General features: G+C 41.8%; 1 protein-coding gene across 1 annotated transcript; it reads left to right on the top strand.

The window, feature by feature from the left end:
- The first annotated feature begins 37,808 nt into the window (after positions 1-37,808).
- Positions 37,809-113,834, top strand: LOC124621792 (transmembrane protein 184C). The gene is made up of 8 exons (XM_047147225.1): positions 37,809-38,182; positions 43,875-43,911; positions 55,124-55,326; positions 69,956-70,030; positions 76,082-76,288; positions 80,337-80,439; positions 99,519-99,693; positions 110,782-113,834. The coding sequence occupies exons 1-8, from the start codon at positions 37,920-37,922 to the stop codon at positions 111,069-111,071; spliced, it is 1,353 nt and encodes a 450-aa protein (XP_047003181.1). The 5' UTR covers positions 37,809-37,919; the 3' UTR covers positions 111,072-113,834.
- Positions 113,835-144,179: the final 30,345 nt, after the last annotated feature.

Genomic DNA, 144,179 nt, shown 5'->3' with positions numbered 1-144,179 from the left:
ACGCACTATTCCCTTTATCCTGTCATCGTATATCCCTTTGATAAACACTGCTTGGCTTAATTTCCAATTGTGAGCAAGGCTGCATTCTAGCTTCGATTCTCACACAGTAGCTCTGATTGCTTCCCTGAAATGGCCCTACGTGGTATCCAACCTCTAGCCCCACTGAGCTATAATTCGCCCGCGTTCTTGCTGACTTGCCAACATCTGACAAGCATAGAAGTCAAGTGTCCTTTTACTAGGACAGTTTTCTACTAATATGGCATACACATCTCGCGAAGTTGCGGTTAGATCTCTGACTAATACGAGGGTTATCCCAAAAGTAAGGTCTCCTATTTTTTTATACGTACAGAACTCTGTTTGTGTGGCAGTTGGTCACACTGTTAAGAGGAGTGCTTCACGCGCTGTGTGTGCGCACGCCGCGCGGAGGCGCTCAGTCTTGGCTTGGCAGCCGTTGAGAATGGAGCTGCCTTTGGATGTTACCGCCAAGTGCTGATTGCGCGCATTTATTCGGTTTTTGAACGCAAAGGGCCCTGCGCCGCCAATTGACGGAGGTGTATGGTGACTCGTGCATGGATGTTAAAAATGTTCGTAAGTGGTGTAGAGAGTTTGCAGCTGGTCGGACCGAAATTCACGACCAACGAAGGAACAGGAGACCGTCAATTTCTGAGGGGACAGTGTTGAAGGTTGAGCAAAGCATGCGTGAAGATCGGCATATCACCCTGGATGATCTCTACACGTTGGTTCCTGAGGTTTCCTGAAGCACCGCTCACAGAATTTTAACGGAAAATTGAACTACCGGAAGGTGTGCGCAAGATGGGTGCCACGCATGCTGACTGAGGACCACATGCGGCATCGAGTTGATGTTTCCCGCGCATTTCTTCACCGCCTTGCAGCAGAACAGGACAACTTTCTGAACTCAACTGTCACGGGTGACGAAACCTGGGCATACCACTTTACACCTGAGACCAAGCTACAATCACGCCAGTTCATAAGTTTCCGAACAGCATGGCGGCGAGCTGGTATGACATGGGCATTCAAAAACTGCCACATCGTCTACAAAAATGCATCGACAGAAATGGTGACTATGTCGAAAAACAGCTAAATGTTCAAGCTGTAAACTGATGTAAACCATTGTAGAAATAAACAGGTCTGTGCATTTATAAAAAAAATAGGAGACTGTAATGGTACTTGAATTACGTAACCATTACGGCAGCTCACCTGAACCTCTCGATACCAGCAATATTCTAATGTGTTTCTGTAATCTATTACATTTCATTTCTTTAATGTTATACCACAAGGATCAATAATCTCTATGTACTGTTTCAAAGATACTATTAGTTTATATAATGATTACTGTAACTTACTACCTTATTATCTTGCTGTTTGGGACACCCAATCCCATGCAGCTCGTGCATGGAATTGTGTGTGTGTGTGTGTGTGTGTGTGTGAGGGGGGTTGTAATGGTACTTGAATTACGTAACCATTACGGCAGCTCACCTGAACCTCTCGATACCAGCAATATTCTAATGTGTTTCTGTAAAGTAGTTGACATATTTTTGAGACAACATTCAGATTTGATTTCATTAATGTAGAAGTACTTTGATTCATCGATCTGTTTATATTGCAGTGATATTGTTCTTATGTGTATTCTTTCTTTTGTCACTATGATCTTTGACGTACTTGTAACTATGATTTTTGGGCGCGTAAGCGATTATTAGTTAGTTAGAGGGTCGGACCTTGAGAAAGTCAAGTCTTGGACGTTATGTTGGAAAGACGCATATTGTAGTCAGCTTATAAAATGTGAACTTTAACAGTGAGGAAGATGTTTTCAAGTATGTTTTGTATTGTGAAGTGATGTTTGTGTGTTACGCGATATTGCAACAAAAGCAATAAAAAGGAAGTGTAACTTAAATTCGGAGTGCTGATTTTTTACATCACCATTGTGCTAACTTTCAAAGGTTTAATCTTCAAGAATGGTTTGTGAAACACATCTATAAAACTTTTGAATATAGCAGAGAAAAACCTAGGCCTCTCTGCATCCGAGCTTGGAATCATCACCGCCTAGATTTTCGACGATTGAGCCATGATTTTACAACGAGGCCATCGTGGGAAACACGAAAAGATGAGTGCCTAGTTTATTCATTACTACATGAAATGACTTTATTAACTGTGCTCTAATGACACCAGCCACATAATAACTTTGTTGTTGCCCGAAAATGCAGTATTTAGCAGCGTGAGCAACACCGCAATCATTATTAAATTTTGACCTTTGTTGTGGTTGGGTTGTTAGAAGACCTTACTTTTGGTATTACCCTCGCAACTTGCTGCATGCTGAGCCCACTATTTTAGTTTTAATAAATTTGAAATGTGTATCACGTTGCTCTTGGTCTTTAAGTTCAAACGCAAGATCACAATTGTCACGGAACTCATTTAGCGTGGCTTAGTGTTATCAGACGGTTGCAGTAGTCATTTTAGCATATCTGACAAGTAAGGAACTGCCTACTTTGTGACAGGCGCTCCAGAAACTGCGACGGACACACTACCTCAGTTTCGTGACATGCCTCCTAGTCTTTTAACTCACCGTTGGACTTCATACTGCTGCCACTGCTTTCGTGCACCGTCTGCTGTGAAGCGTTGCCGTCCATCGGCACCGCTGTCGCTGCTGCTGATGTCTGCCTCCCATTGTCTCACGCGCCGTCTGCAACCTTTGGGACGTGTGTGTGCTGCGGCCGCTGGTGGCTGCCCGCAGGCCGCGTGTCACCAACACCGACTCAAAGGAAGGCCTCGGCGCTTGTTGGTGACGTCACGTCAGCTAGGCACGGCGAACGCCAGGTCTGTTGCAGGCACACTCATAATGGTGGTGTCTCCCTCCCTGACACAGGAAAATGTGAAACTATTGGCGGTAGTTGACCAACACACATTGTTCTGAGAGATTTCTGCAATCAATTAATTATGCAGTTCATTACACTTCTTAACAAGTAGTGTACTCCTGAACTTAAATTTCCATCTGTTGTAAGGATTGACGTACAAAAACAACTTCATGGTCCAGCAGCAACAGAATTCGCGCTTCTTTACCTTATTTGTACTGGGTTACTTTTACAAGAAACTGTGAACATATTGGTGCTCTTCTTTAGGTATCTTGGTTGACTGTGGGGTGAGGAGCACGTAATGTTAATGAAATATCTTGCGATTCTACACGTTGGGGGAGGGGGTGGGGGACGGAAGAAGAGGCAAAAGAGAGATATTTGTTTTATCAAATAAATTTTTTTTTATCTTATAAAGCTTCTCCTTTCAGTTGAAAGAGGAGAATATTTATCTTTTCTAAGTGCGTGTTTAAAAAAGTTTGAGCTCAGCAGTATTTTCGATGTATGAAGCTATTTTGTTTCCTGTTTAGAATTCCTTCTGTTGCAAACGACTGTAATCTAATGACTGGCAACAGTTGGACATTTACACATGTAAATTAGTACACATTTCCAGTGACGATAACAAACGAAAATAAATAAATTAATTAAAGAAACGAGTTCATTGTAAGGAGGTTGGGGTAAGTTTCGATAACAAAATGGATCAAGTAAATATAGTTACTCGAATGTAAAATTTCCGAAGCTTGCAATGGGGCAAAGCATCTTCTCATATTCATCTACGTATGTTTCGACAGGATTCAGTAATACAGAACTATGATCTTCATTTGTAGCTTTACGATAGTAAGAAAATCTTTCATCCAAATAAAACTGCATAATTCCAAAACAATACCAAACATTTTGTCCAAAAATAAGAGATTTATAGTGATAAGCACGCCCAGGCGTTTCTGTCTGCAACAGCCCTGGCGTTCGCCGTGCTTAGCTGACGTGACGTCACCAGCAAGCGCCGAGGCCTTCCTTTTAGTCGGTATTGGTGTCACCCGCGCCACTGTCTGTCGCCGCTGGTGCTGCTGCAACGCCTCTGTGCCCTCTGCAACCCCCCCACTCCCCCCCCCCCCCCCCCCCCCCCCCCGCTTTGTACCACGGCCGCCGTCTGCGGCGTCGGCCGCCCCTGGCTGCTTGCCTCCTCGACTCTGGGTGTCGTCCGTCCGCTGCTTCTAAGGCCGCCCCGCCCCTGGCGCCTCCGGTACGACCACTCCATCCCCATGCACCACCTGCCTGCTGGGCTCGTACCTGGTTCTTCTTCAGCCTTCTCCAGGCACTGTCCATTCCTCGGCACTGGATAGGGACCGCCTTCTTCTTCTTCTCCTCGGGAGCTCTTTTACCCTCCTGGCTCTGTTGCTGATCTGCGTATGGGTTATTCGAGTAATGAAAAAGGAGTTCTCAAAGCCGCTCCGTCGGTTTGCTTGACGGCGGGCTGAGCAGGTTCGATATTCCAAATGGAGGTGATCTATTCCTATAACTTGTGCGTGATAACTGCACGCTAATCCGTGACCAACCCCACACCTGGCACCAGAAAGTAGTCCCTACATTGCGTCCACTGAGCGGGTTAGACGCTCATTGACAATGGAGCCTGGCGAAGGACGTATAGTCAGCTAACGCGGATTTGGCTAATTGGAAGTTAGAAAACGTTGAATCCTGCCTAGTTGTCGAATATGAGATTCCTAGAAACCTGCTTTCTACGGTCACTAGACAACAATTCAAGCAAATCGTATTAATGAGTTTTCTTTTGGAAAGTAAATGACAATATTTAACTTTGAGATTTATATACACTATTGGCCATAAAATTGCTACACCACGAAGATGACGTGCTACAGGCGCGAAATTTAAACGACAGGAAGAAGATGCTGTGATATCCAAATGATTAGCTTTTCAGAGCATTCACACAAGGTTGGCGCCGGTGGCGACACCTACAACGTGCTGACATGAGGAAAGTTTCCAATCGATTTCTCATACACAAACAGCAGTTGACCAGCGTTGCCTAGTGAAACATTGTTGTGATGCCTCGTGTAAAGAGGAAAAATGCGTACCATCACGTTTCCGACTTCGATAAAGGTCGGATCGTAGCCTATCGCGTTTGCGGTTTATCGTATCGCGACATTGCTGCTCGCGTTGGTCGAGACCCAATGACTGTTAACAGAATATGGAATCGGTGAGTTGAGCAGGGTAATACGGAACGCCGTGCTGGATCCCAACGGCCTCCTATCACTAGCAGTCGAGATGAAAGGCATCTTACCCGCATGGCTCTAACGGATCGTGCAGCCACGTCTCGATCCCTGAGTCAACAGATGGGGACGTTTGCAAGACAACAACCATCTGCACCAACAGTTCGACGACGTTTGCAGCAGCATGGACTATCAGCTCGGAGACCACGGCTGCGGTTACCCTTGACGCTGCATCACAGACAGGAGCGCATGCAATGGTGTACTCAACGACGAACCTGGGTGCACGAATGGCAAAACGTCATTTTTTCGAATGAATCCAGGTTCTGTTTACAGCATCATGATGCCCGCATCCGTGTTTGGCGACATCACGGTGAACGCACATTGGAAGCGTGTATTCGTCATCGCCATACTGGCGTATCACCCGGCGTGATGATATGGGGTGCCACTGGTTACACGTCTCGTTCACTTCTTGTTCGCACTGACGGCACTTTGAACAGTGGACTTTACATTTCAGATGTGTTACGACCCGTGGCCCTACCCTTCATTCGGTCCCTGCGAAACCCTACATTTCAGCAGGATAATGCACGACCGTATGTTGCAGGTCCTGTACGGGCCTTTCTGGATACAGAAAATGTTCGACAGCTGCCCTGGCCAGCACATTCTCCAGACCTCTCACCAACTGAAAACGCTTGGTCAATGGTAGCCGAGCAACTGGCTCGCCACAATACGCCAGTGACTAACTACTCTTGATGAACTGTGGTATCGTGTTGCATGGGCAGCTGTACCTGTACACGCCGTCCAAGCTCTGTTTGACTCAATGCCCAGGCGTATCAAGGCCGTTATTACGGCCAGATGTGGTTGTTCTGGGTACTGATTTCTCAGGATCTATGCACCCAAACTGCGTGAAAATGTAATCACATGTCAGTTCTAGTATAACATATTTGTCCAATGAATACCCGTTTATCATCTGCATTCCTTCTTGCTGTAGCAATTTTAATGGCCAGTAGTGTAATTATGCTATGAAATGTACATCAATTCATTGTGAAGTTGACTAAATGTCTCATATTTTAAAATAAATTGTATCTCATTCCTGGTTTTAGAATATACAATGATATTGCGTATGAAATGTAAAACAGTATAAATGTTTCTATTACAGGATAAAATTGACTTATATGAATTTTTGTCATTGACAGTTGTAAAGCAAATGTGTATGTTTTCCAATTAATGGAATAAAAATTGTGAAAAACCTTGTATAAAAATTTGCAGTCGCTGGGAACATCATCAATTTCAACATTTTTCCCTAAGGAGGGCGGGGGAGGGGGGGGGGGGGGGGCGAGTCGCAAATTTAAAAAATGCAACGTCTGGAAGGCAACAGATCAGAAACAGAGTCCAAAGGAGATATCACAGGAAATGTGTTGGTTAGGGCGTTGGAAATGTTGCGTAGACTCGCGTTGTATCACGCGAGCTCACGCGTCGAGCCGCGGGGGCGGCAGCGGCAGTGCGTTGGCGTCTGCTCAAACACGAGACCCCCGTAGAGCGGTGTCTGGAAGCGCCAACGTGGGAGGGGCGGCGTGACCTGCCGCACAGTACAAAGGCGGAGTGAGCGCAGCCCGTGGGAGGGTCCAGCACAGACAGCGGTCCAAAGGGGGCGTCTGTTTACGTCAGGCTCTGCTCATGCTCATACTTAGCGGCGTACCTCCCTCCATGGGATTCTGCAATCAGGAGTAGTATACTTCCCGTCAAGTCATTATCCAATTCTGGCTCACAGAAGCAATTAAAGACTGCAGTTATTCAAGTCTCGGCTTCGTTCGATTATTCCCCGACTGAGTTTAATAACTCTTTCAAACTTCCAACTAGCCGTCTCCACATTGCCTGACTGGACAGACCCTGCACTGAGCGTCTGGACCGCTCGCTGGCCCCTACAACACAACAGATTACGTGTTTCATCGTTACCTGAATTGAAACTTCTTGGCAGATTAAAAATGTGTGCCGGACCGAGACTCGAACTCGGGACCTTTGCCTTTCGCGGGCAAGGGCTCTACTGTCTGAGCTACCAAAGCAGGACTCGTGCCCCTTCCTCACAGCTTCACTTCTGCCAGTACCTCGTCTCCTGCCTTCCAGACTTTACAGAAGCTCTCCTGCGAACCTTGCAGAGCTAGCACTCCTGCAAGAAAGGATATTACAGAGACATGGCTTAGCCACAGCCTGGGACTTGTTTCCAGAATGATGTTTTCACTCCTCAGCGGAGTGAGCGCTGATATGAAACTTCCTGGCAGATTAAAACTGTGTGCCAGACCGAGACTCGAACTCGGGACTTTTGCCTTTCGCGGGCTGAGCTACCCAAGCACGACTCACGCCCCAAGGTTCGCAGGAGAGCTTCTGTAAAGTTTGGAAGGTAGGAGACGAGGTACTGGCAGAAGGAGGAGATAGAGAAGATCCAAAGAAGAGCGGCGCGTTTCGTCACAGGGTTATTTGGTAACCGTGATAGCGTTACGGAGATGTTTAATAAACTCAAGTGGCAGACTCTGCAAGAGAGGCGCTCTGCATCACGGTGTAGATTGCTCGCCAGGTTTCGAGAGGGTGCGTTTCTGGATGAGGTATCGAATATATTGCTTCCCCCTACTTATACCTCCCGAGGAGATCACGAATGTAAAATTAGAGAGATTAGAGGGCGCACGGAGGCTTTCAGACAGTCGTTCTTCCCGCGAACCATACGCGACTGGAACAGGAAAGGGAGGTAATGACAATGGCACGTAAAGTGCCCTCCGCCACACACCGTTGGGTGGCTTGCGGAGTATAAATGTAGATGTAGAAGTGAAGCTGTGAGGAGGCGGCGTGAGTCGTGCTTGGGTAGCGCAGATGATAGAGCCCTTGCCCGCGAAAGGCAAAGGTCCCGAGTTCGAGTCTCGGTCCGACACACAGTTTTAATCTGCCAGGAAGTTTCATATCAGCGCACACTCCGCTGCAGAGTGAGAACATCATTTTGGTTACCTGAGTTCTTATACGCTGTCTGTTAAGCTTCCGTGCTTTACAAATGCTGCGCTGCCTGCGGTCACACAGAAAGTGCATGGATACTCCCGACATGCGTGGACGAGCATTATCTTGATGAAAACTGGCATCACGATTCTGTTGCATGAGGGGTAACACATAAGAACGCACCGTTGTGGAGTCGTAGTTCGCTCAACCAGTTCCAACCCTAACCTGAAGTAATATCCTATGGCCCCCCCAATACATGACGCCGGGAGTAACAGTGCTATGCGTCTCCAAAAAACGAGAAGTCAGCGTCATATTCACCTAGTAGATAGTGTCGGAAGTCCCATGCGGCTTTTCGCGGATGATGCTGTAGTATACAGAGAAGTTGCAGAATTAGAAAATTGTAGCGAAATGCAGGAAGATCTGCAGCGGATAGGCACTTGGTGGAGGGAGTGGCAACTGACCCTTAACATAGACAAATGTAATGTATTGCGAATACATAGAAAGAAGGATCCTCTATTGTATGATTATATGATAGCGGAACAAACACTGGTAGCAGTTACTTCTGTAAAATATCTGGGAGTATGCGTGCGGAACGATTTGAAGTGGAATGATCGTATAAAATTAATTGTTGGTAAGGCGGGTACCAGGTTGAGATTCATTGGGAGACTCCTTAGAAAATGTAGTCCATCAACAAAGGAGGTGGCTTACAAAACACTCGTTCGACCTATACTTGAGTATTGCTCATCAGTGTGGGATCCGTACCAGATCGGGTTGACGGAGGAGATAGAGAAGATCCAAAGAAGAGCGGCGCGTTTCGTCACAGGGTTATTTGGTAACCTTGATAGCGTTACGGAGATGTTTAACAAACTCAAGTGGCAGACTCTGCAAGAGAGGCGCTCTGCATCACGGTGTAGCTTGCTCGCCAGGTTTCGAGAGGGTGCGTTTCTGGATGAGGTATCGAATATATTGCTTCCCCTTACTTATACCTCCCGAGGAGATCACGAATGTAAAATTAGAGAGATTAGAGCGCGCACGGAGGCTTTCAGACAGTCGTTCTTCCCGCGAACCATACGCGACTGGAACAGGAAAGGGAGGTAATGACAGTGGCACGTAAAGTGCCCTCCGCCACACGCCGTTGGGTGGCTTTGCGGAGTATAAATGTAGATGTAGATGTAGAAGGATGGTCATTTGGGATAGCGTAGGACTGCAATTCGCCGCTGAACACAACGTGATGCAATTCATCAGCAGTCCGTGCTCCCTGGTCATGGAAGCACTCCGAACACAGCCTCCTGTGTTGTGGTGTTCACTACAGCCTACACTTGGAATGGTAATTCCTTGGCCTGGCTACTGACAGTCTTCGATCGGTGTCACGGGATAGCACGGTACGTTCCAGGGAAGTCCATTACTTGTTCTCGGACAGCAGGCACAGGTGTGAAGAGTTTATGACGTGCTTGTTATCCGTTATAGTGATTCTCCCTCGAGGTGGTCACGCGTGGCCGACCAGATCCTTCAGGACGAGTACGCCCGCCGTCACGTTCCCATGTTGACCAACATGGGGCGGCTGTCACATCCGAGTGCCCCCATTATTTGGATCTTACACGATTCGGCCAGATGGCCAAATGGAGACCCACAATGAGGCCTCTTTCAAACTCTCTCAAGCGGAAATAACGCTGTCTCACACGAGTACGCAGCCTCTCCGTATCCTTCACAGTTAGCACTCGACATCTGACACTGTTCACATCACCTGCACACCCTATCAGGCCTGGTGACAAGAATAAACACTACCAGTATTACTGCAGTCTGGTGGACAGACTATCTGTCAAATGGCTCTGAGCACTATGGGACTCAACATCTTAGGTCATAAGTCCCCTAGAACTTAGAACTACTTAAACCTAACTAACCTAAGGACATCACACACACCCATGCCCGAGGCAGGATTCGAACCTGCGAGCGTAGCAGTCCCGCGGTTCCGGACTGCAGCGCCAGAACCGCACGGCCACCGCGGCCGGCAGACTATCTGTCACACAGAATTGTATCTCTAATCATTTACATAACCACTGATAGTGTGTGCAAAGCTACAGTGACATCTGACCATGTTTTCTTGCTGCTGCATTTTTTATCTGTTAGTGTTGTAAGTAGGCTGTTTATGTTTTCTCTATGTAAGTAGGCTGTTTATGTTTTCTCTATGTAAGTAGGCTGTTTAGGTTTTTTATTGGTAACGCCACCTCTGTATGACAATCACTGGCTGTGCTGTGGGCAGTCTGTGTCTGCTTTGCATTGTTGTAATACTCGCCATTGTAGTGTTAGGCAGCTGGCTGTGAACAGCGCGTAGCGTTGCGCAGTTGGAGGTGAGCCGCCAGCAGTGGTGGATGTGGGGAGAGAGATGGCGGAGGTTTCTAATTTGTCATGAACTGCTATATATATTATGACTTGTGATGATATTAAGGTAAATACATTGTTTGCTCTCTATTAATATCTTTCATTTGCTAACTATCCCTATCAGTAGTTAGTGCCTTCAGTAGTTTGAATCTTCTATTTAGCTGGCAGTAGTGGCGCTCGCTGTACTGCAGTAGCTTGAGCAGCGAAGATTTTTGTGAGGTAAGTGATTTGTGAAGGGTATAGTTTAATGTTTGTCAGGGCCATTCTTTAGTAGGGAATTGTGAAAGTCAGATTGCGTTGCGCTAAAAATATTGTGTGTCAGGTTAAGCACAGTCGTGTATAAATTGTTCTAAGGGGACGTTTCATATGTCGACCCTTAGCCTAGGATACCTCACTGGAATCTTCTGATTTTTCTTGTAGTTTGTGTAATTAGTGTAGCTATTGTTTATTGCTAGCGCGTACTTATAGAGAGAATTTCCTTTGTAGTTGTAGTTTTCATTGTTGTACAGTAAAACAGTTGTGGCATGCATGTAGATTTGCACCAAGTATTTCGCAGCTGCGCTGGCAATTAAGTAGACATTATTTCCATTGCTATGTTATTTTATTTTTGCTCTTCAAATTGTGCTTTTCTGTGTTGTCGTGTGAAATATTGTGACAATAATGGCGTGTGAAAAACGTAATACTAGGCTCCAAAGTAAACTGAGAAATGACAGTGAAGACGAAAGCAGTGTGTTAGCGCCGCAGAGTAATGAATTAACAGACATTCAAAGTAGTAATTTGGTAACTGTGCATAGGGAAATGGAGCGGGCTGCAAACAATGGTGTAGACAGTGAAACAGGTAGTGAACAGGGAAGCATTATCGATCGATCGGTCGGCAACAGCTCGCCTCAGGAATCCGAAATGACAGGACACAATTTCGCAAATACTGTAGATTCAGGTTTTGGGTCATCACCGTTTTCTCAAATAAGTCAAGACGCATTTTCTGCTTGTCAAAATGTGAATGTTGCCGGTGCAAATGCACTGCCGAAAAGCGTAGAGAAACAGATTCCAGACACTAATACATTATTATTGCAATTAATGCAACAAATGGAACAAAATCAGAGACAAACACAGCAAAAGCTTGAAAAGTTAGACACAATGGAACAACACCAGAGACAAACACAGCAACAGTTAGACACAATGGAACAAAATCAGAGACAAACACAGCAACAGCTTCAAAAGTTAGACTCATTGGAGCAAACTCTTGAACAAACACGTGAGGATTTAACTACCGAGTTACATCACATTGAATCGAAATGTCAAAAAGTCTGTAATGACGTAAAAACACAAATTTGTGAGCATTTCCAACCTATTTTTTCGCGTCATGAAAATGCACTACAGAATCACGAAGCAGCCATAAAAGAACTGCAAACTATTGTTCATGAAAATCATGAGACCTTGCAAGCAAAATTTGACTCAGTTGCATCTACCGATACGGTTATGCAACTTGCAAAAACTCAGGAAAACTTAAAGGACACAGTAGATACGATTTCAACACAAATGGACACTCTGAAACTTGGTTCAGAAAAACACACTGAGGAAATGTGTTCACTATCGGAGAAAGTAGCCGAACTTTCGGATCAGGTCACTAACTTATCTACAAAGGTAGATGATGATCTGAATGACACAAGACCTGTAGCCTTCACTGACACTGAAGAGTGCGAACAAATTAGGAAATTCAAACAAAATCAAAATCAAATCAATACACAGTACAAAAGAGAAATCCGGGAAGTGCAAGATCAGTTGGCCCAAGTAGTACAAGAATTACGTATTTCAGAGGACACTCGCGCTCCAGTATGGGAAGAGGGACATAGAAATACGGAACAGACACAAAATAACAACACAGGGCACTTCGGAAATTGTGAAAGAAGTTGGCAAGGTACGCCGAATTTTGAGATGGAACCGCCGAAACGACGTAACAATGACCGACATGCGACTTGCCGACATGATGATTTTGACTATAAGCTGTTCATTACTACACGTAAATTCAAAACATTTAAGAATTCTGGCAACGACATTCATCCACAAGCATGGCTCCATCAATTCTCTCATTGTTTTCCTCCCAACTGGTCATTAGAGCACAGATTAGAATTTATGTGTGGCTACTTAGAGAATGAACCAGCTGTAAGAATGCGGTCGGTCATTCACGATTGCCACAGTGAAGGAGAGTTTTACCATGCCTTCCTCTCAGCATATTGGTCTCAGGCCACACAAGACCGAGTAAAACAAAGCATCATAATGATGAAACGTTTCGAACAATCTGAATTTTCCAGTCTTATGAAATATTTTGAAGACATGTTGCACAAGAATCAGTACCTGTCAAACCCATATAGCCCCTCAGAACTTATCCGCATTTGCTTAATCAAATTGCCTGAACATTTACGATACATTATTTTGGCAGGACGTTGCAAAGACGACATTGAAGCTTTTCAGGGACTGTTACAAGAATTGGAAATTGACACTGACAATCGCGGAATGCGGAAACAGGAACACAACAATTACAGGTCACATCCGTCACAATTCCTCGATAATAACTGGACGCGACAAGGCTATTCTCACAACACAAATCGTGACCAAAACAGACACCACCCGTATGACAACCGTTGGCAGAGTAGTAATAATTACAGGGAAAGATCACCTCTCCGCGGTAATGACTATCACAGAGACAATCAGAGAAACAGACAATATGGGAACCAAAACAATTATTATTACGGGAGACAGAATAACTTGAGACGCAATGGTCCAGCGCGCAGTTACGATTCAGGGAGAAATTCTCCACCACTTAACCGACAAGAAAGAAACTACAGGAACTACCGACATGACGACAGACGATGTGATCGTAACGACAGACCTGAATTGCATCAGAACTGGCGGGATTCAAACAGAGCAGGGCCCTCTCGAGGAGGTGAATTTGTAGAAGTTAGGTCTCCAAACCCCAATAACGACGCGCGCCAACAAAGAGACAATAGGCAATGACTCACACCGCTGGCAGCCACAAAACATACTTATGAAACTGACGACGCAGCTGCCGTAGCTAGTAATTACGTAAAAATGGAAGACATTAGGGACATCTTACTCCAGGAACACGACATAAAACATAACAACATTGCATATCCTGTGATTCACATTACAGTAAATGACATAAAATTCACGGCAGTACTTGACTCTGGCAGTCCCACTTCAGTAATCAGTGAAACAGCCTTTAGCAAATGCAACAAATCGAACGATTGCCCCACACTTCCGTTACGTAAGATTAAATTACAAGGTGCAATCTTTGGAAAAAGTGTAGATGTACGCCAACAAACCAACTTAGAATTCTTTTGTCAAAGCCACAGCTTCTCTACGAACTTCCTTATTGTTCCATTATTGTCGACGGAAATTATACTGGGAGTAGACTTTTTGAATGAATTCAAAGCAATCTTAAACTTTCATGATGCTGAAATAAGTTTAGAGAAAGAAGGTAAGTCAATAGCTTTGAAATTTGAAGACTGGCTCTCAAACCATGACGAAGAAATTAATCGGCTTTACCTCCTGTTAGACAACAGTTCGGAATTTTCGACGGAACTTGACACTAACAATCACTCTGCAAGTACTGACAGGGGTGATATCGACGGCGCATTTGATACTAATGAGTTAATTCAGAATAAAATTCAAACAATTGAGAATTGTAATGACAACGATAGGCAAGACCTTTTTGAGATTTTACAAGCACATTCCACAGTTTTTACTCACAAAACAGGAACAATCAAGGGATTTCAATACCAATTTCGTGTTCGTGAGCATACTAAATTTTGTGTTAGACCATACGTAATTCCAGCACATTATAGGGACCGTGTTAGAACAGAAATACAATCTATGCTTGACGAGGGCATTATTGAGCCTGCAGTAAGCTCATACAACAATCCGTTACATGTTGTTGAGAAGAAAAATGGATCGATCAGGCTTGTCTTAGAATCGAGACAAATCAATACTATCATTATTCCTGAAACAGACAGGCCGCAAACGTTGGAAGAACTTCTTCAAAATTTTAATGGTGTAAAAGTGTTGTCTTCCATTGATCTCAGATCCAGCTTTTATCAGATCGAACTTCATCCAGAATGTAGAAAATACACAGCTTTCCTTTGTTTCGGCGTTTGTTATCAGTTTCGGAAACTTCCCTTTGGTTTGAACATTTCTTCAGCAGCATTTATTCGCGGGCTAAATTCCATATTACCTGAATTCTTAAAACGTCACATCACCTTATATGTGGACGATATTCTAATAGCAGAAGCTTCATGGGAACTACATAATCGCATCCTCAACAGTTTGTTACGTATTTTTGTAGAATCTGGAATTACAGTTAACTTGGAAAAGTCTGAATTCGGTAGGACAAAGGTGAAGTTTTTGGGACATATTATTTCTTCTGAAGGCATTCAGCCGGATCCTGAAAAGTTAGAAGCAATCAGAGCCATTCCAGTTCCATCTACAAAAAGACAAGTCCGCAGTTTTCTAGGTCTCGTAAATTTTTACCGTCGTTTTCTGAATATGCAAATTCTTGTTACACCAAAACTTTGTTCTCTCACTGGAAAAAATACTATTTGGAACTGGGACGAACAAGCACAGTTGGAATTCAATTCTTTGAAAGAAGCGTTACTTCACGCGCCAATCTTAGCTCATCCAGATCTGTCACAAGATTTCTGCCTTAGCACGGATTCTTCTAAAGTCGGTCTTGGTGCCCATTTATTTCAAGAAGCCATAGAAAATGACACTACCATTCAGAAAACCATTGCTTTTGCTAGCCGAGTGCTAACAAAATCTGAAAAAAATTATTCCGTTACTGAATTAGAAGCTTTAGCTATCGTTTGGGCATTTAACAAATTCCGTTTCTTTCTTTCTGGTAAGCACGTAAAAGTATACAGTGATCATCGTGCATTACAATTTCTTATGTCTTCAAAATTAAATCATGACAGGTTAAAACGTTGGGCATTGTTTCTGCAAGAATTCCGCTTCACAATAGTCTACATTCCCGGCAAGGAGAACATTGTTGCGGACGCACTGTCACGCGCACCGGCTGGGCTTGAGAAAAGTAACACAGAAGGCAACCTCGAGAAAAATTTCAGTATTCTTTACATTCAGAAAGTCGCCTTTGAAAACTTCATCACCACATCTTTAAAGGACATTGCTCATGAACAAGATAAAGATCCGATTTGGAAAGACATCAAGAGCAAATGGCATGAAAAGACACACACACAGATTCGGCATTATTATCTGGTTAGAAACAACATACTGTTCAAACGCTGCACTGTTGATGACAAGCTATGGGTACTTTGCATTCCTGACGATTTTGTTAATAAGCTCATTTGGTACATTCATTTCAGCTACGCACATTTTGGCGCACGAAAATGTTATCATATTCTTCGAACGACTTGTTATTTTAACAATATGGAAAAGCGAATTCGAAGAGTCTTGTCTATTTGTAAACTTTGTCAAAAGGCGAAACCATCCACTGTCTCACATCGTGCTCCGTTGTTTCCTATTATTCCTTCTAAATTAAAAGAATTTGCGGCTGTTGATCTCTTGGGACCGCTTGTCAGAACATCTAATGGATTTTCGTACGTTCTAGTCGCTGTTGAACTTACTTCAAAATTTGTTTCTTTCACACCGTTACGTAAAGCCACTGGACGGTCTGTATCCAACGCCTTTGTTAAAAATTTCTTACGTGAAGTTGGACACGTTAGCAAAGTCATTTCAGATAACGGACCTCAATTCAGATCTGCTGTTTGGTCACGCATGCTTCGCAACCATAACATCAAACCTGTTTTTATTTCATTGTACTCACCACATTGTAACCCGTCTGAACGGATTATGAAAGAAATCAATAAGCTTTGCAGACTTTATTGTCACAGAAAGCATCAGCATTGGGACAGATATTTACACTTATTTCAAAATGTGCTGAATGAAATGCCTCATGATTCCACTGCTTTACCACCTACTCTTGTACTAAAGAATGAAGAACCACCGAACAGAATCAGAGAGCTTGTACCTTTCCCAAATACACGTAAACTTCGACACAAAGACATAATTGATTTGGCTCTTAAAAATATAAAATCTGCAGCAGACAAAAGGAGAAAACTACACGGTAAAGCAAATGCAAAGAAGTTGTATATTGGTCAGAAAGTTCTCATTAAAGCTCATTCATTGTCACATAAGAAGAAACACTTGAGTCACAAATTCTTTCTAGTTTACAATGGACCTTACAGAATCCAACGTATACCACATGATAATTGCGTTGAAGTTGAAACTCTGCGTACTAGGAAGAATAAAGGTTTACACCACATTTCACATGTAAAACCATTTATTGACAGATAATCTGCCTTTTAACTTTGTCTTTGCCATAAAACGTTTCACTTCACGTTACTAGTATGCTTTAGAAACTGTTACCATGCAACAATGTTTGAAGTTAAATATCCAATCAAGAACCAAGAGAACTTATTTAAACAGAAATGACGAATGCATTGTTATAGTAAACAGACGTCACAGTGTTATTGTGTGTGTACATTCTTGCTTGTTTGTTGCACGATTACGTAACGACTATAAGGCTCACATACTTAGAACATTTACCAGTACTGCTAATGAGATTTTAATGCAACATTTTGGTTTATTTGAAAATATATTCTGGATTTAAAGTACTTTCAGAGAGATACCAGATGACACAGAGGTTAGTTTATGTGACAGCTACACGATTTTTATCACGACGCTACTAATGAGTGACAATTTACAATGTTGCTTTTGCGGTGTATCTGTTTTATATCTGCACAGTTTTCTGAATTCTTCTGGAAATCAAAACATGTTTTATTAGTAACTTTTGTGGTATAGCTACAAGGAGACAGCCTTTTCCATAGCACAACAATACGTTACAGCACAGTACTTTCATCATCACAACAATAAGCGTAATAACTAAGATATCTCTACGCAAAGCATTTCACTTTTGTTTATCATGAGGTAAGTACATTGGCTTCTGCAGAACTTAGCTTTCGGAGGAAAATAACTACGACACTTCCACAGAGATTATCTTACAACAAGATGCACATTTAGCGCTACAGGACACGCATTTCAGTGATCAATTTTATACTTAAAACATTTATTTTTAAAGATTTTTGAATTACAAAGAAAGTCTTCCGTGATATATTTCATTCCATTGGTGTAATCTGTAACACCTGAGGGTATAATTACATTAATCCTCAGGGGGGTACACGCCTACTTTGTGTACCATGTGTGTGGCAACCACAAGGAACCCTAGCTAATATGGTATTTGCTTATACAACTTTACACATCGGTACCATATTTCTCTAACACACAAATTACACAGCTATCTGATCATTTAACTGAGAGAGACAAACATTTATTTTACTACATCAGTGACACATGTTTACGTAATTACACAGTTGGATAACTTCACACTTATGAAATTGTATTTTGTCTGTACTTTGTGAAATGCTCATATTTTTTTGGAACCATTGTGATACTATGAGAGCTTTGAATGATGTATTTGGTATGGGATCATGATTTTTAAAGTACGTTTGAGGCAGATGACACTTTTGACATGAGCAGAGAATTTTTTTAGGTTTTGAAATTATTGCAGAAAGCTACGACGATTTTGAGATTTGACTGAGGTGTTATGATGTTATTTTTACGACGACGATGTGTATTATGCTGTTGAGGTATGTTTATGATCAATAAGCTGATGCTATATGAGGAATTTGGTTATGCTATGTATTTATTATGATGAAATATTGAAGTGCCGTCGCAAGATTGACGTGTCGACGAATATATATATGTGTAATAAGGTAAGGAGTAATGAATAGTGATTAGGGACTCTGACTTATGGAAAAGGATGTTGGAAACCAAGAATCGTACTTTAGAATTATGAAATGTGTGTACATGTGTGAATGTATCACAATGCCACTGAAAATTTTTTTGGACACTGTTATATTCATCGGATTTTGTTTCTACACATTTGCAAAGTAAATTCTCGACCTGTGAAATTTTGTATATATGACTGTCACTGTAGCGGAAACTGCTGTCGTAAATATTTCCGTACGAAAGTTAAGTGACCACCTGCACATAATGCGTCGTGGGCACCCAGGTGTGTCAGACGCCTGGAGAACATGCCATTAGTGTGAGTGCCTCGTCAGAAGCACAGGTAGAAAAAAAAAGAAAGGGAAGGCCATTGTCCGCGCTACTGACATCTCCTTGTTGAAAGCATACTGTGGAGCTCGTAATTTATGATATTTACTGAAATGCCTAATGAAACGATGAGAAACATTTCACAGCTATTGCCTTGCTAGTTAAGAAAAATGCTATATGGCTTGCTTTATGTATTTATTTACACATTTTGTTTAATATCAAGTTTCTAGCTGCACTGCAGCATTGGTTAAAATAAAATTTTATAGATGTACTAATATAAATATTTTCTGTCTACAGATCGAGTATATAATAATTTTTTTCAAAAAAATGAGGGAGCACAAAGCGACATTTACCTTCACAGGAACTGCATTCATAATTTTCTTTTCAAGTACTTGGTAATTTCTTTTGTAGAATAAATTGTGATGCATCACTCTAGTGTTAAGATGTGACATAGGTATTAGACATGGCCATTTTAGTGTAATATTTTTTCTGCTTGCGCTATGTCATGTTTAGCTATAAGTTGCTGCTGTTTGCCAGGCATAGTGTTATTGAATTTGACTTTTGCTAATTTATACTGTAGCTTGCTTTGCAATTTTCCATTTTTTTCATTGCTGTTTATAATAATTGTTTTACGTGCTGCTGCATTGCCTCGTCCCTTAGTTTAGCATCTGAGCTCAGTAGATTTAAGTTAGCTTAAGAGGGGGTAGACTATATGAGAAACTGACTATGGAGAATAGGTAAAGAATGCATTGTGAAGTTATATAAAAAGGATTTGGGCCCAAATGAGTATTGTACAATCAGAAATAATTATTTTGAAAGAAATATGAACAGAATACAGAAAGCATGCTTGGATAAGATTTTTTTTGGTGGAAGCAAAGGTTGAAATAAGACGAAAGATCTATGGAATGAAGTTTTGGGATGGACTGCAGTACCAAATGTTACACTGAAAACGAACCCTGTCCTTTCCTTTTGTGTTATCCCAGTATGTGTTTGTGTACCCTTGTGTATTTGTTTTCTTCCTGTCTCTGTGTAGTGTCATAGAATTTGTTCTTCTCTTAATATTAAGCTACATTCACTATGATGAGGAATACTGTTATCCTCAAATATAATTTGCATTAATAATATGTTATTTACCTTGTAAATATGCTTAGACATTATTTATTCTGGTTTGTTGCTCACATGTGAAGGTGATGTTTCAAAAGTTCTTGTGATCTTTATGTATTTACTTATGTCATAATTCCTGTAACACTGATGTATATGTTATTTCGATTCTTTTGTAAAGCCTGTATTAATACAAATGTTATCTGTATTGTTATGTTTTTAATGATGTATTTTGTACTTTTGTTATTGTATTCTTATGTTATAAAATTGTAATTGACACCAGTTCATGATATTACTAACTTGTTAGTTACATTTCACTGCACACGTTTCTGTTGGTCATAGTATATGGACAATATGTGAGAAGTAGGGACTGTTAGTGTTTGCACGTGTGTTAATAACTCAGCGAGGGACTGGATAACAGCATTGCTGGTTCTAAGGACAATTTCAAAAACTTTGTGAGTGCACAAGTGGTGGTTATGGACTTGCTACATTATCCGCAAGACTCTTCAATGGTGATTGTGCACCTGCACAGTCACAACAGATGGCTGCTGACCATCTCTACAAGGACTGCAGTGGGTCTGCATCTTTGATGACCCACCAGTACCATTATCTCTACAAGGACTACAGTGGGTCTACATCTTTGATGATCCATCAATACCATTATTTCTACAAGGACTGCAGTGGGTCTGCACCTCTGGTGGCCCACCAATATCGTAATCTCTACCAGGACTACGGTGGGTCTGCTCTGTGATGACCTACCTACCAATATTCTTCAAAACGTCGAATGACTCTGCTGTGGGTTTGCTATGTTGTGGCCCATTACCTGTCTGCATGTCAAGAGTCAGCACTGTCTTTCCGTTGGAAGGACAACACTACTTCTTCAAGACTGCATGGAAATCCACTACTTCTAAGTGCATTTTCTTTTGCTGCTCAGACTTTGAGAAAAACTCTGCATTTTTACTGTGATGAACAATGTGGACTGTCTTTATGGACTGTGAGAAATTTTGATCTTTTGACCAACATAATATTAATAAGTGTGTGCATTTTATATCTTTGTTACTGTAATTGTGAAAAATTTTTGTCAAATCTGTATTGGCCAGTGCCCAACACCATTTGTCAAAATTTTTGTGGGGAGCATGGGGGCTATGTAAGTAGGCTGTTTATGTTTTCTCTATGTAAGTAGGCTGTTTATGTTTTCTCTATGTAAGTAGGCTGTTTAGGTTTTTTATTGGTAACGCCACCTCTGTATGACAATCACTGGCTGTGCTGTGGGCAGTCTGTGTCTGCTTTGCATTGTTGTAATACTCGCCATTGTAGTGTTAGGCAGCTGGCTGTGAACAGCGCGTAGCGTTGCGCAGTTGGAGGTGAGCCGCCAGCAGTGGTGGATGTGGGGAGAGAGATGGCGGAGGTTTCTAATTTGTCATGAACTGCTATATATATTATGACTTGTGATGATATTAAGGTAAATACATTGTTTGCTCTCTATTAATATCTTTCATTTGCTAACTATCCCTATCAGTAGTTAGTGCCTTCAGTAGTTTGAATCTTCTATTTAGCTGGCAGTAGTGGCGCTCGCTGTACTGCAGTAGCTTGAGCAGCGAAGATTTTTGTGAGGTAAGTGATTTGTGAAGGGTATAGTTTAATGTTTGTCAGGGCCATTCTTTAGTAGGGAATTGTGAAAGTCAGATTGCGTTGCGCTAAAAATATTGTGTGTCAGGTTAAGGACAGTCTTGTAAAAATTGTTCAAAGGGGACGTTTCAGTGTAAGTTATAACTAAAGTCATCCTTGACGGTTGCAACCCACATCATAGCGTGTTAACAAATAATAAGTACATGCGTTACAAAAAGGTAGCAAATTAAGGCTATGGGACCTAGGTAAGCTGAAAGAACTGGGTGTTGCTGGAAGCTTCAGAGAGAGCATTAGGCAACAGTTGACCATAACAGGGGATATGGATACAGTAGAGAACGAATGCGTAGCTTTTAGAGACGAAATAGTGAAGGCAGCAGAGAATCAAATAGGTAAAAAGACAAGGCCTGGTAGAAATCCTTGGATAACACAAGAGATATTAAACTTAATGGATGAAAGGAGAAAATATAAAAATGAAGCAAGCGGAAGTGAATGCAAACGTTTAAAAATGACATTGACAGGAAGTGCAAAATGACTAAGCTGGAATGCCTAGAGGACAAATGTAAGGAATTATAAACATATTTCATTAGGGTAAATATAGTTCCCGCTTACAGGAAAATTAAAGGAGCCTTTGAGGGAATGAGAAACAGCTCTACGAATATCAAGAGCTTAAATAGGAAACCAGTCCTAAGCAAAGAGGGAAAAGCTGAAAAGAATATATAGACGGCCTATACAGGGGAGCCGGCCGCGGTGGCCGAGCGGTTCTAGGCGCTTCAGTCCGGAACCGCGCGACTGCTACTGTCGCAGGTTCGAATCCTGCCTCGGGCATGGATGTGTGTGATGTCCTTAGGTTAGTTAGGTTTAAGTAGTTCTAAGTTCTAGGGGACTGATGACCTCAGATGTTAAGTCCCATAGTGCTCAGAGCCATTTGAACCATTTATACAGGGGAGATAAACTTGAAGGGAATATTATAGAAACAGAAGTGGATGTAGATGAAGAGGAGACGGGAGATATGATACTGGGAGAAGAAAATGGCAGAGCCCTGAAAGACCTAAGTCGAAACGAGGCCACGGGAGTAGACGCTATTCTGTTAGAGCTACTGATAGCCTTGGGGAGCCAGACATGACAAAAATCTTCCATTTGGTATGCAAGATGTATGAGACAGGCGAAATAAACTCTCACTTCAAGAAGAATGTAATAATTACAACCCCAAAGCATCTGACCGATGTGAAAATTACCGAACAATCAGTATAATAAGTCACGGTAGCAAAATACTAACACGAATTCTTTACAGAAGAACGAACAAACTGGAGGAAGCCGACTTCGGGGAGGATCAGTTTGGGTTCCGGAGAAATGTAGGAATACAGAAGGCAATACCAACCCTACGACTTGTCTTAAAAGACAGGTTAAGGAAAGACAAACCTGTGTTTATAGCTTTTGTAAACTTACAAGGGGAAGGCCTCAGACACGGCCAACAGATTCGGCTCAAATTTGGCAGGCCACTTGTGTACAACCTAAAACGAAGAAATCTAAGATATTTTAGGTTAACGCCCCCGCGTTTTTGAGAAAATCACCCCTAAAGATTATGACGAGCAATCGACTCAAAATTGGAACGATCGATGGATAATTGTAAATAGAGCACTTTTCATCACCAGGTACTGGGTCCGGAAACGCATACTTTTCTAGAAATCGAGGTAAGAAACTTTTACAACGGCCGCTTCTGTACCCACACGGTAAAAGCTTTTCGCTGACAGCACCGATAGCGCAACGGCCAAGGTAACGCCGGCACGGTAGCTCAGCGTGTTCGGTCAATGGGGTTAGCTACCCCCCATAACAAAAAAACTGAGAGAATGAATTAACATATAATCTAAACGGGTGCCATCGGAAGTCCGCACCAAACAAATTCTACGAACAATGTGGAACAAAATGAGAAAAAAAAGGTAACTGCCTGGGAATCGGAGAACCCGGGTTCGAATCTTGAAAAAACCTATCGGATGTCCTTCTTTTCGTTTGTCTTTTTCCATATCTGAACTGATAGGATTAATAATGTAAGTAAATCAATAAAGAATGATAATAATAATTAACCCTCCTATCTCTATCAATTGAGATATGGAAAAATACAAACGAAAAGAATAACATCCACTAGGTTTCTTCGAGATTCGAACCCGGGTTTTCCGATTCCCAACCAGTTACCTTGCCCGTTGCACTATCGGCGCTGTCGACGAATAGCATTTACCATGTGGGTACAGAAGCGGCAGTTGTAAAAGTTTGTTTCCTCGATTTCTGGAAAAGTTTGCGTTTGCGGACATCATACCTGACGATGAAAAATGCTCTATTTACAATTATCTATCGATCCCGCCAAAGTTTGAGTCGATTGCTCGTCATAACCTTTAGGGGTGGTTTTCTCAAAATTGCGAATGTGTTGACCCAAAATATCTTAGAGTCCTTCGTTTTAGCCGGCCGCTGGTGGCCGAGCGGTTCTGGCGCTACAGTCTGGAACCACGCGACCGCTACGGTCGCAGGTTCGAATCCTGCCTCGGGCATGGATGTGTGTGTTGTCCTTAGGTTAGTTAGGTTTAAGTAGTTCTAAGTTCTAGGGGACTTATGACCTCAGCAGTTGAGTCCCATAGTGCTCAGAGCCATTTGAACCATTTTTCCTTCGTTTTAGGTTGTACACAAGCGACCTGCCAAATTTGAGCCTTATCTGTTGGCCGTGTCTCAGGCCTTCCCCTTGTTAGAGGAAGCTTTGGGCAATGTTAACTGCAATACCCATTTGAAACTCTGAAGGTAGCAGGGGTAAAATACAGGGAGTGAAAGACTGTCTACAAGTTCTACAGATACCATACGGAAGTAATAAGAGTCGAGGGGCGTGAAAGGGAAGCAGTGGTTGGTGAAGGGAGTGAAACGGTGTCGTAGCCTATCCCTGATGTTATTCAACCTGTGCATTGAACAAGCAGTAAAAGAAACTAAAAAAAATTTGGAGAAGTATTTAAGGTTCAGGGAGAGAAAAATAAACATTTTGAGCTTTTCTGATGACAATGTAATTCTGCAGAGAGAGCATAGAACTTGGAAGAGCAACTGAACGAATGGACTTTTATCGAAGGAATGATATAACGTGAACATCAACAAAAGCAGAACAAGTATAAGAAATGTAGTAGAATCAAATCAGGCGATTTTGAGGGAATTAAATTAGGAAATAGAATACCAAAAGTAATAAATGAGTTTTGATATTTGGGCAGTAAAATAACAAATGATGGCTGAAGTAGAGACAAAATGTAGACTGGCGGTGGAAATAACAGCGTTTCTGAAGAAGAAAAACATGTTTACATCGAATATAATTTTAAATTTTGGGAAATCTCTTCTGAAGCCATTTGTCTGTAGCCCTGTGTGGAAGTGGAACATGGACGATAAGCAGTTGAGACAAGAAAAGAACGGAAGTTTTTGAAACGTGATGTTACAGAAGAACGCTGAAGACTGGATGAGTAGATCGCGTTAACTAACGAGTAAGTACTAAATATGATTGGGGAGAAAAGAAATTTGTAATATAATTTGACTAAAAGAAGGGATCGGTTGATAGATCACATACTGAGACATGATCAAGAAACTGGGTGAGTTTAAAGCTGCCGCAATAACCACAGTCGTGGGTGCCCCAAGCCTGTGGTGTCCCGCCATGAACCCTGTCAAAATTTGTCCTCACTTAACAAACAGTTCGGTTTCCTGCTAAAAGAAGAAATTCTGAAAATTTAGAATGTTAATGGGCTGCATTCACAGTAAACTGGCTGCCAAGAGCACCTTCGTTGTTGACACTTACTTACTTACTCCTCGGCCTGAAGGACCTTGGCCTGCATCACAATATCCTGCCATTCTATCCGGTCCATGGCTTTCCGTCTTCATCCTCTGACAGCCAGCTTTTTCCTGTCTTCTTTAATTCCGTCCACCCATCTCTTTCTTGGACATCCCTTCCGTCGTCCGCCTCCAGCCTTGCCATCAGAAATCCTCGTGCATATTCTGTCTTCGCCGGCCGGTGTGGCCGTGCGGTTCTAGGCGCTTCAGTCTGGAACCGCGTGACCGCTACGGTCGCAGGTTCGAATCCTGCCTCGGGCATGGATGTGTGTGATGTCCTTAGGTTAGTTAGGTTTAAGTAGTTCTAAGTTCTCGGGGACTGATGACCACATATGTTAAGTCCCATAGTGCTCAGAGCCATTTGAACCATTTTTCTGTCTCCCTCCATTCTGAGCATGTGTCCTGTCCGCCGCAGTCTTCTTATTTTAAGGGTGGTGACAATGTCAGGTTCTTTAAAAAGTTGTTCTAGTTCTGCATTCGTACGGTTGTGCCGTCCTTCTTGATCGTCGCATATTGGGCCATATATCTTACGCACAACTTTTATCCCCCAAATGCTAAGGATCCTTTCCTCATTTGCAGTTATGGTCCGGGTCTCGGCACCATACCTAACAACCGGTCTTATAACTGAAACTTCCTGGCAGATTAAAACTGTGTGCCCGACCGAGACTCGAACTCGGGACTTTTGCCTTTCGCGGGCAAGTGCTCTACCATCTGAGCTACCGAAGCACGACTCACGTCCGGTACTCACAGCTTTACTTCTGCCAATATCTCGTCTCCTACCTTCCAAACTTTACAGAAGCTCTCCTGCGAAACTTGCAGAACTAGCACTCCTGAAAGAAAGGATATTGCGGAGACATGGCTTAGCCACAGCCTGGGGGATGTTTCCAGAATGAAATTTTCACTCTGCAGCGGAGTGTGCGCTGATATGAAACTTCCTGGCAGATTAAAACTGTGTGCCCGACCGAGACTCGAACTCGGGACCTTTGCCTTTCGCGGGCAAGTGCTCTACCATCTGAGAGCAGTTGCCCACGTAAGGCAAAGGTCCCGAGTTCGAGTCTCGGTCTGGCACACAGTTTTAATCTGCCAGGAAGTTTCAACCTCGTACCTGTCAATTAGACTCATGAACAATGTGTCCTGCTCGTTCTTAGGTCTGCCTCTATATATATCCATTTCTCTCCCAGTCGACCGCCGGCTTCTGCAGAAGAACTAAAAACGTTTGAAGTCGCCGACCGGATCGGTGGTGCTATCGGAGCCTATGATTTGTTTCATTCAAGTGTCGAGTGGGCCATAAGTATTCGTCGAGTGACATCCTAAAAGAGAGGTTGCGGGAACAAGTGTTCATTAAGTAAATTTTTCAACTGAACTGAGAGCGTTCCTGTGAATGCACAGACTGATGTGAGGGAACGTAGAGTTATTAGAGCTCCGTCAGTTGGAAATGGAAATGCCGTGTGGCTAGGGCTTCCCGGCGGGTAGACCGTTCCCCTGGTGCAAGTCTTTTGAGTTGCCGCCAAGTCGGCGACTTTCGTGTCGGTGGGGATGAAATGATGATGAGAAGGACAACAGAACACCCAGTCCCTGAGCGGAGAAAATCTCCGACCCAGCCGGAAATCGAACCCAGGCCGTTAATATGACAGTCCGTCGCGCTGATCACTCAGCTACCAGGGACGAACTTCCTCAGCTGATACTGCTGAAGAGTAGTATGTTACGTGCAAGCAAGAACTAGTAGCTGATGAAACTGTTCCACCAGCGGAAATAGTTTGCATAGTGTTACTACGAAAGGAACAAGTGCAGGTCAACATCGCCAAGAAGAAATAAACTCACATAAGAGTGGTAACGACTTTCAAGCTGTCGATGATCTTAGCTATCGGAACCTTGCCAGGTATTATAAACGATAATTTTAAGGTAAGAGCAATGAAGACATGTTCCCAACACATTAGTGAAAAAAATGTAAAATTTCATGTGGATCGCGAGACAATAAGGTGTTTCATTGTTTTTAACAGCTTTCGCATCTTTCGAATGACGAATAAGTTAAGCGAAAGTGGTTTGTGTATTCTCGACGAAAAGATGCCCTGTGTTGCTTTTACTGCAAGTTATATAATTCGAGTGCTGGCTCTTTCTAAAGAAATGGCTTAAGAGACTAGCAAAGCTTGTCAAAAATTTTCTGTAACCTTGAATTGTGCTGCAACCATATTATTGAAATGAGCAAGTGGATAGAGCTTTCGCAGAGAATTAAAAATTCAAAGTTAATATTTCTGGCAACTCAACATCAGATTGATCCGGAATAAAAGAGGTGGGAATCGGTTTCATTTACGTTATTTTCTATCGTATGTTTCCTTGCGGAAAGAACTCTTCCACTAAGAGCCGACCTGTATTGTTGGGAAAGCTAGGTAATGAAAACTTTTTGGGCAAGTAGAATTATTGGCCAAGTTCGATCCTGTGTTAAATGATTACATCATTTGTGTGGCTAAACCTGGAAGAACGCTTACGCAATTAAGTAAGGACATACAAAATGAAATGATTACCATAATTTCTGATGAGATTTTATCTATCATGAAGAATAACATACTTAAAAATAAATATTATTCAGCAATATTGGCCAGAATTAAGTCACAAGGGGCAATTAAGCGTGGTTTTAAGAGTGACAGATGTATTTTCCAAAACGGTTGCAACTGAAGAATAGCTTTAAAAAACAGTGAGACACTACTGAAAAAGGTCTCACAGAACTGTTACTTCAGACACTACCTAACTTGGCATATCGCTAGCAGATTGTCGGTGGCAATCTTAACGACAACGGAAGCAACATAAAGGGCAAGAGGGAGGACGACGGTTCAATCCCGCGTCCGGCCATCCTGATTTAGGTTTTCCGTGATTTCCCTAAATCACTCCAGGCAAATGCCGGGATGGTTCCTCTGAAAGGACACGGCTGACTTCCTTCCCCATCCTTCCCTAATCGGATGAGACCCATGACCACGCTGTCTGGTGTCCTTCCCCAAAAACAACCAACAAGGGCAAGAAGTGTTGTACTGTAGCTCGTATCATCGAAGAAACTCCAAGAGCTCATTGTATCCCTAGCTGTGATCATGGCTTGAACTTGATTGTTAGTGATGCAGTTAAATTGTCTATAATTGAGCTATTTTTTGGTGTAGTTCAAGGATTTTTCATATTATTTTCTGCCTCTGTGGAGCGTTGGCAAGCACCCAAGAGCCACGTAAACCTGACTCAGAAGCCGCTGTGTGATACAATATGGGAGGCTAGGATTGAAAGTGTTCGGGTTGTGAGATTTGAGATACAAACATAAGATTTGCATTATCAGAGTTAAAGAACACCTGCAAAAATGATGCAATGTATTTCAGTGAAGCATTAGTCTTTTTAAAGAAATGACAAAATTGCCCGCCCCTGGTAGTTGAGTGATGCCGGCACGGTAGCTCAGCGTGTTCGGTCAGAGGGCTGCTCGCCCTCTGCAATAAAAATAAATAAAAAATAAAAAACCTGAGTAAAGGAATCAACGATCAACTGGAACGGATGTCTTGTGACGTCCGTCCACACCAAACGCAACGAACAATACCGAACAAAATGAAATAAAAATTTAAAAACGTGGTCAGTGCGACGGAATGTGATGCCTAACGGCCCGGGTTCGATTCCCGGCTGGATCGGAGATTTTTCTACGCTTAGGTACTGGGTGTTGTGTTGTCCTTATCAGCATCATCATTTCATCCCCATCGACACGCAAGTCGCCGACGTGACGTCAACTCGAAAGACTTGCACCAGGCGAACGGTCTGTCCGGCGGGAGGCCCTAGCCACACGGCATTTCCATTTTCCAGTCACAAAATTTAAGTTTTCTTTGTGTTCTGTGATATGGAATAGCATCCTTTGCCATGTCAACAGAGTCAATAAAGCATTTCAGCAATAAGATTACCAATTAGACACTACAGTAAAGTTAATGAAATCAGCACTTAGTGATGTAGAAGAACATAGAGCCAACAGTTTGAAAAGGCTAAAAAAGAAGCAGGGGAATTGGTTGTAGCTTTAGAAAATGTTAGTTAACAGAATCCAGATCTCCAATTGTTAATAGGCAGTTTTGTTACGAAAGTAAGGATAAACGCATTTCAGGGAAAGAGAAAAGCTGAAGGGCAAACTTATGTGTTGTGGTAGATACCGCTATTTTGTCTCTGAAGAAAAGGTTTCATCAGCTCAGTAGCTGCTTCGACGTGTTCAGTGTTATTTGTGACGTTAAGAACTTGGAAACAAAGAAATAAGATCCCAACAGGATGCAAAAATCTTGCAGATGCTTTGAGTGACCCTCCATTTTTCAGTTGGTGTTCATTAATTCTCAGGAATGGGGACCGTTGTCCCCTGTGTTTCTCTTCCATGCTCAAAACGCAAGAAAAGTGGAGATTTAAGTGACTAATTTTTAAAATAGTGTTTGTACATTTTAGTAGACTTATCCCCGTTTTATTTATCGTTAGAACCTATTAAATATATGCCTAATTTTGCATAGTTATAGCGGTGTATGTAAAAGTTGTTACTACTTGGTAAAGCAAGCTTCGCTCGAAATCATTGTGAACTTTTACTAACGCTTGGTCAATAGTAATAAAGGATCACGAAGAGAAAATTTAAGAATGCATATAAATCGAGTTTATTCTTGTGATAGCTCTCACTTGTTGCTGGTCCTAGTTGTGAAAACAGAGAAACGTATCACATAATCAGGAAACCCAGCGCTGAACCAGCCACTTTTTGCTTCTTAAAAAATAAAAATTACAATAAAACGCTCAGACGTTACAGCCGTTGCTATATCTGTAGTAATAAGTAGTTCCCTCAATTTATATAAAATATTGTGAGTAAATTTTTTAATGCATTACAAAATTAGCGACTTAAAGAAAAACGTTATATCAGACGTTATGACTTCATTCGTACTTTTCGAGAATTATTTGCCAAGCGACTTTTCAACAATGAAGTTCTACTTCGTAACATGATGTGATACAGAGGCGACTTTTACAATTGTGGTAACTATTGTGACAGGTGTAAGGGATGCCTTTCTGACAGATTTGGAAACGTATTTAATAATTTACTATGAGAGGCACAAGTAAAACCAATTCAGAACTGCTACAGTGTTACTACATTGTTAAGAGCCCGCCTCCTTAGCTGAGTGCACAGTCCCGCTTGAGGCACGACAGCAGTCGGACCTGCCGGTCTTCCGTAAGTCTTAGTGTCACACGCCGTGTTTACATAGTTTTCCTTATGACTGTGACTGTTACTTAACCACTGTTAGTTCAAAATAGTTTTAACACAAACTTGGTTTAATTTAGGGTGACCATACGTCCCGGTTAATCGGGATTATCCCGTTTTTTGAAACTCAAAAATTTGTCCAGACTTTTTTTTTAAAACAAGAAGATTGTCCCGATTTTCAAGGATTATTTTCAGACATTTATAAAGTGGTTAAAATATTTTCTGAGTGTCGGTTTTATAAACTATCTATTGAAACTGACATTCCATACGTTGGTACCCCCTGATAATGTACAGCTTAAGCACTATAATTGTTGCGTACTCTGTTTTCTTTACTTTTGCTTGCCATTGTTTTCAGCACTCAGTATCAGTTTCGTGAGGTGCTAGCACGTCGTGGCGATGCCGAAACGAAAATCAAAGTTTTCGGAAGAGCTTCAGAGGAAGTTTCCTTGCTTCACTGCTACAGACAATGACTCTTCAGCAAAATGTAACGTATGTAACTATGCTGTATCCGTGTCTCATGGTGGTGCTGCAGATCTCAAGCATCATATGGAATCAGAGAAACACAGGGAGAATCTTCGATCGGCAGGTTCCTCGCAAAAAATGACGAGATATTTTGTAGCTTCAAATACACAGGAACAGAAAAACGTAGCTGCAGCAGAAGGAACCCTGTCATTCCATGTTGTTAAACACCACCAAAGCTATCGTTCTAATGACTGCAGTGTTCAACTAAACAAAAAAATTTTCCTGATTCTAAGATTGCAGAAAATGTTTTGTGTGGAAGAACAAAGTGTGAAGCAATTATCAACAATGTTATAGCTCCGCATTCCCAGAAACAGGTAATAGCTGCTGTAAACAGTGCAAAATACTTTTCAATATCTACTGCTGCTAGCAACCATGGGCATCAGAAAATTTTTCCTGTGATAGTTCAGTATTTTTCTGTAAGTGAGGGTGGACTGCAGACGAAACTGCTTGATCTTGATGAATTGCAGAACGAAAAGTCCGAAACAATTTCCAATTATCTTTCTCATGTTATACAGTCATTCAGTATCATCTCAAAGTGTGTTGCATTTGGTGCAGACAATAGTAACTGTAATATTCGGGAGTTAATGAAGAAAGAGGGTAATAATGTTTTCACACATCTGAAAGAAAAATTAAAAAACTCTAACACTGTTGGCATATGTTGTCCAGCACATGTTGTTCATAACACACTTCAAAGTGCTTGTGATGTTTTACCTGTTGACATTGACTGCATTGTCACGAAGTTGTATAACCATTTTCATATTTTTTCTATTCGTGTTGCAGAACTCACTGAATTCTGTGAATTTGTTGGTGTCACTTAACAAAAATTTATTTTCCCTTTCCAAAACAAGGTGGCTTTCATTGTTGCCAGCCATAGAAAGGATCTTGAAAATGTATGAACCTTTGAAATGCTACTTTTTGTCACAGTCTAGCTCAAAGTGCCCTGCAATCTTAAAGAGTTTTTTCAGTGATCCTATAAATGAATGTTATTTACTTTTTGTACATTTACAAATGAGTGTTTTCCAACAATCCATTCTGAGCATTGGGAAACAGAATAACTCCATATGTGAATTATTAGCAGTGTTAAATAAAGCTTTGACAAGTCTAAACTCAAGGAAACATGAACATTTTGTACCACTAAGTGTAAAAAAACTGCTGAATGATTGTGATGACCAGCCTGTTAAGAAATTTGACATAGCAGTATCAACGTTTTATGATGCTTCGGTAGACTATCCTCATGGTTACAGGGAATAGCTGAGTTTTCTGTATTCTCATGGATGATGCTCACAGAACCACCAGAATGGTCAGTAGTTGAAAATACTTTAACGTGGTTAAATGAAAAGGGCATTCTAATAAATGACAGCCTCTTATTTGATGAAATAGTTCATATACAGTCATTTGTAAAACAACAAGTGGAAACAGACAGTGAACAATGGAATCAGTTGACGGCACATGAAAAATGGTGTAGGTTTTTCAGATCTTGCCAGTGTAATGAACAATTCAGAGAATCGCTTAATATAGCGCAGTACTTCTTTTCACTCCCTGCCCACTATGCAAATGTTGAAAGAGTTTTCAGCTTACTATCGTCTCAGTGGACAGATGAGAGGAATAGATTTACGGTGAGGAGCGTTAAGTGTATTTTACCGAAGTGTTTAAACTTCAGTAAATACCGTTGCACTGAATTCTATTCATACCTATTAGGCAAACCTGAGTTGATGAATGAAATTTCATCTTTGAAGAAATATGATTGTAGTGTGGAATCCACAAAACCATAAATTCCTTGTGTTCACTAAGAACTTTTTTTGTAGTGATTGTTACTGTATGTCTTTCTACATTCTGTGTTATAAATGTTACATTTCTTAATAAGTAAATTTCTGAAAACTTGAAATTTACTTCTTTCCAGTCTTTCCATTCTTTGTTTGGTTTTATACACACACACACACACACACACACACACACACAAACAAATATCAGTGAAGGCTATATTTGCACGGGAAGAAGAAATGTTAGCATTAAAAGTGATATTTAACGAGAAATAAAAATTGTCCCACTTTTTGGCCAAGAAAATGTATGAAAGTCCCACTTTTGTCCGAAGAAAATATGGTCACCTTAGTTTAACTCCTAGTGGTCTCGAGTGCTTTTGTACACAGATATGGCTAGAACGGTTCCCAGCGAAAGTACCATGTGTTTTGAGCTCGAAAAGGCATCTAGAAATGTGCAACCCAGTTCCCCGTAAATTTATGAACGCGTTGATGATATCATTGCATCACGTCGGACCAGATCCACACGGCGTACTATGACATGGCCAGTACTGTTTTTGGGTAAAGTGTCTTAACCCGTAAAGTCGTGCTGAAAACGAGAGGAAAAGCAGAACTCCGGAATCAGGGTCAATCAGTGAGTACAGTGGAAATGCCGATATAGAATTTAAACGGGTTCGATTTTTCAGTTGGCCATCGGAAGTTGACAAAAAAATGGTTCAAATGGCTCTGAGCACTATGCGACTTAACTTCTGAGGTCATCAGTCGCCTAGAACTTAGAGCTAATTAAACCTAACTAACCTGATGGACATCACACACATCCATGCCCAAGGCAGGATTCGAACCTGCGACCGTAGAGGTCGCTCGGCTCCAGACTGTAGCGCCTAGAACCGCACGGCCACTTCGGCCGGCGGAAGTTGACAGTTACTTTCTAAAAGACGTCCTTGCAAAATACGGTGACATCAAGCAAATCAGAAACGAGAAATGGTAAAGCCAACACAATTACAATACTATAGCAGGGTTCGTTCATTTGACATTAACATTCCCTCGTATACTGTGATTTGTGGGTATCAGGTACACGTAATTTACAACGGACATGTAGGAACTTGCTATATTTGTAATGAGAGTGATCACCTACGTGGTGGCTGCCCCAGACGAGTTTTTGTGCTTAAAAATACAGGATGTACATAAAGTCCGGAACACTTTAAATTATTTTTTACACAAGAACCAAACATTGCATAGATATCATACATATGTCATTGTGAAGACGAACCCTGAAAGTTTTTTTTTCTTTTTGTATACCGGCACAGCGTAGTTTGGTAATTTGCCGATAGGCAGCGCTAGTTGCAAACATGGCGAGTTCAGGTGCTGAGCGAACTTTCTGTGTGTTGGAGTTAGACTAAAACAAGTGTGCTACAACTGTTCAACGGATGTTTAGAACCAAGTACGGTAAGAAGCCACCAACAAGGAAGGTCATTTACCACTGGCACAACAAATTTGTTACGACGGGTTGCTTGTGCCCGGCGAAGAGAAGCGGACGTCCCAGTGTGAGTGAGGTGATGCGGAGCGCATCCCGTGAACTCGAAATGGCTCCAAGGACAGTGTGGAAAGTCCTGCGACAGAAGCTGTCTATGAAACCATTTAAATTTGAGCTAGTGCAGAAGCTCAATGACGACGACAAAGACAAGCGTTTTGAGTTTCACTCGCAGTTGCAACAATTGAATGAGGATGGGGATGGCATTGTTGATCGCTTAATTTTTAGCGACGAAGCCACTTTTCACACTAATTGGAAAGTGAACAGGCATAATTGTCGAATATGGGGTACAAAGCATCCACACGAAAGCATTGAATTTGAGCGTGATTCCCCAAAGACTCTTTCTTTTTTTTTTTTTTTTTTTTTTTTTTTTTTTTTGCCACATCGAAAACTGTACGGGCCATTCATCTTCATCGAGAGCAGTGTCATTGAATATTCCTACTTGGACATGTTGCAGCAATGGCTGACGCCTCAAATGCAATCGGACTCTCCGTTCATCTTTCAGCAGGATGGGGCTCCACCCCATTTTCATTGTGAAGTCCGTGGGTACCTGAATACTGAGCTGCCGTATCGATGGATCGGCCGTGCTGCTGAAGGGGACAGCTGCTTCAGGAAATGCTCCCGGACTTTAGGTACACCCTGTACATTGCAACAACGTCAAAAGTTGACGTTAGGAGATGTCCTAACCCTACACCAGACAGTGGGGGAGACAGAACTGCGATACAGTACGTCAGTTACCGAAGGAAATGATCTTACCAAAGAGATTTTCCGCCATTAGCACAGAGGAACGTTGCCAAACACAATACCATCTTACTGTAACAAACGCCGCCGCACATGGGACGATAGCGGTACAAATGAAGAATTGCTAGAAAAAAATCACGCTGCTGAAACGGACACAGGAGCTTCCTTATAGGAAACAAATTCCGCACTTTTCCCATATGACATACTGAAAGCCTTGGATCAAAGCAAGCACGTTCTTGCCGCATTTCTTGATTTCCGAAAAGCATTCGACTTAGTACCACATCTAATGGAGTATCAAGTGAAATTTATGACTGGTTTGAGGGCTTTTTGGTAGGGACGACACAGCATGCATTGTTTGGATGGAGAGTCGTCGTTAGATGTAAAAGTAACTTTGAGTGTGTCTCAGTGAAGTGTGTTGGGACCATTGCTGTTCATGTTGTATATTAATCACCTTCCAAACAATATTAATAGTAAAATCAGGCTTTTTTGCAGATAATGGAGTTATCTGTAATGAAGTACTATCTGAGAGAAGCTGCATAAATATTCAGTCAGACCTTAATAAGATTTCGAAGTGGTGCAAAGATTGGCAACCAGCTCTAAAAGTTCAGAAATGTAAAACTTTGCACTTCACAAAATGAAAAAACGTAGTATGCTATGACTGTAATATCAATGAGTCACTGTTGTAATCGGCTAACTTATACAAATATTTTGGTGTAACACTTTGTAGGGACATGAAATGGAATGATCACATAGGTTCAGTGGTGGGTAAAGCAGATGGTAGACTTCGGTTTATTGGTAGAACACTGGGGAAATACAATCAGTGTACAAAAGAGATTGCTTACAAATCATTCGTGCGATCAGTTCTGGAATATTCCTCACGTGTGAGGTTGTCTCCGTACCCGTACACGTCCATCTGCTCGATACAGTTTGAAACGAGGCTCAACCGACCAGGCAACATGTTTCCAGTCATCAACAGTACAATGTCGGAGTTGATGGCCCCTGGCGAGGCGTAAAGCTTTGTGTCGGTCAGTCATCGAGGGTAGGCGGGTGGGTATTCGGCTCCGAAAGCCCATATCGATGATGTTTCGTTGAATGGTTAGCACGCTGACACTCGTTGATGGCCCAGCACTGAAATCTGCAGCAATTTGCGGAAGAGTTGCACTTCTGCCATGTTGAACGATTCTCTTCAGTCGTCGTTGGTTCCAGTCTTGGAGGAGCTTTTTCCGGCCGCAGCGATGTCGGAGATTTGATGTTTTATCGGATTCCTGATATTCACGGTACACTCGTGAAATGGTCGTACGGGAAAATCCCCACTGCATCGCTACTTCGGAGGTAGTGTGCCCCTTCGCCCGTGCGCCGACTGTAACACCACATTCAAAATCACTTAAAACTTGATAACCTGCCATTGTAACAGCAGTAACCGATCTGACAACTGCCTGTTTGCATATCTCTGTATTTGAACACGCATGCCTATACCAGTTTCTTCGGCGCTTCAGTGTAATAATACTGCGTACGGCCTAATTTAGTTACTGCTGTGTCGTGCTGTCAATTAACTCATTTTCCTGTCTTGAAGCGACAGTAAAGCAGTTTCTGAAAGACTGTAGGTACTATTTTACAAACTGGAAAACACATTTTCTTGAGATATTTAGCATTTCCTGTGCGAATGCCTCACTTTTGTCATCAGCTGTCTACGAGACAAGGCACAACATACGTGTTAGTGGGTGGACCACGTGAGGAACCTGTAACCTCCACCGGATTAATGCCACTAACTGACAAAAAGTAACTGATGATAAATTATATAATCACTATTAGAGTCTTACACAATTGTGATAATAGTAATGATCTTTTGAAAATAATTTAGTTTCACGACTGAAACAGAATCGAATCGTTTACTTCTTATCCCTCAGAAAATATAAAAAGTAAATTTTGGCCCTCAGGTGGTAATTACCCCAGGTTGAGAACCATTGATCTAGATATACACACAGAGAGTAGCTGTCTATACACACAACGACTAACAACTCCCGTAATATGATTTACTTGATATTCCTGCTTGTTCCTGAATTTTTATTTGCATATCTGATCTTTCCAAACTAAACTTGGGAACCGCAAGGGTATTATCGCTGGAGGGGCAAGTAAATTTCATATGGTCCTCGCCTCCTTTTGCTTGCTCTCTTCGCGGTCCTCGAATCTCGCTCCAATCATCACTCGGCGCAGACCTGAACAAATCGGAACCCTTCGCTCAAGTAGCACATTGGCTTCAGCATCCATTCACCGACCTTTGAGAACCTACATCATGGTTAAGTAGCAATAAGAACTCCACTGTTAAACATGAGCGAACTATGCAGGTGACAGCAGTGTGAACGAAGTGCACTGTGTTAGCAATAGACGGTAAATTCTTAAACCGTCCTTCCTCTTTTTTATTCGGTCAGTCTTCGTACCACCCGTGTTAGCAATAGACAGTTAATTCTTAGACCGTCCTTCCTCTTTTTATTTCAGCCAGTCTTCGTACCACCAATGTGCCTGCACTCTTCGCGCAGGCTCATCTCGGCGGCACCCCAGTATGGCCTGTTAAGGCCACAAAAACAGCAACAGTAAAATGAACAGTAAAGAATAATGGCTAACTTACAGCGTCCAAACCAATTCAGCATACTGCGAGAAATAGCCCATACAGAAAATCCTCCGTCTCTTTTGCGGACGACATACGTACACGTCTTGTGCGGAGTGGTTCTTAAAAAACCCGCGTAATCAATCAAATGCTAAGTACTTCGGTGTCGCCATCTGACGCTGATTCTGTAAATCGCGTGAAGCGTTGTTGAACTTCGTTTGTCGACATTGGCTATGGCGGATGGCAGTCAGCTGCGGATAATACTTTGACATTTGAAGTTGCTCGATATTTGGTTGCTACTGTGTATGTAATGATAGCGAAAAATGTGTGGGGAGTCGTGCCGCGAATTCTTTCAGAAATGGCGGATGTGGATAAGACCTGTCGTAGTGGTTATTTATGTTCTTGTAATAGTTGTAGTACTACCAGTACTTGTTGTAAATGCTATGAACAATGGTTTCACGAAGGAAGACCAAGGGACACTCGTTGGTGGAGTCTTTGCATTAATGGCCTTACCCATCTCGATATGGGAAATCATTCAGCATATGGTATTTTATACAAAACCGCATCTACAGAAGCACATTATCAGGTAAGTCTGTGTTTACAAACGTCTCCTGTCACCTAATGAATGGAAGGCAGTAACGAACTGCAAGTAAGATCTTACACGTTTGTAATGTCAAACCTAATCCGTAGTTTCAAAATGCCAGGTGAGCAACTTGGATAGTTTTTGCCATCATAAAACTGTAATAATTGAACTAGGGCTGATGATTTTTATTATTTTAAAGTAATATCTATGACCTAGACAGCTGTTACTGGATCTTTCTTGGAAGTAGGTATGTTTAGTAATGCAGCTTAATGGCCTGTACCATTCTGAAACATAGCATACTCAGTGCAGGTTTTTAAGGCCTTACAGAGTCTCCCATTTGCTTACAATTACTTGATTACAGTGTACTGGTACCCCACATAAACAAACTGTGAGTGCCATTTTCAGGTAGATTATACAAAACATAAATGACAGAATACTAGTAGCTGATATTCTCTGTGACTTATGAAGATCATTTGAATGAGCAGTCCATTGTATTTTCGTAGAGCAGCTCTAGTATTGTGGTATGTGACCACTTCCTGATTACTGGGTTTCATCCAGTCTAATAAAAATAATGCACTGTGTCACATTATGAAATCCAGGGATTGCATAACTTCCTCAGAATGGCCAATAATCACAGCTGGTGTACCCAAGGAACAGTATTCAGTCTGCTACCATAGATTCAAGAATCATAAATCATTCTCTTTGTTGGTGATGCAAGTGTTATAATCAAGCCTAATGCAAAAACTTCAGCTCCTGAATATGTGAATAAAATGCCCGTAACAATTAAGTGGTTCTCTGCACAATGTTAATAAAATATAACAGGCAGAACCCACAGCTCAGTATTGCACAAGGCCTGACCACACCATTATAAGAGAATATTTATTCAGCTTTAAACATGTTGACATGCAGTTATTGTTGCCGTGTAAAGGTGTGTAAAGGCTATATACATTTAGTTCTAACATTACACTATTCAGTTATCAGTTATGTTACAAAAAGGCATTAACTATAGTAATGCACACTGTTATACATACTGACCTTTGTTCATAAATCTAATATGGTATGCCAAATGAATCAACATGTCACATTAAGAACTTCATAAAATATTACAATTCATAATTTTATATAGGGAATGTACTCCAGAATCAAAATTCAGTCATTTATTGTACACACTTAAAATCTTTCACCTTATAACTTGCTATACCCTTCATCCATTGTATTATTGTCATCTGAAATTTATTCAGATTCACTAAGTGGATATTTTTAGGTAGTTTGTTAAAATATGTAAGACAAAGGCACATACAACTAATGTGGTACTTTGCAAACCTGACATTTGGCATATAGATTACATGTCCATTTTTTGTGTTATGTTAGTCTATTGACATCCTAAGATCAAAGTTAACCACGCTTTCTTTAGTGTATATTAGGTAACTACAGTATAAACATACATGCAAGAGACTGTCATAATACCAATTTAGTATTGGAGGGCAGAGTGGAGGGTAAAAATCATAGAGGGAGACCACGAGATGAATACACTAAGCAGATTCAGAAGGATGTAGGCTGCAGTAGGTACTGGGAGATGAAGAAGCTTGCACAAGATAGAGTACCATGGAGAGCTGCATCAAACCAGTCTCAGGACTGAAGACCACAACAACAACAATCAGTCTCTCAAGTGTAACAGACAGGTTTTGAATGTAAACTGGGAGGAGCTGTAGAGTTTTGACATTTCAGAGTAACTATAACAAGTTCTTATCAATCCCACACAGACCTCTTCAAAAAGCTGGGTATTTTGACAAGTACTACACAATACATATATTCAGTAATGTCATTCGTCAGTAGCAGTAATTGTCTTTTCACAAAAAAAGAGTGAAAACTATTAAAAGTGTAGTAGGAATAAATTATAATTCTAAATTAACCTGTGAAGATATTCTTCAATGGTATAAAAGCAGTTGCCTAATAGAAATTGGGTAATTCAGTCTTAATTTTCTCATAAATTCTCTACATGACATTTGATGTGCTGCATCGGATTGTTGTATACATCTGTACCTGTACCCATGACTGTTTTCTGTACTCTCTGTACACCTTTGTAGAGGTTGTTTTTATTCCTACTACACTTTTAATAGTTTTCACTCTTTTTTTGTGAAAAGACAATTACTGCTACTGACGAATGACATTACTGAATATATGTATTGTGTAGTACTTGTCAAAATACCCAGCTTTTTGAAGAGGTCTGTGTGGGATTGATAAGAACTTGTTATAGTTACTCTGAAATGTCAAAACTCTACAGCTCCTCCCAGTTTACATTCAAAACCTGTCTGTTACACTTGAGAGACTGATTGTTGTTGTTGTGGTCTTCAGTCCTGAGACTGGTTTGATGCAGCTCTCCATGGTACTCTATCCTGTGCAAGCTTCTTCATCTCCCAGTACCTACTGCAGCCTACATCCTTCTGAATCTGCTTAGTGTATTCATCTCGTGGTCTCCCTCTATGATTTTTACCCTCCACTCTGCCCTCCAATACTAAATTCCCTTGATGCCTCAGGACATGTCCTACCAACCGATCCCTTCTTCGAGAGACTGATATGAGGATAGAAGAAAGTAATTTTTATTTTTCATTGATAACATAATATGTTTCTGTTGCAATTTTCATAAAACAGAATTATATTTTAGTGCCACCATGCTCCATTTTAATCATTCAGTCAAATTGTTGGGTCTCATATTTTATGGATGTCTCTCATGGCTACCAGCATTTCAAAAACCTTAAAGTTAGATCACTCAAAGCATTTTTAAAGTGTATCATTGGAGGAGATGTCTAGGATGCAAACAGGTCTTGTCTACAACAATGCATCCGAGTCTTCATCAAGTACTATACAGACTAGATTTGTACCATCTAAGTTTCAGCTTGAATGTTGTATCTAAAGAGGCTGGATGTAGTAAACCATTTAGGTCTCAGGCAGTCAAAGGAGACTTATAGCTCTGTGGGGACTTAACTCCATGGGGTCACCTGGAACAATATCGCTGCCCTGAGGTAGCTCAGCTAACCTCTCTGGACCTGCAGTTAGTTCGCTCTGATCGATGTTTGTGACAACATGTTTTTTATCTTGTAAGACAACAAAATATATTTCTGTGGAATCATACAACCTGTTGGTTATTATATGTAACTACAGTCCCGAGTATCATACTTCCTACAGCCCTATTCCAAGCCTCTGCATGGAATCTAGTGAACCATCACTTTCTACCTCTTTGAAGAAATGGTGATTAGGGTTGTTGGTAATTAGGGTTGTTCTGCTGGTACTAACACGCATCATAATCAGTTTTAGTAGAAAATGCAGTGACACAGTGTAAGGTCTCCTTGCAGTCAATGATATAACTGGTGTGAATGTCAGCTATTGGTATATGGAAAAGAGAATTGCAGGAAGAGAATGAGAATGAACATAAACACTTAAACTGATTTGCTTGACCAGGTACTGGAACAAAATAAGAGCATTATAGCTCTACTTGAAGTAAGGTATTGTCATGTGTCCAGAATGAGATTTTAACTCTGCAGCGGAGTGTGCACTGATATGAAACTTCCTAGCAGATTAAAACTGTGTGCCGGACCAAGACTCGAGTTCGAGTCTCGGTCCGGCACGCAGTTTTAATCTGCCAGGAAGTTTCATATTGTCATGTGACCTGTGGCTTCATACTGCATCATAATTAACTTCAGAAGGCTGCATAAGTGTTGTTAAAGGAAAAACTGTTACGACACCCAATGATGAAACTAAGCAGCAGGTTCATAAAGAGAAAGTCCATCACCAGATACTTTGGCACCTTTTTGGACAAACGACAAATCATAGTGCACATATTGAAAAATTGTGCAAGAGAGGCAGTACAAGATGAACAGAATTATTGGTTTAGCCAGTTGTGATTATAAACTACCAAGACAAATAATAAAATGAATCATAAGGCTATCCTAACTGTGGTAATGGGATACTGTGTGAGTGCTTGGGTACCTAGTCTTCTGCTAATAACACCAGCATAGGTGGTTAATAGGGTCCAATGCGGAATACTTCTGTGGGTGATAGAAGCTTTTGATACTGTGTCAGTTGAGGTATTGTAGGTAATACTTTGGATATGCTCCCTCAATCTCCAGATACAGGAAAAAAAAAAAAAAAAAAAAAAAAAAAAAAAAACAAAAAAAAACGGTGATACATAGGCTAAAGGGGCACAAATCAATTACGAATTTCAGAATTTAATTGGCAGACGGAAAACAGGCAAACACCAAATCCAAAATAAGACCCTCCTCCTATGATGGAAACTATGGGATGATACCCAAGTTTATGGGCCTTAGGCCACCTACTGGCATGGAATGGGGCACAGTGAAACTTACGAACATACCTGTAGTGAAGAAGGTGCACCAGAAAATACTGGGGGAGGGGGGGGGGGGTTTGGGGGTTTGTCCTCTGTATGCCAATGTTGCCATGTTGCCGATACTAGTTGACAACAACTGAACTGAACCATCATGTAAGACTTGACATCAAGAACATACTGTGTTGCAAGACAAACTGGCAGATCTTTGGGCAGTACTGCCGATGCTGTTTGAGGAAAAGGCTTGGATAGCGTGTCATCTTATCACTCAACCCCTATCTGCTGCGCATTGGGTGGGTGTAAGGAAGACCTTATGGAGTCAACAGCTGCAGCAGATGAACCGCCAACAGTACTCGCACGGCAATCATAACGATAGCACTGGAGTGGAAAAACAGGTGTGGTTTGTATCTTTGCCACCCAAGGAACTAGAACCAGAGTGATGTGAGATGGTGTGTGGCTGCGCTCCTCATCAGCAACAGTGATAATCTTTCAGGAAAGGGGAGTCATCTCTTGCAACTGTGGAGCCAGCAGACAACAGAAGAGGCAGATTCTACCATAGAAAACTCCTCAGGACCAAAGGAAGCAGTAGGACATGCCTTCTGACCAAGGCATGACACAATGTGTTGTGGACAGTGGCAGACAAAAAATGGTGTCATTCTATTCCTAACAAATTTCAGTTAGTTATGGCATATGTCAGTTGCCCATATGAAGGAAACAAGTTGTAGGACAGTAATAAGTAGATATAGTTGGGTATGACATAATCATCATTAATTGTAAAAAACTTGCAAGGTTAGGAAGAAGTATAGTGTTAACTTTAATAGTCCATTTTCTGTCATTGGATGCTAATGTACAGAGAAAGGAATGTCTGTTGATTAGCAATAATTTGAGTCCAAATGAATACAGCTTATACTTAAATCATAGGCAATGTGCTACACTGTAATAAATAAATAAATAAATACGCACACCTTACTGAAGCTCCTCTAGAATGTGCCACATGTGACAACTCTGCAACAGTGTGCCATATTTTAACTGAATCTTATTTTTGTGATGACAAGAGAGCAATAAATGGTTTGGCTAGAGGTATGTCCACTGTTTTAAGTGACTACTGGGTTAATGTAAGACACATTTTCAATTTTTTTGAGGAATTAGGGCCCTAAAACCAGTTGCTTTATCATCACTAAACATTGAGAGATAGTGTGTACTTGTTCTGTTGCTTGTATTCCATCTATAATTTGCCAGTGTTGTATGTTTTGCGTAATTTTCTTTCTCTGTATCTGTCGCTGTCTGTAAATTACATTCTGGCTTTTGTGTTTCAATTTATGTAACTGACTTCTCCATTGTTTCTGTTTGCAGGATACTATGGATGGTTCCAATATATGCACTGAATGCTGTAAGTATATTTGGAATCAGTTTTAGTGACTAACTCACAAATTTCTATGTTGGGATTTGAACTAAAAAGTCCTGGAACTTTTTGTTTCTCAATAACACGATAGCCATTGCAGTGGGAAACTATTAAAAAAAAAAAAAACAGCACAAAAAATGTAATTGGATAATTCTTTGTAATTTGGCACTGGTATTTCAGTGAGGTCTTCAACCACCCTCCCTGACGAATAATAATAGTGTCTTAACCACTGCTGTACCTAATTCACAAAGTAACTTTTCATTCTTAAACAATTCAGAAGTTACTAGGAGTAACCAGATGTGTTATTTGCCTTTTGAAAAGGAGAGAGATAAGATTTTCATCATCATGTGTGTTGATTATATTGTTAATCATCACAGTGATGAGAAGTATAATTATCCTTATTGTGCTTGGAAAAAAGTTGTTGCTATGTGTAAAAGATTGTAGTAAATTAGAAACTCTGGAGTTTTAGCTCAGATTGACATGCAAGACCCCCCCCCCCCCCCCCCCCACACACACACACACACACACACACACACTCACACACAGAGAGAGAGAGCCGCAACTGTTTGTGGAAATTGGAGCACCCGGAGGCAATCATCTTTGAGTCACTTCAAAATTGGAGTATGGGCAGAACATTGGAATCATAATAAGTGATTAAGGTTGCAGAGAGATGGCATACATGTTGGCCCTGCAGTGACCTCTTTTGTGTGACCAGATACATCACTGTTGCAGCACACACAGTAGGTGCAAAAGTGTCAAACAAAGTGAAAACAGTGAGCAAGTGCTGGTATGACTACCAGTGTTAAAGGATGTAATATCAGCATGTCAGTGAGTTCAAATGTGGCAGACTGATTAGTCTCTAGGAAATGGGTTTATCTTACTGTGACACCGTGGCTCATACAAGCCACAGGCTATGACAGTGACGTGTGTGCGCGTGCATGGGTTCACATATGCTCGCGCGCGCGCGCGCGCGCGCGCGTGTGTGTGTGTGTGTGTGTGTGTGTGTGTGTGTGTGTGTGTGTGTGTGTGTGTGTGGTGGCATGCAAGACATAGTGTCAGCTTCTACTGACCAGAAACCACTAGCACCTCAGACTGCTTTGGGCATGTGAACACCATCACTGCCATTCTGAGTGGTGGAATGTAATTTTTTGTAATAGTTGTGCTTCAGTTTGTCCAACTGTGATGCTGTGTACATGTTTCGTGCTACTCTGGTGAATGCGGTGGAACAGACTGCATTGTCGAGTGGCATAATGGATGAATGCCAAATGTGAATGCCATTAGCTATAACATACATCCTTGTATCCTACGCACTGAGAGAAATCTGAACACCAGCCACTCAATAAGGAAGTTTTAGAGCCTGAGGCATTTTTCTCTCCTGCAGACAGCTGCACATGTCACATTTCAACAGGACAAAACCTGCCCACATGTGGCAAGAAATGTGCGAGCCTTCTTTGAAGAATGACCTGCATGACTGCTTTCCTGGCCAGCAGGTTCACCTATCAAAGTTGGCCAAACATGTCTGGAATATGACCCTGTGGCAATATGTTCATTCTTGTCCTTTTGTTACCACTTCTGGAGTTTTATGGCTGCATGTACAAACCATGTGGCAGTGTCTTACCCAAGAGCATATCCAGGACATCTTGGATTCCGTGCCACATCATCTAGAAGCTCTAATTGCAGCAAGTGATAGCTTCACACCATTCTTAAGCCTGGCAGTCAAAGTGCATATACAGTTCTGTAATACTAATAATTTGTATACTGTCATGTCCCTAATCTGTGGAATAAATTTTATTGTAGGATTATTTGAATACACCTGATCCTTCAGTTTGTCCCACATGTAAAAATCACAGGCGGAGAGATCAGGTGACTGAGGTAGCCATGAGACTGCACTGCCTCTGCTGATTGTCCTCTATTCACAAAACACGTCATGCACTCATAAGAAGGTTGTGAAGGAGGTGTGTGCCACTGTTCCGTCTTATTAAAAATGTTCATACAATGTAAGAGGACTCTGGGAGGCAAAATCATAAAAATATATTCCATTTCAGTATATTAGTTATTTACTTTTCTTCTATATATTTAAAATAGCTTAAGGGCCATTCCTTGTCAAGTGGTCAAGTTTCAGAAAAGGTTCCCACGTGACTGTCACGGATTTTGATGGAGCTCTGTATGAGCATATGCATATGTTCCCAATGAAAAATGGTTAACTTCTACTTTTAGTTATGTCGATATGCTCATTTGTTCTATCCCATAATGCAGCCTTTGATACTGTATGCCCCCCTCCCCCTGCTGCAGGGGGCCCACAGTTCTTTTGTGGGTACGTGGGTGGCGCTTACGGATCCCTGTGCTATTGCAGCCATTCTTATTTTCTGGACTAGTATACCTTACTGTTCCTTCTCCTTCCCTGCCCTTTTCCTTTCCCTTTGGCCCTACATTTATATGTCTTGGTGTTCTTATTTATGTCAGCCTGGCTATCCTTTTGACTTCGCTTCATCGTGTGGTTTCCTCTTCCTTTTCCACCTTTGTTTTTTGGTTGCCCTCAGAGGTTTGACATCCATCTCTAAATCTGAAATCTGTAGTGTGATCCAGATGGGGAAGAACTCTCTCCTTAGCGTCTTTGGCATGGGTTTCTCTCCCTCTCCTCCTCTCCTCCCTCTCCTACTCTCCCTCTCCTCCTCTCCCTCTCCTACTCTCCCTCTCCTCCTCTCCCTCTCCTCCTCACCCTCTCCTCCTCACCCTCTCCCTGCCATAACCCTTTTACCGTCTTGCTAGATCACCAGATCAGTAGCCAGTCCGTATGGTGGGGCTGTTATGTACCCATTTTTCTGAGCCCTCTGACACCACAGGGATTATGCTACTGGTACCTGTGCTGTGAACCCCTTGTGCACGCCTGTGGTTGCCCATCTTTTTGAGGCATCGGAACTCCTGGCAACGACCGTCCTGCCAGGCGGCCGTTGTTATGGCTGGGTGCACTCACGAAGTGAGCCCCTGTTCAGAATAGGTGATACCAGGATGGACGTTTGGCACATGAGACATGTTGAACACTCTGGCCACTCTTCTGTGGTGACATTTCTCCCTAGGAATATTTCTGTCTCAGTTCCTGTTTCTGCCTTTCCCCTCTTGGCTACCCCTGGGAGGAGGGCCAGGTTTGCTAACTTGGGGGAAACCCTTTCCATGGTTCCTCATCTGTACCAGGACTGATGGGGAGACTTTTACTACCATGAAACACCTTTTCTTTGTGGAACACATTGAGGAAATGTTCAGTGAAGTTGAGTCCTTAGGCAGGATGAGATCTGGCTAAAGACAACTTCTGCCAGTCAGTTGGCCTCCCTCCATGCTTGCAGCCATTAGGAGACATCACATTGAATACCACTCCTCACAAGTCTCTCAAAATGACACAGAGTGTAATTTTCCATAGGGGCCTTCTCCTCTAGGCTGATGATGAACTTGGGGTCAATCTGGAACGACATGGTGTTCGTTTCATCTGGTATGTCCGGAGAGGCCCTAAGGACTATCGTGTAAACACTAGCATTTGAGTGGGATACTGTGCCTGAGAAAGTCAAAATAATTGTATATAAATGCGACGTCAAACCATACATTCCACCTCCCATGCATTGCTTCTGTTGGCTCAAGTTTGACCACATGTCCTCGTGATGATGTGATGCCACTCCCATCTGTGGTGACCGTGCTACCCTCTTCTTGTGGGGAGCCCTTGCACCCCACCACCTAACTGTGTAAACTGCTCTGATTTCCGTGCTCCCCACTTACTGGAGTGTCCGATGTACCACCCTGGGTGCCGTAACACATCAATTACTGATGACAATGTTGAAGAATTAAAGCAAGTGGTTCTGTAAAATCTCTGAATCACCATCAGAGAGGTTGCTGATGATGCCGGCATATCCTTTGGCTCATGCCAAGCAATTTTTTGGATCTGTTGGACATGGAAAGATGTAAGCAGAAGTTTGTTCTGAAACTGTCGAATTTTGACCAAAAAATGATGTCATGTAGACATCGCTCCAGAATTGCTGAATTAAGTCAAAAACAATCCAAAACTTCTAAAGTTTAGGCTATAACAGGTGGAGAAATGTGGGTATACAGGTATGACATTGAAACCAAGGCTCAGTTGTCCCAGTGGAAACTGTCTGAAGAGCCAAGACTGTAAAAAATTCACCAAGTTTGAACACATGTAAAGCTTTTTCTCACTGTTTCCTTAGATTACAATGGGACAGTGCATCACGAGCCTTATGGTCATACGGTCAGTAAGGAATACTAGCTGCAAGTTATGCACTGCTTGCATGAAGCAACCTGCACAAAATGGCCAGAATTGTGGCACAACCACTCGTGGAAACTTTATGATGATAATGCCCCTACTCACACCACAATGCTTGTTTTGTTCATGATGTTTTGACAAAAAATAAAACCATTACGTGACATCAGCCATTGTATTTGTCGGACATGGCCCCCTGCGACTTCATTCTATTCCTGAGACTGAAGAGAACCACGAAAGGACATAGTTCTGTTGCAATTGATGAGATAAAAACAAAATTGCTGAAGGAGCTGGACACCATAATGAAAAGCGAGTTCCAGAAGTGCTTTCAAGATCGGAAAAAGTGCTGGCACAAGTGGGTTAATCTGTGTGGGATTACTTTGAAAGGACAAAGTTGGCATTGATGAGTAAATAAAGATTCTTTAAGAAAAAGAAGAATACCCATTACATTTTGATTATACCTTGTGTATAAATACTTTTTGATCATAAGGTTCTGGACACCTATTAGTGGACATTACTACAGGGTGTGTCCACCCTTTGCATATATGACACCTTCAACTCTGCTGGGCACACTTTCGATAAGGTATCTGAATGCCTATGGGTGAAGGATAGCCCAGTCTTCCTCAAGAGCCGAAACCAGAGAAGTTAATAATGTTGCACACTGAGGTCAGAGTGAAGTCGGCATTCTAACTGGTTCCAAAGATGTTTCATTGGGTTCAGGTCAGGACTCTGGGCAGGCCAGTCCATTTTACAAACGATTGACTCACAAATACTGCTTTATAAAAGAGTGCATCATCCTGCTGATTCAGTCGGTCATTATCTCCAAACTGTTTCTGTACTGTACACATTGTACAGTGTTGTAAGATGTTTTCATATCCTTCCACATTTAGCAAACACAATGCAGAGACCATGCCCTAACTAGAAGAAACACCCCCATACTGTAACATCTCTGCACTTCGGTATTGGAACTACTCATGATGGCAGGTAATGTTCTCCATACATTTGCCAAACATTAACTCTTCCATCAAACTGCCCAGGATACAGCATAATTCATCACTCAAAATTACTCATTTCCCATCATACACTGTTCAGTGTTGTTGCTCTTTGCATCACCACAAGTGTCGCTTAGCTTTCAACTGCAAAAATACGTGGGTTAGGAGTAACTGCTTGATCATTATACTCCTTTCTTTTTAACTACCTGCAAACGGTCATTGTGTTAGCTGGACTGCTTGTAGCACTTCATAGTTCACAAGTGATTCCTTCCACTGATTTCATGTGAGTTTTTTACAACCAACCATAACCCACAACAGTTCTTGTCCATCAGTACATGAGATATGCTGTGGTTGTTCCTTCACATTTCCACTTAACAATCAAATCATCATCAACTGACTTGGGCAACTTGAACTGCCCATCATGAATTTGTTACTCGAGTGACATCCAATGACTAGTCCATGTTCGAGATCACTGAACTCTCTTGACCTACCTATTCTGCTATATTAAATAGATTTACCATATGGTGATGTTATTGTTAAAATGAACTTGCAGTAAATAATTAACTTTATACAGGACAATAAAAGTGCAGAACTGGCTGTAGATTCATCCTTCAAGAAATTAAATACAAAAATTAGTTAATTATTGCCTTCACACATGGGTGGCATAAGTTATGTAAGATTTCAAAGACTTGCTTGTGTAGTGCTGAAGGAACAAATGGATGAGTTTTTCTGTTCAGAACTTTACAGTTCAACTTGCTGCTTATGGCTGGAACATCGACAGGCCTAAATTGAAGATAAGATGCAGTATATTTTTAAAAAATCGTGAAGTTCCTCGTCAGAATCATGTGCTTGTGCTAGCTGCATGAAGTCAACTGTCTTAATGATACTGCTCACCTGGGACAGGCAGGCTGCCACTACATTGTTAGTTTTTGATATATTCCTTACATTGGTGGTGAATTGTGCTATGAATTCCAGTTGACTTGTATTTTCTCAGGGAACATTTATCATTATTTTTCCGAAAGGCATAATTAGGGGTTCATGATCTGTATAAACAATGAAATCTCTTGCTTCCAGCTGTGTATGAATGTATTTAATGAACTCATAAACCACCAACAACTCACAATCTTATACACTCCATTGTTGCTGAGCCAGAGAGAGTTTTCATGAAAAGAATGCTAGAGGCTGCTACGCCTCGTCTACATACTGTTGCAATGTAGCACTGATTGCGGTTTGGTTAGTATCTACTATGAATGAGAGAGGTGCTTCTAAAGCCAGATGTGCAAGAAGGGCTGTATCTGCTATACTTTTTTTAGCTGCTTTGAACACAGTATCTGTTGATTCGGTCCACTGCACTGGCATTTTGCCTTTAACATTAGGACCAGCTAAAGCTGCAGTAAGAGACTCTTGGAGTTTGCCACATGAGGTAGGTGACATCAGTAAAAGTTAACAACTCCCAGGAATCTTCGTACTTCTTTAGCAGTTTCTGACTCCGCAATACTTAAAATAGCTTCAACTTTCTCCAGTAATGTCAGTGATCTGGCTGATGATATAAGATGGCAAAAAAGCACTTTGAGGTGTTCAACATTATTCTTTATTTATCAAGGCATCTAAATACCTCAATCAGGTGCTGTTTGTGTTCATCTGGTGTTGCTTAAAAATTAGTCTTCCATCAAGATATGCAAAGCAATACTGCAAGCCCTGTGAAACTGAATCTATAAATCTTTGACATGTCTGGGCAGCATTTCTCAATTGAAACATCATAAACATTCTTTCGCATATATCAAACGGCATTTTAATGTCAATTTTTGGAATATCTCTATCAACTACAAGAATATGTGTGTATTCCCTTGCACAGTGTAGTAAGTTAAAACCTTTTTCCCAAATAGTGCATAATTATAATCCCTCAATAAAGTAACATGGTAGCAGTCTAGCGTTGACCTAGCATTTAGGGCACAGTAATTATCACATGGCTGCCATACACTGTTCTTTGGTACTAAATGTAGGGGTGATGGCCAAGATATGCTAGACAGGCAACTTATGCCTTCCTTCAGCATGGCATCAATTTCTGCCTTTGCACCTTTGCAACAGCTTATCAATAAGGGGCAATATGTATGGGTCTGCATGAAGTCAGTGGGTCTGTGGTAGTGTTGACATAATGTGATGTTGTGACATATATTTTGTGGGGCCCAGGAGGCCTCGTGATTCCAGGAAAGTGTTCTAAGTTTGACGTACCCATAGCCCTTCGACTGAATCAATTTGGCATCATATAATGTCGCATTCTTACAGAATCCATTGGCAGATAGACCAGTGATGTTGTCTGTTAGACGAGCATTTGTGATGTCTGGCAGCAGACTATAATGCGCTAAAAAAAGTCAGCTCCAATTATAGGTTTTGCTACATTCACCATGGTGAAATTTTATGCCAAAGCATGTTGTAGTCCCATGTCGAACTCGGTGTGCTGCATTCCAAACATTGCGATGGTTGATATATTGTTAGCCGTGGAAAGTCAAAATAAACTAGCTGGTTGGTATTTGTGTAACTGGGTCTGTGACAAAATATTTAGGTGAGAACAGTGTCCACTAAAAACATGCATCCTGTCTTGCGATCTGTGATTAAGAGATGCAAGGACGATGACTAACTATCTGGAGTGACTACTTCTGCCTGTTGTTTACCACTCAGCAAGGTATGCAGCACAGTACACTTCTGTACCTGGTCTCCAAACTTCTTGTGGTACCAACACACGTCTGCCTGGGCTGAGTCATTGGCTGATGGGGAGTTCGCTGTGGAACGACTTCTCCATCTTCTGCAGAACCATTCTCTAGCTTTGCGGCCACAGAAAAGTTCATCCATCTGCTTACTTAGCACATCGGTCTTGTTCATGAGACTGTCATAATCCACTCATGTTACCACCGAGGTGCTATTACATGCCATCTAGTACCATGGCAGGGGGATGGTATGATCACAATCTGATTTCAGTCCACCAGGTCCACTGCGACGTCAAGCAACGTGTCCATATTTGATGCTATAGTGGCCTTCACCTGCGCTGGCAGACGGCTGCTCCACAATGTGTGCAGTAGTGCCTCAGGCACCATGTATGTGTCAACCTTGCTTCTTAAGTGACGAAGGTACTGGGATGGTTTTCTGTCGCTGATACCGTACTGTATGAGAATCTGCCACACTCATTCTTCCTGTAAAGTGGACACCCTTTGAATTAACTTAGCCTTTAGCTTTGCAAGAGTCCATATTCAGAGGTGAAACTATAATGTCTTGAACCTTGGCTGTGTAGTGATGGTCCAGTTGACTAGACACCAGTGCAAATTTTGTGGAATTGGTTTCACGTCAGCATGGAGGAAACTTGCCTCTACCTACATGAACCATAGTGCCAAGCTGTGTGGCCAAAACAGGGGTAGCCGAACTGCAAGTCTAGATGTTGTTGGTGTGTCCATCATTTCACTAATTTATGATTCACGAAGGAAGTTCGCCGCAATACTTCTATATCACTGGTTTATTTTTTCTAGCTGTGATCACATCAGGATCAGCTCTGTCACATGTCTGTGGGCTTGCAAACTCAATATTGTGTTCTGGTCATAGCAAGAATGAGATATGTATCAATGTGTCGTTTATAATACCACTTTATTCTGATAAATCACTTTCCTTCACATTCAACACATGAACAATAAAATGTGATGTAATCCCTAACACACAATATACACTATCACAAGTTTTGGTGGGTAACCAAGTGCTCAAATACACAAGGAAAAGCATAAAACACTAACAGAATTAAGGTCATGGAACTCTGCATTGCAGCAAGGAGAAGGCATTTCAGAGGCCAGCGTGTGAATCCTTTTAACATTTGCCAAATAATTAGCTGATCTTCTGACATCTGCTGTGGCTGTCACTTGTCATCACTACAGGATATTAAAATATTGAAACAGTTGTGTTCTGTTTGTAGTAAACCCTTTCTTCTTAGTAAGGTGGTACAATACAAGAAATACCAAACAGGCTTTCAGAAGGAAGAAGTAGGGTATAAATAACAATCAGGCCACCCAGATTTAGATATTTTGTAGTTTCTCTAAAGCAGGTTAAGCAGACACAAGAATGTTTTCTTCAAAAATTGTTGTAAAATCCATATTTGCATTCATGCTTCTAATGATCCTAATGCTGATGAAACATTAACTCCTGACTGTCTTCCTTTTGTTTGTAAAGAAGGTAAAACAGTCATGGACAATTTGCTTTGCTGTTCACTGTGTACTGTGACAGAAAAGCTTAAAAATACAATAATTAAGTTGTAGAAATAAATACATTTCTTGATAAAATACCTGTTTTTGTTGTTGTTGTTGTTGTTGTTGGTGGTGGTGGTGGTGGTGGTGGTGTTGTAGCCTTCAGTACAGAGACTGGTTTGATGCAGCTCTCCATGCTGTTCTGTCCTGTACAAACCTCTTCATGTCCAAATAACAGCTGCAACCTACTCCTTCTGAATCTGCTTAGTGTATTCATCTCTTGATCTCCCTCTACGGTTTTTACCCTCCACGCTTCCCTCCAGTACCAAATTGGTGATCCTTTGATGCCTCAGAACGTGTCCTACAAGACTATCGCCCCTCCTAGTCAAGTTGTCCCACAAATTCTTCTCCTCCCCAATTCTATTCAGTACCACCTCATTAGTTACGTGATCTACACATCTAATCTTCAGCATACATCTGTAGCACCACATTTCAATAGCTGCTACTCTCCTCTTGTCAACACTGTTTATTGTCCATGTTTAACTTCCATACAGGGCTACATTCCATACAAATACTTAAAACTTCCTGACACTTAAATCTACACTCGATGTTAACAAATTTCTCTTTTTCAGAAACACTTTGCTTGCCATACGCAGTCTACGTTTTGTATTCTGTCTACTTCGACCATCATCAGTTATTTTGTTCCCAAAATACCAAAACTCATTTACTACTTTAAGTGTGCCATTTCCTAATTTAATCCATCAGCATCACCTGATTTAATTTGACTACATTCCGTTATCCTCACTTTGCTTTTGTTGATGTTCATCTTATATTCTCCTTTCAAGACACCATCCATTCCATTCAGCTGCTGTTCCAAGTCTTTTGCTCTGTCTGACTGAATTACAATGTCATCGGCAAACCTCAAAGTTTTTATTTCTTCTCGATAGATTTCAATTCGTATTCCAAATTTTTCTTTTGTTTCCTTTACTGCTTGCTCAATATACAGATTGAATAACATCGGGGATATTATGCAACCCTGTCTCACTCCCTTCTCAACTACTACTTCCCCTTCATGCCCCTCGACTCTTATAACTGTCATCTGACTCTTATAACTGTCATCTGGTTTCTGTTCAAATTGTAAATAGCCTTTCACTCCCTGTATTTTACACCTGCCACCTTCAGAATTTGAAAGAGAATATTCCAGTCAACATTGTCAAAAGCTTTTCTTAAGTCTACAAATGCTAAAAACATAGGTTTGCCTTTCCTTAACCTATTATCTAAGATAAGTTGTAGGTCAATATTGCCTCATGTGTTCCAGCATTTCAACGGAATCCACACTGATCTTCCCCGAGGTCGGCTTCTGTGCGTTTTTCCATTTGTTTGTAATTAATTCATGTTAGTATTTTGCAGCCATGACTTATTAAACTGATAGTTCGCTAATTCTCGCACCTATCAACACCTGCTTTCTTTGGGATTTGAATTATTATATTCTTCTTAAAGTCTGAAGGTATTTCACCTGTTTGATATATCTTGCTCACCAGATGGAAGAGTTTTGTCATGGCTGGCTCTCCCAAGACTGTCAGTAGTTTTAATGGAATGTTGTCTACTGCCGGGGCCTTGTTTTGACTTAGTTCTTTCAGTGCTGTATATCTGTACAGTCACTTATTTGGTACTGTTGTATTCATCTTTTAATCTAGTTTTTGTATGTCTTTTGTCTGTTGCAGTGGATAGGTCTTCTCTGTCCGCAGCAGTCAATTTATTATGATAGTCTCAGAGAATGTTATGAAGCATATGTTATATACAATTTTATGACTTATCTTTTAAATTATCTGAATGCTGAGATGGATCTGGAGGCCAATCTAGAACTGAAGCCACAAGTGCACCACATCTTCCCCCTGTGCTGTCTTGGTCCATGGGAAATGGGATGGTAAGCAAAAATATATTATTCTAAGATTATTTTATTCTCTGTTGTAATGTGATAGTCATAATTGTCACCACCATCACGCATTGTCTTTGAAGTCCTCAATATTGTATAGTTGTGAGCTAATTTAATAGATCTCAAAAAAGTTTGTAAAGTGATAATTATTAATATCAGTTCACGCCTTTATTTTATAAAAGAGTCAAAGAAAAACATTTTATGTTGGATATTTGCACATAATATATTGCAGTAGTTCAAAAATACAAGCGGGTCATGCTTTAAAAGCTTTCAGGATGAAATTTCAATAAATCTGCAATCTCAGGCGACATGACGCACCTCAGTTGCATAAGACCTTCCCCGTCACGAGAGCTCAGACTGGATAAATATTTCCAAGGCCCTTCACGAGACTTCTTTGGAGCTCACTAGTCTTATTAAAACTTTCCCCACCACCTTTGGATCAAATGGACTCGTGGTGAGCAATTACGTCCACTTGAGCACTCGTGAACAAAAATAATATGGCAGTACAAACGTCCACTTGAGCACTCGTGAACAAAAATAATATGGCAGTACAACAAAAAAATGCAATTCCTCCAGTACCAGAAAGTGTTTATAATTGTAGAGAGACAACAGGGAAGTTGTGAAGCTATCACATCTTTTTATTCAGAAAATATTGTCTGGAATGGCTGGAAGCTGGAAACAAGTGAAAAGGCGTAAAAACAGAGCTTTGCTAATAGAGACCTCTACCTCGCATCAAGCAGTGTCACTTTTAAATGCCATGCTTCTAGACAAATATCACATTGTGACTGAAGTGCACACCATGGTAAATTACACCTAAGGGACTGTGTCGTGCAAGGATGTTATGGGTACAGAAATATGTGAATAATGGGACAGAGGTGGTGTCACAGACATCAGCATTATTATGAAGAGAGTTAGTGACATGCTGGTGACACCTGCTATTATCTTCACTTTTAATATACCTGGGCTCTCAAAGAACGTAAAATCAGAGTTCATCTCCCTAAAGGTATGACCTTAACCTAATCTGTTTAGCTGCTTTAAGCACCATGAATTTCGACACAACACACTTACATGTATGGGGCAGGCAAATTGAGGAAATTACTGCCCATGAAATATCTGGAATGAAATTTTCACTCTGCAATGGAATGTGTGCTGATTTGGAACTTCCTGGCAGATAAAAACTGAGTGCCGTACCGAAACTCAAACTCGGGACCTTTGCATTTTGCAGGCAAGTGCTCTACCGACTGATCTACGTAAGCACGGCTAACAACCCCATAGTGAGTTGTGCTTGGGTAGAGCTCTTTCCCACAAAAGGCAAAGGTCCCAAGTTCGAGTCTCAGTTCGGCGTACAGTTTTGATCTGCCAAAAAGTTTCGGGGGATATATATTTTGTTTTCGTAATCCAGTCTTAACTGTTGTGGAAAGCAAGTGGTGTGGAGTTGAGATTGCTTCATATACCACAAGGAAAGAAATATTCAGGAGTTAAAGACCACCAAGCTAGTATCTTTTACAGAAGCTAAGAAGATGTTCAAGTTAATGTAGCCAACTATCTTTGCCACATTATACTCGTCAATTGTGAAGAAATAGCCTCTAAAAATAACTTCAGCAAAACAGATTCAGGCAACTGATGCAAAATTTACTACATTTTCCCGTTACACGAAAGACCTATATGCATGTGTCCATAAGAAACACATTTCAAACATACTGATGCTCCTGTGCTTTGTGACAGGGCAAAGAACTGGGTGGCAGTGCTTGCCAAGCTCACATACCACCCCTTACCTGTGCCCTTAACCACAACACTGCAAGTGATGCTGTTATAGATTGAGCCTGAGTTACCCAGTGTGCCTTGTGTACCTCCTGCCACACAAGCCCATTGATGGTGAGACGCTCAGGCAACTTGCTGCTGAACTCCCCTCCCCTCCACTTCTTTCAGAAGATTTCAATGTACATGGTGTGCTATGGAGCTTCGCCACTGCCAGGACTTGCAGTCAAGAAATTAAGTCCCCCTGCGGGTTCGGGGGTAAGAATAGGCCCGCGGTATTCCTGCCTGTCGTAAGAGGCGACTAAAAGGAGTCTCAAACGTTTCGGCTTTCTGTGACGGTCCCCTCTTGGGTTTGACCTCCTTTTCTTTTTCCAAATTTCCGTTGTTAGTGTGTGCCATTTGGGGAAGGACACCTTACGTGGTGTTTTTCTATTGGTCCATCATGCTCCACCATCTTGCATGTTACCTATTGTCGTGTGGGGGGGGGACTACGCCCAACATCTTCTGGGTTGTCTCCTTCTCGCCTTGTGCGCACTCTTCTTCTTAGCACCTACGACAACTGTGGACCCTTTCAACACCTAAAATCAAGCACGGTAGCCAGTCCATTGTGGTGGGGTCGTCATGTACCCTCTTGGTGGTAGCCCCCTGACCACGCAGGGATCGCACTACAGATGCCAGAGCTGTTTCCTCCCCATGCATGCCAAGGAGTATGTGCCCATCTTGTCTGGGGCACGGGGACTCCAGGCAACGGGATATCGGCCAGGTACCCGTTGCTTTGGCTGGGTGGCGCCCTTGGGGAGAGCCCTCGTTCGGAGTAGGTGGCATCTGGGCGGATGTGGCGCAATGAAGCGCAATAAATCACACCAAGCTGGTGGTCGCACGGCCACCAGCGTCTCTAAGCGTGGTAGAGTCGACTTTGATGCTGCACAATATGACCCTCAGTCGTTCCCCTCGTTGGCTGCGCCATGGGAGGGACGCCGATCTAGTGCCAAGCGGGAGCCTTACGTACCGCAATACCTTGTCTGCAGCAGGACTGATGGTGACTCCTTTCTTATGACGAAGCCTCTATTTTTGTGGAACACCTGGAGGATAAGTTTGGGGAAGTGCCGGGGTTGTCTAAAATGAGGAATGGGTCCATCCTCCTCAAGACGTCCTCCCCAGCCCAGTCACGAGCGTTGCTCTTGTGCGATAAGCTGGGTGACATCCCTGTTACCGTCACTCCCCACGGTAGCTTAAATATGGTCCAGGGGATTATTTACCATCGTGACCTCTTGTTACAATCCGATGACGAGCTGAGAGCCGACTTGGAACGACCTGGCGTCCATTTTGTCCGTCGTGTACATAGAGGGCCCAAGGCTAACAGGGTGGCCACCGGTGCCTTTATCTTGGCCTTCGAGGGTGATGTCTTGCCCGAGAAGGTCAAGGTGATGGTTTACCGTTGCGACGTGAAGCCATACGTCCCTCCCCCGAAGCGGTGCTTCCAGTGCTGGAAGTTTGGGCATATGTCCTCCCGTTGCCCATCCAGCGCTACATGTCGAGATTGCGGACGCCCCTCTCATCCCGATTCTCCATGTGTGCCTCCGCCTGTATGTGTCAACTGTGGGGTGCACCACTCTCCATGCTCGCCGGATTGCCCCGTTCTTCATAAGGAGCGGAAGATCATGGAATTTAAGACCCTGGACCGGCTTACTTATCGAGAGGCAAAACTGAAATATGAAAGGTTGTATCCTGCTTCCATTCGACCATCTTATGCTGCAGCCACGTTATCGTCGCCCACGCGAGCGACGGTTGTCGCCTCATCTGTGCCGCCTTCAGTGGGCCCTCGGGGCCGTGTATCTCTGTCTGCCCCCCTCGTGTCTGGGGGCAAGCCTTCCTCTGTTGCCCCCTTAGCAGTTGGGGGCAAACCCTCTTCTGTCGCTCCCCCCACGCTTACTTTGGGAGTGACATCTGCTCCACAACCGGGAGGCTCGATTCCTCCCCCTCCTTCTCCGCCGGCGTTGCCTCCGCCGGTTCCTCTCTCGCGGAAGTGGTCCCTCGGGGCTCTCCCTTCCTCCATTTCTTCTCCTTCCCAGCCCGATGTCAGCCAGTGGCTGAAGGTTCCGCCACCTGCTGGTCGTAGGGCTTCTGCGTCGTCGTCAGCCTCCGACGCTCCTTCAGAGAAGCTCTCCCAGCCCTCTCACCCTAAGGGCCGACGTGAGAAGAAGGAACGGCATGTGTCCAAGAAGAAGGACGTTCCGGCGGTTTCAGCACCGCCTGCTGTACATAGTCCTGGCTCCGGGGATGAGGTGGAGATCCTCGCCTCTGCCGCGGATCTCGCCCTCACGGAACCCTTGGGGGCCTCTCCTATGGACTCAGCTGACTCTCCCCCGGTGGCGGCAGTTGGCTCTGAAGCGCTGTCTGCCTCTTAGTCGCATTCACACCCTCCCAGTCCCTCCCTGCTTCCATTCTCCAATGGAACTGCGGCGGTTATTTCCGCCACCTGCCTGAGCTCCGGATGCTTCTGAGTGATTCCCCTGTTCTCTGCATTGCTCTGCAGGAAACTTGGTTTCCTGCACTGCAGACCCCCGCCCTTCGCGGTTATCGGGGATACTATAAGAACCGTGCTGCCTGTCAACGAGCGTCAGGAGGGGTTTGCCTCTTTGTTCACCACTCTGTCTGTAGCTCGCCAGTACCCCTTCAGACACCTTTAGAGGCAGTTGCTGCCAGGGTTGAGCTCTCGCCGGCTATTACTGTTTGCTCTGTTTACATTCCTCCGGATGGGGAGCTCCCCCGACATGTCTTGGCTGCGCTGCTGACTCAACTCCCGCCACCATTGCTGCTTCTGGGCGATTTCAATGCCCACAACCCTCTATGGGATGGGACTGTCTCTGATGACCGCGGTCGGGCCGTGGAGCATTTGTTGGCTCAGCTCGACCTTAGCCTCTTGAACACCGGTGCTCCCACGCATTTCAGTGTTGCCCATGGCTCGTTCTCGGCCATCGATCTCCCTCTTTGCAGCCCCGGACTTGTCCCATCCCTCCGCTGGAGGGTGCACCCTGATCTGTGCTGGGCTCTCCACAGGGCAGACTGGCCGGCTTTTACTTCTGCTGCAGCCATTGAGTCTCCCCCACAGGGTGACATTGACGAGGTGGTCCGTGTTTTAACCACGTCCATCATTTCAGCGGCCGAGGCTACCATCCCCCGATCTTCTGGCCTCCCTCGGAGGAAGGCTGTACCCTGGTGGTCGCCAGAGATTGCTGAGGCTATTCGCGACCATCGGCGGGCTCTCCAGCGTCATAGGCGGCACCCGTCTCTCGAGACCCTCATCGCCTTTAAGAGGCTCCGTGCCTTGGCCCATCGTCTTATTGCACGGCGTAAGCAGGAGTGCTGGGAGAGGTATGTTTCATCCTTGGGCTCCCATGTCTCCCCCTCACTCGTGTGGTCCCGGATCCGGCGGATTTATGGATACCAGACCCCTACGGGTGTCCCTGGGCTCTCCTTGGACGGCGCTGTCTGCATGGACGCTGCCGCCATTACTGAACGGCTTGCCGCGCACTTTGCTCAGAGCTCTGCGACTGCATCCTATCCCCCCGCCTTTCGCTCTCTAAAGGAGCGAGCTGAGCGGACACCGTTCTCATTCCACACACGTCGTTCTGAAACATACAATGCTCCTTTCAGCGAGAGGGAATTCCTCGCTGCCCTCGCCGATTGCCCTGATACAGCACCAGGCCCAGACTGCATCCACGCACAGATGCTGAAGCATCTCTCCAGGGACTGCCAGAGACATATTCTCCCGATATTTAATCACATTTGGAGCGAAGGCGTGTTCCCGTCGCAATGGCGAGAGGGTGTTATTGCCCCCATCTTGAAGCCTGGTGCGGACCCACTGGCGGTGGACAGCTATCGTCCCATTACCCTCACCAACGTTTTGTGCAAATTGCTCGAACGTATGGTGGGGCGGCGTTTGTGTTGGGTCCTTGAGTCGCGCGGACTCCTCGCTCCATCCCAGGGTGGCTTCCGTCGGGGCCGGTCTGCAGTGGACAATTTGGTGCGGCTGGAATCTGCTGTCCATACGGCCTTTGCCCGACGTCAGCATCTCGTTGCTGTATTTTTCGATCTGCGGAAGGCGTATGACACCACATGGAGGCATCACATCCTCGCCACATTGCATGAGTGGGGTCTTCGTGGTCGGCTCCCGGCGTTTCTTCAAAGCTTTTTATTGCGCCGCTCTTTCCGGGTGCAAGTCGGTGCCACCTCTAGTTCATCTTATATACAGGAAAATGGGGTCCCGCAGGGCTCAGTGTTGAGCGTCTCCTTATTTCTAGTGGCCATTAATGGTCTGGCTGCAGCAGTGGGGTCGTCGGTGTCTCCTTCTTTGTATGCCGACGACTTCTGCATCTCATTTAGCTCCACGACTACGGGAGTCGCCGACCGCAGGCTGCAAGTCGCCGTTCGCAAGGCAGCATCATGGGCTCTGACTCATGGTTTTCAGTTCTCTGCACCCAAGACTCGAGTTATGCACTTCTGCAGGCGTCGGACGGTCCACCCTCATCCTGAACTTTACCTCGACGGCCACCTGCTTCAAGTGGTGGACACTTGCCGCTTCTTGGGACTCGTGTTTGATGCCCGGCTCACATGGGTTCCTCATGTTACTCAGCTGAAGCAAAAATGCTGGCGGCACCTCAACGCCCTCCGATGCCTTAGCCACACGTCTTGGGGTGCAGATCGCTGCACGCTGCTGCGATTGTACAGAGCCCTTGTGCAGTCCCGGCTTGATTATGGGAGCCTGGCCTATGGTTCTGCGTCACCCTCAGTGTTGAAGGTGTTAGACCCCATACACCACTGTGGGGTTCGGCTTGCAACTGGCGCTTTTCGCACCGGTGGATAGTCTACTGGTGGAGGCCGGGGTTCCCCCGCTGCGGATTCGCCGCCATCGTCTGCTCGCCGACTATGCTGTCCATGTGCATTGCTCGCCAGACCATCCCAATCGTCGCCTGCTTTTCCCTGCCATGGTCCTCCATCTGCCCGAACGGCGACCTAGGTCTGGGCTTTCCGTAGCTGTCCGTGTCCAGTCCCTGCTGTCAGAACTGGGGTCATTCCCTCTTCTGCCTCCTTTCCGGGTCCGTACACCTACGCCTCCCTGGTGTTTGTCCCGGCCGTCCGTCCGTCTGGATTTGGCACAGGGACCTAAGGACTCGGTTCCGCCTGTGGCCCTCCGTCGCCGTTTTATTGCGCTCCTCGCCTTATTTTCGGGCTGTGAGCCTGTCTACACTGATGGTTCCCTGGTTGATGGTCGCACTGCCTACGCTTTTGCTCACGCTGCCCATGTTGAGCAACGCTCCTTGCCGGCTGGCTGCAGTATTTTTACTGCAGAGCTGGTGGCCATCTTGCGCGGTCTTGAGCATATGCGTTTGTGCTCAGGTAGGTCCATCGTCATCTGCAGTGACTCCCTGAGCAGCCTTCAGGCCATCGACTGCTGCTATCCCTCTTCTCCTCTGGTGTCCTCTATTCAGGAGTCTGTTTCCGCCATTGCCCGTTCTGGTCGTTCGGTGGTCTTGGTTTGGACGCCAGGTCATGTTGGCATCCCGGGGAACGAACGTGTTGACAGGCTGGCCAAAGGGGCGATCGACGCCCCAGTTTTGGAGATCGGCCTCACAGCTCACGATCAGCAGCTGGTGTTGCGCCGTAAGGTGCTTGGGATGTGGTCTGCTGAGTGGCGAGGCATGACAGCACCTAATAAACTGCGGGCTGTCAAGGGGACGACCGATGTTTGGCGCTCCTCCCTGCGGTCTTCTCGCAGGGACTCTGTTATCCTGTGTCGGCTCCGCATCGACCATACATACCTGACGCACAGCCATATTTTGCGTTGGGAGGATCCCCCCCTGTGTCGGTGTGGGTCCCGGCTGACGGTCGCCCACGTTTTATTGGAGTGTCCCCGACTGCGCACCCTTCGGCAGTCTTTTAATCTCCCGGGCACCTTGCCTTTGATTTTATGCGACGATGCCTCCATGGCTGACAGTGTTTAACATTTTATCCGTGCTAGTCCTTTTTATGGATCCCTTTAGAGTGGTCCTGCACCTTTCCCTTTGTGTGTCTCTTGTCCTCGAGTCTCTCATATTTGGTTGCAGATTTTAGTGTGTAGTCGGTTGGTTGACTCTTTCCCTTTTTTGTTGTCGTGGTCAGTCAACCAGTCTCCGGTCATCTTCTTTTGTTCTGTTTCCTTTTGTCTGGTGTCTTCGTGTCTGTCGTGTTCATTACCGCATTTGTGTTCTTTTAGGGCCTGGGGGGGAGTCTCCTTCCCCTTGGGGTTTTACCTGCTTCGTGCATTTCTGTCTCGCCTTTTTTTTGGAATGGGGGACTGATGACCTTAGCTGTTTAGTCCCCCTTAAACATCCCAACAACCACCACCACCACCACCACCACCAAGAAATTAAGAATTTCACACAAAGTGAGAACATCATGTTAATGAGAGTGGTTCGTACTATTTGTTTCAGTACTGCTACAGGTTGTGTATAGCTAGACCTCCCAATTTCTTCGTTTCCTCCTTGCAGACAATTTTCAGTGGGAAGGGGAGTGTGACCTCCGCGGAAGAGGCAACTTCTCCATCTGGGTCCACGTGCCAGGCAGGGCTGATGAAATGGGTACTCAGAAAGGCTGGCTGAATGCTTTATAGCCAGTTGGCTGATTCTGAACAGCATGAAAGTTTCCAGGACTAGGCCAGTCATGTGCCAGCATGATCTGTGAAGCTGCTGATGTATGCAACCCAGAGTTGCCAAGAATACTTATGAGGCAATCTATTCTTGGTGGAATGAAGAGTGCCATTCTGCTCTGTGAACAACAAAAACACACATCATTTTAAAGAGTGTAAGAAGAGGTCACAGGAAGAGGTCCTCAACTCCATCAATAGATCAACATCTGCAAGTCAAGTATGGGAAGCCATTAGGAAAATTTCCAGGCAGTATTGGTGACCATCAATAATGGCTGTACAAGATTAGATGTGTTGTGTAACAACTCCAGGTGACATTTTCTGGACAAATGCTGAATTTTATAAGAATATTGTCCAGCTTTCTGTCAATATCAGACAATACAGGGGAGGTGTGTTTGTGATTTCTGTAGAGCTAACATCACCAACATCGAGGACTGCAGTTGCTCTACCTCCCTGTGGGAGCTGGATACTGCATTTATCGCAGCTTGTGACACTGCATCTGGTCACAACCAAATAACTTACGACTTGTAAAGACAGTTAAATGGGCATTGAAGAATGTCATTCTAAAGTTTTTCAGTGAACTCCTGAAAGGAAGTGGTTTGATAGAAATTTCAAAATCAGGAAAGGACTCACTTGTGCCAGCAATTGCCTTAGCTCCAGTCTAATTAGCTGCCTGGAGAAGAACCTTGAACACATCATCAGCTGGGACCTTAATATAGGTATGAGATGTACCACTCCACACTCAATAACCAGACCCATCTGGAAAGCGTTCATGTGCAAGCAACACTTTTTTCAGGTATTCTTCTAACTGGAGATAGCTCAAATTACAACCTGCAGGGACAACATTCTGCTGCACAAATGGGGTTTCCACGGATATCTCCCCATCTTCAAGCAATGTTTTCTGCTGGAATGATTGTTTTTTAATACCAAGTTAGAAATGCCCTATCTGAATGTTTTAAATGGGAAATGATGTCTGTTATGCTAGTGTTTCAAATATAATGACATTCACCATAGCCATAGATAGTATAATGTGACAAGGAGCCCTGTATATATAATGCTCCTTACTCATTGACAATTTCTCCACCTTCTGTGCAACTGCCAGACATGCAACAATAATATGTTAGTTGCAGATAACTGTCAGGAGGATGGAGAAATGGGTGAGTGCCACAGGTTGTAAGTTTTCTTCTAAGAAAACTATTTTTGTCATTTTCAATTACTCGTGTTCTCCTTTTCATTTACCTATTTTAAAGATGAGGGGTACTTCCCAACTTTAATTAAGATGCCTCAAGATTTAAAAAATCTTTCAAAATGAATAGTCAAAGAACTTGGGGAGTAAAACCAGCAAGCCTGCTCCAATCTTTTAAAGCTTTCATGTGGTCCCAGCTCAATTAGGCATGCCAGATTGCAGAACAGCAAGCCCTACTTCAAAATACTTGACCTAGTGCACTCTGAGAGGATTAGATAATCAACTGAGGGTTACCACACAAGCCCAGTTCCTAGCTTGTGAGCAGAGATAATGCTGTTTGTTGTTATGGTGAGCACAGTGCACATAGTGATTTCTCCTCATGGTGTGCCAAACATATGGGTTCTAGTTTGTTCCAAAATCACCAGTATCCATCTCTATTGCCCAACCACCACTGGAACATTTGTTCAGTAACTATCCACGGACAACAAGACCTTTTGAGATTTGTGTAAAGGAGACCCAGCAAGGGTACTTTAACAGCTGCTCAGTCACGTCCCCCCAATTGGGTTTTCGGGATAAGGCTCACAGAACATTGTTCTTTGCTATCCTAAGGGCAGTGGAACAGATGAGATGACATTATGGCAATGCTTTTGTCAACAAACAGAAGTAGTCAGCAGACAGGATGGTCCCCACATCTACGTACGTACCCTGCAAGCCACGTGTACCACTAATAGTCACTTCCTTTACTGTTACACTCGCAAAAAGAGCGAGGGGAACAACTGTCTATACACCTCCATACGAGCCTTAATCTCTCTAATCTTATCTTCATGGTCCTTATGCAAAATGTTCATTGGCAGCAGTAGAATCATTGTGCAGTCAGCTTCAAACGCTGGTTTTGTAAATTTTCTCAGTTGTGATGATCCTCAAAAAGAATGTCGCCATTCCTCCAGTGATTCCCATTTGAGTTCCCAAAGCTTCCCCATAATACTTATTTGTTGTTCAGACTTACCGGTAACAAATCTAGCACCCCACCTCTGAATTGCTTCAGTTTCTTCCTTTAATCCGACCTGGTGCAGAACTCAAACACTCAAACAGTACTCAACAAGAAGTCACACTAGTGTCCTATATGCGGTCTTTAGAGATGAAACACACTTTTCTGAAACTATTCCAATAAATCAAAATTGACCATTTGCCTTTCCTACTACGGTCCTTATGTGCTCATTCCATTTCATATTGCTTTGCAACGTTAAGCTTAGATACTTCATCAACATGACTGTGTCAAGCAGCACACTACTAATACTGTATTTGAACAGTATGAGTTTGTTTTTCCTATTCATGTGCATTAACTTACTTTTTTCTACATTTAGAGCTAGCTGCCATTCATCACACCAACTAGAAATTATGTCTAACTCATCTTGTATCCTCCAAGCGTTACTCACGATGATACTTTCCGTACACCACAGCATCATCAGCAAATGGCCACAGGCTGCTGCTTGCCCTGTACAGCAGATCATTTTCGTGTATGGAAAATAATAGTGGTCCTATCACACTTCCCTGGGGCACTCCTGACAATACCCTTGTCTCTGATGAACACTCGTTGTCAAGGACAACATACTGGGTTCTGTTACTTAAGAAGTCTTGAAGCCACTCACATACCTGGGAACCTATTGTGTATGCTTGTACTTTCATTAACAGTCAGTAATGTGGCAACTTGTGAAATGCTTTATGGAAATCTAGGAATATGCAAACCACTTGTTGTCATTCATCCATGCTTCACAGGATCTCATGTGAGAAAAGGGCAAACTGAGTTTCACATGACCAATGCTTTCTAAAATCATGCTGATTTGTGGGTAGAAGCTTTTCGCTCTCAAATAATTTCATTGTATTTGAACCAAGAATGTGTTCAAAGTCTCTGCAGCTAACCGATGTTAGAGATATTGCTCTTTAATTTTGTGGGTCCATTCTTTTACCCTTCTACAGGAGTCATCTGTGCTTTTTTCCAGCCACTTGGGAATTTGTGCTGGGAGAGAGATTCCCGATAAATGCAAACTAAGTAAGGGGCCAGGGCTGTAGAGTACCCTCCGTAAAACCGAATCGGGATTCCATCAGGACCTGGTGACTTATTTGCTTTCAACTCTTTCAGTTGTTTCTCTACAACTGCAATGGTTATTACTATATCCTACACATGGGAGTCTGTGCGGTGGTCAAACAGTGGTATGTTTGCACAAACACTTTCTTGAGCGTGAAATTTAAAACTTCAGCTTTACTTTTTCTGTCTGCTACTGCAGCACCAGACCAGTCAGTGGGGACTGGATAGAAGCCTTGGACCCACTTATCAATTTAATGTAGGACCAGAATTTTCGTGAGTTCTTGGCAAGATTTACTGCTAAAGTATGACAGTGGCAATTGTATGTTTCGCGTGTCGGCCTTTTTTACAGATGCACGAATTTCTATTAATATTTAGCTATCATCATTTGCACATTTTAATTTGAACAGAGAGTGCAATAGCCTTTGATTTCTTAGCATATTCAAATTTTGTTACTGAACCACAGTGGGTCTTTTCTGCCCTTAATCCACTTACTTGCAATTACTTCTCCAGGCTATGGTTTACAGTCCATTTAAACTTTGCCCATAATTCCTCTATGCCTATAGTACTGAAACTAAATGATACAAATTCATTGTCTAAGAGGGATGCTAACAACTGTCTATCTGCTCTTTCTAGCAGAAATACTCTCGTAGCCTCCTTGATTGATTTGTTAACTTCAGTGACTAAAGTTGCTATGATGAAATGATGTTCACTGATCCCTGTCTCTATACTGATGCCTGTTTGTAGCTGTGAGATCTAAAATATTTCCATTATGTGTGGGCTGTTGAACTAGTTGGTCAAGACAGTTTCCAGAAAAGTGTTCAAAAGAACTTCACAACACTGTCTCTCTGCATCACCTGCAATGAATCCATAGATATCCCAGTCCATACTCAGTAGGTTCAAGTTGTCTCCAACTAATATTGCACAGTCTGAGTATTTCCAAACTACCGACCATAGACTTTCTGGCAGCAACTCCAAAACCATCACAGCAGAACCAGGTGGCCAGTGAAAAATCCAACAGTGAACTTGATTTCATCTACACCTGTTATACTTGATCAGATAACTTCACTGTCATGGACAAATTCGACCTCAGTAGAGACAATATTTTTGTCAACTGCAATGAACATTCCTCCGCCTACAGTGTCTAATCTGAGCTTTTGATATACATTCCATGAATCGCTAAATAACTCGGATGTTCATAGTTCAGATTTCAGCTAGCTCTTGGTCCCAAGAAGAATTTGATAATAATATCAACCATCATTCTGAACAAAATAGTCATATTTTAATGAATCATACTGCAAAATCATATGCCCAGGGTTCGTGATGGAAAATTATAATCTCTTACCATTTTCTCGATAATGGCATAAGTATCGTCAAATTCCTGACGCTAGCTGAAAGGGGAGGAAGGGCGCATTTGTGTGTGTGTGTGTGGGGGGGGGGGGGGGGGAGGGGGGGGGCAGGGAGGGGGGGGGGGAGGAGGGTGATGATTTGATACAAATGAATAGAATAGTTTCTGGTAAGATTATATTATTGTATGCAGCATTAGTTTGTTTTTTTCTTTTTTTTCCAGTTAAGATGAAATGTCTGACATTCTCTAGTTGTTTTCTGTAACGGTACTGATGAACCTACAGTTTAGCATCTTAAATCATTATCATCATCTTCAACAGTCTCATGCAGTACCATATTTAAAAGGCTTCTTATCATTTCATTTCTATCCTACAAGCATAGCTTTTCTTGTATCTGATATCTAGTCCAAGTCCAAATCAAACGATGGAAAGTGAAGGATGGAATAATGACAGTATTAAAAGGACATATCAAGGGAAACATTCCACGTGGGAAAAATATATCTAAAAACAAAGCTGATGTGACTTACCAAATGAAAGCGCTGGCAGGTCGATAGACACACAAACAAACACAAACATACACACAAAATTCAAGCTTTTGCAACCAACGGTTGCTTCATCAGGAAAGAGGGAAGGAGAGGGAAAGACGAAAGGATGTGGGTTTTAAGGGAGAGGGTAAGGAGTCATTCCAATCCCGGGAGCGGAAAGACTTACCTTAGGGGGAAAAAAGGACAGGTATACACTCGCACACACGCACATATCCATCCACACATACACAGACACAAGCAGACATTTGTAAAGGCAGAGAGTTTCGACAGAGATGTCAGTCACACAAGTACAACTTACGCACACATGACCTTTATCTCTGGTTGGCCTGGTGGCTAAAGACAGTGGTTGTGTATGTGTGTGTTATGCTTGCATGAATGTGTGCGTGCATTGTCTACTTTTGGCCAGAAGCTCACAATTGGCAGTTTTTTGTTGAGCCTGTCTATGATTAGGCATTTTATCTAGTCTGGGGAGGTGGAAATTCTGGCCAATACTAACTTTCATATCAAACAGGTTCCAACTTTTTCACTATACAGACAACTGATAGTATTCTCTAAAATCATTATGGTTATGTAAATTCCTAGCAAGAAATAGTGAACAAAACCAAAAGCTCATGAGTGCAAGAGGGAGAGTATTGGATTTTTTTTCACAATAACTGATTTTTTACTAATACAGACAATACTCTGATTTATAAAATGGTAAAAAATATAATCTAGAAATAAATCCCATGTGTCACAATGTTGAGTAGATTAGCATTAGTGGTAATGGGTTGTTAGTATACGTCACAGAAGCAGCCTGCAGTGGCGGGTTCTACGTGTTGTTGCACAAGTTGACTCTTTGGACACACAAAAAGGCTCTTGTCTATGATGGAATTTATGAGAGAAAATATGTGAAGGGGTGTATGAATTATAAGTGTTGATACAATTTCTTAAGTCATCTTAGATATTTCAAATTTAATTTAATATTTTTATGTTGGTTCTTGTTCATTTGTTAGTGTTGAAGTGTTCTTATTTTTGCAGGGAGTTCATTCACATGTGTAAACATGGAATTTTACAGTATACTGTGGTACGGCCTTTAACAACATTCATCTCTTTGTAAGTATATACAAATGCAAATATGTTATTACATAACTTCCTTGAACTGAGAAAATAATTCTATCAGCAATCATGGAGTTATGTCGTGACTGACAACAGTGTGAATATTTTGAAATAAAATTTACTTTTGTGACAAAAATGAAACAGCAACCTGTCTCTAGAGATTCTGATTTGCACCCAGATCTAACTTGTCAAATGTAAAATAATATGTTTTTCATTCATTTGGAATGTTTCAAAGTAGTGTATAAGATTAGTTGTTAAGAGTAACATTCTAGTTTCTGCATTCTTAAAGCACAGAAGCACTGTAGCAAATATGTCTGAAAAGGCAGCACATAGAATAGTGGTCCTCAGTTCCTATTTGAGCTGTGAACATGGGGTAAAAAAAAATTGGTTTACCCTAGACCGGTGGTCATTTGTATAGCCATTTGAACTTTGTCTCACTGGGGCTGTTACAGTATATTAAGCAAGGTTTGAATGATGAACTGGAGCTGGTGTCCAGGCCAATTGTGCAAATCAATTAATTCATTTTGCAAAATATTTTAATTGGACTGAAATTAATGCTCAGTAATGGCACCATTGGGATGTTATGTGCAGGAACACTTTTTTCTGGGAGGTTTTTGAAGCACAACACTTCTATACTTGTATGAATTGGTTCAAATTTTGCACAAAGGTAGATGAATAGATAAAGTCAAAAAGATTTTTTATACAATGATCATTATCCATCGTTGGGACGCAATGGATGAAAGTCGAAATAAATGTAATATGTGAAATTCATTCTTACATGTGAACTGAATGTATGGGAATGGTTTAAATTGAATCAAATAAATACAAATGCATTCTTGTGATAAAATTGAAATGTTTCTTTCAAAATGTAGCTTCATTCAGATTGTACATTCAAAATACACATTTTTTGTGAATTTCGTGCTTGTGTGAATCGGTTCAGATTTTGTAAGAAGGTATACAAATACATTTAATTAATGGCTGTGCTGTTGTTTTGTGAGGGCTTTAACCACTGCCACTCATAAGCAATGTGGTTCAAAAGACAATGAAAAGCCTATACCTGATAAGTCATCACGCAAGTTAACAAAAATCTACGTTGGTTGCCAGCTTACAGTGATCCAATGTCACAGTTATGGTAGAGAAAAATTGGGAACCCCAATGAAAACTGCTCTTGTCATAACACAAAAAAGTGAATATGTCTTGGGCAGAGTTAAGAATGTAAAAGAAGGGAACTTGTTTTTTGACTTATCTGACAGCTTCAGAGAAATTTAAATCGAAACATCTTGTCATATTTACACTTTTTTATGAGTTGACCTGACTTATCCAACGCAATGTGCTCACTTCGTTGCAAGGTGTTGGCGCACCTTCATCTTGCAATTTTTAAACTAAAGTCCCTGATACTGTGCCAAAAATGCAGAAGATTTGCCAGCAATAGTAAACAGTATATATAATCATTTGGCTTAAGAGCATACATTCCTTCTGGGGAGATGAGATTGGGGATGGATTTGTTCCTGGGAAGATGTTAAACAATTTTTTAATTTCTGGGTGGAGAAGGGATTGATTTTTTTCCGGAAGGTACCATTTCTGACACCAAACCTACCGTATTTACTTGTATCTAAGCCGTACTTTTTTTCTGGTTTTTGTAATCCAAAAAACTGCCTGCGGCTTAGAATCGAGTACAAAGTAAGCGGAAGTTCTGAAAAATGTTGGTAAGTGCCGCCACAACTAACTTCTGCCGTCGAATAGATGTAGCGCTACACAGGCATTCTTTGCAGGCACAAAGATAAATACTGGCGCCAAAACCTCTGCGTCAATAAATACATTTTAAAAAAAAGGTAAAGGGCTTTTTTGTCTGCCCCGAGTTTCGACCACTGCACTTTCATACACTATCCAACGAAGTAAATACAAATTCCGTATTGTTCGTCTTCGAATGTAGCAGCCTTTCAAATATTCATAGCAATTTCTTTACACAAAAATACCAACAATGCACAAGGCTTTAGGATTGTTGCACGAGTTGATACGCTGGGGCTCATTAAGATATCACGTAGCGGCACCTATTGCTTCATGGAAGTTCATCAAGTGCTTGTTAGTGTTAGTGAACCATAATGAAGCGCTTTCATTATAGTGCCAAATTCAAAAGGGGAGCTATTTCTTTTGTGGAACAAAGTTCTAATCGTGCTGCAGGTCTGCGATACGGGACTGATTAGAGCAACGTCAGGCGATGGTGACTGCAGAAAGACAAATTATTTGAATGTTCAAGTAGCAGGAAAGCATTTAGTGGGCCAAAGTGTGGCCAACATCAAGCACTAGACGTGATTTTAAATGAATTTGTTAAGCAACAGCGTCAGAAATTCCTGCCTGTGAATGCCGAAATTTTAAAAAATTAGGCACATGAAATTGCTAGAGAGCAAAAAACCAGAAATTTTATGGCTAGTTGCAGCTGGATTGACCTGTTTATGAAGCGCTGGGATTTTTCACTTCGGAGACGAACTTCAGTTGTTCAGAAGCTGCTGAAAAATTTTGAAAAAAAAACTTGTGGAATTTCAGCGCTTCATAATCAGGCGGCGCACAGAAAAGCAATACCTTCTTGGTCAAATAGGAAACGCTGACCAAACTCCCTTATATTTTGACATGCCGTCAAATTATACGGTTGACGCAAAGGAAAGAAAGACATAAGTCTTCTTACATCGGGGTGAAAACCAGCGGATGTCCGTTATGCTGGCTTGCACAGCAAGCAGATGGACGTAAATTACCCCCATTCATAGTTTTCAAGCAAAAGACTTTACCGAAATTGGAAGTGTTTCCAAAAACTGTAATTGTACCAGCAAACGAAACTGGGTGGTTTTCGGAAGACTTGGTGCTGGAATAGATTAGGCGTGTGTGGAATCATCGTCCTGGCACTATGCTTGGTTTACTCAGTCTGTTGGTATTAGATGCATACGCAGGCTGTACAACACCTGCAGTCAAACAAAAATTAGGGGAAAGCAAAGTGGACTTGGCAGTTATTCCAGGTGGGATGACGTCAATTCTGCAACTACTTCACATCTGTTTGAATAAACCATTTAAGGACAAGCTTAAACGCATGTACACAGACTGATTTTCGAAAAGCGACACACAACTGACACCAACAGGACGTGTAAAATGCGCAGTGTGCCAATGGATTTATGATGCACGAAAGTGTGTTCCAAATCAGACTGTGCAATAAGCATTTAAAAAATGTTCGATATCCAATGCTCTAGATGGTACGGAGGATGATGCTCTGTATGAAGAAATGAGCAACAAAGAATTGAGTGATAGTGACTCAGAATCATGACTGATATTTTAAACATTTAGTATAAGATGTATTACAAACCTAATAAAATTTTGTTTTAAGTTTCAGCATTTAATTTCTAAGTTATTTTCATCCTTTTTTTTTTTATAAGGGTTGCTACTCTGCGTTGCACAGGATAAAAAAGCGTGGGAGCTGCATCAAACCAGTCTACGGACTGAAGACAACAACACACTCTGCATTTGAAGTCATCACTCAAAATCTACCACGAAAATCTGATTGGCAAGACTGTTTGGGATGTATATCAATATGGCCAACTCTACGTTCTGAATTTTTTCCTGCTTGTTACAAGAGACTGTTGCTAATAGGAACTTTTATGAATCGTGAATCACATGCAGTATTTTCTTCACCATAAGAATAATACGAATGTAAACATTATGCCATGTATACTTTCATGTTTGCTGCTATCTCATTTAAGTCCTGTCTGCCTAATAAACTACGAAACTAGAATGAGACAACAGCAAACGTGGAAGAATATACATATCATGTCATGTTTATATTCGTATTATTCTTATGCTGAATAGAAATGCAGTCAGAAATGAAGCACGGCAACTGACTAGATTTTTAAATCTAAGATGACTCTAATTTCCGTACAGAATGTAATGTACTAAAGAGCCGTCTGCAAACATTTTCAATCGGAGAAAAATTTACGCTAAACTCTCGTTCAGAACATTTTCTGTCATACGCACTCTATTATTTGGTTCTTGTTATCAAAGAAAGCAGCAGTGTGAGTAACAACAAATTAGCAGTCTCTTGCCATTATTCCGCTAATGAGACAATTCCTCTCTCTCTCTCTTTTTTTTTTTTTTTTTTGTAAGCGGCGGAAGCGCGCATAAAAGCAAACCATGCCGCGAGCGCGACAGGTCGTAAACACTCGTTATCAGAATGCGACAAACAATGCATGACACACTACAATAATGCATTTTCAGCTTAGAGTGACGTAAACACCTATAACAAAGAGAACGGCACTTATCAGATCAAAGCAAAATACGCAATCAATTCAAACCAGACAAAGCACATGAAAAAGGAAGGGTATCCGTATAAATACAGACGGAGTGCCTGACGCATAGCAATGGCTATCTGGTAAAGCTTAATTGCTAAGCTTACGACCCGAACCAAACTACTGTAGCTGTATCTTCATCCATTCGACCTAAACTGTATCTCATGTCACAATGACCAACTTCGTTTCGATTTGGAGGTGCGGTCTAAAACTTTTCTCTCCCCTTGAATTTCGAGTCTCAAATTTCAGGTGCGGCTTAGATTCGGGAAAATTTTTTTCCTTGGCTTCGAGTCTCATTTTTCAGGTGCAGCTTACATTCGAATAAATACAGTATCTCCTGTTACATGTGCGGTGAGGGGTGTAAGAGCAAGTAGACACATATTTATGTGATTCTAGAGAGTTGGATGCATGTACAGTCAGAAGTATCCAGAGTGGGGGTGCATCTATAATAGGAAGTATCTCAGAGTGGGAATGCATGTATCCTAAACTTTAATGACATGTTGTGTCATACTGCACATCATGACAAATGCCATGTTGTATGACATGAGGGCATATGACATCAGGCATCATGTAACTTTTCTTGACACATTGAATTATATTACTTAGTATTATTACTAATAACAACAAGTAAATGATCAAAAATGTGTCAGGATATTTGATTTAAGTGTCTTTGAAGTTGCCAGAAGAGCTAGTTCCCATCTTTACATCCCTAACACTGCCCAGGACATAGTCACCATTTTTGTGGTATGATAGGAGCATTGTTCATTCTGGTTACACTGTAAACAGTTGTGGAATAGAAATGTTATTAGCTGTGTTAGAAATATGTGTCAGAAATTTAAAAAAATATAGATGATGGAGCTCCTGTGTCTATAACAGGTGGTATTACACATTTTGATTGTTAATGCACAACTTGGCTCTTTTCACATTTGTAAACTTCTTCCTTCACGATGGGGTCTGCAGAACATGATGAATAAATTGATGATTGGTTCTGCTCTTAATCAATTAGTTTTGCTGTCTATGGACTGTTATTCTCTTCTCAAATTTCTCCCCAGTACCTCCCGTACATGGTTTCTTTTTTGAGTAATGGTGGAATGTCACTATTTCTGTACAAATATTTCTATTGAAAATACTGTACATGTTATACATCATGTAGCACATGTAGGAGAAACCCAGTGCAATGGACACAATTCCTTTCAATACGGTAGTTTTTAGGGCAATGGGTAACACTGCTAATTTTTGAAATCAGGCAATTCGGTGGCATAGCTCTGGACTCATACTTGAGTGGAGAAATGCTAAAATTGCCTCCAGTGTGGCGTTTTAGGTTTCTTGTGGTGTTCCCTAGACCACTTTCGGTAAATGGCGAGATGGTTTCTTCAGAAAGTCATTGACAGATACTTACCCTACCTTCTCAAACTGAGCTACACTTCACCTCTAATGAGATTACACTCAACCATTCATTTAGATAATAAATAATCATACTAATACAATAATGCAAAACTGTGTTGGAAGATAAAAAATTGTAGGATAAGGAGCAGTCCCATCCAAAGTGATTGATTGTTCTAAGTCTTAAGATCGAATACTTCATTTCCTATTTTTCATTTTTATGCAAACATAAGAAATCTATATCTCTAAACTATCGTACCACAAGCTTTGTTGTTATGAATTTTAGTTGTATTGTGCAGTACAATATGATATTTACAGGCTGTATTACATTTCTGTGCAGTATTTGTGAGCTGAATGGTGTATACAATGAGGGAGAATTTCGAGCGGATGCTGCATTTCCCTACATGATAGCTATCAACAACTTTTCACAGTTCATTGCTATGTACTGTTTGGTGCTATTCTACCGTGCTAACCGAGAGGAGCTCAACCCTATGCACCCTATTGGAAAGTTCCTGTGCATTAAAGCTGTAGTGTTTTTCTCATTCTTGTAAGTATAGTTTTTTCTGCGTACTCAACAGAAATTTTATTGTTAAATTAATGAAAATATTCATAAAATGTGAATGGTTTAAACATGTTTAAGTACTGTAACACAAGAATGTTATACTTTGAGACAGCAAAGTGAGCTAGTCCAGGTTTAATACCCCACACTGAATTAATGTTTGTTTTTCTCTGACACTAGCCAGTCTGCATTTTCTATACCAGTTATAGCTGATTTCCATAATTTGTTTTGTGAATGCTAAGGTGACCTCCCATCTGTATCTCAGAAAGACGAAAAATTAAAAAAAAAAAAAAAGTAACTCCTCAATCGGGCCTAAAGGATCACACAGTATTGGTCAATCACTGTGTTAGCCTCTGTCAGATGTTGACATTTGCACATAGTATGCACCAATGGTGGAAGAAGAAAGCACGATTGATGTCCTCTCTCGCCTTCCTTTCACGGTGCAGAGATGAAGATGCTACACCGATGTTCTTGAAATGTAAGCACCTATTCATCACCGCCCAAGCACATCGTATCTATGACAGAATGGAACAAGCTTTTCTTCGTGAGCGAATTCATACATCATGGAGAGCCTTGGCAAGAACAGATCAGGAACTTTTTGACATGTTCTATCAACTAAGTAACAGAATGCATCGAGATGACTGGGACAAGATCGACAGCATCACTCACAGGAGCATGCAGAACGAAGTCAAGACATGCACAAAAGAAAAAGTTAGAAAGATGCTGGAAGCAGACTGACAAGGCGATTCCCGACACGTCACGCACTGTGGTCAACCTCACTGAATTACAGTTGACCAAAGAGGAAGTGTCTGTTCTTCTAAAAGGAGGGAATTTCGCTATCATCCCAAGAACTATACCTATGGAGGACATCATTGCTAACACCGAAGCGGCCATTTGGATCCTTCCTTGTGAAAGGACAGAGGAAATGCACACTGAAACAGCCAGGATACTGCGCCAAGCTAAACCACCAGATTGCAATATGAAGAAAGAAGAGGTACAAGCTATTAAGAATCTTAACGCCAACAAGAGTATATTGGTACTGCCTGTCAATAAGGGGAATACGACTGTCATAATGAAGGCCAAAGATTATGAGCGAAAGATCCAAGAACTATTAGATCTGACGACGTACCAAAAACTAAGCATAGATCCGACGCAGCGTATCACACGGAATATGAATCGCTTAATCAAGGCATCTTCTCTGCTGGCAGACATACAGAGAAACCTGCGCAACACAGAAGCCCTACTACCTCGGCTGTATGGCTTACCTAAGATCCATAAGAACAATGTTCCACTAAGACCAATTGTTAGCACTCCTGGCTCACCGACGTATAAACTGTCAAAACACTTGGCCTCTCTGCTCCACCCGCACGTGGGGAAGACCGACACATACGTAAAGAACTCAGGACATTTCATAGAGAAGCTGAAGAAACTAAAACTTGCAAACTTGATATTCAGAATGAGATTTTCACTCTGCAGTGGAGTGTACACTGATATGAAACTTCCTGGCAGATTAAAACTGTGTGCAGGACCGAGACTCGAACTCGGGACCTTTGCCTTTTGCGGACAAGTGCTCTACCAACTGAGCTACCCAAGCACGACAAATGTCCTCATAGCTTTACTTCTGCCAGTACCTCGTCTCCTACCTTCCAAGCTTTGCAGAAGCTCTCCTGGGAACCTTGCAAAACTAGCACTCCTTAATCTGCCAGGAAGTTTCATATCAATGCACACTCCACTGCAGAGTGAAAATCTCATTCTGGAAACATCCCCCAAGCTGTGGCTAGCCCATGTCTCTGCAATATCCTTTCTTTCAGGAGTGCCAGTTCTGCAAGGTTCGCGGAAGAGCTTCTGTAAAGTTTGGAATGTAGGAGACGAGGTATTGGCAGAAGTGAAGCTGTGAGGACGGGGTATGAGTCGTGTTTGTGTAGCTCAGATGGTAGAGCTCTTGCCCCCAAAAAATCAAAGTTCCCAAGTTCGAGTCTCGGTCCGGCACACAGTTTTAATCAGCCAGGAAGTGTCATATCAGCTTTGATATTGGTTCTTTGTATATGAAAGTGCCACTCAGTGATGCTCTGAGCACATCGGTTCCATTTTCCCGCAAGACATCACAAAGCTCTTCCCTGCATGTCTCACGACGAGCCATTTCACGTGAAATGGCAATTTCTACGAACTGCTGGAAGGTGTTGCCAGGGGTAGTCCTCTTAGTCCAGTGGTGGCCAACTTCTTTATGGAACATTCCGAAGCACAGCCACTGGACTCAGCAACTTGTAAACCGAAGGTTTGGTACAGATAAGTCCATGTTACTTTCATTGTGTGACGCCATGGTGAAGAACTGCTAGGTGACTTCCTAAGACACTTGAAAAGCCTTCACGCCAACATGAAATTTACCATGGTAATAGAAAAGGACAAAAAACCTACCATTTCTGGATGTGCTGGTCACAAGGGATGATGAAAACCAAGGACATAGCGTGTACCAAAAACTGACACACATGGACCAATATCTATACAAACTATCAAACCACCACCCGAGCCAGAAAAGAGGCGTGATTCATACACTCGTAACGCGAGCAGGATGACTATTTGAGTCAAAGCACCTCAAACGCGAAATGCGACACCAGGAAAATGTTCTGAGGAGCAATGGGTACTCCACAAATGATCTTAGAAGTTTAACAGAGCCAAACACTCGGCAAAGTAAGAAATCAGAAAAATAAATGAAACTTCCTGGCAGATGTGCCGGACCGAGACTCGAACTCGGGACCTGTGCCTTTCGCGGGCAGGTGCTCTACCAACTGAGCTACCCAAGCACGAATCACGCCCCATCCTCACAGCTTTACTTCTGCCGGTACCTCGTCTCCTACATTCCAAACTTTACAGAAGCTCTCCCGCAAACCTTGCAGAACTGGCACTCCTGAAAGAAAGGATATTGCAGAGACATGGGCTAGCCACAGCTTGGGGGATGTTTCCAGAATGAGATTTTTACTCTGCAGTGGAGTGTGCACTGATATGGAACTTCCTGGCAGATTAAGGACCGTACGACCTTGAGGTAAAAATTCATGATGCAGTTCGCCACTGTAGTTGAAAAAAACAGTGAGTAAAACTTTGACATTTGATCGAACTTGACGTGCTTTTTTCGATCTTGGCTCTCTGGGATGCACCTATTGGGACAATTAGGCTTTGGTTTCAACGTCACAATCATAAACTCATGTTTTGTCACTAGTTATGACCCTTTTGAGCAAATCAGGATCATCACTGATGTCATTCAAGAGCTCCTGAGCAATGCTCACGTGACAGTTCTTCTGATGAAAACTGAGAAGTTCTGGAACCAACTTCACTGACACACATCTCATGCCCAAAACATCCGAAAAAATTGCATGACACAAGCCGACTGAAATGCCAACATCCTCAGCAATTTCTCTTATGGTGATTTTACAATTTTCCAAAACGATTTTCTTCACAGCTTCGGTATTATCGTCTGTTTTGATATGCTGGGTCGTCCAGAGCGAGATTTGTCATTGGCATCTTCTCAGCCATCTTGGATAGGCTTGTACCACTTGTAAACATTATTTTTACTTAGAGCAGACTCATCATATGCCACTGTCAACATTTCAAGTTTTTTAGGGCACTTGATTCCATTGTTCAGACAAAATTCAATGCCGAATTCTTTGCTCCATTTTTTATAATAATTTAAAATCAGCAAGCACATTAAAACACATCTAACCTTTCTATCTGTCAAAAACAAGAAAAGTATGCTCAATGCTTGAAACTGTGAATGTATGTTTGGGACATGTGTACCAACATAACAAAAAATAGATCGATAATCAAATGTACGTTGCCCGTGCAATTTGAAAAGTCACCTCACTTTTTGAACAGCCCTCATATGCCATATATAACTTCATAGAAGTTCTGTTGTGACCAGAATGAAATCATTCACTATGAATAATTATTAACTTTAGTGGTTGCTGCAAAATAGTCGACAGATTCTGTTACCTTTTCTTTAAGTGTACTAATTTTATCTTATTTTTATTCTTTTCTTTTATAGCCAAGGAGTAATTATAGCAATACTTGTATACACTGGAGTTATATCATCTGTATTTGATGCCTCAGATCATGATACAATTAAGGACATCTCATCAAAATTGCAGGTGAGCTAAAGTATAATTAACACTGAAGAAAACCGTTTGTAGTGGATGTATTATTTAATTATCAAAAGATAGTTTTGCTCCTCAGTCTTTTTTGTGCGAGGGTCACTCATATAAAGTTTGATGATCAAATTACTTATATTTTTGTTGTATACTGGCAGCTAGTGTGTTCAGCTGGCTACAATCTCTTGTTGTACTCTACGTCAATTATTTAAACTAACACCACTCATCCTTCCTAGCGGCAGCTGCCAGCATTAATTGCTGCCCTCTGCATATTATTGTGTGTGCAAGTAGAGTCAATGCATGTTACATGAAACAAAATATTAACTCTCCAAAGAGAGAGATCAAACTGAATTTTTTCATTTCAGAAATCTGAAAAATCTGGGACACTATGGCTGTGGGATTGTTGTGCCCCTAAACATTCTCTCTTTAAAACTGCTCGACATTTTGAAAACCTAGACAGTCTTAACCTGCTATCCTTTAGAAATTATTTTACTGCTTGAATGAAAAGCTGTATAATTACACGAAGAAATACATCTTTAGCTTGTTTATTAAAAGCCATGCAGCTAATTTTTACAATTGAACTTTGGTTCAGTAAAACTTTTCCTGTTAGCCACCACGAGAGACTGCAGTTGTAGTGTGTATCTTTACACTGGCTTGTCCCTCACTGTAATAAATAAAGATATACAAAATTCTCTTCTACCAACAATATGAAATTTATCATGAAGCCATTATGAAACACCGTTGAAATTACCAGTTCAGATCCATAAAATTATACTTTCACAGCCATTTATGCATACTTAAAGTACTTTTATTTAATATGTTTCCAGAACTGTGTCAATATACTAACTGAGCATCTTCCCCTACTGTAAATCTAAACTACAGCCTCATGCTGACCATCAGACAGACAGAAAATCCATCATTCTTTGTAGCCACTCTCCAAAAATCTTATCATGATCATCTATCCTTTGCATAGCAGCCAAATTTGCCTCAGTTGATGCTCAACTTTCTTTTTCATTCATTTATTCATTCATTTACTTGCACAACATGTTTCATAAATCCCATCATGAAGAAGACCATTCAATTATGTGAAACTAAATCAGTTATACATTAATAGGTCACTGCAGGCTATTTCTGTGCAGTATGATAACAACAAAAGATGAGTCATTCTAATGTACTCACACTGATTATTGTGGGAATTACTAGTTGATTGGTTTATATTTGTATGTATGTTTGTTACGTGAAAAACCTTTCCTTTGGAGAAGACCATTGCTCTTCCTTCCCCTCATGAACCATGGACCTTGCCGTTGGTGGGGAGGCTTGCGTGCCTCAGTGATACAGATGGCCGTACCGTAGGTGCAACCACAACGGAGGGGTATCTGTTGAGGGGCCAGACAAACGTGTGGTTCCTGAAGAGGGGCAGCAGCCTTTTCAGTAGTTGCAGGGGTAACAGTCTGGATGATTGACTGATCTGGCCCTGTAACACTAACCAAAACGGCCTTGCTGTGCTGGTACTGCGAACGGCTGAAAGCAAGGGGAAACTACAGCCGTAATTTTTCCCGAGGGCATGCAGCTTCACTGTATGGTTAAATGATGATGGCGTCCTCTGGGTAAAATATTCCGGAGGTAAAATAGTCCCCCATTCGCATCTCCGGGCGGGGACTACTCAAGAGGACGTCGTTATCAGGAGAAAGAAAACTGGCGTTCTACGGATCGGAGCGTGGAATGTCAGATCCCTTAATCGGGCAGGTAGGTTAGAAAATTTAAAAAGGGAAATGGATAGGTTAAAGTTAGACATAGTAGGAATTAGTGAAGTTCGGTGGCAGGAGGAACAAGACTTTTGGTCAGGTGAATACAGGATTATAAATACAAAATCAAATTGAGGTAATGCAGGAGTAGGCTTAATAATGAATAAGAAAATAGGAGTGCGGGTAAGCTACTACAAACAGCATAGTGAATACATTATTGTGGCCAAGATAGACACGAAGCCCACGCCTACTACAGTAGTACAAGTTTATATGCCAACTAGCTCTGCAGATGATGAAGAAATTGATGAAATGTATGACGAGATAAAAGAAATTATTCAGATAGTGAAAGGAGACGAAAATTTAATAGTCATCTGTGACTGGAATTCAAGTGTAGGAAAAGGGAGAGAAGGAAACATAGTAGGTAAATATGGATTGGGGGTAAGAAATGAAAGAGGAAGCCGTCTGGTAGAATTTTGCACAGAGCATAGCTTAATCATAGCTAACACTTGGTTCAAGAATCAAAAGAAGGTTGTATACATGGAAGAATCCCGGAGATACTAAAAGGTATCAGATAGATTATATAATGGTAAGACAGAGATTTAGGAACCAGGTTTTAAATTGTAATACATTTCCAGGGGCAGATGTGGACTCTGACCACAATCTATTGGTTATGAACTGCAGATTAAAATTGAAGAAACTGCAAAAAGGTGGGAATTTAAGGAGATGGGACCTGGATAAACTGACTAAACTAGAGGTTTTACAGAGTTTCAGGGAGAGCATAAGGGAACAATTGACAGCAGAGGGGGAAAGAAGTACATTGGAAGAAGAATGAGTAGCTCTGAGGGATGAAGTAGTGAAGGCAGCAGAGGATCAAGTAGGTAAAAAGACAAGGGCTAGTAGAAATCCTTGGGTAACAGAAGAAATATTGAATTTAATTCATGAAAGGAGAAAATATAAAAATGCAGTAAATGAACCAGGCAAAAAGGAATACAAACGTCTCAAATATGAGATCGACAGGAAGTGCAAAATGGCTAAGCAGGCATGGCTAGAGGGCAAAATGTAAGGATGTAGAGGCTTATCTCACTAGAGGTAAGATAGATACTGCATACAGGAAAATTAAAGAGACCTTTGGAGAAAAGAGAACCACTTGTATGAATATCAAGAGCTCAGATGGAAACCCAGTTCTAACCAAAGAAGGGAAAGCAGAAAGATGGAAGGCGTATATAGAGGGTCTATACAAGGGCGATGTACTTGAGGACAATATTACAGAAATGGAAGAGAATGTAGATGTAGATGATGATGATGATGATGATGATGATGATGATGATGACGATGAAATGAGAGATACAATACTGCGTGAAGAGTTTGACAGAGCACTGAAAGACCTGAGCTGAAACAAGGCTCCGGGAGTAGACAACATTCCATTAGAACTACTGACGGTCTTGGGAGAGCCAGTCCTGACAAAACTCTACCATCTGGTGAGCAAGATGTATGAGACAGGCGAAATACCCTCAGACTTCAAGAAGAATATAATAATTCCAATCCCAAAGAAAGCAGGTGTTGACAGATGTGAAAATTACCGAACAATCAGTTTAATAAGCCACAGCTCCAAAGTACTAACACGAATTCTTTACAGACGAATGGAAAAACTAGTAGAAGCCGACCTCGGGGAAGATCAGTTTGGATTCCGTAGAAATACTGGAACACGTGACGCAATACTGACCTTACGACTTATCTTAGAAGAAAGATTAAGGAAAGGCAAACCTACGTTTCTAGCATTTGTAGACTTAGAGAAAGCTTTTGACAATGTTGACTGGAACACTCTCTTTCAAATCCTAAAGGTGTCAGGGGTAAAATACAGGGAGCGAAAGGCTATTTACAATTTGTACAGAAACCAGATGGCAATTATAAGAGTCGAGGGGCATGAAAGGGAAGCAGTGGTTGGGAAGGGAGTGAGACAGGGTTGTAGCCTATCCCTGATGTTATTCAATCTGTACATTGAGCAAGCAGTAAAGGAAACAAAAGAAAAATTCGGAGTAGGTATTAAAATCCATGGAGAAGAAATAAAAACGTTGAGGTTCGCCGATTACATTGTAATTCTGTCAGAGACAGCAAAGAACTTGGAAGAGCAGTTGAACGGAATGGACAGTGTCTTGAAAGGAGGATATAAGATGAACATCAACAAAAGCGAAACGAGGATAATGGAATGTAGTCTAATTAAGTCAGGTGATGCTGAGGGAATTAGATTAGGAAATGAGACACTTAAAGTAGTAAAGGAGTTTTGCTATTTGTGGAGTAAAATAACTGATGATGGTCAAAGTACAGAGGATATCAAATGTAGACTGACAATGGCAAGGAAAGCGTTTCTGAAGAAGAGAAATTTGTTAACATGGAGTATAGATTTAAGTGTAAAGAAGTCGTTTCTGAAAGTATTTGTATGGAGTGTAGCCATGTATGGAAGTGAAACATGGACGATAAATAGTTTGGACAAGAAGAGAATAGGAGCTTTCGAAATGTGGTGCTACATAAGAATGCTGAAGATTAGATGGGTAGATCACATAACTAGTGAGTAGGTATTGAATAGAATTGGGGAGAAGAGGAGTTTGTGGCACAACTTGACGAGAAGAAGAGACCGGTTGGTAGGACATGTTCTGAGGCATCAAGGGATCACAAATTTAGTATTGGAGGGCAGCGTGGAGGGTAAAAATCGTAGAGGGAGACCAAGAGATGAATACACTAAGCAGATTCAGAAGAATGTAGGTTGCAGTAGGTACTGGGAGATGAAGAAACTTGCATAGGATAGGGTAGCATGGAGAGCTGCATCAAACCAGTCTCAGGACTGAAGACCACAACAACAACAACAACAACAACAACAACATTGCTCTTCCTCTTAAGCTACTCAGCTGCAGTTTTTGTTTAATATGTCAAGCAAAGCATTCATGTAACTGTGCACAAAACATTAACAGCTGTTTGTATATTGGCAAAGTCAGCATCTGGTGAATACAAAAGTAATTAAGTGGATTTATGTCCCCGAGTCCAAATATTTTGATAAATCATAGGACTAGTGGATAATAAGGTATTTTTAATTTTGTTTTTTCAATATGTGGGGTATTTTCCATTTTCTGCTTGATGTCCATGATCTACATAGAGCCTTTTCCACCAAAATATGAAATTCCAATTTGAACCCTAAATAATGAACCATTGTCTATAAGGAGAATATTTTTCTTCTAGCACTGTGACTGTGAATTTTGCAGTTTATCGTAAATTCATTCTTGTTAATGTAAATAGTGTTATGGAGCAAATGTACTGGTACATAAGAGTAAGTATCCTTAGTTTCCTGAAGAGGCCTATGCAAAATGCTTGGTTACCAACTTAATGCAGATTCTTGTATACAGAGATGTAGAATAAATACTTTTCTTACCTTAAGTGCATTTCCTCAGTTGATTAACCTGTAGTACAATATAGAATGCAAAGTATTCTCTCATGTGCATTTCAACAGAATGAGATAGATTTCCAAGATCATGGGAAGGAGGAAGATGGATCAATAATGAAGGTCACTTGCTTAAGTCCACTGTGATAAATGGGTGTCACCATTAAACATTTTGATCTCTCAAGAAGTAAACCTTGACTCAGCAAGTCACAAAGATAACTCAAGGAGATCAGCATAAGATTATAGTGCTAAGGTTGACATGCCATCATAGGCAAAAGAGTTACTGCTTTTCAGCAACCTAATTATTTTTGTGATCTCTCTTTACCATTTATTTGGCAACACTGATGTCTGATAGTGGACTATGCAATACCTATCTAAATAAATCTAATGGCTCTGTTTGTAGTGGTCTATTTCTTCTTTTCAGCTATCATCACAATAATATATATAAATTAATTACCAGTCGCTTTTCTTCTATTCTTGTTGGGACTATTAGTAAAGCTGGACATCAGTAACTCTAGATACCGTCAATCAGTACTATTGAACAGGAATCAAAATTGAAATTGCACATACTATCACTTTGCAGATATTTCTACAATGTCTTATCAGTATACTCTCTAATTGCCTAGTCGACTTTTTGGAGGCCTCCTTACTTCCAGATTCATTGTGTTTTATGTTCCTAAGCCTATTAGTAAGTGCTGTGCTCAAGGAGCTGATCAGCACATTAGTCATATAACCACTCCCTATTCTGTATAGTATGCCTATAGTAATGTGATAGCAACTTGTGCAAAAGTACACCTGGTCAAATTCTGTTATTTCAGACTATTTTGTGTTGCTATAGGTCATCTGTAGAAATTCCTTTATTTTTTTCAGTTTCTTGCAGTGGTAGAAGAAATTCATCTTTCTTGCTCATTAAATGTCAGGTATGCAGCACATAAATTCCATTTCTTCTTATAATATTTCACCTGTCTTCAGAGTAAGCGAAAACATGAAGATGTTCACCTTTCTTATTCTTCCATCTTTTAAGTTTTGATGGAAAAAGTGTTACGATTGACACTCTTTGTGTTGTCCAAGTTGGTGTCTTTTGTTTCTTCACTGATTCTTGCAGTTAAGTTTTATCTATTAAGCAGTTCTATTTCTGGAAACATTTAGTATGAAAAGGACCCAGACATAATACTGGAAACCTCAGGGACATGATAGATAGTGCCCTAATTACATTGAATGCTTCTGGAAATTAGTAACATCTTAGTGGAAACTATATGATGTGGTAATCAATGTGCAATGTTCGTCACCAAGGTCTTTTCCCAGAGAGACTAAATCATCAAACTCTTCACTAAGCTTTAAAATACAAGTTGCCTGATATCCACTACTCAGAGTTATATACTACTTAGACATTTCCTTCCTATGACAAGGCCCTAGCTGGGCCTTTTCTTATCAGTGCTTTCCTGAACTTCTTGAGTTCTCTACACACTTACAAAAATATTCACGGAATGAACAACTGTGGAAACAGCCATAGAGTAGCAAGAAACAGTCAACTACGTGAATCTGCCTACAATTGTGGAGCAACAAGGCCATTTGGGACCAACGTGCAGCATGTGCTGGAGTCACTTGGTACAGGACAAGTACAACCCCAAATCCAGGTTTTAACTGCCTGCCACCCTGGTTACTGCAGAGGCTCAGAGATTAATTTTAATTTAGTGTAGTAGGAAAGACACGATTGCATTCCCACATATGTTTTTAATACAGCATAACCCCATTTGTACATTCCCAGAATTAACGTTTTCCCGCTGTTCATGACATCTTTTATCGCTCCCGTCAAATTTCCTATGTCCATACCCGATTTTGCGTCAACATATTTATAATTTTCCCACAATTTATGCATTATGAAAAAATGTTTGTGGAGAAAAAAATGACGCTGGCTGTTCAGTAGTGTTTACAAATATTATGTGGTTAAGTTTCTTGACACCAGAGCACTCTACTCAACGGATTTGAACCGGTAAAAGTTGGAACAATTCATGCAGTATCTCCCGCCACTGCCAAGCTCTCCTTGGCACGGTGGCTGATGGGAGTAACTTGATTCGTTCGAATAAAGATATCATGATCAGTCACAACAATTTCCAAACTGTCTCTACTGCGCAAACGCAGTTTTGTGATTGTTGTGATAATTGTCAGACCATGTTCACCGTGCTTCAGCATTTGGCCACTTGTAGTGCAAGTTGACATCGTCATGCACTTTGCATTGCTCAAATGTTTTTAGTTTAAACATAGCACTGGTTACCTTTTTTTTCATGCTGAGCAACACGTGTTTCAAGAATTTATTCTCATTGTCAAGTGCAGTATTTACTTATGTATTTTTCTTGATATTACACAAATAGTGAGTGATTGTTTGCGTGTTTGTGGTTTTCTACATAACTGAGGAGGCACAGTACTTGATAAATTTAAAAAGATGATTACAGTGCAAACATTCAATCACCACACAAAATATTTATGTACATATTTACACTTGACAACGAGAAAAAATTCTCAAAATGTGCCATGCCCAGCATGAAAAAATATGTAACTAGGGCAGAATTTCATTATTTAAATAATGAATGGTGGCTGCAGGCTTTCAAAAACATTGTGTATGACGTATGAAATTGAGTCAAACTTTCCTACTTCGTAGACAGTTATCAGTTCCAGTTACATCAGTGGTTTTATTAGATAGTAAACCTTTATTAGATAATAAATAAGTCCCTGACAAGTTGTGGCGGAACGCCACATATATTTATTTAAGAAAAGTGGTTTTGTATTGTGTTGAATAATTCGTCATGTGAGGCTAGAACTGTTAAAGTGCGACATGTTTTGTGCAATGAATATTAACATTTGGAAGAAAAAGAAATTATTTCTAGAGACCTAAAGATAATGATATTGAACCTTCTTTATTTTATCTGTGTTGGTCAATGAAAAAGACCAGAGGCATTGTATCATGTTACTCACTCTCTTGTCTTCGATTCTTGTATGGATGATAGGCACCATTGTACACCGGATATAATTGTGTGTAAGTTCTGTAAAACTGTTCAGTATATAAATAATATTTCCATATAATAACATTTACTTTTTGTGCAGCTCGCACCTCTCATATTAGTAAATCAATATTTTGTGTAAATTTGTTGTTTTGGCATGTGCTCCGGAGGGGACCAACATTTCTCTTGTAGCATAGGTCAGTCATTATGCCGGCAAAACAATTATTCTTATTAAATCATTTATTAAATGTAAGTCTAAATGTAGGAGACTTCTCTGTTTTTCCCATTCAATATTCTAAAGCCAGTAAAATTAAATTAAAGCTTTAATCATTAATATTTTTGCTGCATTGACTTCTTGGACCACTTAATGACAGATGACAAGAATCTCCTTAGCTTTGCCTTCCTAGTGAAAAATAATCAAAGCAATTTATTACTTATCATGAAAACAGAAATATCTCAGGTATTAATTGTCATTTTAAAATTGGTACATAATTAATTAAACCAGTTGCCATCAAGCCCCCTGAGAACTAATTTTTATTACAACATTCCACATAATATATACAAATTTTTATTAATAATACGAGCCACACACGCAAACTTAACCATAGAAGGTGGTGAGTGGCACCGTGGCATGCAGTGTTTCAAAAATTGTTATGTAAGCACTGTGGAAAATGCTTCTGGTGGTATTGAGTTTGTTGAACAGTTTCATACTAGCCAAGATCAGAAGCCAATGCTAATGATGACCATTTCTCTTTAAATCAAGTACCACAACAGAAACAGGAAATTACAAATTTATGTCATATTATCACCCAACAAATAAAAATATTATTTTTTATACAACTGGCGCCCCACATTGAGCACCCTAAACCCAAAAATGCTCGTAGGTGTGTGTGCGTGCACCAACGCACGCGTGTGCGTGCGTGCGCGCGCGCACTCACACACACACACACACACACACACACACACACACACACACACACACAGACACACACACACAGAGCCATTGAATCTTGTAGTAGGCATACCCGTGTATCTATGAATCACAGTCTTCTTTACATTCAGAGACACGGAGAAGAGTTTCCATGCAGTAGCATTTTGTCTACAAATCTTCAAAGAATGTATTGTTTTCTACAGATGCCGCATCACAAGTGAATAAGAGGTTGCTTAGAAGTAAGTCCCCACTAAAACAATTGGTCTGAGCAGCAATATGTGAAGCTTCCTGTCAACCATGGAATGTAGACAGATGACCAGGTTTGTTCCACCAAAACACACTTTGAGAAGTAGCAAGAAGAATATACTAAACAAGGTAAGGGCCAGCACACAGCCTTGATGAACTCATTGTTGCACAGAAAATGAATCAAACGTTCCTCTGCCAAATATCAAACCATCCTCCATATCTTTGTGAGAAACTCTGATCATCCTCAGGAGTTTTGGAGGACATTCTACTTCACTAGTGAAGTATACAGTCCCTCTGTGCTGGCTATGTCAAGAGCCTTATGTAGGTTGATGAAAGCTATGAAAATGGGGTCTTCTGCTCATACCGCATTTCCAGAATTTGCTGCAGTGTCAACAGTCGATAACTGAGCTCAAAACCCTTGCTGAGACTTGAGGGTTCACATGCTCAGCAAGCTTCTCCAGTCTGCCAAGCACCACATGGGCAAACATTTTTCCAATGACACTCAGCAGTGAAATTCAGTGGTAGCGGTTGCAATCACCATCATCACCTTTACCTTTGTGTGGTGTGATGGTGTTGGCACTGTATTGAGCATTTTCTGTGATGCAGTACCCTCATCCCAAAATTTCAATAGGATGTTGTAGTGCACTTGGAGGAGTAGTGTCAGCTTGAAAAGTTCAGTGTGGCTATCTTCTTTACCAGGGCACGTCCCACATATAAGACATGCAACAGTTCTTTGAAGCTCCTCTAAGGTATGGTTTACAGCTCTTGGAAAGTTGATGTTTGAGAAATTGCACCTTTTTTGTGCTGATTTGGTTGGACATGAATAGATGATGGAGTACTGATCCACCTGTCATTGCAGTTGTCGATTACAATCTGTGATGGCCGTTCCATTGAACAACTTAAGTGGGACAGTCTTCTCAGGATGAGTCCAAGAACCCTATTGATGCCTGAGTATACTCTATTGGTGTTTCCAGTGTTGTCACATGCCTGTACCAGTTGCAAAGCTACTGCTGGCATGGCCCTCCATGTCATGTGACACAAACCCTCTCACCCACATGAACATTGCTGCATTAAGGAGGTATCTTCTAAAAGCATATTGAACATAAAAAAATAAATAGCAAGCATTTTAACTTCAAGATGAAGAATAACAATATTATATATAAAAACAAAGATGAGGTGACTTACCGAACGAAAGCGCTGGCAGGTCGATAGACACACAAACAAACACAAACATACACACAAAATTCAAGCTTTCGCAACAAACTGTTGCCTCATCAGGAAAGAGGGAAGGAGAGGGGAAGACGAAAGGAAGTGGGTTTTAAGGGAGAGGGTAAGGAGTCATTCCAATCCCGGGAGCGGAAAGACTTACCTTAGGGGGAAAAAAGGACAGGTATACACTCGCACACACGCACATATCCATCCACACATACAGACACAAGCAGACTCTCTCCAACATTTGTACCCAGTAGATACAGTAACCCAGAATATCCATGATGCTCTCCTAAAACTACGACGATTGGGAAGGAGGTGTCTTTCTGCGGAGTGCCTAGGCACATCGGAATTGTGGGGAATGGAAAGGTGGATTGAGCAGCCAAGGAGGCGTGTCATGATCCTTTGGTATTTCAGTGTGCTGTGCCTCTACATGCTAACACTTCACTGTTGAGGTACAGTCATGTGTCAATGGGAAGACGATTGGCTGGCAGTGACCGATAACAAGCTCCATGTCATCAAGCCCACAACTTGGCCGTGGAGTACTTACTTTCAGCCACGTCGGCGAGACGAGGTCCTTCTTACTCGTCTTCACATAGGCCACAGCCCTATGACACATGGATTCTTACTCTGGCGAGAGGACCCTCCAATGTGTGGTGCTTGTGGCATGCAGATCATGGTGTTTTGTTTTCTCTTCATTTTAATTTCTTGATTAGCTCTCTTCCCTCCTAATTGGTTTTAGTGCATGTGAGACAGAATGACTGTGTGGTCATTTCGAGTGCATGCGTGTACAACACTTTTAGTTCATCTCCACATTCGTTTGTTTTCATAAGTGTAATGGCACTGATGACCTCACCGTTGGGTGCCCATCAGATCAACGCGCGCGTGCGCGCGCACACACACACACACACCACACACACACACACACACACACACACACACACACACACACACACACCCTTGTTAAGATAATAGCCTCATTCTCAGTTGATGAGGTCATCCCTGGCAAGAATTTCTGTGGCCTCTCTAACAACACTGTCCCAGTATTTGAAAGTCTGTGCCAAGATCCTGGTATGTTTGTACTTGACCTCATGATTCTCGGACAAACAGTGCTCTGCGACCACTGACTTGTTGAGATACATCTGTCGAGTATACCTCTTGCATTCTTGACAACAGTCTTTGACAGTGCATACTGCGTGTTCAATACATGTTTTCCCACATTAACATGGAATCTGGCATATGCTGGCCTTCCATAAACTATCATCATCTTTGACACTTCCCAATAATGCTTGTGTTTATATGGTGGGCAAAAGATGGTTTTTACTTTGCCTTTCTTCAATATGCATCCAATTTTTCACAATAGTGCATCAGTATACGGTATAAAGGCAGTGGATGCCTCTTCCTCTGTGGCTTCTTCTACATCCAAAGATTGGACTGTTGTGGTGGGGTGGAGAGCGCACCGAATCTGCCATTCTGGGTACTCGGTTTTTTCAGAATTCAGTTCTGAGGTGTTCCAACTCCTAAGGCCGACTCTCTGCATGTGAAATGGTGCATGCCCTGTGAACTAGTCTTTTTTAGTACTCCATTTCACAGGGTGGTTGCAGCTCTCTGTATGCAAATATAGGTCAGATACACATCGTGGCCCAGGATGCCATCAGCTCTCCTCTTGATCATGATGTTCAGGAATGGTAAGCTTCCTTCTGCTTTGGTCTCCATAGTAAATTTGATGTTGGGATGTATGGAGTTCAAATTTGTAAGGAAGTCAAGAAGTTTGTCCATTCTATGGGGCCAGATGATGAACGTGTCATCCACATAACAGAAAAAGGTGGGTTTCCTTTTGAAAGTCACCAGGGCTTCCTCCTCAAAGTACACCAAACACAGATTTGTGACCACAGGTGAGAGTGGGCTGCCCATAACAACTCATTCCATTTGTTCATAGTATTCGCCATTAAACAGAAAATATGTTGAGGTCAGGACAAGCCTGGAAAGGTTGATGGTCTTCTCATAAAATTTCTGACCAAGAACCTCTAGTGACTCTCATAGAAGTACCCTGATGAATAACGAAATGATGTCCAAACTCACCATGTTAATTGAGTCTTTTGTTCTGAAGTTTTCAAGGTGTTTTACAAAATCCACAGAATTGTGGAAGTGGTGAGTGCATTTACCCCCATAAGGGCTTAGTATTTCCTTCAGGTGTTTTGCCAGCAGGTGCCCTAATGTAGCTGGCAATGGGATGCAATAGTGTCTTGGTGGGCACAGCTCCTTGAGGTAACAGTTTCCTTCACTTTCACTGATGCTTTTTGATTTAAATACAATGAGTTTACAAGCTGCCCGGTTTTCCAGCCCATTCTGTTTTCCCTCATTGTTGTGCAAGCTTATCTCAAGGTGCATTATCAAATTTCTTCTCCAGGTCTCGTAGTTACATACTCTTCTCAAACGGGAATTCCCCTGAGCTATGGGATCTGAAAATATGAACACAATATTCAAACAGAAAATTACCATAAAAATAATTACCAAAAGCGATAATATTGGATTCATTGTAGTGATGTTCTTAAAAGTAGAACATTGTGACGTTCCATGTATATGTTCTCAGATTTTGGATGTTCGACTTCCCATAATTATGAAGTTCTGCACCTGAAATTTGTGTTCCGATCATGGCCGTGCAGGTCCATCGGACTTTGTCGCTGCTGCAGTCTTGAGTAATACATGAATTGACATTCTCAGAGCTGTATGGAACTTTTAAAACAATCTCCATACAGTGTTGCTTAAAATACAACAGCTTCTAGACACAACTTTACAACATAGGGAACATGACATTAGAGTGCGTATGTCAGTTCGACAGCTCGTTACAACAATGAATGTGGTGTAAGCTTCTTTGTGTATTCATGGATCTCCCACAGTTTTGTTATGCTGTTGGCATTCACTCTGGGCTTGCCACACCATTCAACCTGTGACAATGGTGCTTGAAACATGCACGTACACTGAAAGGTACTTCATCTTGTGGAGTTAGTGCAATCACCATGATACCTGGAAAAAATTATATAACAAAACCCCCAGCTAGTTTCAGTCTCATAACTATTAAACTGATATATCTCTTAAAGGTCATGACCGTCATTCATTGGGAAGGTAGACATAGGCTTACACATCACTCTACCTGAGTGATGTGGAACACTACAGCGCTGCAACTTGTGAATACCTCCACCAAGAAGTCGTTTAGGTTTTTATTATTATCATAAGCATCAATTGCAACAAGTCTAATTTACATTCAAACAAAAAAATACCTTTTTGCAACTATTTACACTACACAAATGTTAAATGTACCAAACTTCACACAAATTTCATTAGATTCAACCAGTGGATTGACACCACTAGGGAAATGTGGACACTCATTTACAATGTGGTTCATTGTCTGAATGTCTACAAGCTCATATGTACTGTCATTGCAGAAATCCCACTTGTGCATGTTGTGTTTGCACATACTTCCTTCAGTCTCGTATCTGTTAAGCTGTACTCTCACCTCCTTGGATGATGAAAGCCTGGAACTATAACATTTGAGTTGTCAGTAAGTTTGTTGTTCCAGATTTTTGTGGCTTGTCACTCAAATTTCCGCTCATCGTCTCGGTTGAACCCACTGGAGAGCATTTGGACTCCTGGTCTTCTGGATTTGAGATGTTTCCTAGAATCGTGCTGGCAAAAATTGTTGAGTGGAAACTTTCAATGAAGATGAGCTGGACAGATGTTTGATAGTATTGGCAGTTAGCATGTAGGTGTAGATCTGAATGTACCACTAATGGTTCTCATAGCTGCATTCAAATGAACATCAGCTTTATTCGCATGAGCATTGCAGAGCCAATCTGGTATGCAGTATTCTGGTCCAGAATATACCAGTGCAGAGGAAGCTCCATGGGGAACTGAAGTATTTGCTTCCCACATTTGTAAGTTGTAATAACACAACATGTCAAATATGCTTGTGAAAGTGATCTACATGTGAGTAAAACTACAGGGTGGTTTTAATTAAACTTTCGCAATTTGAACCAGTGTAGATGGAAAACTATTTATGATATGGGTTACAACTTTATAGGAATGATGTTCAGACTTTGCACTGCATGATTTGTGTTGTTAGTAATGTTAGTTTCACCATTAGTTGATGTATGGTTGAAACACAAGCATCGGTGCACATTACAGTCACAGACAGTCAATATTGGTTCACACAAGATGAGCTGGTCTTTACTTGTAAAGTTGTTTTCTCAAAACAACAGCAATAGTGTTGCTGCTCTTCACAAGTATTGATGCATTGAAGGAAAACAGAGGGGTTCTCTTTCTGCATCGGGGTTGAAGAACAGGATTTGAAAGTTTGAATTAACTGGCAATTTGGGAATTGCTCCTGGGAGGAGCTGATAGCCAGTTGTGCCACAAATTATTTAGGAAGTTGCTGCTTCCATGGCTGAGTGCCAGACACAGTGTGCACGAGCTGTGTCATGACAGCTGAACATTCCATGACCCACTGTTCGAAAAGTGCTGCAAATAGTTGTGAAACGGTATCTCTTGTACGGTTCTAGGCCATGGTGGGTGCAGATGGTCATCACATTGAGCAATGTTTGTCAGCTGGAACGTAAAAATATTAGGCAATAAACAAATGTTACCCTCTCATGTGGAAATTAAGAAGTCAAGCAATGGAAACCCCAGGATGGAATATAACAATACCAGAGAAGGAAAGTTGCTACTCACCATGTGACGGAGATGCTGAGTCATGATTGGCACAACAAAAAGATTCACTCAAATATAGCTTTCGACCATTAAGGCCTTTGTCAGCAATAGAGACACACACACACACACACACACACACACACACACACACACACTCTCATGCAAATTCAACTTGCACACACGTCTGCAGTCTCAGAGAGCTGAAACCACACTGCAAGCAGCAGCACCAGTGCATGATGGGAGTGGCGACTGGGTGGGCGTAAGGAGGAGGCTGGGGCGGGGAGGGGGAGGGATAGTATGGTGGGAGTGGCGGACAGTGAAGTGTTGCAGTTTAGATGGAGGGCAGGAGAGAAGGTGCGGAGGGGGGAGGGTGTAAGTAGCGGAAAGGAGAGAAATAAAAAGAAATGAAAAGACTGGGTGTGGCGGTGAAATGATGGCTGTGTGGTGCTGGAATGAGAACAGGGAGGGGGCTGGATGGGTGAGGACAGTGACTAACAAAGGTTGAGGCCAGGAGGGTTACGGGAATGTAGGATGTATTGCAGGGGAAGTTCCCATCTGCGCAATTCAGAAAATTTGGTGTCGGTCGGAAGGACCCATATGGCACAGGCTGTGAAGCAGCCATTGAGATGAGGGATATCATGTTTGGCAGCGTGTTCAGCAACAGGGTGGTCCACTTGTTTTTTGGCCACAGTTTGTCGGTGGCCGTTCGTGCGGACAGACAGCTTGTTGGTTGTCATGCCTATATAGAATGCAGCACAGAGGTTGCAGCTTAGCTTGTAAATCACATGACTGGTTTCACAGGTAGCCCTGACTTTGATGGGATAGGTGATGTTAGTGACCGGACTGGAGTAGGTGGTGGTAGGAGGATGTATGGGACAGGTCTTGCATCTAGTTCTATTACAGTGGTATGAACCATGAGGTAAGGGATTGGGAGCAGGTGTTGTGTAAGGATGGACGAGTATATTGTGTAGGTTCACTGGATGGTGGAATACCATGGTGGGAGGGGTGGGAAGGATAGTGAGCAGGACATTTCTCATTTCAGGGCACGATGAGAGGTAATCGAAACCCTGGTGGAGAGTATAATTCAGTTACTCCAGTCCCAGATGGTACTGAGTTATGAGGGGAATGCTCCTCTGTGGCCGGACTGTGGGACTTTTGGAGGTGGTAGGGGACTGGAAATACAAGGCACGGGAGATTTGTTTTTGTACAAGGTAGAAGGATAATTACAGTCAGTGAAGGCTACAGTGAGACCTTCGGTATATTTTGAGAGGGACTGCTCGTCACTGCAGATGTGATGACCATGGGTGGCTAGGCTGTACGGAAGGGACTTCTTGGTATGGAATGGGTGGCAGCTGTTGAAGAGGAGGTATTGCTGGTGGTTAGTAGTTTTGATATGGACAGAGGTACTTGAGGTTCTGGAGGAATGTGAATAAGGTGCCCTCACCTTCAATCCAGATAGCAAAGATGTCATCAATTAATCTAAACCAGGTGAGGGGTTTAGGATTCTGGGTTTTTAGGAAGGATTCCTCTAGATGGCCCATGAATAGGTCAGCATAGGTTGGTGCCATGTGGGTGCCCATAGCCGTACCGCAGATTTGTTTGTAGGTAATGCCTTCAAAGGAGAAGTAATTGTGGGTGAGGATATAGTTGGTCGTGGAGACTAGGAAGGAGGTTGTTGGTTTGGAATCCATAGGGCGTCTGGAAAGGTAGTGTTCGATAGCAATAAGGCCATGGGTATTAGGAATGTTAGTGTACAGGGAGGTGACATCAATAGTGATGAGCAGGGCACCGTGTGGGAAAGGGACAGGAACTGTGGAGAGTCGGTCAAGGAAATGGTTGGTATATTTTACAGAGGAGGATAGGTTCCGGGTGGTAGGTTGAAGGTGTTGGTCTATGAGAGCAGCGATTCTCTCAGTGGGGGCACAGTAACCGGCCACAATGGGGTGTCTTGGGTGGTTGGGTTTATGGACTTTAGGAAGCATGTAGAAGGTGGGAGTGCGGGGAGTGGTAGGGGTAAGTAGAGAGATGGACTCTGCGAAGAGGTTCTGGGATGGGCCTATGGATTTGAGTAGTGACTGAAGATCCTGCTGGATTACCAGAATGGGATCACTGTGGTATGGTTTGTAGGTGGAAGTATCTGACAGCTGATGGAGTCCTTCTGCCACGTAATGCTTGTGGTTCAAAACAACGGTGGTTTTGTTAGCAGTTGGGATTATAAGATCGCAATCAGTTTTAAGATGGTGGACTGTTGTTCTTTCTGAGAATGTAAGGTTATTTTGAATGTTGAGGGATTTGGGGAATGATGTTGAGGCAAGGTTCGAGGTTAAGAAATTCTGGAAAGTTAACATGGGGTGGTTTGGAGGCAGTGGGGGTGGATCACGGTTGGATGGAGGAGTGAACTTAGTTAGGCAAGGTTCAATTGAAACTGTGCCATATGGGTCCTTCCCACTAACACCAGCTTTTCTTAATTGCACAGATGGGAACTTTCCATGCAATACATCCTAAGTTCCCATAACCCTCTTGGCCTCAACCTTCGTTAGTCACTGTCCTCACCCACTCAGCCCCTACTTGTTCTCATTCCAGCACTACAGAGCCGTCATTTCACCGCTACTCCCAGTCTTTTCATTTCTTTTTATTTCTCTCCTTTCCGCTACTTACACTCTCCCCCCATCCACACCTTCTCTCCTCCCCTCCGTCTAAACTGCAACATTTCACTGTCTGCCACTCCCACCATACTATCCCTCCCCCTCCCCGCCCCAGCCTCCTCCTTACCCCCACCCAGTTGCCACTCCCATCATGCACTGGTGCTGCTGCTTGCAGTGTGGTTTCAGCTCTCTGAGACTGCAGACGTGTGTGCAAGTTGCGTTTGCATGAGAGTGTTTGTGTGTTTGTGTTTGTGTGTGCGTGTGTGTCTATTGCTGACAAAGTTCTTAATGACCGAAAGCTATAATTGTGTGAATCTTTTTGTTGTGCCTATCAAGACTCAGCATCTCCGCTATATGGCGAGTAACAGCTTTCCTTCTCTGGTATTGGAAATTAAGAAGTGTTTCTTTTGGTAATTTATTCATTATTTCTCTTCCTCACATTCTAATAAATATTTCCACAAAGTATCATTGTGCTACAATCACCCGATTTTCATGGGGGCCTTCTTAAGTAGTGAAAGTTTAATTACAGCCTCCCTGTATCACCACCACCACCACCACACTGACAGTTCACTTCACGATGGCAGAGAGAGAGATTTTACTTAAATTTGTAAAGAAAAATGAAATTAATAACTCTCAACAGCATTTTGTGTAGTGAAATAAAATTGTACAAAAAACTGCTCAACACAGTTAAAGAGACAACTAAACAAAACAGCTAGATAAAGCAGACCTTCTAGTAAATGCATACTTATTACAAGGATTAGTAAGAGAGCACCAAAAAAGAGGTGGTAAGAAAATAAAATGATAATAATACACCTTTGTCATTATATGATTACCCATTTTATTAGAAAAACCTTATAATGCTTGAGGTATAATAGTAATCCTCTTTAAAACTTTCTTTTAAAACATTCCACTGACTTATTAGATATGCTGACTGTTATTCAGAAGGACAAATGTAAACGTGTGAAGAATATGATGGAAATATAGCAGTATTACTTTGGTCCAAGACGTAAGCAATGCACTTGGATAGGGTGGGCAGGGGAGGGGGGTCATGCGTCAGTCACTTTGAGTATCAACTTAAATTTATTATTGTGTCATCTCTTTTGATCAATTTAGTATTGTAAGCTAAACATTTAAATAAGGTGCCTCTAACAAGGTTATTATTTTTAGGATTTCCTGATCTGTATTGAGATGTTCTTGGCTGCCATTGCACATCATTATTGCTTCTCATACAAGGATTATGTCAATCCTAACTCTGAACAGCTGTCATGCTGCACAGCTTTCCTTGCAATGTGGGACGTATCTGATGTTCGACGAGACATAAAAGAACATCTGGAGGTAGTAGGTAAGTGACTTTGATTTTGTCTGTCTTATTCACAATGCAAAAAAGAGTAGTCATTTGTATCATCACTTACCAAAAAAGGAGAAGGAAGTGTAAGACAAGACACAAATGAAATTGATACTAAAAGTTGTTGGATATGTGACTTTTATCATACAGTGCATGCAGAAAAAAAAGACTAAAGCCAGGCATAAGAGAAATAACAATACTGAAAATAATGGAATGTGAGACATGTATCATGTAGTGCATTCTATATCAAAATTATGATTAGGCTATGTATTGCCAAAAGGAAATACCACTGACAAATGAGAAATTCGGAGACCGTATAAACAGAATCAAGACTTGCAGTGTAGTTTGTATAAAACATAAGAGATGGATGGCAATTTACTTTTAAGATCTTCTCTGACTCAATTGGAAAATTCAATGCAAATAACTATGACAATCCTTTGCCCCACAGCAAACCTCATGATCATCAGCACAGCTCACACAAAGTCATTGTAAGGGACATGCGAAATGGAGGCACCATCTAGTGAGATGTATTGTATACTAGTCATATACTCATGTATAGGATCATCTGTTGTTTTCCTTTAACGCTGCAAGTATTGATTCTGTCTATATGGTCTCCTAATTTCTCATTTGTCACTGCTGTCTGCTTCTAGCTGTGTAAAGCCAAATCATCATTTCAGTGTAGGATACGTGTCACCGTGTCACACCTTCTGTGACTCAGTATTACCATTTCTCTTATGCCTTGCCTTACTCTCCCTTCCATTAGATACATTGTATACATGTCATGCATCCTGATGACCTTTACAATTAATTTCTTTTGTGTCTTACCTTACTGTATCTCCTTCCTTCTTCCTCCCCCCCCCCCCCCCCCCCCCCCCATTTATTGACATATGTGCCATGACTTTGAATTGGTGTTAACTTGTGTTTTATATTAGGGTTGCAGAGAATTGTACATTATGGTAATTGGTGATTTCTTGTCATGGTCTGATACTGCATTCACATAAGATTTTCTGTCGATTGACATTAGGCCATGGTATCAGGAATGGCCATTAGTTTATATTGTGCTGTATGTGTGTTGTCATGAACACACAGTTCCTATCATTCATCATTTCAAGATTCACATACTTTCAGCTTCTGATTTTACACTATCTCATGACTGCTCATCAGTACTACTGTGATAAGTTTTTATTTTATGATTTACGTGCTCTTACAGATCACTCTTTCTTTTCATTAAAAAAAAAAAAAAAAAAAAAAAGAGGAAAGGAAAGAGTGGAGCCCCTCCACACCCACACCAACGTGGTGAATGTCTAAAAATATTTACTGTCACCTCCATGTTTGTTAGTTAATAATCAAGGTCTGTATGGCATGTGGGACCATGATGTTATCCATGCATCTGGGTAGGATTACTCACCAACACAGTCGCATCTAGGAGATAGATAGTAGATGAACAGCAAATGAAGGACAGTCAAGTGCTAGCTTTTTGAATACCTCTGAGAGAGTCTCAAGGTGGTATTCTCTGTGAAGGTCCTCGGTGTGTATCATGGAGCATTATTTATGATACATAGCATGTTGTTCTGTATGATCTGCAGGCTGCACAGACATGTTATAGCTGTGAATTCCCAAACTGAAGCTGCATATGTCATCAGTAGCCCAATTAGTGTTGTGTACATGGACTTCGACACCCTCCTATTCAGTGTGCTTGGGGTAAAGCTGTTGAAGCCTTGTGTTTGCTCAGTTGGCTACGTATTTGATGTGGTCCTCCCACGTAAGTTTCTGTTCCAGCCAGATACTGAGGTACGAGGGTGGTTTGAAAAGTTCTTGGAATCACCACGAGAGGTCAGCACTAGTGCAACGAGTTGTTCACATGATATTCATTGGACTGTTGCCTGTAAACACATACCACATTAGTGCTCTTGGAAGAGAGCTGTGGCGGTGATGTGGCTCTGTTGGTGTTCCCACGAAGTGATTTGCGAAGCTGGAAAAAAATTGAGATTCAAGCAGCGATTAAGTACTTTGTAAAGAAAGGTATTAAAGCAAAGGACATACATGCCGATTTCCAGAATACACCAGGGGACTCTGCTCCTTCATATTCAACTGTTGCCAAGTGGACAAATAAATTTAAATTTTGTCAGAAGAGCTTAGATGATGATGATCTGCACAGTGGTCGGCCAAGATGTGTCACTACTTGAGAAATCATTGCAAAAGTGCACAAAATGCTCATGGAGGATCACCAATTGTAAGTGCGTGAAATTGCTCATGCTTGCCAGATGTCATCTGAAAAGGTATATCACATTTTAACTGAAGAATTAGAAATGAAAAAATTTATATTCAAGATGGGTGCCATGACTCTTGACGCTGGGTCAAAAACATGTGCCATTGCCAGGGCAAAATTACATGAACTAAGGTATGAACTGTTGCCACATGTGCTTATTCAACTGATATGTCTCCGCCAGAGTTCCATCTCTTCCCAAAACAAAATTTTCCTTGGTGGACAAAGATTCACTTCAAACAAAGAATTGATAGCCGGAGTTGATAACTATTTTGCAGGCCTGGAGGAAACTCATTTTCAAGATGGGATCAAGACACTGGAACATCGTTGGACCAAGTGCATTAATCTACAAGGAGACTACAGTTCCGAGAACTTTTCAAACCTTCCTCGTATCTGACTTTCTTACAGAAACATATTGGGCGTGTGTGTAGTGTTATTTGTCTGCAGTTTTGGTGTTTGTGCAGGTGTTTTGGTTTTCGTGTGAACAGAACGGCCTCGCACTTGTCGATGTTTACTTTAACATGCCATTTTTCTAATTAAGGCTTGACAGTCCTGAGTGCTGGCTGTAAGAGTGAATTACAGTATCATTCGCATAGATGGCTATCGATGTGTTTTGTGTAGCTGGGAAGCCATTGATGTAGAGGATAAACAAGAGGGGCCCCAGTATGCATCCATGGGGTACTCCCGCTTGTATACTGTTTTGTGTTGACTGTGTACCCTGAATGTCAGTGTGCAAGCATCTGTTGCTGAGATTAGTGTACATGAGATGTATGAATCCATTGGGGAAACCAGCATCAGTGAGCTGGCGAATGAGACCTTTGTGCCATAGATGATCGAAGGCCTTTTCTGTGTTCAGGAGCAGAGCTTCTGTTGCTTTGTTGGTGTTGTGGCCATATATGATATCTTCAACTACACAAAGGTGGTGGTGTGCTGTTGAATGGTGATCCCTGAATCTGAATTGCTCCGGCCTCAGAGTGTTATTAGTGATGCAGTGCCTAGTGAGCTGTTTAAGAATTACCTACTCAACAACTTTGCTGAGTAAGCACAGCAGGCTGATCGGTCAGTAATTTTGTGGGAGGGAGTGTTCTTTCCCTGGCTTCCTGACCATCAGGACCTTGGCTGCCTTCCAATAGTCAGGGAAGTGTTGGTGTCACTGGATGGCATTCGCAGTGTAGTCAACTGGAGGACACGATTTTGAATGCCATCAGGACCAGCAGCTTTTCTAGCTATGGTATGTCTGATGACCCATGAGATCTCAAATGTGCTAGTTCATCTCATTTCATTGCGCGTGGGCCGTGAACAAGTCATGTGGTCTCCTGGTATGTTTCAAGTGTGAAAGCTGGGCCAGAGCAAACCAGATTTAGTACTAAATTTCTGGCCATCATTTCAGCTTGCTCCACTGCATGTATGCTGGTCTGTCAGGTCCTTGTAGAGTTGGTATGTAGTGTTTCTCCTTGGTGAAGTGACGTGCTAGTTTCCACACACCAGGTTGTGTGGGATCTAGCCTTGCAAGTGTGTTGTCCCACTATGGGGTTTAAATGTTGGTAACTTTCCCTGTGTGATACCCTGGAGCCTGTTAATGTGCTGTTTGTACAGCATGTGCTTGGTATGCTGGCAATATCTCCTGAGATGGTTTCTCAGTGAGATCATCTCCTGGAAGATTGGCCCCTGGATTTCCTAGGGCAGTGCCGCTGAGTGTTGTTGTGGCATGATTGTTGGAATGGCGTCAGCTACTGCACCCTGAACCGTGATGGTGGGTGCTTTGACAGCTTGATCAGTCTGTGTGGTTTGCATAATTTCATGAGTCACTGGGATAAGACTATCAAGCATTTCCTTGAACAGTGTCCAGTTCGCGCCCTTGTAGTTCAGTATCCTGCATTGTTCATTGTAATGCAGTGTCTCTTCCATGTGAAGAATAACAGGGGTGCAGTTTGAGGCCAGTGCGTTTACAATTTCAGCATTGAGTATGACTGTGATGACTTTAATGAGGGCCACATCTATCACATCTGGCCTGTGATCACTCTGATGGGCTATGAGCGTCAGCTTGGCCGGTGCTAGTGTAATGTAGTTTCAGCTTATTGCATGTTCGTATAGTTTTCTGCCATTGGCATTTCATATGTGTGAGTTCCAGTCAGTGTGTTTAGCATTGAGATCATCAGCATCTATTACTCATGGTGCTGTGTTGAGTATTGTGCTGGTATCGTGTGTTATAATGTTTGCTCCATTGAACTTGACCCTGACAGCTGTGGCCTCTAATCTTTCAAGTGCAGAGAGCTCGCTGTTTGTGTGTTCTGTGTCTTGGTGTATGATGATTGCTGATCCACTTACAGCTGCGCTGTTTGGTCAGTCAGTATGATATATGCAATAGCCTGGAAAGTGTAGTTGTCTGTGTGGCTGGAGCTTAGTTTCGTTCACAATAGCATCTGGATTCCCTCCTCCTCCATAAACATGGCTAGTTCAACCCTTTTATTGGTGACCCTGTCTGCATTCCAGAACAGGATCTGTGTCAGTGTTTCGTTGTTTGTGTTTTGGGGTGGTTGTGATGTATTAGACATGGAAAAGTGTAAGTAGTGCAGTGAAAGCTGTTTATGTAGCAGCCATGCACTGGTGGGGAGGGACCATTACAAGCTATGTGCCGTATGTGATGACGAAGCCAATATCTTTCTGGAGGATATCTGCCATGTACGCATGGGGGCTAGTGTGTGCATTGCACCTTTGATTGTTGTAAAGATGTGTGTTCTGTTGGCTGATGTGTTGATTGTTGTGTTTGAGGTCATTGGTTTTGTGTTTGCCTAGTGGTTGGGCTGGCTTGTGTGTTTGTGTTTCATTTGAGGTCGCCTGTGTTGCCAGTTTGGTGAGGATGGGGAGCAGTAATGTGAGTTGTGGTTTGGCTGTCTTGTTGACTTTGTACCTGTATTTGTACATTTCATTATATTTGTTTCAGTGTGGCAGCATTCACCTTCTTGTTCTTCGTGTTCCTTTGCTTTGTTCCCTGGGAATTTTGTTGCCCCTGTGTGCCACAATCGGAGTTGATTCGGTATTGCTTGGGAAGCAGCTCACTGGATGAGGAGGGGGGAGGGGGGACATCTTAGAGCTGTTCTGGTAACCACTAGGTTTTCCTTGGAATTATTACACCTCAGAGCATCTTTGCATGTGTTGCACGCTCTATAATTCGCCACATGTGCTCCACCACATTGGCGCATTTAGTGGTTGTGCATGGGCCTGGTTTGCAGTGTTGTGCTGTGTGGTTGCCAGCACGTTTGCTACATTGTGTGGCCGCATGGCCAAACCACTGGCATTGTTGGAGGGGGGGGGGGGGAGGGGGCTCATGGTGGTGTGTATATTTCAAACACTATTAGCGTATGAAGCAGGAGTGTCTGCTTCAAAAAGCTGCAGGAGTGAGCCATGTTGGCCAGCTCCACAAGGTAATTTGGTTGTGGTCTGTGTGTGAAGAAACTGTGCATCCAGCTCATGCTCATGCAGCACCAGCCGAGTGCAGCAATTTCTGCCTGTATGATGTCATTTGGGATTGTTAAGTCAGCCCTTTTCAGGACATATATTTGTGTTTATTTGTCCTGGGTTCTGTACATGTGACGTTCTACTCCCTAAGCTTTGAGGAAGCTGAGGAGGTTTGTGTAATGTGTTTTGTTTCCCACGTACAGTGATGCACACTCCCTGGAACGTTTTGTGTGGTATGTGGTGGGGGAGTGTTTCCTATTGGCTTAGCTTGCTGAGGCAAGCGTAGTTTCATATTATGGCCAGTGGAAAGCTGGTCAGTGTTGTTGTGGTATTCTGTGTGGTGGCATGTGAAGAGCTGCGTGTATTAGCTGCTGCAGATTGTTTGTGGTGTCCCTTGTGTTGCTTGTGTTTGGAACCAGTGTTGGTAGTGTCATCAAAAGCAGTCGGCAGTTGCCTTGTCAGCTTGTGGGCTCACATGTTTGTGCATGTTATTCCTCTTTGCGATGTGAACCTGCCAGCTGCCAGGGTTCATTGTTATCCGTTCAGGGACTGGTTGTCGTGTCGTGTTGTCTTCATCAACATTTCATCCCCATACGGCGCGCAGGTCGCCCAGTGTTGCGTTGAATGTAATAAGACCTGCACCAAGGTGGCCGGACCTGCCCCGCAAGGGGCCTCCTCACAGCTATATTTGGCATTGATACACAATGCTTCTCTTACAATCGGTTTAGCATAGGTTTCATTTTTAACTTTTTATCACAGTCTGTTTGTAAGTTTTTAATGAGCTGTATTATCAAGTTATTGTCTGTCATTTTATGTTTTAATGTTATCTACATACACATAGATTTTTAACTTCTTTTTTATTACTGTATCTCCTGGGATAAAAAATATTATGTTATCCTAACCGATACTGTAAAATGTTTGTAAAACAGTCATATTCCATGTCTTTATTAAAATTGTTTATGTCAAAATGTTTCTTTATTTATATATTGTAATTTTTTAAATTCCTCTGTGTTTTATAATTTTAAAAGCTAACTTTTTGCATGAAAATGTAAACTGAAGGAGGATGACTGCTATCAGCTGCACTGGGACATCAAGCGGAATCAGCGGTGACAAGCGAAAATGTGTACCGGATGGGGATTCAAACCCCAGAACTCCTGCTTACTAGGCAGGTGTAACCACTGTGCCATCCAGGACACAGCGTTATGGCAACTGCACGGACTCAGCTGCACAGACTATCTCAGTATGCCTCATGGTCGATCCGCACTCTTACCGAGAGCCACCTACCTGCAGTCCTGTACTGAGATAGTCTGTGCAGTTGCAGTAACGTTGTGTCCCAGATGGCGCTGTGGTTACCACACCTGCCTAGCAAGCAGGAGTTCCCGAGTTCGAAACGTGGTCTGGTACACATTTTCACTCATCACCGCTGATACTGCTGAATGTCCCACTGCAGGTGATAGCAGTCATCCCTATTCAATTTACATACGGTGTTTCACAGCTGCGGGATCTGCATGGTGTCTGTCCTTCCAAAGTAACAGACACCATGCATTCAAAAACTTTTTGCATTAAGTCTTTATATTTTGTTACATTTACTTTTTACCTTGTACATTACATAATTCACATTTTTTTAAAATATTGTGCCTGTATGGCTTCCTCCAAGGTTTCCATACTCGCACAGTACATAATCGATATATTCATCATATGCTTCCCCATTGGTTATGTTCTCTGAGAGCGAGCTATTGTCTGTATTGTTACTAACACTATCTGTTGATGGCAACTGTTTTCCTTACGACTACATTTCTCAGTGTACAATCAGTTTGGCACCTGGCTCCATATACATGAGAGCTGTATTTTCAGTATCTTCTGTGCCCAGTTTAATGTGGTTTGTTTATGTACTTTATTGTCAGTATTGATGGAAACTGTGGTGCACTGTTGCACATATCTTTCCTTAGACATCATTTATATTGTATTTCTTTTTTCTTACTACAGCTATGTCTGATGATGTGTATCGAAACGCATCAATAAATTAATTTGCAGCAAAGACCTCCCACAATACATTGTATCTGTACCTTCATTTCTGTATCAGCTGTAACACGCCAGTTTTACATACTACAAGTGCCAAAATGGAAAAAAATACATAGAACATTCCATTTAAAGAGAAAAGAGTTATTTTTGGACCTCATTAAAACAATGGAAAAACCGAAATGAGATAAATATACTTTGGATAGATAGGCCCTAAAGGTCAGTCAGGTACATTGGGAAGCAGACTGTTGGAAAAAATCAACTTTCAAACAAAGTCCTTCATCAGATGAAAGACAAACATACCCACATTTATACATGTACAACTCATGTACACACATGGTCATTGATTTCTCTGGGTGCTGTGGTGTATTGCTGCAGTTAGTAGTGATCTTGCCTGGTGTGGGTAGTGGGGGTACAGAAGAGGTGTGGAGCAGGGAGGAGGAGGGGGAGGGAGATGCTTAGGGAACTCCAATTGGAATCTTTGGAGGAAAGAAGTTCTTTTTGAGGAGCACTATTGAGGAAATTTAGAGAACCAGGATTTGAGGCTGATAGCAGAATGATTCTACTGCTTCCAACAGACATTTCATGTAAAGACCATGAACATAAGATTAGAGAGATTAGGGCTCCCACTCCCCAAAGAAAAAGTACATATTTTATGTTCCAAAAAGGTCCTTTTGCGGGACTGCAGTTTTCCGGGTTTTACCAAGACCTTCTTTACCTTTCTTATTTGACAGTAATGATCAAAAATACTTTACAATTTCCCTGTCAATATCTGTAAGTACATGGTCTAAAGCTGATACTGAAATTTTTTATATCTTCGTAACAGTGTTTACCATTTGTGCCATGCAAAAAGTGCTAAAAATGAAACTTACTGGCACATTAAAACTGTGTGCCGGACTGAGACTCAAACTCGGGACCTTTGCCTTTGGCGGGCAAGTGCTCTACCATCTGAGCTACCCAAGCACGACTCACGCCCCGTCCTCACAGCTTTACTTCTGCCAGTATCTCGTCTCCTACCTTCCAAACTTCACAGAAGCTCTCCTGCGAACTTTGCAGAACTAGCACTCCTGGAAGAAAGGATGTTGTGGAGACATGGCTTAGCCACAGCCTGGGGAATGTTTCCAGAATGAGATTTTCACTCTGCAGCGGAGTGTGCACTCCGCAATATCCTTTCTTTCAGGATTGCTAGTTCAGACTCTTCCAGGACTTTGATTAGTTTTTTAAAGATTGTGTCCCCATTGCACCAGGAGAGTGGCACGCAAGCGCGCGCGCCCGCACACGCACGCGCGCGCGCACACACACACACACACACACACACACACACACACACACACAAACACGCACGTGCGCGCACACACACCACAGCCATTTTAAATTCACTACATTTTACTAAGGATGGACAAGGATATTGTGGAAGATGGATGAGTGGATGTCAAAACACCACTATAGAAGGGCTGGAAGGATCTTGGGTAAGATGTCCCTCATACCAGGGCATTACAATAGGTAATACCTATCATCATGCCCTGAAATGTGGGACATCCTACCCAAGATTCTTCCCACCCCTCCTAAAAGTAATGTTCTGTTGCCCACCCACCCTACACAACATCCTAGTCCGTCCCTTTGCCACTCCCAAACCCAACCCCTTGCTGCAGTGATAATATCCCCGTGGAAGACCCAGGTGCAAAACATGCCCAATCCACCCACCCAGCACTTCCTCTTCCAGTCCTGTCACAGGCTTCTCCTACCCCATCAGAGGCCGGGCCACCTGTGAAAGCAGCCATTTCATATACCAGCTCTGTTGCAATCATTGCGCAGCTGTTTATATTGGTGTGACTACAAACCAGCTGTCCACCAGGAAGAACAGCCACTGCCAAAACTGTGGCCAAGATCATGGTAGACCACCCTGTGGCACATCATGCAGCTGAACATAACATGCTTGATTTCAGTGGCTGCTTCTGAAACTGGGACCTCTGGGTACTCCCCTCCTCCACTAGCTTTTTTGAGTTGCAGTGATGCGAGTTATTCTTACAGCACATTCTCTGCTCCCAAAATTATCCCATCCTGAACTTATGGTAACTTATTGTCACCACACCCTCCAGCCAACAGTTACTGCTCCCTCTATCCTGTCACCTCCTCCCTATTCATGTCCCCTCACCCTCATTGTGTGTCACCCTCTGCCAATGCACCCACCCGTCTTTCCTCTTCCCTGTTCCTCTCCTTTTCTGCTCCTGTCCCCGTCCCCACTCTGTGCCCTACAGCCTCCCAACACTGTGTCTGTCAGTCTTTGTCATGCCTCCATCTAGTCCCTGCATGCTCTGCCAGACAGTGCTCTTCTCTCCCCCTACCTGTACCCTATTATCCCTACCCCTTCCCTACCCCACTCCAGATTGATGCTGAACTTGACAATGCATTCCGGTCTGAGTTGTTGTCTGGAACTCAACGTGTCACCTATATGATGTTGATATTCCAACTTACATTTTCCATTGTCTAATTGTGATCACATCATCTGTAGTTTTAAAATGGGTGTCATCTCTGATGTGAATACAACATCCTCCACCTATTGCAGTAGTTTTACAGTAGCAACTTGCACATTCTTAAGACAATAGCTCTATATGCTACAATTCATTATCTCGACACCAGTGTTCTGTAATGCATACCAACTTCAAGTTGGTGTACTTTATTTTGAATGGACTGCACATTTTGATGAATAATAGATAATTTTGAACAAGTATCTGTGGTGTCTATGTTCCATGCTCATGATCAAGAAAAAAATAAACTTTTAATGGAGGATAGTCAGTTTTCATGGTTTACCCAAAAAAAGTCCTAGTCCTCATATCCATGACAGCAGATATAATTTGACCATTATTGCCCCATACCAACTTTCTATACTCTCACTAATTAACTTCACCAACCTCACTTTTCCATTGATGTTGGAGGCTGTACCTCAGATGAAAACTGCTTTGACAGTCATAACCTTAATTCAACATAATAAAACTTGGTTCTGGCATGACATAACAGACACTTTTGGATATAAAATTGTTTGAAATTTCCATCCCTTTCTTTATCAATCTCGTTAGTTATTTTTATTTTATCAGCTTTCTTCATGTGATTAAAGTTTTCATATTTTGTATCTCTTTGAGGAATTACCTGCAGTTTCTCTGACATATCTTGGAAGTTGGAACCACCTCCTATTGCAGTGGCGTAACAGAATGGGTTCCAGCATGTTCTACTAATTAATACAATTTTGCACACACATAAGAAAAAGAACATTTGTAAACACAGAGATTATTACTTTAAAATATGCTGCTCCTAAGTCATGATTGTGCTATCTTTTATTCCAGGAAGTTCACTCAGTCGACGTATAAGAGGGCGTGGTGCATACCGGTATGCTGCAGGCAGTGCATCGGAAAGTTCGCGCTTGTTGGTTCCAGCACCTGAGGCTTCACCAGCTGCCGACACCAGTAGGAGTGCTCCTGCACGCCTGATTGAACAACGCACGAGCTATGAGAGTATTTCATCTCCAGATGCTACCTCTCCTAAACAAAGTGCCCAGCCTGTGGATGAACAAGATCCACTTATTGATTTTAGTCCAGATGAAACACAGCCTGCTTCAAAGTTCCCTCAGTCCTAGTCATCAGATTTCACTTTCCAGAGAGAGGAAAGTGCAGTGAAAAAAGACATTTAAGTAAGAATCCAGAAATTATACATAGAAGAGCAGGATATATAATGGTAATTTTTAATGTAATTGATTTCACTGCTGAATTTTTTATTGCATGTGCTCAACTTTTAGATGGGTCTTGTTTAATTTGCAATTTCTTTATTCTATACTAAACAAAATAACTCTGCCAAGTAGTGGAGCTAAATAAAGAAGTTCCTGTAACAAATAGACATGCCTGATACATTTTACACTATCGCCATTGTTAATCGTCTTGAATGGCATAATACACAAAATGCAAATACTTGTTACGTGGTTGAGCATTAACCATTTTATTCATCTGCTGATTACAATTTGTTTACAATATGACTGATGTATAGTACATATTTAGCCATCGTCACCCAAGCCAGTCAGTAATATTATCAAATCAATGACTTTGCAATGATGGAAAAAGTCAAAATATGCCAACAAAGTCAGTTCTCTTTATTAATGATGACGCAACATTCATACAGTTTTATGTACAATTTACTGCAGTTTCTTTTCTAATAATTAATCTGTCATTATCCTTGAGCAATATGACAGTAGAAACTCTGTGCTGAGGAATAGGAACCTGTAATAGACACTAAATCGATGAGGTAAATAATACCATCCAAAGCACTTAGAAGTTTGGATAACTCTGGGAAATATAGTTTGTATTTTCACTCATTGTCAGTAACAAAGCTACTTGTGTCACACACACAATTGATCAGTGGCAGCAAGAAGTGCCACTGCTGGTTGTTATGAAAACAGTAAGTCACTGAGTAAGTGGCAAACTGCATGAGAACAAAGGGCAGGCAGATAAGCCGCTCCATTGCAGCAACATTAAGAGGATGAAACAAGTGACAAGTGGGTCAAACTAATAGTTTCCGTATACATGTTCACGAGTTTCTTGGATCACATCCTTTCCATTATTGTTGCAGACCGGTATGTCAGTAGCAGGATCAGGAGGTAGCACTGGTGTGTGTGTGTGTGTGTGTGTGTGTGTGTGTGTGTGTGTGTGTGTGTGTAAGCAAGCTCGCGCACCATCACATGCTGCACTTGCTGTAGAGGTAGATGTGAATGGTAGAGTGATGTCAGCACTAGGAAGTGGGAGATACATCTGGAGAATAAAAGAAGAATATGGTGATAGACACACAGCTCAAATAGGTGCGGAAAGAGAGATGAGTGAGGGTAGGTTGGAGACTTTTCAGTTCTCAGTAAAAGGTAATTTTTTCTACTCACTGTCACCCTGCCAGCCTCACTACTTGGCATCAGACTTTCCACTAAACAGTTATTTTTAAGGTATTTTATAGACTTGACATAATAATTGATATTTAAGATCCATCATCTGGCAACTTTTTTTGAAAATAAAGTGTAATGTTAACATCATTCACAAAATACAGATTTGGACTAAAAACACTTTCTGCAGATCAATACTAGTATTACAGGACTGTTACTGTTTTGACATTGTATTTTGTCTCCTGTGATGTAAATAGTTCTGTAATAATTTGTTACTTTTACACAAGTGTCTGCAGTACTTCAATATTTCTGGTTTTATAGTCTGATGTTTCAATGAAACCCATCATCAGATAACATGGCAGTGTTGCTAGACTGACACAGTGTGTAAGTATAGTATTAAACAATAATGCATTGTATAAATTATACAGTGAAACTGCTTTCTTCCCCTGTACTTTGGTAGTGGAGAAAAATTTAACACTTTTCCACAGCTTTTATTTTGATGATGTGTTTGTTATTTTGGTAGCGAAGATCAGTGAAATGTTTCAGAATTTCTGAAGTCACTACATTGGTGAAACTTAGAAAATTAACTGTAATTTAGCATTGATTTGATGCTAAGTAATTTTATTTTACAATTTGTCTTAACACTAGCAGGTAGTGCTATGAAGAACAGTATTTTGATGAATGTATTAGCTGTACTTCGTCCAAGTTTTATATATTAAGAGTTGCTTTGTGCAGCTGTGAGATGTTAAAATATTTCCATTGATCATGTTGCAATAATGGAAATTACTGGATGGAGCAATATGTAAAATAAGGGAAAGGCAACCCCTCACCTATAGTGGATCGATGCATGAAGCACAGTTACACGTAACAGAAAACAGCCTTCACACTAGCTCTTTTGTCAGCAATAATACACTTATTCACACACTGAGACCCAACTGCACACTCATGTGGCCATGGCAAATCTTGTCATCTTGGGTATCTTTGCTGGAAAAGGAGCTAGTGCTCTAAAGCTAGTGTGAATGCTATTCTCTGTTATGTGTTACTGTGCTCCAAGTATCAGTCTGCTGCATGTGACTGGTTGCCTTTCTCTCATTTTAGACAATGTTTATGCTGGTTATTTGAAATCCAAAGTGTTTCACTTCTCCACATAACACCATTAGAACAACAGTAAATTGGAATTGGAAGCCTATGGTCGCATATATTAGAGAATAGTTGAACACTGACAGAGGTTGACTGATTTTTCAGTCAGATTTGTTTTTTTATAAAGTGATAAGTCAGCTGTTGAACCACAACAGTCAGCTATATGCATTATTAGTACTTAAAACTGCATTTTTTATATGCAGGAAATGGAATTTCTCCTTGCTTTTATGTCTGCATTTCTGTTGCAGCTGTATCAGCATACAATATATTTTATACTGTGATATTTTTCAAAGAGAACACTTGTTGTAATCATGTAACAAAATAAATATTTTTCAGAAATTATTTTATTGGGCTGTCTGCAGTTATACACTCTTTTGCACAAACACCCAACACATTAAGAGCAGTCTGGCTCCAGCAGCCAGAGACTGTGATCGTGTGTGTGTGTGTGTGTGTGTGTGTGTGTGTGTGTGTGTGTGTGCGTGTGTGTGCGCGTGTACTGTCTATTTTTGACAAAGACCTTGTTGGGCAAAAGCTACTTTTCAACAGTCTTTTTGATGTGCCTTTCTGCAACTCGGCATCTGCGCTATGTGTGAGTAGCAACTATCCCTTCCATTGTGTTATAACAGCATCATACCCATTCATAAATGCAGGGCAAATGTTAATACCCTCACACATGTGCCATTTTAAATACAATAGTAGATAGATGTTTCTTATGTTTCTTTGACCGGGTAAGTTTATTTATTTATTCGTATGGTGATTTTATTCAATATACAGTTGACATAAGGCAAATGATTTTATACAATATACATATGATATAAGACAAGATTAAACCTTAAAGTCCGTGTTTTTCAACCAGTTAATTAAGCTGGGTGTGAGAGCGAACAAGTCATTGGGAATTCCAGGGTATGAATGAAGTGGACAGCGTTGGACTAGATGTTCAATTGTCTGCTCTTCTTGATTACATTCACACATTGGTGAACTGATCCAGCCCAATTTGTACCTGAAGTAGCTACAACAACCATGTCCAGTCCTTAACCTGTTGAGGCGGCACCAAAGTTTCCTCGGTAGATCAAATCTTTTGGCTTCTTTGTGGGATCAAGGTGATGGGCTCTTGTTCCCAATGTTTTTGTTGACCATTCATGCTTCCAGCTTTCATTTAGATCAAAACTATCCACGATGAGTTGTCCTGCAGTAACACTTGCTGGTCGTCTTGATCGCAATCTTTCCTGTGGCAGATGACAGAATTCCTGGTGCAATGGTAGAGAAGGTGATGCAGAGATTTTCTTGGCCTCCCTCAGTAGAGCTTGTTTCCGCCTTAAGTGAGGTGGAGTGATGTGACTCAGTACAGGTAACCAGTGGCATGGGTTTGATTTGATGGAACCAGTAAAGCCGTGCATTGTGTTGTTAAGTTTTGTGTCTACCTTCTTCACATGTACACTTTCCAACCAGACAGGTGCACAATACTCGGCAGCAGAGTACACAAGACTGATGCCAGTTAAATGCAGACAGTCAGCAGAGGTTCCCCAGGTGGTACCACTGAGCTTATGAAGTATGTTGTTCCTTGCAGCAACTTTATGAGAAAGCTTGGTGATGTGCTCTTTGTAATTCAGGGTTCTATCTAGAGTGATTCCGAGATATTTTGGGAAAGGATTGTACGTCAACATTTGTCCATTGAGCAGAACTCTTGGTTTGTAGTTCGCACCATTAATTCACTAGGTGGAAAGAAGAGACTTCAGTTTTTGATGTGCTTGGGATCAATCTGCAGGTCTTAAAGAAAGTTGACGTCTTCTCCAGATTCATTCACCATCTTCGAAATTACTGCTCTGTGCTACCAGTGCGATGTCATCAGCATAGATGAATTTAGTTGATATTTTGGTTGGTAAATCATTAATGTTCTGATTTGATCCATTATAAATGACTGGTAGCAGAAGATTTATTTATTTATAAACAAACCTAAATCATTAATGTATAAATTGAATAGTGATGGGGCTAAAACAAATCCCTGTGGTAGTCCATTATTTAGCTTCCGTTTGTGGCTTTGAGAGCTGCCTAGAAACACTTCAAATTGCCTTTCACTAAGCATGCTGGATATTATATCGACAATTTCTCGACTTGGTACAACTTGCAGTAGCTTGTAAATCAGTCCCTGTTGCCAGACAGAGTCATACATGGCTGTCAGGTCGATGAAGACAGCTGTTGATTTCAGGTGGCCTTGGAAACCTGCTTCAATATGGGTAGTTAGGGCAAGAACTTGATCGGTGCAGCTGTGTCCTTGTCTGAAGCCAACTTGTTCAGGAGGGGTGGCAGCCTCGATGAACGGTGCTATTCTGGTTAGGAGGACTCGTTCCAAAAGTCTGAATGTACAACTGAGCAGTGCTATAGGGTGGTAACTTTCAGGGCTGTCGTCAGGCTTGCCAGGTTTGAGAGTGGCTATAACTTTCGACAGTTTGAATGGTATGGGAAGTTTGTTCTTTTTGAGTATGTAAGTGAAGAGTGAAGTGAGCCAGCATATGCAGTGTGGGCCCATGTTCTTAATAAATTCATTATAGATGTTGTCGGGGCCAGCAGCCTTACCGACTTTCAGTTGTTTGACAGCACTTTCTGCTTCCGCTATGGGAAGGCCCTGAAAAGCGGCTTGTTTCTTGGGCACTGCGCTTGAGGTTAGAGAGTTTACATTTTACTGCTCTGGTATGATTCTTGTCTCTCTTTACCCTTGTGAGGTCTGCGATCTGGTTGGCAATGAGATTGGGACTCAATTTAGGATACAGCTTTTTGAGGTGAGATGTTGCTTGCCGGTTAGCCCATTCAAGACTCTCCATGCTTTCCTACTTGACTTGACAAAGTTCATTTCTTTGAGTGTTGCTTTCCATTTCTCTGGTCTGTTCTTGTTTAAAGAGTGGAGTAGCTGTGAGCCCACTGTTTGGTTTCTAGAACTTTGGTATTCTTGATTTGCTGTATAAATTATTTTATTACTGTGAACCATATTTGTCCAAAACAAACCAATTATTTTACATCAGAATTCACTCAGATTGTTTAAAGATTTCTTTTCCCATTTTGCCTTGACTTTCAGGTGGGTATGTCTCTCTCTCTCTCTCTCTCCCTCTCTCTCTCTCCCTCTCTCTCTCTCTCTCTCTCTCTCTCTCTCTCTCTCTCTCTCTCTCTCTCCCTCCCTCCCTCCCTTTCCCCCGTCCTCCCCCCCCCTCCCCCCCCCCAACCCCCCCACCCCCCCCCACCCTTCCGTTTGCTCGTAGAATTGACCCCCATATAGGAAGTACGTCGAAGTCAGTATGTGTCTGAATAAGTCCAGGAGAGCACCTTCGCACTTTTCTCCAGTCAGCTCAAGTGAATCATTCAGTGGTACGCAAGTGAACAGGAAGGCCATGTCGAAACTGACCGTAATGTCAGAGTTAAATATCTGTAGATGCCTGAGGCGTTGTAGGAAATCCTCTGAGTTGCGAATGTGATAGGTACACTTCTCCACATATGGTGAGAGCATCTTCTTAAGGTGTTGAGCAGCGAGGTAGGCGGCTGCACCAATATTGCTGACTATTGGATATAAAGGAACTCCTTCCTTGTGCACCTTAGGCAGGCCATAAAATCTGGGTGGTACTGTCGCTTTAGCTCTTAGCTGATCTTTTCTGGAAGGCTGGTTTCCTTTAGAAGAGCCAGGGTATTCTTATCCACCTAGTCTGTGGGGTCCCTTTCTATTGGTCTGCACCTTACTGTCGTAATCTGCCTTCTGTAGGATGACGGTCGCGTTCACCTTATCTGCTGGTAGCACTACAAGGCTGTCATCTTCCCACAGTTGTTTGAGGGCCAACCTCTCGCCATTGGAGATGTTTGATTTGGGCAGCTTGGTTTTAGTGAGCACCCTACATATCTCTCATCGGACTTCTTCAGCCTCACAGCGGGAAGTTTCATGATCACCTGCTCCACTGCACTGACGAAGGCCGCAACCTTTGTCATATGGCCCCATGGGAGGGTAAAGCTCGATGTTTTCTTGGACCACCTAAACTCACGCCACCTTAAGATTAAATTCACCAAAGAACTGGAGAAGGATGGGGTACTCCCTTTCCTAGATGTACTTGTTAAGAGCAAGGGAAATGGTACCTTAGTCACAGTGTGTATGGCAAACCCACTCACACTGACTTATATCTGCAAGCCAGCAGTTGCCACCACCCAGCACAGAAAAACAGTGTACTCAGAACACTGGTTCACCAGGCATGAACTCTGTCAGATCAGGATAATTTGGTGACGGAGATAGAACATCTACAATCTGTGTTCTACAAAAGTGAATACTCTTCTCAAGATGTTCAAAAGACACTGCGCCCTGTTTCCCCACCACTGGTTCCTGAGGAGATATAAGAAGAAATGCAAAATGTTGCACATTTGCCATATCTTGGGCCAATATGTGCCAAATTCAGTAGAATCCTCCTCAAATAACATTAAAAGCATGTTCCATCCACCTACCAAGATTAAGGCTCGGTTAGGGAGTGTGAAGGATGACCTTCGTCTACAGAAACTGGGCATTTAGCATGTACCATGTGAATGTGGTACGGCATACATCGGCCAGATGACCAGGACTGTGGACATCAGGTGCAAAGAGCACCAAAGGCACACCAGACCGAGAGAGGCAACCAAGTCAGCAATTGCCGAGCATTGTTTAGAACTCAATCATTTTTATGAAGTACAATGAAGCCAAGATTTTAACACTAACATCAAGATACTGTGACAGCATTATCAGAGAATGCATTGAGATTAAGATAATGGAGAATCTCATTTACCGGGAGACCGGTTTCCAGCTGAGCTTGGCTTGGAACTCAGCACTGGATCTTCTGAAGACGCAACGTGGGCAACATCCACATCCCAAGGTACACAAGTATAATGATGGAATTAGATATAACAGCCCAGTACATGTAACAAAGGACATACATGAAATGGTACCTCACACAACAGCAGACACAATACCTGAGAACGTTCTTCCGAGTCTTGAGCAACAATTTGAACACAATCAGCTTGAAAATAACACTGCAGTCGCTCCTGGGGGGGGGGGGGGGGGGGGGGGCAGGAACTTCGGACAGAACACCTAACATGGCACACCACAGTAACAATGTCCTAATTCACAGAAGACTCAAATGACGACAATCAGAAGATAAAATGTTTAGCACAGCTTGGACACATTCAGAACTTAATTCAGCTATATTGACAATGGATAATAACCAGAAAGTACATGCACAGCATTCGGAACAGGCATGGATAGAAGAAAATATTAGAGCCATTGCAATTGGATAGTGCACACCGTGGACATAGCACCAGATGTGATGCAGACTGCAGAGAGAATGCCTAGCACAATGTAGCATAAACACTGGACTCTTTCCACACTGGAATCAGTATCAGACAGCACCTGAAGAAGTCTGCAAGAGACGCAGTTGAAATATCATGCAGGAAAGATGCGAATAACCGGCAAACATCCGAGTAATCAACACAACACTTTCCAGATTGTTCTGATCCAGTTCTGGCATTTCCTCCTGCCAATAAGATGTTCTTGGTCTTCTTAAAACTTTAGTTTCTACAGTTAGCTTGCACTGTGTGCTCTGTGGTGTGAGGCTGCTTCAGAACTTCTTGGATTGTCTGTCTCAGCCACCAAACTACTGATGCAATCTGATTTGAAATGTCTCTGTGATCTTTCCACTGATTTGGAAGGACTGACTGTAATATGGTCTTCTTGTCTTGGCCTTATATTTCTACTGCAAACTGAAACTCACAAAACTGCTAACTCCTCTTGTGTCATTGCCAAATCAGCTCAAAGTTCCAAGTTACGCTGCCCCCCTTTTCTAATTTCGTGTAGCAGTAGTGACAATCATTGTGTTTCTAATAATGTCCAGCTTCAAAGTTTCAAGTTAAGCCACCCATTTTCTAATGTTGTGTAGCAGCAGTGACAATCATTGTATATCCCATAATGTCCAGCATCACTCCTCAAGTAGGTCATATTACAAGATCCAAAATGAAAATAATGCAGACATACCTCACAGTGGTTGCCATTCCTGATGATTCTGCAGCAGTTTGCACTCGTTTCCACTGTGACAGTCAGGGTATTTGATTAAAATGCTTTGCTTAGAGAAAGATAGCATATAAAATTGTTTAAAAATGAGAATTAGTAACAGTTGCATTACATAATTTAAATGTACTGTATCTTTTAATCTTAAAAACTTCACCAAAATAAAATTTCCTTGTGAAAGAAAATTACTCATGAGAGACTATTTAATTCATGCAAGATTATGTTCACATGATTTTTAAGACGACCTTATTTTATCTCAAGTGTTGGTTGGTGAAGATGTTGCAATGTGTAGTGGTGCAGGCTCAAGCCACAGTCTGATGCCGAAATCCAGGAGCTTGCTGATACCCGTTAATGCAGCATTAATACCATGCCAGTGGCTCTGCAATCACAAGCCAGACATTGGGCCAATAACCAGCGTTCTGAAAATTTTCATCAGCACTTGGCAGGCTGCATATGCATTGTCAGCCACAGCTAGATCTACATTCAAAATGAAAGTTCTGCTCTGCAGTGGTGCGTGCACTGATATGAAACTTCGTGGCGGATTAAAATTGTGCGCCTTTCTGAGACTCAAACTTGGGACCTTTGCCTTTCACGGGCAAGTGCTCTTTCAACTGAGCTACCCAAGCACGACTCACAACCCATCCTCACGGCTTTAATTCCACAAGTATCTCATCTCCTACCTTCCAAATATCACAGAAGTTCTCCTGTGAAACTTGCAAGACTAGCACTCCTGGAAGAAAAGATAACCACAATATCCTTCCTTCCAAAAGTGCTAGTCTTGCAAGATTCGCAGGGGAACATCTGCGAAGTTTGGAAGGTTGGGAACAAGGTACTGATGGAATTAAAGCTATGAGGGTGGGGTCATGAATTGTGCTTGGGTAGCGCCTCAGTAGAGTACTTGCCTGTGAAAGGCAAAGGTCCCAAGTTTGAGTCTCAGTTCAGCACACAATTTTAATCTGCCAGGAAGTTTCAAGTTCTACATTGTCATGTATAAGATCCAGGCAGGCTGGGCATTTTGCAACATTTGGGCTTCAAATTGGCATCCCCTGTGTGTTTACTGTCACCACGAAGCCACTAACTTCTTCTGCCATCTCCCATCCTGATGGGACAACCAGCCAGGCTCCAGCTGAAGCCTGGATGAGCCAGGAGTTGAGCTAAAGTACTCCCAGCTCTGAGCCACTGGTGTCTGACAGTGCCAGTCACAACCATCTGGGCAAAAGTCATGGGGTCCTGAACTTGGGCCATCCACTGTCTCCCACTGGGGCCACACACTGACTCCTTCTGACTGCAGTTACAAGAACAGATGTGCTGCAACTTGACACTGCACTAAGGCGGAACAACATGCAACTAGTGTGGTCATCACCAAACTGAAACACTCCGCTGTAGAGTGAAAATTTCATTCTAGAATCACCAAACTGTATTGACAAAAAGCGCCGACATCAGCGCACCATTGCCAGTCTGCCACAGCTGCATTCACCGCCCACTGTGAACACCACATGCATCCTGTGGTAGTATGTCTGCACCGTAACTTAGAAATCAATAAATTATTTGTCACCATTGGCTGCCTTCATCTTCTGTAACTACTCACCACCTCCACGAGACAACCACTCACCCATATCCCTGCACATCCTTTACAAGAAGGAATGACAACAATGACAGTTGCAGTACACCAGTGGTAGTCAACAGAATGTACAAATAAATGCTGACTGTAAGTTTTTTTTCTATATGGGCCTGTATAGTTATTTTCTGCCCTTCCTTTTTTTTTTCTTTTCTGATGTATACTGTATGCTTCTGGTAGTAATAGACAGTGTCTGTTATTGCATCGGTGCTGAAGTTCAGTGTCTCACCTTCGGTGGCAATCCAGCACTCACTTAACACTTAGCGTGCAGGTGATGTGATATTACAATGCTTGTGGGAAATGCAAATATGCCGTAGACATAATATGACGTCGTACCAGTTGTGATGGTTTTCCACAGTGTCAAATGTAAATTTATGACTCCTGCAAACGTCTATCAGGTCTGCAGGCTTTGTAGTTTTTGTAAAATTAGTAGTAGCATTATTACTAGAAAAATTTGTTGCTTTTCGAACCCTTGTTATCATCTCCTGTTTTGTAGGTGTTAGCCGACATTCAAGTTCTCCTTGTTTTGTGTGCTTTTGTATTCAAAACAGGCAGTGTAGAGCAGAAATGTTTGGAGCAAATGATTTACAAAGGCACTGACGAGTCAGCAGCTGATGGAATGAAATGTTTGATGACGATTCAGGTTACACCTTTATCATACTATTTTCACACATTGTGTTGTTATGAGTAATTTTCCTGCAGGTTAGTCAGGAAATCAATGCAAGCATATGATTCTAGAGAGTGTATCGTCGGTCTATGCATCTCTCCGTGTTTGATTTGTATCCCATTGTACTCCACAATGAATGCTAAACTTTGATTTGTTCTTGGGTTTTGTGTGTTTCTTTAGATTTAAATTTAAACAGAAAGATCACTTGTTTCTTACCAGGGCATGTACTCAAATATCAGAACTCGTTTTCCATCTTTTCTGTAACAATAATAATAATATTGTGAATTGAAGTTTCATGTGTGAATTCAGATTTAACACTAGCAGTGCCAAAACATATATATTTAAAGCAGAAAGTCCAACTATATATTTGTACATACAAGTTATAACTTCCAAAATATCACTTATTTTAACCAGTCGACAGGTAGTGGCCGTTATGTGCTAGACCAGCACTGTAAATGTTAATAAAGTTTCTCACAAGTTAAATTAACAAGAAGATAATGTAATATTAGTTAAGGATTTTATAAGTCTAAGGGAAGAAAGAAGGGAACAGTCAATTCCTAACATATCCCCACCTGTTCTGGATGCAAACACCATCTCATTAGTGACTTTGTTCCTGGGTAAATGTGGGAAGGATTTTATATATGTGCAAACATGTTCAAATTTTTAAACTAAACGATTATTTCTGATACTCTTTAAGTTTTCTGGTGCAAAAATAGGAGAGAAAAGTGTAATAATTGATTTGTTTAACAATGAATACAGTTTTGTGTAGGGAAAATGCCACAGATATTCACACATGCAGAGTGTGCTGACATGGTGTTTGTCTATGGTTTGTCCAAAGTGAATTCCAGAGCTGCTGTCAGAGAATACCAACACTGATTTCGGAATCGCAGAGTGCCAGATAGTAGGGTGCATAGCAGGGTGTTTCACTGATTGCGTGAGCATGGTATGCTTCCCAGCATAAATGTTGTGTCTGAACATCCCATACAACAAACTCTTAGTGAAGCTGAGAACATTCTTCAAGTAGTGGAACGCTACCCTACTACTAGCTCTAGAAGAATTGCTGCCCACTTGGTATTCCACAAAGAAGAGTGATATGCACAGTATATGAGCATGGTCTGTATTCCTTTCATCGGCAGAGTGTACAACATGAAGAAGATGCTGCCACCCGACAGGAATTCTGTCAGTGGATCATTGCCAGTGACTGATTAATTCCACATATTCTGTTCACTGATGAGTCAATATTCATCTGCAACGGAATCAACAACATGCGCAGCTCTCATATATGGGCAAATGAAAATGTGCACACTACTGTGGAAACGAATTTTCAGTGACGTTTCTCAGTCAACGTGTGTGGTGCGGTATTATTGATGGCCAACTCATCGGTCCAGTTATTTTAGATAACCATCTTACTAGGACACAGTACCTTGAGTTTCTTCAAAATGTGTTACCAGGATATGTGCAGGATATCCCTTTGGCAACACGAGCTCGTATGTACTTTCAGCATGATGGAGCTCCTACACGTTCTGTATGGCCAGTGATGCAGTATCTCAACACAGCGAATGCTGGTCATTGGATCAGTCGCTGTGGAGTCATTGCTTGGCCACCAAGATCACCTGAACTTATCCTGTTGGATTACTGTTTATGGGGGTGCCTGAAGAGTGACGTATACAAGCGCAAAGTGGACACAAGAGAGGAACTTCTCGCTTGTATTTTACGTGCTCGTGCCAGGTAAAGTAATGCAAAACTGAGCTCCAATTGGTGACACAACTCCTGTCTACAAGAGCAGCAACATGCATTGAAGTTGACAGTGGACTGTTTGAATTTCATCTGTGAGGAAATGTACACAATTAAACAAACCATATCGTAACAGTATCTTGATTTACGTCACCTGTACCTTTCCCATTCTTAGCTGTTTTCATTGGCTTAATTGGAGACTGTTAAGAAAAGGGCATATGTTAATTAGAAGTTTTTTGTTCAGAATCACCAATAGTATCACCCGTCAAAGCATGTACCTTTCCTCCTGACTCACCCTGTATACTGTAGCTCGTGAACTTGCGTGTTTTTAGCTATAGGAACAAATCATGGTGTTTCCAAAGAAAGTGAGGTTATGGGGAAGACAAAAGATGTTTGACCTCAGAAAGTTTCAGCTGTGGTAGCACTTGCCAGCCTCTGGTGGCCGAGCGGTTCTACGCACTTCAGCCTGGAACTGCGTGACCGCTACGGTCGCAGGTTCGAATCCTGCCTCGGGCATGGATGTGTGTGATGTCCTTAAGTTAGTTAGGTTTAAGTAGTTCTAAGTACTAGGGGACTGATGACCTGAGATGTTAAGTCCCATAGTGCTCAGAACCATTTTTTTGTGGTAGCACTTCTTGCTGAAAATCATTATACACAGCAATAAATTGCTGACAGAATGAGAATATCACATAAAAATGTCAGCAGAATCAAACTTTCAGCACAGGAAGGTGGTGAATACAAGCCAAACAGGAAAGGAAAACGTGGACGTAAAAGAAAAATCAGTCCTAGAACAATGAGAAGACTTACGAACATTGCAACAATGAACTGTAAACTTACTTCTATATACATGAGCCATCAGATGAAAGGTTTGGGTGTTGAAGTATCATCTGTGACAATGAGGAGGAGGCTGTTTGAATGTGTTTTAAAGGTATGAAGACCAAGGAAAAAATATAAAATCACACCTGGCATGAAAACCAAAAGATTGCAGTGGGCTAAACAACTTTAGGAGTGGACAAGTGAGGATTGGGCTAAGGTATGCGCAATGATATGGTAAATTAAGTGGGTCTGATGTATAAAGTGAGGAGTTTTGGCTTGAAATTCTGATGTTTTATTGATATGGAAGAAATGCACATTTGAATTTTGGGACTGTTGTGGTCTCCTATGCTACTATTCCCAACTTTTCTAACTTGCAAATTTGTACACATGCTTCAGGTGCGCTTCAGTGATGAACCTGTATTCACTGTGATGGAAGAAAGAAGCCAGTATGTTCATCACAGACCTGGAGAACAGTTCAAAGCTGAGTGTGTGCAGCAATGTGTGAATTATCCAACTTCTGTTATGATCTGGAGTGTGATGTCCGTGAAAGACCCTGGCAGATTACACATTGTTGAAGGGACAATGAGGCAAGAATATGATAAATAAATCCTTGAAAAGGAACTTTTCCCCCAAATTAAAGAGTGGTTTCCTAATAAAGATGCCATTTTATGCATGTTGGGGCACCTTGCCACAAAGCCAAATGTTTTTCCAAGTACTTAGAAGAAAAGCAACTGAAAGTGTTGCTCTGGCCAGGTGGTAGCCCTGACATGAACCCAACTGAGAATTTATGAGCTATTGTGAAACAGAGGATAAGGAAATTTACAGTAACCACCAAACAAGATCACAAGGAGAAACTAGAGTAAGTTTGGTACCATGAAAATGATATTAAAATGTCATGTGAAAAGTTAGTAACAACTATGCCAAACAGAATAAAAATGTGGATTAAGAACAAAGGCATGCAGACAAAGTATTCAATGTACAAATATATTCTGTATGTGGATGTAAATGTGTAATAAATGTAAAGTTTTGGAAAAAAGGTCTTTAGTCTAATAATTTGAACACATCTGTATACAATTTACATACATGTGCAAAATTAGGGAACTGAAATGACAAACAGTACTTAAGTATGGCCCAACTGAAATTAGTGACTAATGCTAGAGCATATGTGATGTTGCAAAATGCTCAATCTTTGCAGGATCTGTAGGAAGGACTAGTGGAGCATTATATGAGAGGTGTTCAGAAAGTTACCTCTATTTGGCTGTACAGAAAAAAAACTTGCATGGAAAAAAGATTTTATTATATACATCTTGAACCGATGGCTTATTGCTATTTTTCTACATAGTCATGAGTTAATTTCAAGTGTTTGTTGCAGAGTTTCACAAATTTACTATTTCCTTTTTCATGAAGTTCTGCTGCATGGGCATGTAGCCAATCTTTCACAGCATTTTGAATTTGTCATCATCAAAGTGCTGCCTTGCAAACCACATCTTCATGTGAGAGAAGAGTTGAAAATCACTTGGCACCAAGTCTGGGGATGATCAAAACTGACCCATCTGAATTGGTTCTAAATCTCTAAAGAGTTTTTTATGAACTGTGAAGATGAGCACTGTCATGGAAAAACACAACACTGGATGTCAGCATACTGCAAATCTTCAAAGATTCACAGTAGACATCTAAAGTGATCATCATTCCATGTTCAGTACATTCGAACAGCAAAATTCCCTCGTCCTACTACAAAACTGATGCTATAACCTTCATCGAGGACAAAGTTTGGTGGGCTTTCTTTGGCATACATGCGGAACTGACATGGTCATAAGCAATCAACTGTTGCTTCATTTTGGCATCTATGTATTCCACCTCAGTTTTGTCAACAGACAATTCACTTAAAAAAAAAAAAAAAACATTCTCTTTCTGCATCATAGCAAGAACGTAAGTCCAAGGCAGATCCCATTCATTTGGTTTTGTGGACATCTGTCAGCGATTTTGGTACCCACTGACCATAGAACTTTTGTTCGTCTAAGTTATCGGTAACAATTTCATACAAAACCATATGAGAAATTTGCAGGACTTGTTCAAAGATAGTGAATTGTCAGTTTTTATGTTCTTCAGTTTTCTTGACAGGATCAGTACTCACAATAGAAAGCTCATCATGAAAATTTGTTGTACCACTTTTAAAAAGACCCATTGCCAAACAAGACCTTCACTCAAAACGTTTGAACTGTATGCAGTACATTATTAACAATCCATGACAGCTGCTGAAACTTTTGCACTGAAAGGAATCCTATTACTTCTTGCACTTCACGTTTTGCGGGATTTTTTATTACATTGCTTATGTTTTGAGCTTATAACAAGCAAATGCACAAAAGAATGAGGTTCACACTTTCACAGCTGGACGCTTACTGAGACAGGGAAGATGCAAAGGTGACAATGGCGGTACTGCACACACAAATACTAATGCCATGCTAGAATGGTGGTAACTTTCTGAATTGCCGTCCTAGAGGAAAGAACTCACTTAGATACTGCCAGGAATGACTTAATGGGATAAGTCAGAAACAGGGAAAGTCAGTGGACAGTTTCGTCAGATGCATAAGTAAGACAATATATGAAGTGACAGGTGATGACAACACCAATAAGTCCATTTTGCAGGAGGTAGAACATATAGCAGTAGAAATATTTTCATGTGGTTTGCCTCCTGAGATGCCTCTTAGAGTTTCCACAAACTTTAAGCTAGGCTGTAATAGCAATGGCAGCTACGGCCAGGATCACTGTACTAACCAAGCCTATAGAAAGGAAAGCAGTTTAATTCTGAGACCATATGTGGTCAGCCAGGCCACATTCAGTGTTACTGTAGAAAGTCATAATGTAAGAGGTGTAAACAGGTTGGATACTCCGAATAAGATTGCTGGCATGGGGATACACAGACATGAGGTCAGGGATCACATGGAGGATCTTGCACCCCAGTGTTAAACAGAAGAGGGAACAGTGTAGCCACTGTGCAGTATTCTCAGGAAATGTTAGCACGAGGTTCCCCTATGCATAATCAGTGACAGACTATTGTTTAACTGGCTGTGTAGGTGGAAGTGTGTGCAAATTTTTTCTAGATACAAGACTGTATGTACCTGTAGCCAGTTAGGTCATATTAGGTGTAAGAAATTTGAATCTATCTTGTTGTAGGCTAAGTGGTGAAGGTGGAGCTAGTATTCACTCACTCAGTTCAGCAGTGTTGTTTTTTGAGTGAGGGCGAGGAGGCGGAGCGGCGGCGGCAAGGCTTGCAGGCTTGCATGGAAGTTCACCGTAGTGTAGGCTTAGGCTCATGGGTCTCCATGCCCTGTGAAGGTAGAATCATGAGCCTGCCTCAGTGCTTCATCGCTTTAAACGTGTCAGCATGGTTATGCATCAATCACACATTTTTTGTTTGTGCAATTCTCCGTTGTCAGCATTGCAGTGAGACTGTGTTGCGAACAACTGACAATTGTGGTCAGCGGACTGAGCATTTTGCTACTTGTCTGCAGGTATGGAGTGTGAACTGACCCTCAGCTTATACAAGCCGTGCAGGAATTCCCAAGGTCTAGAACAGAGAAAGAACTGCAGTCCTGTGGGAGACATACTGCTACTCAACATGTCTGGATTCCCACGTGTGACTTCAAAATTGAACACGTTTGACCACATAGCCCACCACGTCAAGCAGTAACACAGATCTTTAAGGACCCAGAGCCATGTCAGTGCTGCAGGATCTGTTCTAACTGTAAAACATCGACTGTTACAAGAAGCAATGAAAATAATTTATTCCATTTATCAAACTGAGCTTCCCTGATTTCAGTAATCAAATAATTTTGGTCCGCCTTATTTAGCTGTCTAGAATCATAAGCAATCGGATGCTCTGTGATTCCTGACTCAAAATGCGCCCCAAGGCACACAAACTGTTTCTGATAATACAGAATAGTGAGGATAGGATCAAGGGTCAAAAAATCCTTTAATTGTACGAAAGCTCTTCAAATTCCAGTATCAATTGAAACTTCATCCCCTTCTTTAATAAATGTGTCAGGGTTTTGATATTTCTGCAAATTTTGATGCAAACTTCCTATAACAATTAGCTGTTCCAAAATAGGACTGCAGTTCTTTCTCTGTTCTAGACATTGGGAATTACTGCACGGCTTGTATAAGCTGAGCGTCAGTTCACACTCCATCCTGGCTGATAATGGGGCCAAAATAGTCAACTTCTTTCAGTACAAAATGATACTTTGCCAAACAAAGTTTTAGTTGAATCATTCGTAATCTATTAAAGACATTGTGTAATCATCTCAAGTGTTTCTGGATGTTCTTAGAAAAGACTACAGTATCATTCAGGTACACCATGCATTGTTTTGTATTCAGACCACACAGTACCCTGTCCAAAATGTGCTGTTTTAGCCAGCACATTCTTCAATCCGAACGCATTCGCCAGTGCTGAAAATGACTGAATGGGACTGCACATGCCATCTTGCGTTGATCCTATTGTGCTACCTCTAATGGATGGTATCCACTTTGCAAATCCTTGGTCGTAAAACAAATAATCACAACAAAATCTATAAGCCTTATGTCTGTATGAGCTCTTTTTTGGTACAATCACTATCACTGCTGAATAGTGGCTGGTACATTTTCCCATAATTCCTTCACACAGCTGCTGGTTAAAAATTCTTCCATCACTGGTTGTAGACGACATGGAATTTGGTATGGTTTTCTATATCTGCTGGTTCATTTCCAGTGGGAATCCTATGCTGTATTTGCGAGGTAGCTGATAACAGTCCTGGAGGGTTATACAACTTCGCATATTCTGGTAAGAATCGTTTCATCTTCTCCCTATCACATACAATGTGACACTTTCCTGCAGTGTAGCTAAACTGACAGACTCTCATGTTTTCGAATTTTCCTCCCTCTGTCTAATTCTTCCTCCTCTAATACTTCCAAGTCAGTTATCAGTGCACCTCTTGGTAACTGTACTTCTACTGAACCAACATTATCCAAATTGACAGGCACTATCCAACTTACATCATCCTTTTGAACATAGGATAAATGCAGCAAATGAAACACTGTACCTTATCCAAATCTTTGTTTTCCATCAAGGACTACACACAAACTATTAACTTGCAATTGAATCTCAATGTAGACAAGTGTAATGTGCTGTGAATACATAGAAAGAAAGATCATTTAGCTACAATATAGCAGGGCAACAACTGGAATCAGTTAATTCCATAAATTATCCGGGAGTAGGTATTAGAAGTGATTTAAAATGGAATGACCATATAAATTTAATCATCAGTAAAGCAGATGCCAGACTGAGATTCATTGGAAGAATCCTAAGGAAATGCAATCCCAAAACAAAGGAAGTAGGTTACAGTATACTTGTTCACCCACTGCTTGAATACTGCTCACCGGTGTGGGATCCATACCAGATAGGGTTGATAGAAGAGATAGAGAAGATTCAACAGACAGCAGCGCACTTCATTACAGGATCATTTAGTAATCATGAAAGCGTTACGGAGATGATAGATAAACTCCAGTGGAAGACTGTAGATAAACTCCAGTGGAAGACTCTGCAAGAGAGACGCTCAGTAGCTCGGTATGGGCTTTTGTTGAAGTTTCGAGAACATACCTTCACTGAGAAGTCGAGCAGTATATTGCTTCTTCCTACATATATCTCGCGAAGAGACCATGAGGATAAAATCAGAGAGATTAGAGCCCACACAGAGGCATACCAACAATCTTTCTTTCCACGAACAATACGAGACTGGAATAGAAAGGAGAACTGAAAGAGGTACTCAAAGTACCCTCCGCGACGTACCGTCTGATGGCTTGCGGAGTATGGATGTAGATTTAGACTGAGAGCTGCAGAATAATGTGTTGCGAAAAATTATTGGAGGAGACTGCATAAGTGGGATATAGTACCGTACGCCAAAAAATGCATATTGTGTATGCAAAGATCTCAGCTCAGTTGTTAACAGATTCCATTATAAGATTAACTGGGGCCAGTAGACCATTCCAAATAATTTGTCGCAAAATCCACTATTAAGGGATGAAATGCGGCATTAAATTCAAAGTTGTAAGCGAGGGGCCGCTTGGGAAGACGACAGAAGTGTTGATGCAGTCGGGTATTCAAAGAGCAACAGACTGGTGATGGTCAGTGCACAGGCTATGTACACATGGAAACAGCCTCTGGTCAGCCAGTGTGTGACCGAGGCCCTGTATAGCAGCTCGTGACAGTGACACAAGTGCCTTGTGAGTTTCCCATATACGGTAATGTACACACCTCATTGACAATGTGCGTCAGAGGGGATGTCGTAGAAAAACTATGAGCGTTATAAAAAGGGGACCCGCCCCAACCCAAGGGGGAATGCATTTGGTAGTCTGGGATGCTACTCCTGTGCCAGGCATCGCCAGGCTGAGGACTTAGAACAGTTACAGTCAGGTCTGGATTGAGATAATACTGAGAAGATAGTCTCAGGACTGCGAGATAGAAGGCAGCTGAGAGTTAGAGCCATGTGAAGCCATATATCCTAATGTTATGATTTGAATAGAAGAAGCTAAAGTCAGAAGTGAACTTCCAATGAACATTATTAGTCTGAGATTGATTAGACCAGAGTTTCCTTGCATTGTACACCACGTTCTGTGTCCCTGAACGCCCTCTTCAGCCTATAGATTCTTTACAGGGTAGATTCCTGCAAGCTTCCTACACAAAATTTGCCCATCAATTACATCGATCAAGGTAAGCCCTTGTAATTACATGTCCTTCTCACTCCCTCTCGGGGCGCAACAAGGGTGGTGAACTCTTTTTGGTGCCAAGTGTGGGGTAGGGTGTGTTTTGAGTACTGAATAGGCGAATTGAGTCAAGTACTTACGCGTATCAGGGTACTGGAATAGGTGTAGGGGAGCTCAGTGGATCACTAACACTGACCATGAAGGTGTAGAGGGAAAAATTTCGAGACCAAAGGGGCTGGCACTGCCGCCGTTGCTGCCACGGACACCGTTGCCGTCACTGCTGCTGCCGCTGCCAACACACCCAACGTGAGTGAGAGGCTGAGCTAACTCTGAAGCAGACATCGGCAGAATGACGATGACAGTACCACGAGGTTAGTGAACATGAATCCACATAACGAGACAGGAAGTGACTTCCCAGACATTAGGGATAGAGGATTTTTAATTTATAATGAAACAACCAAACTAGTGCCACGAAAATTCGATGGTGATGGTGTCCAAATTCATAAACAACTGTGATAAAGCATATGAGTTAGTGAATCCTAGTTGTAAGAAAGTATTTTTAAAATTTATTACAGGACAAATTACTGGGTCAGCTCGTAGTAAATTATTAGTACATAATCATAAGAAACCCAGTCCACAGTTTTTTTTTATTCTAATTGGAAATTTTGAAAATAAGCAAACTTTAAACTATTACACTTGCAAATTATTCAGCATTAGGCAAGCACAGGATGAAAGTGTGGCTCAGTGGAGCACCAGAATAGATGGGATGCAATTTTATTTCAGAGCAGCCATGAAAAGCATAATGAGTGGAGATGATGTCTCGGGAAGTAACACATTGATTGGAAAACTCGGACGGGCAGTTTATATTCTGATATTCAGGATAGGATAAAAACGATCGTTAGAGCTCAGGAGGAATGTCTGACATTGTTGGAAACTGTTGATTTAGCTGTGATTGAAGAGACTGCCGTGATGCCATGACCTCAGATCGAGAAAAGTTCAAGGGGATAGCCCCTCTAAAACAAAGCTGTGGAGCGAGTACCAAGTGTTTTGTGTGTAGTCAGGAAGGTAACTTGGCGTGCGATTGTAGGCACATATATCAAGTAAGGCAAATCTATCAGACTCAAATCTCTCCAAGACAAGGTCAGAGTAGCATTCCTATTAAAGAGATTGACATCTGTTACTTCAGAGGAAATGGGTCCAGATTGCAGTGTCCACCTCCAGAACAGTGCAGTCAGTGCAACCTGACAGGACGTACTCCCCCGTGTACAGAAGGAATACCAGGGACGTGTTTTACCTGTCACCGCTTGGGACACTACACCAGGGATTGTACAGAGAGCCATGGCTGAATATGCACGAGAAGACTGGGTAGGGAAACGAACACAAAGCGTAATGGATCAGTCATGTTACGCTCCATCCAGCATTATACATGCTGCAGACTGCACCAGCAAGAATGATTTTATTCAATTGAACTGTGCAGATTCATGTAACCTACAGGTAAAATTATTAATAGATAGTGGAGCACATAGTGGGGCCCGGGAAAATCTAGGATAAAAGGAAAGCTGTCACTATTCAAAATATTGCGAATGAGGACATCTGAACTAAAGGCAGGGTGAGATTATTCTTGTACACTCCACAGATGACAGAACATGACAAAAATTTCCAAGTTATTGGGCCAATCACTGATTTACACTTTGATGGGATATTAGGAAGGGGCTTCCTGTACCAGCACAGCATAATTGTGGACTACGCTGGCCAAAGACTTAATATATGGAATGAGTGGGTTGAGTTGCAAGAGGCAGACAAATATGCCACAATTGCTAAATTGGGAAGGCCACCAAACAGAAGTACTGACATAAGAGTTACAAGGAACCAGAGGTACACAAACAGGGAAGCAATAGCGCAGAAACTAGCAGCCGCACAGTCATGGAGGGGATGTTTACCCAAGCAAGTAAACACAAGCAGAACTAGAGATACGGGCCCCCAGCAGAGGCAGCCAAACAGACCATTAACACATGTTTCATGCGGCCAAACTAAGCCTATCAGCATCACAGAAAGAAAGGAATCACAACCACAAATTTCACCAGGACATGTTGCCAGGCAGCAGAGGAACAACAGTAGTCAAACAATAAGAAGCTAGCAGCAACGGCAACCAGCAGTTAACACAGAAGTGCAGATAGGAGCACAAGAAGAGTGTTTTGTGAAAGTAAGATTAATTTGAAAAAAGGGACCGAAGCTATTATTCCAAGACAAGAAATACGACCAGGTGTGTTCACACCAGATGCAATAGTGACCTTGAAGGATGCGATGTGGATTACGAGCATGATAAACACTCGTGAAGAAGAAGTGCAAATGCCAATACCAGAGTTAATTGCAGAGCCTGTGCCTCCACCAACCGACTGCAAAATCAGACTCATATGAAGAGGACCAACCGTTACTGTTAAGTCTAGGAAAAGCCTTCTGCTAGGGAACATGCAAGTAGGTCACATGAAAACAAAGAGAAACAATCGCTTACTGAATTGTGTGATGCTTATAACAACATATTTCATTTAGCAGGTGATCAACTAACACATACAACAGTAGTGAAGCACCAGATACCACTACTACAGACGCAACAGGCAGGATTATCAATCAGTGGCTGTACAGAATTCTGCACACCCAGCAAGAGGCACTGAAGGAGGAGGTTGACAGTATGTTAGAAGATGGAATAATATCCCCTAGCAACAGTCCTTATAACTTTCCTTTAATAATGCTGCCAAAGAAATTAGATGCGAGTGAACAACAAAAGTGAAGAGTTGGCTACTGAAAGTTAAATGAGATACCACTCAACATGGTGTATCCTCTTCCCTGTATTGACAAAATACTGGACAGCTTAGAAAAAGCAAAATACTTTTCCAGGTTGGACCTGGCAAAAAAATACTATCAATTGCTTATCGACAAAACAGATCATGAGAAAACCACATTTAGCAATCCCATGGTCATGGGATTGAAGACAGCACCATCCACATTCCAAAGATTGGTGAATACAGGGTTACAGGGTAACCAAGTTTTCATATATTTAGATGATATAGTCATCATGGGAACTTCCCTCGAGGAGTATAATGCTCAATTAGAGGCAGTGTTTGAATGACTGAGACAAAACACTTTAAAGCTACGGATAGATAAGTGCGAATATCTGAGAAAAGAAGCCACTTTCTTGGATCATATGTTGATGGCCAAGGGAGTTCAGCCAGATCCATCCAAAGTGGAAGCCATCAGGAAATACCCACAACTGCAAATGATGACACAGCTGAAAGCGTATTTAGGCCTGGTGAGTACTACTGGCATTTTTTAAGCAATTTCAGTAAGATAACCAAAATGTTATATGAATTGCTGAAGAAGGGAGTTATGTATAGCTGGGGGACTCAACAGGAAGCAGCTTTCCAACAGTTAAAGAAGAAAATAATTAGTCCACCTATATTGCAGTACCCAGGTTTCGAACAAGAGTTTATAGTGACCATGGACGCGATCCTTTACACTATTGGACCTATACTCAGTCAAGGACCAATTGGCAAGGACCTACCAATAGCCTTTATATACCAAACACTCAAAAAAGCTGAACAAAAATTACAGCATAGTAGTTCTTCAGGCCTTATCTGTTCAGAAGACATTTCAAGACAGTGACAGATCACAAGCCACTCACATGGCTCAGTAGCATCTCTGACCCGTCTTCCCATCTGATAAAGTTTAGGCTGAAATTAAAAGAATATGACTTACAGATTTCGTACAAAGAGAGCAAACAAAATGGTTGCAGACCCATTGTCTTGCATTTGGACTGCACGCGAAGTAGAAAGTGACACAGCGACTAGAGCAATGGGAAGCACCACGAGTGGAGAAGATAACACTGTAGACACAGGCCATGCAACAGATGCAACAACCCAGGCCACCAGTGATGACTCGCAGATAATGCAAGGAGACAACAGTACTGTCTGACTGTCAGAAACAGCACCAGGAGAGCCGCCAAAAGGAGTAAACGAGACCGATGCAAGCAACAAGAAGCAGCTAGCAATAATGAAGCAATTGCACGTCTCCAATTTGGGGACATGAGGGTATGGGTAGAAAATATGATAGAGTAAAGTAATATTGTAGCTAGCTGGGAATGAAGGCAGACATAGAGAAGTTTATTCATGAGTGCGAAAGTTGTCAGAAAAATAAAATTACACAGGCTAAGACTAAGCAACCATTAAAGATAACATCCCCCTCTAGAATTTATATTTGAGTGATGTGATGTGGACATAGTGGGTCCATTGCCATAATTGCAGGCTGCTAACAAGTACCTTTTGACATTTCAAGATTCCCTGACGAAATTCCTTGTGGCAGAGCCACTGGACAAACAGGATACAGATACCACCGCGAGGAAGTTGGTAGAGAACATTATACTAAAATCTGATATACCAACTGCACTGCTGAGCGATATGGGCAGTAATTTCGTGAGCGACATGATGAAACGTGTATGCAAACTGACAAGAATGGAGAAGCTGCAAATGATGAGCTACCACCCACAAACAAATGGAGCACTGGAGTGAATGCACAGAACATTAACAGAAATGCTAAGACAATGTGTAAACAGAGATCAAACTAACTGGTATATGTGGGTGCCATTTGTAACATTCGTATGCGATATGACCCCCCCCCCATAGTGCTACAGGGTATATGTCGTTTCATTTATTCTTCAGCAGAAAATGCAACATACCAGAACTTTTGCAAAAGAAGCTGCAAACATTATCTATAACTACCATGATTATGTCACAGAGATATGCCATAGGATGCAATTGTTACACCAAGATGCCAGGGCAACCACACAAGAAAGTAAAGAAAGGAGTAAGATTCAGTATGATAGAACGCAAAATCCCAAGACATTTAAGTTTAACAACAGAGTGGTGTTATTGTATGATGAGAGGGTACAAAGGGGTAGATCGAGGAAATTAGACAGCCAATGGAGAGGACCCTATCAAGTGGTCATTGTGGATGGACCAAATGTGATAATTAGGATAAAGGGACAGAAATGTATGAAGGTACATGCAAATAGATTGAAGGAATTATTCTAATTACAGATGGCAGGAGTAAAAGACTTGTGGGGGTGGCTAATCGTCAGCAGTATGGTAACAAGCGTAGAGGGGACAAACAGAGACGGTGAGGGGCATACGGTTATGACGACTCCAGTCTGTACCTGGAATTTATTGTGACAATCAAGGAACGCTTAGTTTATACAGTACTACTTGTTCCGTAGTGACATATTTTAATTTGAAGGACGTGCATGATGAGTCTGACAAGACTCGCCAAGCCGTGAACCTAGCGGTGTCAACTTGCATAAAGAGTTTACAAAAAGTGAAGTTGGCCACAGTCGAGTGTGAACATGCACAGCAAACCATAATGTGGCATGTGGAAAAAATAAATACAGCAAAAGAATTGATAGGCAGTTAGTGAGACATGAAACTGCCTAACGGAAAAGAGAAATTTTGAATTTTATAGGGGAATCAAGTAAGATTTTGTTTGGCACTTTAGATGAGGAGAACGTGTTGTTTTTCAAGGCTAAGATAGATGTTCTGGAGGAACAGCAACGGGAATTACTAAGGCTGTCCAAGGACCAAGTTACGATAGCGAAAACCTCCTTAGCAAGTTTTAATCAGACGGTCAATGTGGTCGTGAAGAATGAGAAAATAATCACTGAAGGATTTCAAAATTTAAGTAAACATGTGCCAGATTACAAAAATAGTATGTCTAAAAAGTTACAGCAAGCCTTAATTCTGATAATGGTGACTGAACGGTTGGTACGATTAACATCAATGTTTAATGAATTGGAAAAGGAATTTGGTTTGCTAGTTACGGCCATAGTGAACACACTGAAAGGGTTGTTAGAGGCTCACTTAATAAACCCGGTACAGGTAGTGTGATACTTAAGAGTTAGTTAAATATGATATGAAAGACAGAAGGTCCCCATCACACTAACTGAGGTTGAGTGTTACCAAATGCTAAATATTATAGATTTAGATGTATTTTTAGCCGGAAGTACTTTAAGCTGTGTTATGAATGTACCATTAGTGGATAGCAATGGGTATACTGTATGTAAGGTACAGCCGTTGCCTGCAGAAGTTAATACAACTAAGAGATTGTTTACAAGTATTAGTCCCACAACAGAATTCTTAATAATCAATGAAGCCAATGTGCAGCTGTCTCTTGAGCAGGTAAAATGTAAACATAATAACAACAAGCATCAGACATGTAAGCAGAGTTTTGTACTTATGTCTACCTATGATCATGAGAGATGCGAAGCACGAATGCTGCAGCCAGTTCAAGAGGTACCTAAGAATTGCAATCAAAAATACATAATTCTAAACAAAAGTATCTGGGCACAGATACAGGAGAACAAATGGTTATTCGTGGCTCCCAAGGATGAAGGATTAACAGTTCTGTATAATGAGTTACAGCCGACCGATGTCATAGTATGTAGTACAGGCAAGTTAACATTTCTAGGAAAATTTAAGGGCTATGGAGCTCAGATCATGCTACAATCAGAGCATATGCCATGTACCAATATAACTAATGTAGACATAGTACCTGCCTTAAATAGAGAAGTAGACTGTTGTATTATAGAAGATGAAAAACAGAAAATACCAGAAATACCTGTAATGTTACCTTTAAGCATGTAGTTCGTCAGCTGGATGATTTGAAAGCTGCAGAGCATAAGATTGATGAGTTGCAAGTTGAAATTAATCATCAACAAAGAACGACCTTCAAGGGATGCTCGATGAGCGAGTATTCCACCTGGGGATACTCAGGATCCATTATATTAATTATAATTATAATTATAATTTTGTGTTGTGTTTAGTATAGATGTTGTAGGACTTGTGGTAAGAAATTGTGTAAAATAGCCAGTACAGATTCTTGTGCTAGAATCTGTGTAACAAATACCATTGTAAATGAACGTGCCCCAGGCACACATGTCAGACTGAACCGTGTCATGTGCCACGGTTCCTGGGCCCAAAAACCCAGGGCATGTGGATACAAGAGGGCGAAAATCTGTGGACAACGTTTGGTTTCTGTTCATTGGCTGGGGAAGCTATGAAGTCCGTCTGCAGCTGCTAATAACCTCCAGAAGGTGGTGTCATCACTGAAAGTAAGATTTTTCATCTAGTTAGTGCAACGGTCATCGTCTGGCGGGGCCAATCTCCCGGTGTTGTGGGAGCTATTAGTAACTGTGTGGCAACTTTTCCCTGCTTTGAGTTTGTGATCGGAAATTGTCTTGCATGTGTGTTACTGCCCCCTTGCATGATCATGCATTTGAACACCATGCTGACTTACTTAAGGTGCACGTCGTAAAGAGGAAAAAAAGAAAAATTTTTGGCTGTGAACCTTCTGCAAGCTGCTGTTTTGCCATGGATAGTGTAGGTCACTGTTTGGATAAGCACACTGTAAAATGTTTAAATAACCTTGTACTGTCTGGCGGAGAGAGAGAGTGAACTGTAGCCAATTAATTTTATGGATGTCTGAAATGCAAGATTATCTTAATGTTCACTAATATCTGTTGTGTATTAGTACGTAGGCATATTTAACTTTAGTCACTGTTACTGTGTACATATTCTTGTGTTAAGGAGTTTGGTCCCCATGACATTTAAGTTCTCTATTTAGTTATATTTAAGGTAGTGCTAGAGTTTCTATTTGGTAATCCTCCTAGCTATGACTGGTGTCGGTTGCTCGGTCTGTCTGAAATGTTGGGTCTGTTGGGTGGAGACCGTTATTGACTTGCTCCCCTCAGTCCTGAATTCCTGTATTGATACTGTGGTGGTACTTCTGCCAGAATCTCATTTGCAGAAGTTATCAATTCTTGTGAGCACAAATAAAGCTACCTTTGTCTCTGCAATTTTTGTCCACTGGACAGCAAGCTTTGGGTAATAATTAAAAATCACCGACTGGTCTTCATCCAACTTAGTGGCTCGTGTTAGACGAGTTCCCTTTCCAGTTCGGGTAAATGTTTCCTCCTCCTGGTGGAGCCATCCTCTTTCCCGAGCCACGCTGGGATAAGAGTTGCCCGAGTGTCTATTGCTGCTCAATGTTCCAGGAGAATGAAGTAAGACGTTAATTATCTACTCCACCGTTATGCCCAAGAAAGGTGAATTAGAGTAGTTCTGGATAACCTAAGGATTTTACACTATTAAGATAGTTCTAGGTTTGGAGAAACTGCTGTTTGGTAAAATTAAGCCTTCTGTGTCAATAGTCTGACATATTCAACAATCCAACATTGTTATAGAACTGAAAGACTTAGTTTTGATGCATTTGCTGAGACGTGACTTAATTATTTGCAATTGATGTTAATTGCTTTAGATGAATTTTCTTTAATTTGTGGTTATAATTCTTAATGCTTGACCATCCTTAACAGTGTAATACTTAATGTACATCTGATTGTCCCATATGTCATCTACTGACTTCATTCAGAGACTGAAAAGGTGATCCTTGCTCTAGTTCTGTGGGGCTTTATTAACTGTTGATCCTTATCATTTAAGGTCTTAAATATATGTTTGTTTAAAGGAGTAATCATAGATTCCTGTCATTTATTAAGTAATTCTTAAGTTATATACAAAATATTACGAGTGCAAATATTCTCTCATTGTTACACTTGTGTGTTCTGTGATTTGCACTGAAGGGTGTGACAGTAAATGCAAAATCTAAACTGAAGCATTGGGGCGAATTAATCCTTTCCCTTATCATTACCTTTAAAGATAACTGATTGTTTGTCACTTGTTATTGAAATTGGTTGGGAGAATAGTTTATTGATTGACCCATAGAAAGAGTATATCACAGATATAGCCTAGCTTGGCAAACTGATGTGAACTACGAGGAGAATGAGCTAGACACTTACGATGCTAGGTCCATCCAGCATCCTGCATCAGCTGAACTTCAACTAAGAAGGGCTACCAGTCCTCTGCCAGGGAGGATTAAGGGGAATGACTCCCTCAACCCTATAACAAAGACCCCATAATTACGCACTGATAAACGATAAATTCCCAGCACAGACTGGACAATGATGCTTGCAGCATTAGGATGTTGAATTATTTTATAAATGTGTAACTATATTGTAAATGGAAAATAAGACTGGCTATACTTATAATGATGTAAAAATGTATGCTGACAATGAGAAAAATGAATGGTCACATGTAACGATGTATGTCATGTTGCATAATTCTGTTGATAGAATGGAACAAATGTAATGAACCAGCGATCCAGTGGCACTACTAATGATACAAACAGAACATTTAATAGTCCCTGAAGACAAGTTCTATAAATTTTTTCCTGGGCAATGGAAGGTGTCGTGAAATCCACTATTAAGGAATGGAATACAGCATTAAATTTCATTGTTGTAAGTGAGGGGCCGCTTGGGAAGATGACAGAGGAGTTGGCACAATTGGGTATTCAAACAGTGACAGACTGGCGACAGTTGGTACACAGGCTAAGTACACATGGAAACAGCCTCTGGTCAGCCAGCGCATGGCCGAGGTCCCATGCAGCAGCTTGTAACATTGAGACAAGTGCATTGTGAGTTTCCCATATATGATAATGTACACTCCTCATTGGTGATGTGCATCAGAGGGGATGTTGTAGAAACTCAATGAGCATTATAAAAAGAAGACCGCCCCAACCCAAGGGGGAACACAGTTGGTAGTCATGTAGTACGCTACCACTGTGCTGGGCACCGTCAGGCTGAGGACAGTTAGAGTCATGTCGGGATTGAGATAATACTGAGAAGCTAGTCTCAGGACCGCAAGATAGCAGACAGCTGACAGAGTTACGTGAAGCCGTATATCGCAAGATTGTGCATTGAATAGAAGCAGCTAAATTCAGTAGAGCCAGAAGTGAACTTCCAATGAACTTTATTAGTCTGAGTTTGATTAGACCTGAGTTTCCTTCCACTTTACACCAAGTTCTGTGACTCTGAACACCCTCTTTAGCTTGTAGATTCTTTTCAAGGTGGAGTCCTGCAAGCTGGCTACACGAAATTCGCCCATGATAACGTCGAACAAGGTAATTGTAATTACAAAGTGTCCTTTACCCTCCCTCTCAGGACATGACAGATTGGTATGGACATTCTCAGTCCCTTTGCACAGACACTGACGGGGAAACGTATGTGTTGTCTAAAAGTGACCATTTTTTGCAATTTGTACCTTTGATAGTTATGCTGAATCAACAAGCAGAAAAAGTAGCTCAGGAAATGGTAAACCATTGCTTATTAAAGTCTGGGATGTCAGAGACCATAACAACCAATAAGAAAACTAATTTTATGTCCTAACTGATGAAGCCATTGTGTCGACTTGTGCAAATTGAAAAGTTGCGGATTACTGCACTACATACATAAGGACAGAGAGGCTGAACAGAACAATAGGGTAAACGCCAAGTTCTATTAATAGTCACCATCTACATCTGTACTCTGCCAACTCTCTCTGACGATCTTCCTGCATTTCACAGTGTCGCCTGGAAGAAGCCTCATGGAACTTCCAACATTAGCTACTATGTCATTTACACACACTATCCAGGCACATTAATGTGACCATCTCTTAAAATCCTGAATAACCATCTTTTGCAGTGCAGACTGCTGCAAGACATGAAGGAAGAGAGTCAATGAGGTTCTTTAAGCTACTGGCAGGGATGTGGAGCCATGTTGACCCTAGTGCCATGGCCAGATGCCCTAGGTTTCTCAAGCTTGATTGAGGTGGTCCCACAGGTTCCCAGTTGGATTTAAATCTGGGGAGTCTGGTGTTGTTTGAACCGTACGTGTATACTGCAAGCTGTGTGACCTCTTGCACTGACCTACTGGTAGGGCTAGGCATGTTCCCCAAGGGTGAATGCATATTTGTGTTGATCCATTATGCCTTACAGAATGACGAGATCACCCACGGAATGCCACGAAAACATTCCTCAGACCATAACACTTCCTCCTCCACCCTCGACCCTCCCAACAATCATTGCAGGATGTTCGCTTTCAGATGATCGTCTGTCTGATGAAACATAAAACATGATTCATCTGAAAAGGCCACCTGCCATCACTTAGTGTACATCCAGTTGCACTTCTGGCATGTAAGTTCCAGCCTTTATTGCCAATGAAGAGCAATCATCACAGGTGCATGGACAAAGTGCCTGCTGCAGAGACACATATGTAGCAACGTTTGCTGAACGGTCATTGAGAAGACACTATTGGCAGCCCCTGGGTTCATGTGGGTGGGCACTTGCCAACAGTTGCTTGTCTATTCGCCTGTACACATCTCCACAGCTGTCATACACTCCAGTGATCTAAGGCCCGTGGTGCACCTCATTTGCTTTGGTGCTGGTTTTGCATACTACCATTTTGTTGTGGGCAGTATGCTTTAACCATGGTGGCAAACAAAGGGTTTACAAACTTAGTAGTTTTGGTCTTCCACCATTCACCCAAAAGCCACTAATGATCATGCTCCTTTGGAAGTTAGATAAGTTTCTCTATTTCCACATTACGATGATGGCTGCACTGTTTTCTGCATCCTCACTAACAGCGCTAGTGTGACACCTGCCATCTATGAGCAGTCATCATACATTAACATTGAACATGTTAATGTGACTGGACTGTGTATATTGTGAACACTAATGGTCCTATAACACTCCCTTGAATAAAGCTAAAGTTATTTTTATGTACGAAGACTTCTCTCCGTGGAACGTTACATTCCTGTGTTCCATTTTCTAGAAACTCTTCAATCCAGTAACACAGTTGGTCTCACATTCCATACACTCCTATTTTGTTCACTGAGTGGCAGTCCTGAACACTATCGAACACCTCCCTGAATCTGCTGCTTTCTGAGTCTCATGGACGAACAGAGCAAGCTGAGTTTCACATGATTATTACTTTCCGAATCCATGTTGATTACTTTCAGAATCCATGTTGATTCCGACACAGGAGATTTTCGAAGTCCATAAATGTTGTAATATGTTGTTGTGGTCTTCAGTCCTGAGACTGGTTTGATGCAGCTCTCCATGCTACTCTATCCTGTGCAATGTTCTTCATCTTCCGGTACCTACTGCAACCTACATCCTTCTGAATTGTTTAGAGTATTCATCTCTTGGTCTTCACGATTTTTACCCTCCATGCTGCCCTCAAATACTAAATTGGTGATCCCTTGATGCCTCAGAATATGCCCTACCAACTGATCCCTTCTTCTATTCAAGTTGTGCCACAAATTTCTCTTCTCTCCAATTCTATTCAATACCTCCTCATTAGTTATGTGATCTACCCATCTACTCGTCAGCATTCTTCTGTAGCATAACATTTTGAAAGCTTCTATTCTCTTCTTGTCGAAACTATTTATTGTCCATGTTTCACTTCCATAGATGGCTACACTCCATACAAATACTTGCAGAAACGACTTCCTGACACTTAAATCTATACTCGATGTTAACAAATTTCTCTTCTTCAGAAATGCTTTCCTTGCCATTGCCAGTCCACATTTTATATCCTCTCTACTTTGACCATCATCAGTTATCTTGCTCGCCAAATAGCAAAACTCATTTACTACTTTAAGCATCTCATTTCCTAGTCTAATTCCCGCAGCATCACCCGATTTAATTCAACTACGTTCCATTATCCTCATTTTGCTTTTGTTGATGTTCATCTTATATCCTCCTTTCACGACACTGGCCACTCCGTTCAGCTCCTCTCCCAGGTCCTTTGCGGTCTCTGACAGAATTACAATGTCATCGATGAACCTCAAAGTTTTTATTTCTTCTCCATGGATTTTAATTCCTACTCAGAATTTTTCTTTTGTTTCCTTTACTGCTTGCTCAACATACATATTGAATAACATTGGGGATAGGCTACAACCCTGTCTCACTCCCTTCCCAACCACTGCTTCCCTTTCATGCCCCTCGACTTTTATAACTGCCATCTGGTTTCTGTACAAATTATAAATAGCCTTTTGCTCCCTGTAATTTATCCCTGCCACCTTCAGAATTTGAAAGAGAGTATTCCAGTCAACATTGTCAAAAGCTTTCTCTAAGTCTACAAATGCT

This window comes from Schistocerca americana, chromosome 7 (genome assembly GCF_021461395.2).
Source record: "Schistocerca americana isolate TAMUIC-IGC-003095 chromosome 7, iqSchAmer2.1, whole genome shotgun sequence".
NCBI lineage: Eukaryota > Metazoa > Arthropoda > Insecta > Orthoptera > Acrididae > Schistocerca > Schistocerca americana.
The sequence above is the reverse complement of the archived record's forward strand: the minus strand, read 5'-3'. Positions and strand labels throughout refer to the sequence as shown.

Excerpts from the sequence above, each read along its gene's own strand:
- LOC124621792 (XM_047147225.1), top strand. The coding sequence starts at position 37,920 with ATGTGTGGGGAGTCGTGCCGCGAATTCTTTCAGAAATGGCGGATGTGG. Across the intron at positions 55,327-69,955 it reads GGTCCATGGGAAATGGGATG|GGAGTTCATTCACATGTGTA; the intron begins GTAAGCAAAAAT and ends TTATTTTTGCAG. Across the intron at positions 99,694-110,781 it reads AGAACATCTGGAGGTAGTAG|GAAGTTCACTCAGTCGACGT; the intron begins GTAAGTGACTTT and ends CTTTTATTCCAG.